Source organism: Symphodus melops (genome assembly GCF_947650265.1).
Source record: "Symphodus melops genome assembly, chromosome: 8".
Lineage (NCBI taxonomy): Eukaryota > Metazoa > Chordata > Actinopteri > Labriformes > Labridae > Symphodus > Symphodus melops.
The window spans coordinates 6,576,731-6,699,719 of record NC_136698.1 but is presented as its reverse complement, the minus strand read 5'-3'; the positions used below and the strand labels follow the sequence as shown (position 1 = coordinate 6,699,719).

At 40.5% G+C, this 122,989-nt stretch overlaps 3 protein-coding genes across 7 annotated transcripts; 2 read left to right on the top strand and 1 right to left on the bottom strand.

Moving 5' to 3' along the window:
- The first annotated feature begins 2,361 nt into the window (after nucleotides 1-2,361).
- lamp3 (lysosomal associated membrane protein 3) lies at nucleotides 2,362-8,835 on the top strand. 2 transcript variants are annotated; one of them, XM_079350925.1, is made up of 9 exons: nucleotides 2,362-2,494; nucleotides 3,855-3,956; nucleotides 4,109-4,210; nucleotides 4,736-4,846; nucleotides 5,382-5,464; nucleotides 5,781-5,903; nucleotides 7,177-7,243; nucleotides 7,332-7,502; nucleotides 8,112-8,835. In XM_079350925.1, the coding sequence occupies exons 1-9, from the start codon at nucleotides 2,434-2,436 to the stop codon at nucleotides 8,249-8,251; spliced, it is 960 nt and encodes a 319-aa protein (XP_079207051.1). In that variant the 5' UTR covers nucleotides 2,362-2,433; the 3' UTR covers nucleotides 8,252-8,835. The 2 variants fall into 2 exon arrangements, with proteins under 2 accessions (XP_079207051.1, XP_079207050.1); XM_079350924.1 differs by having other exon boundaries at nucleotides 4,109-4,213.
- A 208-nt stretch (nucleotides 8,836-9,043) lies between these two features.
- On the top strand, nucleotides 9,044-18,599 carry mccc1 (methylcrotonyl-CoA carboxylase subunit). Its single transcript, XM_079349586.1, has 19 exons — nucleotides 9,044-9,339; nucleotides 9,840-9,883; nucleotides 10,284-10,423; nucleotides 10,547-10,642; nucleotides 10,735-10,856; nucleotides 11,045-11,192; nucleotides 11,515-11,636; nucleotides 11,744-11,855; nucleotides 12,545-12,626; nucleotides 12,715-12,842; nucleotides 12,927-13,110; nucleotides 13,308-13,417; nucleotides 13,551-13,767; nucleotides 13,867-13,953; nucleotides 14,248-14,297; nucleotides 14,699-14,836; nucleotides 15,812-15,919; nucleotides 16,842-16,913; nucleotides 17,122-18,599. The coding sequence occupies exons 1-19, from the start codon at nucleotides 9,284-9,286 to the stop codon at nucleotides 17,245-17,247; spliced, it is 2,142 nt and encodes a 713-aa protein (XP_079205712.1). The 5' UTR covers nucleotides 9,044-9,283; the 3' UTR covers nucleotides 17,248-18,599.
- A 1,060-nt stretch (nucleotides 18,600-19,659) lies between these two features.
- atp11b (ATPase phospholipid transporting 11B) lies at nucleotides 19,660-69,114 on the bottom strand. 4 transcript variants are annotated; one of them, XR_013779653.1, is made up of 31 exons: nucleotides 68,757-69,114; nucleotides 62,588-62,704; nucleotides 62,396-62,485; nucleotides 60,801-60,881; nucleotides 59,839-59,946; nucleotides 58,706-58,834; nucleotides 57,445-57,548; nucleotides 56,048-56,095; nucleotides 55,630-55,694; nucleotides 55,038-55,119; nucleotides 54,598-54,748; nucleotides 53,108-53,305; nucleotides 52,849-53,007; nucleotides 52,349-52,536; nucleotides 48,976-49,044; nucleotides 48,735-48,808; nucleotides 48,525-48,628; nucleotides 47,403-47,584; nucleotides 44,934-45,137; nucleotides 43,864-44,041; nucleotides 43,665-43,767; nucleotides 43,423-43,568; nucleotides 42,667-42,726; nucleotides 42,180-42,307; nucleotides 41,416-41,554; nucleotides 39,539-39,604; nucleotides 39,006-39,109; nucleotides 38,458-38,623; nucleotides 29,687-29,850; nucleotides 24,040-24,380; nucleotides 19,660-23,921 (listed from the first exon to the last, which is right to left on the bottom strand). XR_013779653.1 is itself a non-coding variant. In XM_079349580.1 (30 exons), exons 1-30 carry the CDS (start codon nucleotides 68,781-68,783, stop codon nucleotides 24,299-24,301), a joined length of 3,516 nt encoding a protein of 1,171 aa, XP_079205706.1. In that variant the 5' UTR covers nucleotides 68,784-69,114; the 3' UTR covers nucleotides 19,660-24,298. The 4 variants fall into 4 exon arrangements, 3 of the variants coding, with proteins under 3 accessions (XP_079205706.1, XP_079205704.1, XP_079205705.1); XM_079349580.1 differs by having other exon boundaries at nucleotides 19,660-24,380; XM_079349578.1 differs by lacking the exon at nucleotides 19,660-23,921 and having other exon boundaries at nucleotides 24,290-24,380; nucleotides 29,560-29,850.
- Between the last annotated feature and the right edge of the window lie 53,875 nt (nucleotides 69,115-122,989).

The window sequence follows — 122,989 nt, the reverse complement described above, 5'->3', positions numbered from 1 at the left end:
ATTTTGGCCCTGAACTATTAAGCGCTTTATAAACCATCAGCAGGATATTAAAATCTCTCCTCTGACAGACTGGCAGCCAGTGTAAAGACCTCAGAACTGGACTGATGTGATCCATTTTCTTAGTTTTGATGAGGACTCTAGCAGCAGCGTTTTGGATCAGCTGCAGTTGTCTGACTGATGTTTTAGGCAGACCTGTAAAGACACTGTTACAGTAATCAAGACGACTGAAGATAAAAGCATGGACAGGTTTTTCCAGGTCCTGCTGGGACATAAGTCCTCTAATTCTTGATATGTTCTTCAGGTGATAGTAGGCTGATTTTGTAATTGTCTTGATGTGGCTTTTAAAATTGAGGTCTGAGTCCATCTCTACGCCCAGATTTCTTGCCTGGTCTGTAGTTTTGAGTTTAGCTGACTCTAGCTGTGTGCTGACACTTCGTCGCTCTTCCTTTGCTCCAAAAACAACAACCTCTGTTTTTTCTTTGTTCAGCTGGAGAAAGTTTTTGCACATCCACTCATTGATTTGATCTATGCATTTACCCAGTGCTTTGATTGGACTATGATCTCCTGGTGACATTGTAATATATATTTGTGTGTCGTCTGCGTAGTTATGATAACTTATTTTATTGTTTTTAATAATCTGAGCTAGCGGGAGCATGTAGACGTTAAACAAAAGAGGCCCCAGGATTGAACCTTGGGGAACCTGTGGCTCTGACATCACTGGTCATGAAGAGCTTTGAATGGCTTGTCATGGCCCAGCTGCAGGCCGATGTAGGGGTGCACTCTGAGCCACAGTAGTTTGCTTACCAGCCACACAGAGGGGTGGATGATGCTGTACTCACCCTGCTGCATGGTGCCATAACCCACCAGGAAAAGCCCAAGTCCCACGTCAACCTGGTCTTTGTGGACTTCTCGAGTGCATTTAATACCGTGCAACCACACCTCATGGGACGCAAGCTGCTCTGGATGGATGCCAACCCCCACCTCATTCTCTGGGTCCTCTCCTTCCTCACAGAGAGGGATCAGAGGGTCAGGGTGAACGGTCACCTCAGCACTGTTCGGACAATATCAACCGGTTCACCTCAAGGTTCGGTCGTCTCTCCACTTCTCTTCACTCTGTACACTAACGACTGTAGGAGCACCACCCCGGGAATAACCTACATCAAGTATTCAGATGACACAGTAATCATGGACACCACAAACACTGTCGGACTACTGCAAACAGAACTGGACTCATTTTCACTGTGGTGCAGGGACAACTGTCTAGATCTGAACACATCTAAGACCAAAGAAATAATCATTTACTTCCACCATGACCATTCCACCACACCTTCACTTACAGTAAATAATGAAATAATCGATACGGTCACCTCATATAAGTATCTTAGCTCCATAATCGACCATAAACTTACATTTGAACTCAACTCTGAACGAATTTTTTCGAAATGTCAACAGCGCCTCTTTTTTCTCCGTAAGCTCCGCAAACTTCCGGTTCACCAATCCATCCTCGCAGTTTTCTATAAATGTTTCATTGAATCCATCCTCACATTCAATATCACCGCCTGGTTTGGTTAGAGTCCCATCCTGTGGACTATATAAACAAATCAATGAAGGGTCTGGAAGCTTGGCCTGGTAGCTGGAGAGGTGCTAGTCCTCTTCCTGAGCACTGCCGGGGTGCCCTTGAGCAAGGCACCGAACACAAAACTTCTCTGGAGCGCTCGCTGTGTGCAGCACTCACACTGACACCTCCCCATTAATGCATGTTCATAGGACCCTATGTGCATGTTTGTGTTCATTGAACAGAGTGTATTTCCCCTTGCAGGATTAATAAAGTATAAATGATTATTATTTTGAATCCCTGTTGGAAAGGTCCTTTCTGTGAGTGTTTTCCTTTGGGTAAATGCAAATACATAATGGATGGATAGAGGATAGATTTAAAGTCAGAAAAAAGGAAAGGAAAGGAAAATACATTTCTAATCAGAAGTATACTGACTGATTCACAACGTTCAGCATGCCCAACACAGTTTTGATCTGAGTGTGTTGTGTTTCTGTGGTTGTTTTTTTCTTTCTTTTATCCACAACACACATCATAAGAAAAGCATCATTTGGGCCGTGTTTTTCCACATTTTAATGACTGTAAATGTTTAAAATGTTTTTTTTTTTAATGAATGTGTAATCCAAAGTTTAAGTAGTGTAAGAATATGTTGTTTTGTTAGTCAGTTTAACTGACACTAAGTTTCCATCAGAGGTGCCACTTCAGTGCTGACATAGTCAGCCCGCCCCCTGCGACACTTCACTTCCTCTGCACGGGTCACTTAGGTGTAATACTCTTTCACATTTACAAGTCCAACCACAGCTGCAGCACTCAAACTCCACTAATCATTGTGTACTTTAGATTTATTCCCCTCTGCTTCGTTGTTCTCTACTCTACAAACTATGATGCTGGTGGATCAAACAGGTGGATGGCTTCTCTTCTTCTTGGCTGCTGTTCTTCCCAGTAAGTTTGATGATATTTGTGTTTCCCCTGTTAGAAGGGGATCTCTAAACTATTTCTTTGTCTTTTCTCTGTAACTTTATTTTTTATTTAAGGAGACTTGTAGTAGTTGCATTACATTGTGTCTTAATGCTGCTGTTCTTTTTTTTTATTGTTTATTGTCTTCTACCTGGTGTATGTGGACTCTGGTTTCCTTTACTAAACACGATTTCTCGCTTCAGTGGTCTGTTGTGGTCTCAACCGTTCCATCTCCTTCATGACGTGGTTAGGTGCTGCAGATATGACAATGCTTAGAATCACGATGAATGCAGTAGACCATTTATGTATGTAACCGGGTTGTTTTGCTGCAAAGTGAACAAAGGTTGGAACAAAATTTATGTTTCTTCCTGTTGGCCTTAAAAGTATTGCATCATCTGTTATTCCAAAAATCTGTTAAGTCTTTGGCAGATTTGCAAAGAGGGATACTACAGCAGTGCACATGATTTAATTATATACAGAATTAAAAGGAATGAAACAAAGGAAGGATTTAACACTAAGCTTAAATATCATTTAGGTTGGTCCTGCCTTATAATCAATGTATGATGCAGCCCTGTCATCTGTCATTCAGTATCAGCAGATAACCAGAGTGGATAAAGTGTACTATAGGAAACACACTCTGTGTTGAGACACAATAGCTCAGTTACAAGCCAAAAGTTTTACATTGCTTCGCTTAGTGAATACACATCTCTGGTTGGATCCCCTAGAAATATGCAGTTATGCAGCCTGTATGGGACGTAATCAACAAAACAGGATCACTGTGTACAAATCCCCTGTTCATTGTGCTCTGATAGTGAATATGATGAAGTTGGAGCTCATTAATTGCATTACAGACATTGATGCACAGAAAACCTCTTTCACCTTAAATGATGAATTAAAGCAGAATTGCCAAGTAAGAGTATGATATCAGTATAACAACCTGAGGTTGCAGTTATGTGCATCAACTCTTCCACTCTGTTCTTCATGTTCCATATTACAACGATAAAGTGGATCATGTATGGCAGGGCATTTTACAGTATTGTCAATTGTATTCTACGGTATCTTATTGTACTGTATTATGTTGCATTGCCTATCTTATCCTACCAGTTTTCTTGTTTAGTGTTCATGGCTGGTAGGAACCCACCCAACACGAAAGCTTTTGATCCAGTAACCAGTTTAGAAATGTGAAAATACCAAAAACACTGGTTTAAATTGTTTGGTGTAAAGAATTAGTTTTGCCACTAAACCCACCCTGTTAGTACATCAACTCTGAGTGGGTTAAACTACAAAAGGATTTACAGTGTTACTAGCTGATTTGTTAAAATAGACGTGTCTCTTCCCCCTTCAGGTGTTCACCTCCAGGGGAACAACAGCTTGCAGCTTGATTCCAGCTCTGAACTGAACACTGAGGCTCAAATCTACAACTCTGTTGAGGAGATCCCTCCAAAAGGTAAAAACCTACGAAACATCCAAAAATGCTTTAAAGCAGATTTTTTTGTGACACAGTTATTGTAGAAGGAGTCAAACAGAGCCTTTGCTCTTTTGAGAGTTGTATTGTTTCTTGTAAATGTAACATACTGGTGATGTCTCCTTCTCCCCAAGGTATTCCAGTCCAAGGAAACAGCAGCTCTGACAAGGCTGACTCCGACTTCAACGTGACCACTGAGGCTCAGATCTACAACTCTGTTGAAGAGATCCCTTTAAGTGGTACACACAATCCCAGATGTTTTCACCAAAAAAAACAACCAGTGCGTAAATGCACCTCCTTCTGTTGCCTATTTGCACAAGAAGTCCAAAATATTACATTAGTACACATGTCCAGTTTGATTCCCGAGATATGTCCAGAAAAACATCTGTGATAGAAATCAGTGATGAATAGGGATGTATGGATTCACTCAACTCATTCACAATGCTGAGCTCACGATACAACTCTTTCACAATTTATTTTACAAAATGAGACAAATAGTATAAATATATATATATTTATATTTATATATTTATTTTTTAAACGGCAATGCAACAAAAAATAGAAATATTACCAACACTGGGTCAAACAATCCGCCATAATCCCACTAGTACTTACTGAATTTAACCTGGTCATTACTGACCCCTTTTAACCTTTTCTCTTTTTAAGAGTGCAATGAGGCATGAGTTTCCTATCAAATCCATTTTGTTGAGTTCCAATTGAAATAATTTATTGTTGTATTTACATGTTTCTTTCTCCACCAGTTGTTCAGGGAAACAGCAGCTCCATCCAGCCTCTATCTGACTCTGAGTTTCCTTATGACAGTCACATCTACCACCCGGTCCTTCAGCCCTCTGAATCCATCCCCTATATAGGTATACACATCTACACAACATAGCAAGATGTTACAAACATTCTCTGACCCACTTATTTTAAACTCAAAGATGTCCCCCGTAGTGATAGAATCAAAGGTAAGATGCACTACAGAGAATAAAAGCTAACTAATAAAAGTCAATCATTTGAATCGTTGTTGAAGACGATGCCTGTGGTTGCTGTCAGCTCTCATACTGGTTGGCTTTTTGAAGATGGTTGGCAATACCTTTTTAATTTAAGGCTGTGAAAGCTGTTTTATTTCAAACTGAAAATAAGTTGGATCAGACGGTTTAAACTGTAGTTTAATGACTGAGATGAAATGAGGAAAATTAGGTTGCCTTACGCTCACAGTAAATTATAACTCATGCACATGTATCATTACGTTAGGTTCTATTTTCGGCATGTTTTTGTCAAACGAGACCTAGAAACGAATCAAGGGACACAATTTGAGAAAATGTTTTGTAACTGTGTGAAATGTGTTGCTTATATTACAGTTGCTATTTGTTGTGTGTGTCGATGTGTGTATGTTGTGCACAGGTAGCTACACGCTAAGGAATCTTGCTGGGATACCATGCATCAAAGCTAAGATGGGAGTGGAGTACATTATCATCGAAAAGAAGGTTAGTGGCTGTGAATGGGTCAGCAGTGTGTTCATTTTTTTTTTCCTTTTCAGCACAATTTGCAAAAAGTGCACATCAGCATTCAGTCTGTCAGCATTTATATGTGAGGTGTTATTATTTGGTTTTACTGTTTAAACTGTGAGAAGCATCAGCTCTTTTTAAAACAGACATGGGAACAGTCTCTAGCACTAAGATTGACGGGTGGAAATACAGGCACATTTAGGCAAAGTAAATCAAACACATTAATAAGGTCTACTGACTTGTGATGCTGTCTATTGCTTTGAAGTAACTTTTCTCTCTGCTGTGTTTTCTGCAGACCTGGTACTTGAACCTTGACCCGTCCAGGGTCAAAATCAGCGGTTACTGTGACAAAGAAACTGCTCTCCTCAGCCTCACTCTGCCAGACAATGCTGCCAGTCTGCAATTTTACTTCACAAAGGTACAAACATTTAACAAATAAACTAAAAATCATCTCTGTGAGAATGTAGGAGAGGAAGGGATGCAGTGCAACTGAATGTGTTCAACCTTCACTTTTGTACCTCAGCAGGCATTTGAGGTATGTGCACTTGACTTGAGAGTGTGCACTTCCTGCAGCTTTGTACTTCACCTGAACACTACACCTGACAGCCAAATGTTCTACTTTTCACTTCTCTACAACTTTCTGATAGTATTAGGAATTAAAAAAAAAAAAGAAGCTTGGTTCAGTAAAACAGAAGAATGAAAGTCCCTCTTTGTGGTTTGAGAAAAAAAAAAACGTGTTTTGTTGAGCTAAATGCATTTTTTTTTTCTCAATTGATTTGAGATATTCCCACTTAGCGCTCTCTTTTGATTCCTGGTAAAGACTGCTGCATAAAAAAACATTTCATATGAAATAGCAGACTATATCAAACAGAAATAACATCAAACAATGAACAGAATTCAACAACCAGACCTGTGCATGCACTCACACGTAATCCCTAATCCTGTTTTGTGAAACCTTGCAGGTTTGTTTAAGCATCTTGTTTAAAAGCACTTTAAATGAGCTGAAAAGTGTTACCATAGATAAAAGATAAACATTTCACAGCACAATGACTATATTATGTTTTGATCATTTACTTTAAGTAAATAATGTAAAATAGTGTTTAGTAGAAGTCATACGTTAACATCATACAGCGTACTGTATGTGTGCGGAATGCAAAATATTCACAATATTCACTTTCTCCTCTACAAAAAAGTGGAATGTGACTGCAGAGGAGACAGGTCCACAACACAGAAGATTACATCATATTGCCAACATCAGCTGACTAATTAAACCAACAGGATGAAGTGCAGTTCAATAGTTGAGCAATAATAGCCAAGGTACAAGCCAAAAGTTTGGATTTGCATAAAAAGAAAAACAAGATTAGTACAAATATCCAGTGAGAGTCTGCAGAAATGTTTAAGAATTCATGGACTTGATGTAATGTGTTTTCCTTAAATGTGCAGTTTATGAACTTTATGCATGATCACAAATTAAAGCATTAGTCTAGAACGAAGATGAAGAGAAAAAAGAAGAAGAAATGAGGATTCCAAATTCAAGTTTTTATCATAAAAACTCAACTTCCTTCTGTTGGTTAAGGGCAAATTCAAAGAGCTTCCTCTGTAGATAAAAGATTCATTCACTAACTGTCTGTTTAGCATCCCAGGATGTAAGAATCAGCTTCATTCTGTGTCTGTCTGTGTTTCCTCCCCAGAACAAAGATTGCTTCTCTGTCGTTAAGGTGAAGGCTCATCTGAACCCTGTCTGCAATAAATGTGCAAGTAAGACCACAGAAGGGCACATAACACATATCCAGTGCTAAAACTGCAAACATTAACACATTTCCCTGTCTTACTTTCCTCCTTAAAGATAAGACTTACAATGGTCTGATGAACCATGAAGCTCTGTTTACAACGACTTCAGGAAATAGCTACAAGTGCATGTCTGAGACTCTGTTCCTGATGTCGTCTCAGATGAACATCAAACTGGTTCCTCTGCAGATGCAGGCCTTCACTCTGAACAAAGGAGAGTTTGGAAAAGGTATCTGACCTGATTGTTAGCATTAAACAAATAGGGGTAACTATCCTTTTTCAAAACAGTGCAATTAGGCTTATCCTGTAGGTTTAGAACTGGAATCACAATAGTATGCCACTAAAACTCTTTTTAATTTCACAGTTTTTTGAAGACTCTATGACAATATGTTCACTGTAAAGTTAGTCAACATTTGTACAGGATAGTCTATAATCTAAGCTAGAGTTTGTAGTTGTTTCTATGCTGAGTCTCTTGTGTGAAAACCAAGTGCAAACTCATGACAAACACATCTAATGTGCAAAATCTAAAATGAATACAAGCAAAAGTAATTATTATTATATCTTCTATAACAAACTTGATATTTTGAGCCTGTTTCTGAAAAATACTGTAAGAAATATCTAATAACACTTACAACTTAAAAAATGAAGGCCATGGATTTCAGTCTGCACTTCAGGCCTAAACTATAAGGATGCAACAAATAGACTAATTCCAAGAACAACATTCATATCTGCATGTCAAAAATGACATGGATGTGTTTTTCTAATAACTTGATACCCTTTCCCCCTTTAATTTACTCCTTTTCTCCCTCCATCTCCCTCCTACCGTCTTATGTTTCAGATGTGGAGTGTTGGGCTGACTTTTACAAGCGAGTCATCCCCATCGTCATCGGTGCCGTAGTGGTGTGTATCATTTTGATCGTTGTGATAACCTTCCTGATCATTAGAGACCGCCGGACAGAAGGTTACAGCAGTCTGTGAGCTCCAGTGAAACTTGATGGAGATGTATTCCTGCTCAAAAATGATTTAAGATCTCTTTTGTGACAGTTACAAAAGCTTTGTCAAAACTTCCCTCCTATACTTGAATTGATGTTTTTTTTCCTGCCTGGGATTCTTCCAAAAATAAACAAAGGTTGGAGAACATATTTGATAATAAAAGCAAACAATGGTGTTTTAAAATGTTTTATTTTCTATCTCCCATTTTCTTGGCAATTCTATTCAGTTATCATTTTTTGTGTATTTTTGAAACAATATGATTAAATTCATGATGAACAGTTATTTGATAAAAGGGAAACAGGCTTTATGTAAAAAAGGCACCACCTCAAGAGGTTACATGGGGGAATACAACTGTCTGCTAGAGCTGATGGTATGACCTTCAAACTCACATCATTAATTTGCCTCATCAATGAGATTTGCTTGGTTGTTGATTATTGGCCTCTGTGTTTTTTGAACAAAATATAGTAATGATAAGTCGTTAAAATGTGATGCAGAACTCAAAAGTGTTACAATGAATGTTCTATAGGTGTAACACATTTAGGTGTCCAATTCATCTGAATTGCTTTGAAAGTAAGTTTCCTGTTTTGTTTGGTTTTTAAATAAAACGAGTTGTATTTAAATGTTCTGACTGAGTGTATTTTTTATAGCTAAAAATCACATCATGATTAAAGGTGAAGTATCGCCCTCTGCTGGTGATTCTTAGTAACTGCATTTTCTTCCACACCTCCATTTTCTTCTTTCTTATTGGCTGTCGAAAAACGACGAGTCCTCGGAAAGATCATAATTGATGATACAGAAATGTACTAGCGTGTCAAATAGAAACGTTTTCTACTGTGTAAGTTTGTGATTTTTGAGTCCCACATTATTTTTCTGTTGTTTTTACTAAGTGTTTCTCTGGATTCAAAGCGGAACTGACAGCTTTTATATGACCTGACTAGTCATTTGTCACTTCGCCTTTTTTCTCCTCAGCTGCTAAGGCTACAGCTAAGCAGCTAGCTTCTTCAGCAGCTTGTAGCTATGGCAGCAGTCATCCTGAGTTTCCCAACTCTGCAGGGTCTGAGGATATTTACACAGTGAGTACATCACCGCTACTGCAATCCCATCTGAAAACAGGACACCCCTTCCCTCATTATCCTCCACAGACCAGCTTTTTGTTTGACATTTATTTTAATTATTGCTGTCAAGTTTGATCCGACCTGTGTTAATGCTAGCTGAAGTCCGAGCTAACCTCACAGGTACTTCTGTATCTTTCAATGCAACACGTCTTATTGTGAAGTTTCTAGTGGTGCTGATATGTGTAGACGTGCTAAGAAACGCATCATGTTCCTGCTGATGTCAAAGACTTGATTTAAAGGATTTCCCTCCTGGACGAGCCGATGAATCGGATAAAAGTTGAGCAAGGTTAAATAAAGGTAGCAAACTATCAGCTAACATGGCTGGTTCAACACTGACACTGTTCTGGATTTATAAGGGAGCAAACATATATTTTTTTTAATGACGCTTTTTGTATTAAAATGTACTGATGATAGTAATAGTTGTTGAAGTTGTTTTTTGTTGTTGTTGTTCTCCACAGAAAAGTGTCATGGTCCAGAAGAGGTGTGAGGCTTGTGTCAGGAGGTGAGTGGAGTAAATGTTCATCTCAGTATAAAAACATCTAATGGATCTGTTCTAAGTCTGACCTGTGGATGCTTTCTTGAATCTTTATGAGTGGAGTTTGTACTTGACTTTTGTTCCTCTCACTGTAGTCGGTGCCTCTTGCTTTTTTTTCCATTTTTGAATGCTTCTGTACTTTTGTTCTTTGTCTTGTTTGCTGTCCTTGTACTGTCTTGCTGCACCGTATAAACGCCCTTCGGGGACAAATAAAGTTAAAGTTGAGTTTACCCCTCTGTCCGTCTGTTTGCATCAGCCATAAGAAGAAGAGAAAATATACAAACGATGTGCATATTTAGTTTGAATTCATCACAGGGTGAAGAGTTATAACTGTGGTTAAGTGGAGTTTGTGTTTTGTCATGTCAAGGGGTGGGAAGGATAGAAAAGGTGTTGATTGCCAATCGTGGAGAGATTGCATGTCGTGTGATGCGCACGGCAAAGAAAATGGGCGTCCGCTCTGTGGCTGTTTACAGTGACGCAGACAGGGACTCCATGCACGTGGCCATGGTGAGATCTCCTTATTTCAGCCTTTAATAGAACTTTGACTGTTTTGTGACTCAGTCTTTTGTCTCTGTTCACGCCCAGATAATGTGTTGCTTACGTTGTGTTTTCTCTTTTCTTACTTTTCAGGCAGACGAAGCGTACCACATCGGCCCGCCGCCCTCCCAGCAGAGTTACCTCTCGATGGAGAAAGTTTTAGAAGTGGCCAAACGGTCTGGATCACATGTGAGATGTTTATTTAATAACTTATTCATTCACTTTTTGGTAATTTTTTATGAATCCAGCTGAAAGAAATGTGTGTGTGTGTGTGTGTGTAGGCTGTCCACCCTGGTTACGGCTTCCTGTCAGAAAACACAGAGTTTGCAGAGGCCTGTAAACAGGAAGGTATCATTTTTATTGGACCACCGTCCTCTGCCATCAGAGACATGGGCATCAAAAGGTAACTCGCCTTTAAATACAAACAATACACATGAATATTCCTTGAATGTCCCAAATCTACATCAGACAGGTCTAAAATCAACATTAGATAAACTAATGTGTCAGGGAGAATGTTTGTGTTTCTGCAGCAGAAAAAAAACCAGGTTGGGATAGAGCGATCGTTTTTCATGCATGTGTCTTCTTCTGCAGCACATCCAAACACATCATGTCAGCTGCTGGGGTGCCAATCATTGGCGGTTACCACGGAGAAGACCAATCAAACGAGAGACTGCAGGCAGAGGCCACCCAGATAGGATTCCCAGTTATGATTAAAGCGGTCCGTGGAGGAGGAGGCAAGGTGAGAGCGTTAAGAAGAGCCTTGATAACTCTGACCAGGAAACTCACTGGAGCATAAAATAACCGTGTGTGTGTGTGTGTGTGTGTGTGTGTGTGTGTGTGTGTGTGTGTGTGTGTGTGTGTGTGTGTGTGTGTGTGTGTGTGTGTGTGTGTGTGTGTGTGTGTGTGTGTGTGTGTGTGTGTGTGTGTGTGTGTGTGTGTGTGTGTGTGTGTGTGTGTGTGTGTGTGTGTGTGTGTGTGTGTGTGTGTGTGTGTGTGTGTGTGTGTGTGTGTGTGTGTGTGTGTGTGTGTGTGTGTGTGTGTGTGTGTGTGTGTGTGTTTAGGGGATGCGTATTGCGCGGTCAGAGTCCGACTTCTTGGAGCAGTTGGAGTCTGCAAGAAGGGAAGCCAGAAAGTCCTTCAATGATGATGTCATGCTGGTTGAGAAGTTTGTAGAGGATCCCAGGTAAAACGCATTCAGTCTGTTGATACTGCCGAGCAAGCAGCCCTGCCACCTTCATCCATGTTTTTTTTTCTCCCGCTTACCTCTTTTCTGTTTCTCCTCTCCTGTAGGCATGTGGAGGTTCAGGTGTTCGGTGACATGCACGGTAACGCAGTTTACCTGTTTGAGAGAGACTGCAGCGTCCAGAGGAGACATCAGAAGATCATTGAGGAAGCACCAGGGGTAAGAGAGGAAGGACGGTCACATGGATTTATTGTCGTATAAAAGACTCATAGTGCTTTCACACTGACAGAAAACTCTTCAAAAGCTCCTGATGTTTGCTGGAGGAGCTGTACGCGTGAACGCACCAGACATATTATTTACTCAGACTTTATGCTGAATTTCTCCCCCCCCCCCGTCTGACAGGGACAGTCTCCCTTTGTGAGGAGCACATGATGAGCAGCCATTATCTAGATCATTTTCAGCATTGCATGTGTGAAAACGGCTAAATGAAATTATGACATTTGACATTATGACAATTATTTTATGACACACAAAGCTGAAGAGCTTCATAGAGAAATCTTCTCTTTGTCGTTAAGGTGGACTGTTCAAGAGAAAAGTATAAACCAATAAATGGGTCATGTCATAAAGTCGTTTCTTTATTGAGATCAATGTAAAAAGTCGATTTTCAGACTCACAGTTTTGAAGCTAAAAGTGGAAATGTCAAAATGCTGCAGCAACACTTGTATGCGTTTTGGCTTGTGGCCGTCATCAGGGTCAAACTAGCGTTAAGACAAGTTCACATGAGGTGAAAACGTGGCAGAGTGTTCTGGGACTGTTGAACTCCTTGTTTTGACTATATATATATATACATATATATTTCTTATTTCTCTCTTAATTTGAATTGATTCACTTGTCTTTTCATTTTTCAGCCTGACATTATTGCTGATGTTCGAAGGAAACTCGGAGAGGCAGCAGTCAAAGCAGCTAAGGCCGTGAACTACGTAGGTGCAGGTGAGACCTCGGAGCACTCACGCACACGCACAGAGTTTCAGACCCAGCACACAGGAGTGACATTGTGTTGGTAAATCCTCCTCTGTAGGTACGGTGGAGTTCATTATGGACGCACAGCACAACTTTTACTTCATGGAGATGAACACGCGGCTGCAGGTGGAACATCCGGTCTCTGAGATGATCACTGGAACCGACCTGGTGGAGTGGCAGCTCAGGGTGAGGAGAAAAGAACCTTTCATCAATCTACACTTCTTTACTCAGTCACACTGATGGTTCTTGTTTTGTCCTCGTCTCCTCCAGGTGGCAGCAGGGGAGCGCCTGCCTCTTCTCCAGGATGACATCATACTTAGTGGACACTCGTTTGAGGCACGTATTTATGCAGAAGACCCGAACAACGACTTCTTGCCAGGGGCGGGGCCTCTGCTGCATCTCTCCACCCCCCCAGCAGACCAACACACGCGCATCGAGACCGGAGTCCGGGAAGGTAGGGGGTCGAGACCACACTGAGATCTCCCACTCAGAGCAGAATCCAAGCATTGAGCTCCTCCACAGAGCTGATGAGTGTTGATCTATTAACTAACTCAACACCACTGAATTGAAATGAGCTAAATGTATTAAAGGACATTATCAAAAAACGTCTAAAATCCCATCATGTAAAAAGACATTTTTTTTGTGTTTCAGGGGACGAGGTGTCGGCACATTATGACCCGATGATCGCCAAGCTGGTGGTGTGGGGAGAAGATAGATCAGCTGCTTTAAAGAAGCTGCGGTACTGCTTACGACAGTACAACGTAAGATATAAACTGTCAGAAGACATCTGACTGAACCTGAACTTCTGAATTCACGTGACATCTGATTTCTAGGATTGAACAGTAGTTGTTGGTTCGGTTTCTTGACGTTCTTTTGCCTCCTTTCTGTCTTCAGATCGTGGGACTAAACACTAATATTGACTTTTTGCTGAGTCTGTCTGCTCACCCGGAGTTTGAGGCCGGCAACGTGACCACCAGCTTCATCCCTCAGCACTACGCCGACCTCTTCCCCACTCCCACAGCCCCCTCTGGGTCGACGATCTGTCAGGCGGCTCTGGGCCTGGTGCTGCAGGAGAGGAAAGACACACAGGAGTTCACACGGACGTCCACTGGTGAGACACCTTCCTAATCAGGCTCAATAGATTCCAGCAGATATGAGATGAAAGAGTCCCAGTTCACTAAGCGTACGGGCTGTGTGTTGTTTTTTTCAGACCCCTTCTCCCCGTTTGGCTCCAGCAGCGGGTGGAGAAGCAACATTCAGTTTCACCGAAACATGACGCTTCAAGTGGGAGACAAAAGTAAGAAGGAAGCTTTACCGCCCCCTAGTGTAAACAAGAAGAATCACAGCAGAAGAAGGAACATTAAGAACCTTATGATAGAACTCAGGGTTCTTGTCGACTTTAACACACCACAGGCTTTTCATCAGAGACTCCAGATCACAGTTCTGACGGGGCTTCATATTAATGCACGTTTAACTGATTCATCCCGTCGTCTCTTAATCTGTCGTCTTCACACTGAAAGAGAATATGTCACAAAACTGTCTTCAGATTTGATTAAGAAGTGACAAATAAATCTGTCGTTTGTGTCTCTAGAAGTGGACGTGGTCGTCGTTTACAACAACGATGGAAGCTACTCGATGCAGGTGAACAAAGTGAATGACCCCCTTTCATTTCCTCATGAGTTTGTTTCATGTTGAGTGTTTGAGGTATATAGGCGTTCTGATTGTCGTCCACACGGTGGCGCCATTGATTCTTTTGAACTGCCGATGAATTCCAACAAACTTTTTAAGCACCAGGTGTGTGTGTGTGTGTGTGTGTGTGTGTGTGTGTGTGTGTGTGTGTGTGTGTGTGTGTGTGTGTGTGTGTGTGTGTGTGTGTGTGTGTGTGTGTGTGTGTGTGTGTGTGTGTGTGTGTGTGTGTGTGTGTGTGTGTGTGTGTGTGTGTGTGTGTGTGTGTGTGTCTGTCTCTGTCTCTGTCTCTGTCTCTGTCTCTGTCTCTGTCTCTGTCTCTTTCACGTTTATCATGAATACATGTCTTCTCTCAGATTGGACAGGAGACGTACCACGTGACTGGAGAGGTGGAGGAAGAGGGCGGAGCATCGTTCCTGCACTGTTCAGTCAACGGAGTCAAGTCTCGTCCCAAACTGGTGATCCTGGACAACACAGTGCACCTGTTCTCCACGGTACGTCAGGAACAACACACGCCACATGTATCCTTTTTGAAACCCCGGCTGCTCCGGAGGAGACGTTAGGACAACCTGCCCGCCCTGGCAGCTCTTTCAAGGACATTGGTCAGATCTCCCTGCGACGGCCGCACAGAGCTGGCTAATCAGAGGAAAGTGGCATGTAGGGGGGGTCTTAAAGAGACAGACGCTGATATGAAGCGTATCAGGCCGAGGATGAAAGAAGGGTTTCGACTGACGCCAGTATCAGATGAATGAGGAGGCGTTTGTGCTCCACATCGTGCAGCACTGCTCTGTAGGTGTCACAGACTGACTGGAAGAATATAAAAGATCTCCTTTAACTGCTGACGCTGGTGAATAAAAAGTGCAGAAAAGTGATCTCCCACATCTTTATCAGTTGGCTTATTTCAGAAATTTTCCAATAACTCGAAGGACGAAACAGAACAGTGAACATCACATCCAGAAAGCTGAGACTGAAATATTGAATTCAATTAGTTTTATTTTGAAAGTTCTCCTGATAAATAATGATTTCATGGTTTTATTTAGCTGATCTTGTGAAGTCATTTAGTTAACTCGGTTGTTTCTCTATGAATAAAGTGAATCATGGTTAAATGTCTGTTAAGTGTAAGGTTAGTGTTCACCTGCAGTGAAGTGTAAGATTTCAGGGACTCCATCAAAGTCATTAACATTGAGCCCCTGTCTGTATTTTCCTCAGGAATCATATAAAACGTGAATTTCTTCACGATGCATCGCTTCCTGTTTACTGTTCATGTATCCAGACCTGCAGTTCCCCTGGAGCTGCTCAAACTGTCCTCATTTCTCATCTTTAGTGCCTTTCATCTTTAAGACTGGTGGCCGGGGACAAACACTCGCCGTCTCTGACATCACGGGAAATTAAAGACGGGTCAGATCCTCTTACCTCGGCTGCCAGTTAACTGTCACTTCGGTTTCTGACGTGCTCGCATCTCTCTGCAGGAGGGAAGCTCTGAAGTGTCGGTGCCTGTGCCCAAGTATCTGGCTGGTGTGAGCGGCTCGGGCGCTCAGGGAGGAGCCGTGGCCCCCATGACCGGCACCATCGAGAAGGTGAGCCTGCTCAGCTCAATCCTGCCGTTTGTTTGTCAAAGTCTAAATGAATTTAAAACAGGGGGGAGGTGTGAGCACGAGGTGATCTCACACGTCAAAACAGAATGCTGTGAATGAGCTATCGACTATCTCATCCATTGACATCATCACCATCAGAGCTTACAGGTTAGCCTGGTTACAGGGAAGTCATCTTTTAGACTTGACATGTAATTACAACACCTCTGTCGTTCGGATTCTTCGGGGCGCATTACGTTAACTTTCACACTCGCAAAAAAAAAAAAAAAATTCTCCTGATATTTGCCGGAGGAGCTGACTGTGTGGATCTCCGTGCACAAAATGAAACGGCTTCATTACGTGTTATGTTCTGTTCTCCGCTCTCGTGTGGATGCGTTGACATGAAGGCAGATATTCTCATTAAAAGCGTCGCGCAGTGGAAGGCGTTGCTGTGTCTGCTACTTCTGCGTCTTTTTTTTTAATTTTTTTTTTTTACATTTGACCTCAGGAGACCCCGCCCCCTTCCTGTCTAACAGGGAGAAGCAAATGAGAACATTCGACATAACATGATCCTTAATGTCCGATGATGATTTTATGATTGAATTCTTTAAAAATCTTATATGTTGGTCCTTTAAAGTAAAACATGAAATAGAAAAAAAGAAAATGCCCTCCAGCTGAAACGTTGGACTCTCTGAAAGGAGCGTGACTACATGCTTCAGTGAGTTAAACTGTAGAGACAGCCGAGTGTACCTTTTGTTTACCTGCCATGTTCAGGCAGCCAGTGTTATTATAATTATCGACTGTCATATGTTGAACCACTGGAGATAATTTGAAGATGGCCTCGCAGCCTATAATAAAGACGGTCGTTGAAACGTGCTGTAACTTCCTGGTAATGTGTGAAAGGACTCAGTGTGTTCTTTGTGTGCAGGTGCTGGTGAAGGTCGGAGACACGGTGGCTGTAGGAGACCCTCTGATGGTCATGATCGCCATGAAGATGGAGGTGAGGGACTCCTGCTGGCACACACACCTTCAAACCTTCGTTGGTTTAACACAGGAGTAAACGCACACTACACATTGAACCACACACACACGCACACACACGCACACACACACACACACACACACACACACACACACACACACACACACACACACACTCTGAACCCCTGCGTTTGGTAGTAAAGTTGTTTTTCCCGTTGTCTCTGCAGCACACCATCCGGGCGCCCAAATCTGGTGTGATCAAGAAGGTTTTCTTCAGCGAGGGCTCTCAGGCCAATCGGCACGCAGCTCTGGTTGAACTGGAGGAGGAGGGGGAGGGGGGGAGCAGCCAGTAAACAGACACACACACACATAGACGTACACTGACCGCCAGGAGAGAGCTGCAACTTCCATGTAGGCTGGTGTTCAGCGCGTGATTGATGTTTGGAGGTTAGGCTGCTTCAGCGTGGAATGATTAAGAACACCTTTTGACCCCAGAATGCATTTCGAAAGGTCAAACAGTCCCAGTGACCTTTGAGCAGTGTAAAGGCTGGCAGAGATCTCTGATGTACAGTCGCCTTTAACAGATCAACTTATTGCCTTTTACTTTGATTATTTCAGAAGTGTAGTTTGTTTCTGCTTTTCTTTGTCGCGTGTTTCTTTGTTTGAAAATAGGAAGGTTTGGCTCTGACGTTGTCGAGGTTCGCAGGTCTCTCTCTCTCTCTCTCTCTCTCTCTCTCTCTCTCTCTCTCTCTCTCTCTCTCTCTCTCTCTCTCTCTCTCTCTCTCTCTCTCTCTCTCTCTCTCTCTCTCTCTCTCTCTCTCTCTCTCTCTCTCTCTCTCTCTCTCTCTCTCTCTCTCTCTCTCTCTCTCTCTCTCTCTCTCATATATTCTGTGTGTCAGTGTTGTTCTGAGGGGAGGGAGAGCTGAGCCAACAAAACAACAACAATGAAGCACACCTGAGGCAGAAGAATTAATAATAAAAGAGGAAGAAATAATTGAAATAATATATGGGAGGGAGTGAAATAAATGTGCCGGTTACTGATGGGAAAAGAGTTCACAGATTGACTGGAACTTTACTGAACCTTGAACCTTTTAATCACTGTCCAGTAGTAACCATGTAGCTCAAGTTGCGTTGTAGCTTCAAGTCTTTAATAAGATCTTTTCTCTAACATTTGTAAATATCATCAAACCTGTCTGTATTTAAAACTGCCTGTCACGACTGTTTCACCACTAATAAAGATCCACAGTAGAAGCTACAGGCTTTCATTGGACGGTGATCTGAAGAAGAACAAGGTTTGATGTAAACTTCCTGTTGGTGCTGAAAGATCAGTCTGTCCTTCCTCACTCATTTTAAACTCTTCATGGAGAAGGCGGAGGGAAGCTGCAGAGGATTTATTATCCATGATTACGCTGCACGGAGGAGAGGCAGAAAAACACTCCAGTTATTATGATTCTAAATGTACATGGACATATTTGGTTCTGACTTCGATGAAAGCAAATCAAAGTTTATTCTCAATGAGATGTCAGTCAGAGGTTTGTTTCTGCTGACCTCTCCTCTCTCTCTCACGTCTGTGTTACGAGGCCTTGTAGAGGGAAACCGATCAAAACTTTTGCTCACTTTGTAGATGTGTGAAGGATGTTTCCTTTTTTTAAAGAAAAGTGATTAGACTGGTCAGATACTGTAATAAAGATATTTCCGAAGAATGCAGCGCCTCATGTCGTACTTGATGAACCAGTGTTTGAAGGGGAGATGATTTATGAAACACTTTGAATGTTTTAATTGATTCAGCGGTTTGATGTGCTAACCGAATATTTCAAAACAAACTTTACACTTCAGCAGATCTGGAGCTCAGTAAGTTAAGCAGACAAACATTTACAAAATAAACCGTTTATCTCATGCATTAGGTCTGCTGTAATAATAGAAGCACAAACTACATTTTGAACACTTGTAGCACAAGTTTCTCCTCTTTGTGGTTTATGACGTCGCCTCATTGGTCTGATCCAAATATCCACCCTGAACTCTGACGGCCTTTAATGTTGTCAGGCGTGCGGTGAGCGAGTGCTCGGGTCTGAAGACTTGAGTTTATAAAAAAAGGAATGGGCCACAATCATTTCAAACAAATAAAGGTGTTTGACCTGCTCTGTTCTTATGAATTGGTGCTTTCTTCAGCAAAGATAGTTTGATATCTTTCTACTACTGTTCATATCATTAAGCAAACAAAATGTCAAGTCAAATATTCCCCATATAACTCTTCAATCAGCTTTAAATAACCACAAAATGAATTACCTTGGCTTCTTTTTATCCCTTAAACCTGTTGGCCGCTCAACATCACCAAGTCCGCTATGAACTCTGGGTAAGTCTCACAGCAGAGTTTGCAGAAAAGCAGACTCAGAAAGTGCTTCATAATGGTGTGGAAAAGTGTGCACCAGAGCGCTCTCTCTCTCTCTCTCACACACACACACACACCTGCTTCAGAGACGGTGGGTCTTTGGATTAATCCATTGTTGCCCCCAACCAATTTAATTTAATTAAGTATTTAGATGTCAACTTTTTAACTGGATTTTTTCTAACAGCTGCTTTCAGATCTACATGAACAATCTCTCCAGACTAATGCTTTCATCACTGTAATTATCGTGATTAAAAGTCTTTTCTTTTTAATTACATTCATCTTTAAATCTTAATCAGCGCTGCTTTGATGTTTGGATTTTGATTCTCACACAATAAAGAGAAAACATTCAAATAAACAGATGTCACACTCCAAAGGATTCTTTCATAAAAATGTATTTATTTCGTAAATAGAATCGCATCTTCATAAACATCAGCTATAAGACAGATTTACAGACAGACGACGACACATATCAGTCAACCGAAGAGTGATGATGGGGGATTATGAATCGTTTGGCGCTGCCTGATTGACTGATGACAGGAGAGAAGAAAGATGATCTCAACACACGGCTCCGTGCGTCTCGCAGGCCGATGCTGAGTCACAGGACTTCAGCTGCAGAAAACTGACTGCACAACATTTTCATGAAGATTTCTCTTTTAAGATGATTTGATCAAGAAAACCTTTAATTTGATTCAAGTCTGCAAACCTTCTGGCTGAGTTGTGGAGGAGCATCACTGCACTGACATCAGTTTTTTTTTTTTTTGTCATCTATCAGATCAAAAGTTGCTTGTTGATGATAAAATAACATTTACATGTCAAATATTTGATGTTCTGTTTTTATAAGGTAAACAGCCTTTCAAGGAGCAGGAAAGCTACATTTTAAAATCAGTCTTGTAGACAGAATTATCAGCACTCACTGTCTCCATCTAATTAAACGTCCACAGTGCTGGTGATTGATGATACAATCACCCGTGGTCGAGTCCTGATCAAATATTTAATTTTAAAGTGTGGGGTTGAGTAATCTCCTCTGATGCCTCATTTCTAAACTCTGAGCTCTAATTGGATGAAGCTTCGATGACATCAGCGCTGCGATGCTTTGCAGACTCGAGTCGTTACTTATGTCACATGAAAGCGCCTGTTTTCTGCTGGCTCTGTTTACATGATCGGCACAAACATCTCTACCTGAATATAGAGTCTGAAAAACAGAAACATCGAGACCTCTGTGTTTCAAAAGCATCAAAACATGACAACTAAATGGAAATAAAATGATTCATCCAAAGATGTGTGAAGAAGAAAATATCAGCTGTGATCGGATTGGTTACTTTTTTCCCTTCACTTTTCCCAACAAGGATTTTGTTGTTAGGTCATTTTTTTATTGCTACATTCTGTCATCAACATCCAACCTGCTCTGTGATTGGCTGCTGCCTGCAAACATTTATTTTCATATCAATATCTGGATTTATTTTTAATCTCCTGCTGAGTGAATTAACTGTATTTTCTTTTTCTTTCGGCTAAAACTTTTCATGCTTATTTCCCCGTTTGTATTTATTCCCATGATCATGACATGTATCTGTACTGAACATGTCGGGTCTCTGTAGCTGAGCACAAGGGGGCATCAGAGCACTCTGACACTGCAGGGTTTCCTGCTCTGTGGTGTCATGTCATAACTCCACAGGGTCACAGCACTGGATCCTGGAAATCCTGATGCACACTGGAGTGTTTTTTTTTTTTTTAAATAATTCAAGAGAGGAGCGATGCAGAATGTTACCTTTACTTCCTGCCTTGCTTTGGTCGGTTTAATTTAAGACTAGGCGCCGAGTTTAATTTAACGACTTTAAACTGATTTATACATTTTCATGATCTATTATGTGCTCTGGTTGACTCTTTAATATCAATATTAAAAACGTGAGAAATCCCAGGAAGTTTGTGAGAACCATGATGAGTGTTTCAGAGTCGAAGGAGTTACCTGAAGCTGAAGCGTTAAAGACTCAAACACACATCAGGGCTGACTCACTTTGAGCTCCACACTTTGGAAACGACTGTCGTCAGCATTTCGCGGGCAGGGTCGATCTTTCATTGTGCTCTCAGTGTTCAAGAGATCAAATCTGAGCTTTGTCGGTTAATTCTTAAAGAGACTCTCCTGAATGCAGGGTTGCTTTTCTCTAACGTTTCATCAACAAATCGGAGGACAGGGTTGTGTTTGAGTCAAGCTCTAAAACTCTGGATCCTAGGATTCCCAGAATTCAACTGAAGTGCATCTTAAAATTCCCCCCTGGCAGTTATTGATTGACCATAATACAGTACGCAGAATGGACATTTATTTCTCATAGTCCAGGTCACAGGTATCACTGATGCTCTCAGGTCAAACAAAGACGTTTGTTCTTCGGATTTCATGTCCGAAGTCAGGTGAAATATCTCTACATGTTTCTGCATTCAGGCCAAGAACAGAACAACAAATCTGAATTGATATGTAACAAATATATTCAACACAAACAGATAATAAATAGACACTTTCCTTTTTATCTGTACGAACAGACACGATGTAACAGGCCCAGAGACGCTTCAAACAATGTACCGTCATGAAAACAAAACAAAAAAAACACAAATATCCCATGAGTTGACCGACAGAAACAGAATTGACTCTTAGATTTTAAACAGTAACCATGGCAACAGAAACATCCTATGCCTCCGTATGTTCCCTGTGTGATCAGAGGCACGGACTCTACATGAATTTGACGTCAACAAAAGGCTCCTTCGTCACACTGTGTGTCGGCAGTAGATTTTCTGATTCTTATGAATTCTTCCAACAACCATCTAAACTTTTCCTCATTCGATGAAAAGAGGGCGAACAGTCGAGCCGGGTACTATAAACTAAAGGTTCTGTACTCTTAAGTTGACACTGTCAGAATTAAAGCTCCACAGATAAAGATTTAGACGGAAGAAAAAAAAAAAAGAAAGATTTCCTATAAAGCAGCCAATAGAATGAATTATTCCACTTGAAGTGGGATCTTTTGTATTATTGTCTGTGCACTAATATGAACACTCAAAGGTGAACTGTTACTGTACTGAACGAAAGGCCGACATCTTCTGTGCTGCAGCAGAGTAAGAACATGATGTAACATGATACAAAAATCACACGCCGACGACATGGGTCGAACCGTCTGCTGCAGCGGACTCGATCAAACTTCACAGCCAACAGAAACCTGCTTGAAGTATCTGGCTGCAGGAGAAACCGTACTCAGACTTTGCTCTCCAGGTTTAGGATGTAACGGAGGTACTCTTTAGCGCGAGCCTTTTTAAATCGGACCTGTATTTTGGCCACGACCCTGAATACCTCAGAAAACATGTGGCCACTGAGATCTATCAAGTGCTTACAACAAGGCTGCTTAATGTACAAACAACATGGCTGCCATACAAGAAAACACACCACTCTCTCAGACAGACACACAGACACACACACACACACACACACAGACACACACACACAAAGTCAAAATGTGAACATAGAAACAGCAACAACAGAATAAAGACAGATGATATCAATGGTGAGAGATGAGCAATGAAAAAAAAGAAGGTGATTTTGATATGTGATTTGTGCAAATGTTCTGCTTTTAGTTTCCTTTCTGTTGAAGCTGAAATGTATTTATCTCCTATAGAGATCCCTCTAAATATAGAGACATTCTGCTGTCTGGGTCGACGTGCATCAGCCGCGATTTAGAAAAGCATCTCGCCATTAAAGCCATTTTCGCCTTACTGGGAAAAAAAAAAGGTACCATCATCTGATCGGATACTCAGGGAATATTTTTAGGAAGCTGAGAGGGAGGTTTTTTTTCTTCTTCTTCCAGTTCAAACGTTCAAAGACATTAAAACCTGGTGAGGACATTTGATCCAGTCGCCCTTAAAATATTCCCCGAGTACCGAGGAGGTCTTTACTGCTGAGATGCGTCTGCTAACCGGGCTGAGAGAGAAAAGGCATTCAAGGAGAGCGAGCTCAAAGAGCTTCAATCTGCAGTACCTTACACCATTTAGAATATAACCTCTGGAAAATGTATGGCTTTTTAAACAGAGCCCGTCTGGACTCCTTCAGAGCAACACACCGAGGAGGGAGAGAGAGAGAGAGAGAGGCCTGAAAGCAGCACGCACAATAACAAACGTCTTCTCAACAATATAAGCTTCTGTACAATCAGGCACAAAAATAAACATCTTTAATGCTCCAGTCGGAGTCCTGGGCTCTTTGGTTCCACTGTAGAGATGAATCTGTAGATGGACAGTTGTGAGGGAGTTAGACGTCTGCACGGCTCCAGAAGCTACGGGACATTTCCATCAGGAGGACGACTGAAGATTCATCCAAGCTCAGGCTTTAGCTGCTCGCCAACATACACTATCTGAGATGTAGACCGTGCTCTGACTTTGTGGAGCTTTTGTAAGTTAGTGGCAGCTGGAGTCTAAAACACAGTCCTGTGCCAGCAAGTCCAAAGCAGCTCAGTTAGCTTACAATGCTAAGGATGCATTGCTTCAAGGAGGACTGACGCCTGACCGTCAGCCATCGTTTAAAGCAAACGGTCCAGCTTGCCAGGAATCGCCAATCTGATTCTACAGCTGACTAACAGGATCGTAATTATTCCAGCTGTTGTAACCGTGCTGAGAAAGAAAATAAATATCTGCTTGATCATTCTTGTACCTGGGAAATAATCTGTTCTTTCATTGAAAGCAGCAGCTGAATGTGAAGATGGTGTTCTCGGACACGGTTGCTTCGTACCACATCGAGCGTCTCCTCACTTCTTGCATCGTTTCCTTCGAATGCAGGTCCAATCTCATGTCCTCCTCGTCTTTTCAACTCAGAGTCCTTTGGTTTGATATCGTCCACGAGGTCCCCTCTGTGCTGAGAACACATTGATTTTATAACTGAAGTAAGTGGATAATATGGAGCCTGGGGGATGCGGTGGTGTGATTATGACTCATAGCGAAGTGGAAGCCCCCACCCCCTCTCGCTGTGAGTATGACGCCCCCCCCGGGAGTCAGCAGTGGGTGGCCTCGATGGGCGACAGGGTCAGGATGCTGCGATCATTGGAGTAGAAGTTCTCCGTGTCGCTCCAAGACCTGAAAACAGGCAGCAGTGAGTGAGGGTTAGAGGACTGTGGTCAGCTGAGGGAACCATGGTGTATTTGTAGGAGAGGCGGGGGCTGAGCTGTCGTCCACTAACATACAGGTGTTCACACATTTGTGTGAAGCAGGGAGGAGTGAGGGATGGAGGAGTGGAGAGTTAGTAATGAGTGAGGTGGTGTTAGCGATCAAATATGAAAAGAATTTCCTCCTGAAGCTCAGTTTGAGTGAACTGAACTTAAAGACCTCAGAGAATGATCGATATTTAATATCAAAAAGGATCTCTATTTTAGTCTTCAATTATCTCAGACACCGGTTACATTTATTATGTACACCTGTCCAAAAGGAAAAACTAAAGATGGTTTCCCTTTTTTTGTAATTCAGGTCTTCTTATTTCCATTCTTATTTGATCATTTTTTACTATTTTTGCTGTTTTGGTTTTTTTTTACATTTAATTGTGGACAGTGTGAAGTTTCTTCTGTTATCCTGCTTTGCAGCTGTAACACTGAATGTCTCTGTTTGTGAGATGAATATTAAGGATGATGTTATTTTATCTGATTCCTAAACAATAACAGAATATATGCTTTGTGGGACGACATGTTGAATCAAAGCGGCTGGCTGGAAATTAAAGCAGAGTGGATTTTTTTCAATAAAGCATTTTTATTTGGTGCTGTATTTTGGGAGCAAACCTGTCATCTACTTTGTATGGAGCCTGGCTTCTCCTGGAGTTCTCCCAATAGAGGGGCGGAGCCTACTGACGGGCATCTCAGCGTCTCTCTTTTCATAGGTTCGAGTCAACGGGACTTGAAGACACTGTGCTGCACGCTCAGTTTGAAACGAACCTAATACAGAACACTGCTTTAAGACTGACATTAACAGACAGGCCTTTTTAACTGACAGATGTTTTTTTTATTTTAGAGGTCCGAGTGTGCAGATTTGAACTCTGCTGTTTTTTTTTTTTTGTTTACCTTCATTTGTCTTTTGTTTGAACTCTGTCTTCACATTTGATGTTTCTGTTCTTTGAAATTGATTCTGTGAAGTACTTTGGACCCGTCTTGTACAGTGCTCAACAAATAAAGTACCATTATTATCACTACTAACCATTGCACCATTATCTCCATCCTTAGTTTGGAAACTTTAGGTCCTACTGATGTGAAGAAATAACGGGCGAGGATTATTGTCTCTATCATAATCCCTTATTTGCCTGATTGGTTGAATAAATCAGTGAGATCACTGAGTCGAACGTTCTCTGCCTCCAAACTCGTCTCTCTTTGTCTCTACCATGAAGATGTTTACTGAAACTGTCTCTGGTTTGTTGTTGGAGGAGGAAGAAGAAGAAGAGGGTGAGATGAATAAAAGTCAATCATCATAATATAAAGAAATCATGATAAACAAGCATCAACAAACATTCTTGCCTCATATATCCACTCTCACTATAAGAAGGACTCTTCTCTGAATGCAACACCTTCACGTTTACTAGAAAAATAACAGCTTTAAATACATCTATACTCGAGTATAAATCCTTTATATTCTTATGTCGTTACATGTTTCTCAACTGAACAGTTTGTCGACTGCTCAAACTTCAAACTAAAGGCCAGAGATGCTAATCGACAAGACGATCATGCAACATGAGACTGACGGCTTGCAACATTTGGATGGGAAAGGTCACAACAAAACCAACCAGCAGCAGCGCCATGCTGACTCACGTCACAGCACATCCAGAGTCAGTGATCGGAGCGCGTGCCTCAGAGCAGCGGCACAGACGAGCAGAGTTCAAGCATCCTCTTTTCTGGCTGCTGCTCCTGAGCTTCACAACGACCTCACGAGCAAACCCAAGAACAAGTGTGCGAGTAACTATCACCGGGTTCAATAAACAACAAGAGGAAGACTTCAACGTTCGTGCACCAGTCCTTCCACGTCTTCAAATATCTCTTCATCCCGACGTGTCAGCTGCTGTGGATAATCCTCGTCGTGACCTTAGATGAAAACAAGCGTTGAAGAGGCAGACGGGGTCATGCGGGTAGTTTCAATATGAGTCAAACTGTGGTTTGACCAGAGGCACTCTTACGTGCGACATCACGAGCTCAGCCGTCTACCAGGGCAACATCTCGATGCTAAAACGGTCTTTGCAACCCGAGGTTATGACTGAACAAAGAGGATGTTAGCACCAGAACAGTTTGGGGGGGTGAGCCAGTGGGAACTTGAACCAAAGTGAAAGAAACGGACGAGGCAGATCTCTGAAAAGACGACGCTCACGGCGCGGGAGGGGGGGGGGGGCGATGGAGGCCGCACCTGAATAATTAATCCGGGAGTTTGAGCAACACTATGCAGATTTCAGACACAGACATGACAGTGTGTGAAGGGGGCACAGGTACACACAGGTTTACGTTGTATACAAAGAACCAAAGCCCCCCCCCCCCCCCCCCCCCCATGCAACAAGACCAAATCTGGGCCTTCTTGTTTTTCAGTCTGTAGCGGACAAGCCAGAGTTTTTACTGTGCAGGTAAACCCCACCCGCCTGAGACACTGGGTGGTAAAACAAGCGCACCCTCACAGTTGGCCTCTCCTCTGAAGCACACACAGTGGAAGGCTTCAGGATCCAGACGAAAGAGACTTTTACAGCCATAAATTATGGCAACACTACATCTCCCAGCAGCCTCTCTGGTGTAGGATGTGTTCTCGGTGAAGAGGAGGAGGAGCAGGGTGTCAGCGTAGATGGACTTTCTATCAGAGGGTTATATTTATAAGAAGCCATGTTGCAGCTTTGAATCAATTCTCTTCAAGCAGACGGTTTGTTCTGGCATTTCTCATGTAGGAAGATTTGGTGACTAAACAGTTGAAAAGTGCTGTTTGTTAAGAATGTGTTACACTTGTTAAGGTGCGTCGCGCACATTTTGTTGATGTTCAAGAATCTTCTGGAGAAGAAACTAAGACGTCAACACAATCTGTGCTTTATTTTTTATTTTTTCCCCCCAATTAGATAAACATCTGTTTAACATCTGGATAGAGAAGCAGTCATTGTAATTGGACAGCCTCACATCAAGGTATGTTTCTTATTTGGCGTCCGGTCCTGCTGCATTCATGGCGACAACAGGCTAAGAAAAGCAGCCGGCTACAGTTGGGCTTCCGATATAGAACACGTAAATACTTGACTTACTATACATGTTGGTAGATATGCTTACTATATGAGTCCAGTACAGTTATTAAGCATGTTATATAGGACTGGGTGGACACCCCGAGGCAGTATTGGAGCATTAAGGCCAAATGTGGGCTGGATCTCAGATAAAAAAAGGGAGAGCTGATTTCAGCCCAGGATGAAGCAGCTGATCGTGGTTGTTTGTTTCACTGTGTACAGTAAACTCAAGCAAAGCATTTTACACATGTTCACTGTTTACATTTGTCCATCTGGGAGTACAAATTTGCTCAGCTGGAAGAATCCAATTGTCTGCTTTGTGCCAAGGTCAGAAAAACAATCAATCATTCCTGCAGGAAGAAATTAATCTAAAGTGAATCATGCATTTAGAGGTAATCTGAACCTGAAGGAATAAGACAAGCTTTCCTTTCTTCCAGCACAATGATCCTGACAACAACTGAATGACATTATTTACGGTGCATACATGAGCCACCACAGTTGTGAAAATAATGAGGGAGTTGTAAATGATCAGACGATGCATTAGATGTTATTCATTTGCACTCAGGCCTGGCAAAGAAGAGAACATGCTGATTGCTGATACAGTTAGTTTTATGTCTCTTCTCTGAGACTGCTGCATCCATCAGGCACAGAGAGTCTGCAGGTTGTTGTCCAGAGGGGCTGAAGGGGAAGAGTAAGAAGGAACAGTGCGTCCCTCAAACACACACTAAGTCATAAACACACACACATGCATGCCTACACCATCAGACTCTGTGTAAGTTCCCCTGCAACAAGGCAAACACAGGGAACCAGAATGCTACGTCTTCATTACTGATGTAATCAATACGAGGTGTCCCAAGTTGTTTAAGGGGGTATTGATTGCTCAGCAGAAAGGGCCGATCAGGTCAATGAATCAATGACTCCCTCTGAGTCACTGGGATTTGGGTAGAAAAGACACAATAACACTGAATCCGCTGACTGAGCAGCCTGCGAAGCGCACTCCTCTTTACAGCGAAACGATCCCCCCCAAAAATGATGGAAAGATAAAACAGTGATCGTTCCTTTATCGTGATTATCAAAAAGCAGTGTTGCAGCAGAGAAGACTTTTTATCCCCTGCACTTGCAGAGAGTGCAGTAAAGTGAACCAGCACAACACTTATTACTTTCACCTCTCTTCGCCTTTTAGGGACACCAGAATGCAAAACTGCAAAGTGCAGCTCGAGACTAAAACAGCACTTAAAGAAGCACTTTGACTCCCTCTCTTTAGGCAGAGGTGGATACCAACAAGACATTCCCAAACAAATGTAGAGTCTGGATGGTGCAGGTTTGGGCCCAGCTAACCATAAATCAGGCTGAATCTCAAGTAGAGAAGTTTTCTGATGAACAAGAGGATGACTGGATGATAACCTAAAACCAGTAAGTCAACTTACATGACATTTAAACATCTGTTAAAGTGCATTACAGATTAGGCCAATCAGGCCTACTCCCATTTGGACACCAAACTTTGATTTTAGGGGATAACTGAACAGAAACAGAACAGACAGACAGACAGATACCCGCATAAATGACTGAAATACACACACACGGGCTTATATACAGACCATAGAGGTTTCACAGACAAGACAGGTTATATGTTGGATTGCTGAGACCCATTAGGTGCCAGCAGGTCTGGAGTTAAAGAGCTTTAAGGGAATCAAAATCTCCCTCTCCAGACTCCCAGACCTCCTCCTGTGCATGCTATGTAGAAGGCGTGGCCGTTACAATCTATGACGACGTCTGTCTCTATGACTTTGGTTACAAAATGTATGAAAAATACATTTCTGTTGATGTGAGCTTTCCAACACATTTCTTACTGGTTTACTGAAATGTTCAGTCTCCAGACTCCCAACACAGGCGTGACAGGGGAGTGAAAAAAAAACAACACACGACACATCTTCACCTCCTCGTGACGCTCACCGCACCCTGACACCAGTCTCCTTCACCGTGTGACACCCTGCTTCCCAACAACCGCATGCTCAACCACGGATCGGAACAAGAAAGACTTACAGTATAGTTGAAGCCACATTAAGGGCGATAGCAGTCGGGACTGCAGCCCAGATTTTTGAAACCATGAGGTGATGCGCGCTCCTCAGGATTCATAATCATTGTTTCCTGCGGCCGTCTTCCTTCCCACCTGTTGCTGCGGCTTGATGCGGTGCATTGGTTGGCGCTGGCCCGGCATTGCCCGGTCATTTGCTCCATGAGGTGGGCCAGGCGGGAACAGCCGCTCTGCCCATGTTGGTAGCAGCACAGGGACTCCACACAGCTGAGGGCCTGCGCCTGGGGGGCTGATAGAGACTGGAGGCGAAGAAAGAGGAGAGGCAGAGCGAGGGTGACATGAAAGGTGGTGCAGAGACAGTCAGAGAAAAGAGCAGAGGATAAAAAGGAAGGAGAAGTAAGTGGAGAAAGAGAAGCAATAAATTAGAACAAGTGTGACTGAAGTCTTCCGATCAGACTGTGATAGGATGATAAATGGCAGGGTGATATATTGCATGCTGTCACAGGAACAATGATGTACAGGGAACACATTGAAAACATGCAACAAGGGTGTGAAATGTAACAGATTTCATACATTCAGAAATAATAAACCTCGAAGCAAAGGAAAATAAATCAGCAGCTGTTTGAGCAGACTTTACATCGGACTGAAGACTTCAACAGTTTGATTTTAGACTAATCCAGTGACCTTCAGTTTTGACAGAAGGACTCGAAGGTAGAAGTGACGGAAAGTTCTGTGTCTGAATAAAAAGAGCCGGTGATGCATACAGTACTGTACGGAGTGAAAGCTGAATGAAGCTGCTGCCTAAAAACCTGCAGGATCAGGTTGCTCTGCTAAACTGAGTCAGCACCCGAGAGGGAGACAGAAAGTTAGAGAGACGGGAGAGAGAGAGAGAGAGAGAGAGAGAGAGAGAGAGAGAGAGAGAGAGAGAGAGAGAGAGAGAAAAGACAGTGTGAGGTTACACTCATCCTCGTTCTTTTCTACAGCCTGACACGGCTACGTGATTAAAGGTTTAACTAAGACTGACGTCTACAACCCTCGTGGCTCATGAGCCCAAAAATAGGCTGCAATTACACACACACTGTATTCCATGTTAAATGATTTGGGTTTTAATACATAACTGCACTTGGTAGCTTGGTTTACTTGAGTAATGCTTTGCTATTTAGTAGGCTTTTTAAACACTCTCTAACAGCCTCTGAGTATGCAATGTGTCAAAGAAGATCTTGATTTATTTCCTGCATTGTCATGAAGTTTTGAAGTTTATAGATTGAAGAGTGGACAGAGTTGGAAATCAGGGAGAGAGCGAATGGGGAATGATATGCAGGAAAGTAACCACAGGTCAGGTTCACCTGGAGGGCTACAGAGGCTAAGATTCTTTCTTAGGTCAAAAAGTAGGATTAAAGTCAAAACAAATGAATGTGAAAAGGTTCCTATATTAGTCCAGTGCCTGCTGAACGTGTGAACCTCTTTTTCCACAGCGGGCTGGACTCTGAGGCTCTCTGCAGCAGAAACTGGAGACTCTGCTGGCAGGAAACCAAACTTCTGCTTCTTGGCCGGCAACAGCAAAACATAGACAGGACAAACTGACTATGATTTATTCTGGCAGTGTCAGGTGTCCCTGGATAATTAATGCATGGCTCTGCTCTTGCTCTATTAGAACATATTGCTTTTTCTGCTTTTTCTGTGTTAAAAAACAAAAAGGGTCTGTTCCTCGAAGACCAGCGACAATACTGAAACCCTGCAAGCGCAAAGAGAAGAGGTTGAGGTTGGAGAATGAGTTCATTCTCTCCTCTGGCTCTTCTCTTTTAGCTTTTTCTTCTGATGATGATGCTTTCATCAAAACGCCCCGAGACGTTGGAACAGTCTGCCGGACGACCTGAGAGGAGATGGAAATATAAACGTAAACTAAGAACATCTATTCAGTCTGCCTTTAATGTCAGGTTTTATCATTTCATTACTGTAATGTTTGTTTTGTCTTTAACTCTAAAATAATCTGTTTATATTTTGTTATTTTTGATGCTTTAACCTATTTTTTTGTAACTTTTTACCTTTCTGTGTTTTAACTCTTTTTTTTATTTTTTTTTATGCTGTGCATTAGTCTCTACTTCTAACCCCGTCTTGTTTGTATCATGTTTTGTCATTATGTCACGCTCATTATTCTGTCACTTTTAGATTATGTAGAAAAGCATTCGACTTGTATGAAGGTGATACTGTTTTATCTATGACAGCAGACATGCTGTACCCATGGATGGATAAGCGTCCTTAAATGTTGACCTTTGAGGTAAAGTGTATGTGTGGAGGACTAATACTGCTTCATTTTAAGATGACTGATGTTGCCTTAGTATCAATCAGTGGAGCAGCAATCAGGCAGCACAGGTCTTGTAAATCAGAAGGAAGGGTAGACGTGAAGCAGAAAAGGCCGTTGGTAGGCGAGGTCGAGTTACAGTCAAATGTGTTCCCGAGTGCTGTTTATGGAAGAGACGAACAAGAAAGAAGAATCGACCTAACCAGCTGCTTTCTGGGACACTTCTTGTTGAAGAGTCTGCAGATATATGATGCCAAAGAGTCGGACCAGGCAAAGCTCTATGATTAATACTTCTCTTGTAAACTGAGCCATTCCATTAAAACGACGTCTGAGTCGAAGATTTTGTCATAAACTGGCCACGGCTACATGTGTGACATCATCCCCTGGATGATTTACTTCACGAGCTGTAGTTCATGTTCACAGTCTAATTCGGCAACAGGATGTTGGTGAACACGACGAAGACTGCGGAGTATCTTTGAGAATATCTTTTGTCAACTGTATGAGAGAATGCCCTGTAGTCTGGGGTTTGTAGTTTGATCTCTAAGAAGGCACAAATATGAAAAAAAAAGATGAAGTCTTAAATTGTAGGAAAAAGAAGGAGATAAATTAAAGTCTTACTTTAAATCATAGATGGAACAAATGATATCAAATACTTACACACATACAATGGTCAGTTAGGCTTCAAGATGAAGAACTGTTGTTTAGTACGGTGTGATTAGATGGTTAGATTACACTGATAACACTAAAGGCAGCATGCCAACAGCATTCTCGCTCTCTAAACTCTGAACCCAGATCTGATCAGAAAGAGTGAGGGGTGAATTGAGACTGTCAGGAGAGGATGAGGACAATCATGCACGTGGAAGGAGGGCTGAGGTGAATGTGGGTTATGGGATGGATGAAGTTGATGGGAAGTAACCACAGGGAGGATGCACTCATACACAGGAAGAGTATTTTTACAAGGGAACTTGAAGCACAGTGCAGAGACAGCTGGGACAGACAGCCATGGTTAGATGGCTGAAGGTGCAGGTGCTTTTAACCAAATACAAGGACATATGTGGTTTTCTGCAGCTGTTGGGGTGGGGTGGGGGGGTCCTCAAGGGAAGCCATAATGCTGGGGTTGGGACAGTACGAGGGGGGACAATGGGAGTGAAGTATGGTACTACCTAGGGGAGCAGGGGTCTGGGCCGGGGGGCAGCAGGGGGAGGATAAGCAGCTAGCAGGTGCCAATTGTCCTCCCCTGGGCTCCGCTGGGCTTTAACAGGGTCATATTCTGGGCCGATTGAACCCTCACCCTCTTCCATCTGAAGGACACAAGATGCTTAGAGTGAGCCCCACTGGCTTTTCAAACAGCTCATCAGTCAGACGGGTAGACTGTCGGCAGGTCACACGTCCATACAGCCCCACAGCAGCTGAAGCCAGTGTGGTAACTAGCTGATCACATGACAAAATATATCCACTGTGGCTTGTTTAGCATGGGTCAAAGAGTAACCCATCACATGTGGTGATCGCTAGATCTGCTTGAAAATGATTTGAACAAAGTGACACAGGACAAAATATACAGAGCTATTATTGTGCTTAAAGATTTGCACCTTACTGATTTTTATCAAACAACTCTGAACTTTGATGTTTGGTGGAGGTCTGCCTCCTGCTGAACAGTGGATATGTTTCTCAGAGCTGCTTTTTTGTTGATTAGTAAGCAAGCTGTCAGTCAGTCAGTCAGTGAGCTCTGTAAGGGGGGTTAGTTGATTCAAGTACTGACCCTCACTTTACAGTAGAGACTGTAATGCTGGTATCCGTTTTAAAGCCCTTCAAGAGTGACCGTGAAAACAAGCTTTAACAAAATAGAGCAAGTTTTTTGGCCTACAAAGTGAACAAGAACAGCTGCCTCCTACTTTTTAAATCAGGGCGCCAGAGTGCAGATGAGGTCTTATTCCCCTGCCACAGATCTGAGCCTCTTTTTAATTGGGACTGGGAGATAATCATGAATCACTGCTCGAGAAGACGGGCATTAGATGATCTGAGTGGGGTGACAAGGTCACTGGAGGAGGGCTTTAATTTCTCACAGAAGCAGTCACGATTGAACACATTGGTGAGCAGGATGGTATAAGCTTCGAAAACGGATGTGAAACTGAGCAACAAATGAGCAGAAGGAAACTGCACAGGCGCAGGAAAGGATGTCTCGAGGGGAAACTGATCCTTCTAGTGCAGATAAGAGCAAATCTGTTAGCATCCAAACCAATTAACCTGCTGGTGAATCTATCAGAGCTTCAGAGGAAGAAAACAACAGAGAGCCCAGGAGAGCCTGTGGCTTCTGTCGTGATTTCCCCCCCCTAATCTAATTAAGAGAAGAAGAAAAAAAAGAAACTTTGAATGACACGTCTGAATGCTCCGAAGAGCATCCTATGTAGTTCTACTGATTCAAACATAATATCTGGTTTACGTAATGTGCTTTTTATCCTCCTTCAGCCGGCACTTTGTTTCTGTTCATCGATTTAATTGGAAGGAATTTAAGCTCAGTTCCCAGCGTTTCAGTTTCACCTTGCCAAAACTACAGCAGTTATCCCCCTTATGAAGGGCACAATGTTTCCATTATAGTAAAATGGTATTTGAGGTCTGTCTATTGACCTGAACTGGGTGAGAAAAATGTCATGAGTATACAGCTTGTATGTTTTTTTCTAAAACAGTAAAAAAGCATTAAAATGTATAAAGCAAAAGCTGTTGATTTAAAACACGATGGTTTTAAAAATGTTTAGAAACTGGCAATTAAGTGTGATGTTAACAACCGTAAATAGAAAAGATGTCATTCAACACATACAAGCATTTCCCAGCAACAAGTACCGTACCATCAGAATGAACATGCCACAGTGCCGTACAGGTGAAGCAACGCAAGCGCTCCTTTATCTTTTATCTTTCTTGCTTGACAAATTTCTGAACTACTGAATTGATTATTTCATTAATTTCTGATTCATTTTCTTCAATTTAATTATAAAAAAACATAGATCTAACAGTTCTACTCCTACACATGACACAAAGGTAATTGTGTCAACACAAAAGGAGCATTTCAAAAACTACAGTCTCGTGAAAATTGTTCATGACAGGAAACAGCTGTCCAGGATCAAGAGCCTTTGGTTTATAAGCTCACTGCACAGTGACTATTTCCCCTTGTGGGCTGTTTAAGATCTGCACAAGATCCTCAAGTCATCAGTGCAAAATCAGCCAGCGATCCGTCATGCTGTTACAGGACATCATGCAGCTCGAGAGTCGATCATGCAGAGTAGTGAGGTGTGCGAGTCGACTCTAACCATGCAGGCAGACGACTCCGAGGTGAGGAAGGGGTCAAGTGGTGAATCCATTTAGAGGGAGTTTGGGGTTGGCTACATGTCAAGAGGACAGACCGTGCGACTCCACGATGTGTCACTTTAACGTGAGTGTGGCATGCCTGACTGTGGTTGTGTCACAAAACCACAGGCAGAGGTCAGCATGACCTGAGGCTGCAGATGTAGGATGGCACAGTCAGAAGAGTGCCTTATAAATGACCACCTAAGACCCCGGTGAGGTCCCTGTGTCAGAGAAACTGCCATCACATCAGAATGCGTGCAAAGGGAAAAGTATACACTGACGTCAGCCTGATTTTACATTCATCCATCCATTCTTTCATTCATTGGTTTGTTCATGCAGCAATGGAAGTCAAGGCCATAGAGTGACAGGCAGGAGGGGTGGAGATCTTTGCCAGTCTCAAACTAAAATGCAACACATGCAGAGGCTGAAATGCCTGATGCCACAATCTTTTGTATTACATCCCCCCCCCCCATCCCATTAATGGAGAATGCTGATTGGCTTGTCCAGTGCATGCAGTCACAGACATGACACAAGAGAAAACTGTTCCAACAGTAACAACACATGTCTCAGAGTCAGAGGACTGTCAGTGTTAGAAAGAGGCTCCAGTAGGACTATGAGTCCGGACCTGAGAGAAACAATAAACTGGTTCGGAATCATGTTGAATCGGAGCGCTTGTTTCATAAAGCAATGTTTCTACTTTTAAAAGCCTTGACGTGTGATGTTTGTGAATCAGTATTTCCAACAGACAGACGAAACCTGGGCCCAAGGAAAGAGCTGCATACGTGCAGGGGAGAGAGCGAACAAGAGCTAGAGAGTGTGTCTGCAGCCTCTCTCTCTTCCTCGCTCGCTCCATTTCTCTCTCTCTCTCTTCACTGTGCAAAACTGAACCTTCTCATGGCTTTGTTTTGAAAATGTTCACGCACAGCTGCTTGCTGCTGATGTTGTGCTGGACTGTTATAAATAAGGGCATATCGATTATTAACTTTTCAAAACACAAGGTGTGGTCGTCGTGTTCGGGCCTTTTGGATAAACTGAACATTAAAGTTGTTTGTTGCTATAACTAAATTCATTTAGAGGTTAAATAAAAATATAACCTAAGATGAGAGTAAGAAAAAAGTGTCACCTTCATCCCTCGTAACCTTTATGGTAGAATTATTGCTTTTGAACAAGCACTCCAAAGAAACATGTTCATTTTTGATTGATTTGTTTTTGATCTGATCGAAGCTCAAGGCTGAATCAGTCTCATCTCAACTACCTAATTTTGCCCAGCTGGCTCTTGGCTCTTGACAGAGGCTGCAGAGCGATGAAGTCATCACCTATCGCCACTCGGTTGGAATACATCTACACGGTGAGAATAAACAGGAAAAGTGGAGGAAGAATATATAGAGACACACAGAGAGGTTAGATTTCAAACAAACAGAACAGGACAAAGGTTAGAGCAGATTCAACAAACACACCATCGGATTGTTTTGTTTTTTAAGAGGAGAGTTTGAGAGGAGGAAAGTAGAAACAGTCGCAAGCTGGACAAATGAATGCAGTATCAGCAGGTCTGCTCTGAGGTGACCATGCACACTGTGTCTCCGTTTCTGTGTGTGTGTGTGTGTGTGTGTGTGTGTGTGTGTGTGTGTGTGTGTGTGTGTGTGTGTGTGTGTGTGTGTGTGTGTGTGTGTGTGTGTGTGTGTGTGTGTGTGTGTGTGTGTGTGTGTGTGTGTGTGTGTGTGTGTGTGTGTGTGTGTGTGTGTGTGTGTGTGTGTGTGTGTGTGTGTGTGTGTGTGTGTGTGTGTGTGTGTGTGTGTGTGTGTGTGTGTGTGTGTGTGTGTGTGTGTGTGTGTGTGTGTGTGTGTGTGTGTGTGTGTGTGTGTGTGTGTGTGTGTGTGTGTGTGTGTGTGTGTGTGTGTGTGTGTGTGTGTGTGTGTGTGTGTGTGTGTGTGTGTGTGTGTGTGTGTGTGTGTGTGTGTGCAACAGAACAGCATGCAGTTCCTGTACCGCAGAGAAAATAATGAGCCCTTTAAACAATGTGACCAAAGAGAGTATTTCCCCCTGACCAGAATTACTGTGACATTTCATTTATTTTTCTCCCTTCAGGCTTCTGTTAAATAACAGGAAAAATAATTTCTATTTTGGTGTTCCAGGTAGGAGTAAGTCATAAATCGCATACACACCAGACCGTTTAACTACTGGCATGTATTTGACCTCTGCTGTGATATCATTTCATGAGTTTTACTTTCCAGCCTAGCCAGATATTATAGGCCATAACCAAACCAAAGAATCAAGATTCTTCACCTTAAATATTTAGTTTGATGAACACAACAAAGAAGAAGTGTGTCTTATATGTCTTTGTTTAACGGGGTTAATAACTTCTATGAGAAGAAAAAGAGATCATAAGCGACAAAACTGAACATTTCTATCACAAAGGTTTTAAAGTGCTGACACTGGCTTGGTTCAAATGAAAAAAAATACAGCACACTGCAGAAACAGCCTTTGTTTATATTTTTACAATAACTGAACCCTTGGATTGTTACGAGACAGCAGGATGAGTTTTTTTTTTTCCATCTTAACACGCTTACACATGTACGTGACTGTTTCATTGAGAAACAGGACATATCTGCTCTGTCCACAGGGGGCGCCAGAATCGACAAAAACTGAAACTTCCTCATAGCAGCTTAACGCTGAATGAGCGTCAGCTGCTGAAGAGCCCTCTGCAACAAACGTTTGGGTTTGAAAGAAACTTTTCTTCGTGACTTTTTCATAAAATCTTTGTTCTGTATTTGCATCCGAACACTCGAATCATGCATCACACCTTTTTTTTTCTCAATTATGAAATAATCTCAACAAAAAGGATCTACTTTTGGCTAAATTAGCTAGAATAATCCAAGTTACAGCCTGTGGAGGTTTACTCTTACATGAAGATTACCAAAACGAGGTACCATTTAAATAAGGGAAAAGGAACGACACATCAGAAAAAAAACACAACATTAGTTATTCCTACAGTCCTTAAAGCAGCCTGGACATGCAGGCCAGTCCAAGTGAATCAGTGGAAAAACAACTCAAACAGGGAATTAGGACTGCTGTGAGAGGCAACACCACACCTTGGAGTCAGGCCAACAGGAAAAAGTGTTGGTAGTAAACAGATAAATACTAAATGAGCCTCTTTAAATTCCATCTCGTTTGGAATTGAATATCTTTACCTCGACTTTACGATCTGCTTACGAGGAACGAATGGACCTGGTTCTAAACATCCCCATCTTCTCCCTCCATGTGTTACCTGACTCTTCTGGGTGCTGGTGGGCTGCAGATGTCTGTAGAAGACCTTCTTCACCACATCAGGAAAGAGGCAAGTTATGATGATGATGATGATGGCGAACCAGGCTGAACCGCTGGACAGCAGCTGTACGAATACAAAGTACATGTCCTGGGTGTGAAGGAACGGCCTGCAGAGACGGGAAGAAAGGACAAGTGTTACAAACTGAAGAGGACGCAGAGTAAAAAATGTTCTATACTTTTTTTTATTATAAAACGTTCAATGAGTAATCAGAACTGGCTAAGGTTGTTGGTTTAAAGCTGATAAACATCTGAAGTATTTCAAATCAAGCATGAAGGTAAGATTTCAAGACTATACGACAATGAAACTTTGGCACCCCCGTCAGTGAACCTGCCGCATCAACTCTCACCATTTAGGTTTAACTTTAGAGGTGTTCTGTCACACCTACACATACGATTGAGTCTTTGTAAGACCGACACAAAAAAACATTTTGTTTGAGTATGAAGGCTTTGAGAGTGCAAAGAGAAAATCACTTAAGATCTGCTTCTTACCAAATAATGCCTCCATAGAAGAGGGAGAAGATGAAGTAGAAGGCGATTGAACCCCAGGTCACAAAATGGTTCATCCAGGTCCAGAAATGAGTTTCTAAAGCGAGCTGGTGTCACACACACACACACACACACACACACACACACACACACACACACACACACACACACACACACACACACACACACACACACACACACACACACACACACACACACACACACACACAGCAGGGGGGAAGAAAGCTAGTTATAAAACACCGAGATGGGAACAGGTGGAGCATCAATAAACTGCACCAATCTGTCCCCGTGCTGGAAAAAACCACCTTGACCTCAACCTGGGACAAATTGGCTTCTCATAATGACCACTGACATCATCCTAATACTTCACAACACATACTGGGACTGTGGCAATTCAAAAGTCCCTGACACAAAGTCTCTAGCTAAAGTTGAGAATGAAAAGATGTGCTGATAATCATGAAGCCGAAGAAGATTGGGTGTTTCTTTCTTTTTTTTTTTCTTTTTTTTTTTTTTACCTTGAGTGTGACTGTGATGACCATGACAGTAAACACCAGCGTTCCAAATGTCCAGTTTCCAAACATCTGTGAAAAGATAAATCACTGTTGATAACAAGGTCAAGACATTTTTTTTTTACCATTCATAAAAACAAAACAATGTGGATATATGAATGTACGCCTGACGTGTTTATGTATTTGACACCTTGAAATATTTTCTTCCAGTTGTCAAGTTTCAGAAAAAAAAAAAATACTGAGTTCCTCCTCTGAGCATGAACATGATCTCACATCTCAAGTGTGGGAATTCCAGTCCTGTTTTTGTTATTTACTGATTATTATAAAGGATAGTTTTAAATCATCTAATACTCAAGTTAAGCCATAAGCCTTTTTTTGGGAGAGGGGGGGGGGGGGGGGGGGGGGGGAAGACGAGGTTGAGCTCGGTTGTGTTCTAGTCGTAGATCAGAGAGAAAAGGCAGCAGCCTCCCTTAACGGCCTGGGTGCTGTTATGATGCCTGTAATGAGACCTCGCCCTCCGACTGTGTAACAAGCATCAGCAGCTCCACCAGCACTACAACAATCACTCTTCCTATAGGCTGAGAGCTGTCAGTATCCTTAACAAGCTGAGCCCTCTTTTACAAACGGCTTTCAACTGAAAGACAAACGTCAACATTCATCATAATCCTTTCAGTTGTGTTTTTGTAACCGCTCATACATACTGAATCCTTGATGTAGTCTAAGTTTCTAACCACATAAGGCAGCATTCAAATGTGATACTTGAGTGTACGGACTGCTACTAAACACGGAGGTAACCTGTGTCTATTTATCAGATACATTTATGACGTTGTGTTGATGAATCTTCTAGATTTGCTGGCTCTGGTTTCCTATTTGGCGTCCCAGCTGTGAATGCAATCATCTGTATGCTGCTGTGACCGTTTGTTTCCTTTTTATTGTCTTAGCTTCCTTCAATGACTCAGTAGAGTGTGGCAATGAATAGTCCTTCTGGGATTAATAAAGCTGTCAGAAGAATCTTCTGGTCTCAAGAGTTTATGAGTGTCTTATGACCGCCATCTTTCTACTTGTTTCTGTCTTTAAAAGAGGGCAAAAACTTTTGTGTTTTATTTTGAATCGTTAAGGATGCCACTGAAGAAAAGGAGCCAAATATAAACACACAACAGAGTATATGTATGAAACTCATCCTCTCATTAAAGCCCTAAGGAGACATGCATTCTGAGACTGAAGAGCAGACTCTTACCAGCTGCCTGTTAGCTCGCAAGATCTGAAGACATGCACAGCGTGAAGGCAGAAGAGGAAAACAGTAATCAACAAAAGAAAGAAGAAAAAGTCAAGCGAGAGGGTGCAGTAAGAGAGAGAGACAGAGAGAGAGAGACAGAGACAGAGAGAGAGACAGAGACAGAGACAGAGAGAGAGAGAGAGAGAGAGAGAGAGAGAGAGAGAGAGCTTCTTCAAATACCAAACTTCAAACAGAGAGGAGAACAGCAGATAAATGCAGCAGGAAAAGAAAAAGAAACAGATTTGGCAAAGGACCGGAGACACAAAAAATTACAAAGGTGTTAGTTACTAATGACCAAGGAATGACATCCATGCTGGCACAGCAGTAAAGACAAACAGACCGAATAAAGACTGTTAGACAAAAAGACAAAATGGAAAGAGACGGAAAGAAAGAGGAACGATTAATGGAAGAAGTGAGTGACAAAAGTCCAGCAGACAACCAGGCCCATCAATAACTCATTACCACACAAACTGCTGTTGTCTGCTTCCCTTCTCACTAACCACTTATTTCTTTCAAAACAAACTCTCAGCAGTTCACTTTTGTCTCATAGTATACAGACAGTACATCACACACACACACACACACACACTCAGAGCCAAGGACACACCTGTCCATTCCCCATGAGTGTGGTGTCCTCTCCCATCAGGATGTAGGATCCGAAGAAGAAGACGAAGGCGTGGCAGAAGCCCAACAGAGTCCAGTACATGAACGTACGGAAAGACAGCAGAGAGTTTTTGCTGATGTCCCTGTAAGGTACAAACGTTTAGAGTGTTAGAGGTGATGCTTAATCCAAGCAAACGTTGTGATAAAGAGATGAAAAGTCATTCATAGAGGGATTCTGAACATACATATAACAAAAATGTAGCATTTGAAATTTTATAGAAACATTTTTTTCCCTCGACAAAAGAAAAATAATCTGAGTATTTCTGTCATCTATGTGTTTTAGTGAATTAATATCAAAGCATATATCAAATTGAACCAATTTCAAATCGGGACCCAAAGAGGTTCTTGACAATACCCAGCTATGAATGATAGTACTAAACAGGAGAGGCTATAAAAAACATCAATTCTTCTGTGATATTTTTGACCAAAGGGTTTGTGAGCAAAGAGAGAGAGTCACTGTCTGAACTGCAGAGATACTTTGGCTAATGCTGCTCACGTATTGATGTAATTTACAGTGTGTTAAAACTAAACTGCAATTTGTTTGTAATAAAAACAAGAGTTTACAACAACAGTGTTTTTCAGACTTTCATTTTGTTTCCATGGTAATGAAACGGGTATCCGTATTGTTAGATGTTTTTTACGAGAATCATATCTAAGTACAGACATTTTTAGCATTGAGATAACAAGCCAACTATAGAGTGCATGTACCTGTACAGGCCAGGTTTGCTCTGCAGAATGTGCGGATGGACCAGCTGTTCAAACAGACTGTACACCAGGATGGGCAGCGATGTGAAGCAGATGTTGTAGAGTGTCAGATAAACACTGTCATACAGAGTCTGGGATGGACAGAGACAGCGTTTTACTCAACACCAACCTATGAGCTGAATATGATGAGCCAGACTCCTATGAACTCATTCAAAAACAGAGTGGAAGTGCTCTTGTTCAAAAGTTGAAATTAAAAATGTGAATCAGACAGTTGGAGAGGCGTGGTGATTTTAACCGACTCTATGAATAAAGACAACAGAAAGTCATTAACGTTTGTCTTTGTTGAGCATCAAATTCAAAATGGGAGCTTTACATTTCACAGAGGTATTTTATAAAGCAAATAAAGAGAGACTGTGTACCATCATATCCAAGAACAAACGATACAATGACAAACGAGAAAGCGAGGACAAGGAGAGATATATAGACTTACTTGTTGTGAAAACAAACAGAAGAACTGGTATAAAAACTGGGGCGTGATAAAACACACATTCTAGGAAAGACACAGAGAATGAGAGAAACATTCAAAATGTTTGCAGTGAAAAGCGACATGCTTTAAAAAAAAGTCTTGTAAACAGCAGATGTTAAATCCAGGATGTGTAATCTAAAATAGAATCTATAATGGGACTGTAAACATTCAACTTTCTATGAATAACTTGTCACACATTTTATATATCTCCAACTGTTTTCGATAACGAAGCATGTGATTTGATTGATTGAAAAAGAAATCTATGTTCTGTGAGTGTGGAGCAGCTTTTCATTCTCTAAAGATGGAGAATGACCGAGTACGCACACTAGAAGCCGCTCCAATGAACACTGAATGGGAATAATGTAACCACATGTAACATTTCATCGGACATGAACGACAGGTGAGGGTCCAACACGTTACACGTGGTTTTATTCTTCCTCTGTCTTTGTGATGTTTTTCGTCCGCCACCTCGTACTCAACTTTTCGGATGCGCGTGCTGTTTGATTTTGATATTATGAGCTTTAAAATCTCTGAAAGTGAAATCAATTCATCCTGGTAGTTAAAACTGAATCAATGAATCCCTAAATCCAGAAAAAACATTCACAGATGAGAACTGAACCTCCACCTGCAGCACTATTTCATGCGTGACAGGAAGACCTCGCCTATATCCAACCTCTAAACACATGTTAATATACTTCAGAGGGAACAGATCTGCTTTACCTTGTAGAAAAAGTACTGTACAAGTGTTGCTATTCGAATGTAGTAGAAGTGACCGTGGACAAGCAGTAGTTTAGCCAGAAACTTAAACCTGGCTATTGCATAGTCACTGTTTCTCACGGCCTGACGACCCTCCTTTCCCATGATACCTGAAGGAATACGCACACATAAATATGTTTGTATTGAGCACAGACTGCAGAAAAGAATCAAAGACTTGGAGAATACAGTGAGTGAGAAGTGCTTACCTATGCCAACATGAGCTTCCTGTATCATACTGACATCATTGGCTCCATCGCCAATTGCTAAAGTGATGGGTTTCTCTGGAGACGTTTTTATAAGACGGACCACCTGGAGAGAACAAAGTCATGATTCACCCCTGGAGTGTGAGCTGTATTGGATTGGTGTTTATGTAATGTGTGTAGGTGTGTTGAAGAGGACTGCTACCTTAGCTTTCTGCAGCGGAGCCAAGCGGCAGCACAGCACAGCTGAACAGTTTTTACAAACTTCCATAAAAAGTTTCTCGTGTTCTCTCAGCGCTAAGGACAGGCTGGCCCCATCCACCACTAAGCCGTGCTGTATTACGTGGTCTTCCTTTATCCTAGAAGAAGAAACATGGACACATCTGTTCAGAAAAGAAATGAACATGAGAAAAGATGGAGAGGAGAAATAAAAATCAGCGTGGGTTGATTAAGATGTCAAACTTATGTCGTGCACATGCTCTTCACTCTGCTGAATGCGAGGACGAACACAACCAAATAATCGTATCTGGAATTTGTTTCTGCAATCCCCCGGGTAAAATGTTTGGAAGCATTCAAAATGAGCTGATGCATGAAAGCCTGTTATATTCAGGAAAAGGTACAGAAAGTGAGCAGTCAGGGGGGATGAGGATTTCTTCATGTCATCAGTGAGATACTCGTTCCATCTATATGCATGTTATGAGGCTGCCTGACACTCTTCTGAATACCAGTATGTTCTTTGTCTGGTACTGGCTATATGTCAAATAGATATAAAGGCAAACACTGTCATAGTTTTGAACTCCTTGTTTTGTCCCCTCTTTACAACAACAGGTAAAATCTCCTGCTGTGAGGGCCAAGTGTGAAAAAGAAACTCTGGAAAAAGTGAGCAGCAGGCTGTATTAAAATGTCCAGACATTTCACTCATTGTCAGGAATGCATGAGTGAAAGGGCTTTTATCTCAGGACAGTTTAAAGTCACAGGTTAGTCAGAAAAGATGTTGGAAGTCACATCATAAAAATGTGCATTTCTAGGTGTTGTATATTAATTATTTCATGTTTAATATGAATATGCTTTTGTTTTATTTGAGCTACAACCTCCTAAGCTGCCCCCTGATGCAAATACAAACACATATTTGCTGTTTCATATGAAAACCAAACAGCTTAGGAGATGAAATGTAACTCAATGAATGAATATAAAGCTTAAAGAGGCTATTAAGACACTATATATGTGTATGATCTATATGCTTTATTTCAAATCTACAGTCGTACAAACACTCACCTTCTGGCCAGTCTGCGCAGCTGCTCGGCACACTCGTTATCCGAGCGCTGCTGCAGAAGCTCCAGGATGTTCATGGTTCTGTGGAAGTGGCCACACGACAAGCTGACACTGACTGCAGTCTCGTGTTTGTCCCCTGTCAGCACCCACACTTTGATCCCCGCCAGCCGCAGAGCTTCAATGGTTTCCTGGACCTTGTCTTGGAGTCTGAGAGAGACGAGGGAGAGAGACACATGTAAGCCTGTTAAACAAAATAAAATAAAATAATATTCAAGCAAATCAGATGTCAACATGTTATTACAGCAGGCTGGATGTAAGGTAAAATCAAAGAAAAGATCTGTTTGGGGTATGTTGATAAAGAGCCTGGTAACTTCTTGTGTTGGAAGCTTTTCTTGTGACTTGAGAATTGTTACTCAGGAATAATCCAACATTTCTTAAAGCTGTTCTTATATAACTAATATAAAGTCCATGAGTATGGACTAAGCTGTTTCAAAACAAACAAGCAAAATGAAATGTCTTGCACTGAGGTTATTCATCGTTGGAACGACTTGTTAAGCAGCAACAAATGAAACAGAGGCTCATGGAGTCTATATCCGAGGACGAGGGTTCAAACTTGAAGAATATTTATCTTATTTATAACCACACTTAATAATACAAAAGAGGCTAATATACAATGAACTGTATTGAATAGAAACCATATCTCTCAGTGTCACATTATTCATTTAAGAGTCAAAAAGAATGTAATTTTAGGCTAGTCTTCCATAATAAAGGAAGTCTATGATTATGAACGTGTGCCTGAGGAGAAATTCATTCCCATTACAGAAGGAGGGAGAGAGAGAGAGAGAGAGAGACAGAGAGAGACAGACAGAGAGAGAGAGAGAGAGAGCACGAGAGCAGCCAAGAGATAAACAGGGCGAGTGCAGTGAGAAGCTTATGTGAGGAGCAGATGGTGAGCGAATGCAAACACATATCAGCTTTGATTTACAGAGAGGCCCAGTGAGATGACGCCTCCCTTTTTCTGCTGACTAACACAGTTTGTTGGAGATTCTCTCTTTCTGTTCATCTGTCACTGAATGTGTGATACCCTGCTCATCATAAACCTCATATATTTGCATTTTCTGCTTCTGGTTTGAACTATGCTGCTACTGTATTTATTAGTTGAAGGTATTAATATGTATTTTCTGCATGTCAATAACATTGATTAGGTGGAGGCTTCAAATATGTTTCGAGTTTTGAGCCTTTCCCTGCACAGTATGTTGACTATCTTTGTTATTTATGGGGTTTTTATGACAAAGAGCAACCCCTATTTATGTTAACTGTATCATTAAAAAGCTTACTGCTTGTTGGAGATTATTTTTACAAAAACTCAGTGTCAACAGCCAAGCCACTACAAGCTCTGGGAGAATACATCTAGCCACAGCAGTGCCCACAAAGTCTCAGAATCAATACCTGGTATGGACCAAGTATAGAAATTAGGACTGTTTGCTGGAGAGGAGCCAGTCCACTCCCCAAGCACCGATGAGGTCATCGTGGGCAAGGCACCTAACCCCGAACTACTCAGTAATGCATGTCCAGAGATCCTGCTTCAGGTCTCAGGCCTGTGTGTAACATGCTGTTTGCCACCCTCGGCATTAATAATAAAAACAAAATCAATATTTGAGGCTTGGATCAACCAAATCATAGCTGCTGTTTGTTTTTCTTTTTTCTCGACTTAATCCAACATTTTCAGAGAAATGAAAATTACTCTTATACAGTATATTCATCAAGAAATCTGACCAGGAGAAAAAACTGCAGGGGCCTGATCAGAGGATCACAAACTCACCACAATCAGAGAGCTCACATTATAGAGACCACCAGCTCTCCTACATAACGTCTATTCAGCAAATAAATGTTCAGACCGTTCAGTCTCGAGCTAAGTTGTAAACTCATGGACTGACAGGTCAACACTGCAATCTATACAGCCAAGTTTCAAGTCTAAGGATACAAGAGGAGGAAAGGAAATGTCAATCCAGGAAGCCTGACATGATCTGTTGTAAAGCTATCCATGCAGAAGCAGAACATCTGTTTCATCTAAAGGGAGACGATGTGTTACTTACATCATGCCTGAGGCAGCAACATGGGAGTTATATCATTTTACATCAACTGTTTGTTGAGTGTTACTTTCATTGGGCAGTTTATAATCAATCACATTTATTATTAAGGGGCTTTGACTTTATGCAAACCGGCAGACTATTTGAATTTCAACTCTCTGTGTATGCATTCGTTCACATGCTGTACATACACAGCTGTGTTAGAATGTGTCGGTGCTACTTCGTCCTGCCTTGTGCTTTCTGTTTAGAATGTACTGCTTTGCTACAAGATTTCCTTTTGGCATGAAACACTTAGAAATCATTAACATTTGAAGCAGGGCATGAGAAGAGATTTTTAAGGGATAACACTAATAAATTCCAATTTATTCATTAGTCTCCATACTTGTCCTCCACCCCCGTTGCTCCCAGCAGATGCAAGTCTCTCTCAATGTAGTTGAAGGCCTCCTGCAGTCTCTCCTCCCTCTGCTGCAGCGCAGTGCGGGCAGCGTTCAGACGCCTGTCCACATCGATGTACTCCTCCGGTCTGAAGTGGCGACATGCGACCACCAAGGTCCGCAAACCTTTCTGCAGTGGTAGGAGGAGGGTAAAGAAAGGGCAGAGAAAAGAACAAGAGTCAGAACAAATAATAGTTTCAGGAAACAGGAGAACAAACGGGACTGAATGGTTACAATGACGTAAAAGTGTTCATGTTAAAAGAAAAGATGTGTGTGGAGAGGAGGGGTAAACGCGAGGAACTCAAGAAAATGCGGATAATAGAGGAGAAAGGAAATAGAGAGCAATGTAGGCAGAGAGAAAAAGAACAGAAAAACAAATTATCAACGCTCAGCTTTAAATCACGTAACCGGCCTGAGGCGGAGACGACCACAAATCAACCCAGTCCAGAGCACAGAGTCCCGGGTACTGATGTCCACTGACATGATGTTGGAACTGATGTGCATGTGTATGTGTGTATGTGTGTGTGTGTGTGTGTGTGTGTGGGTGTGTGTGTGTGTGTGTGTGTGTGTGTGTGTGTGTGTGTGTGTGTGTGTGTGTGTGTGTGTGTGTGTATGGCTGTTGCAGTGAAGAATTTATAGTCTAATGGGAACTGAGAACAAAAGAGCCCAAAGTAATCACTACAAGGCTGTGAAATCCAGGCACACACGGAGCAACATTTCAGAGTACGATTTCGAAAAGTTTCATGTTAAGGTTGAAGAGGAAATTTTAAGAGAGGGAATTCAGTGTGATGGTCGAGTGTGGTTTATAAAGAAGCCTCCTTTTGTCTGCCTTTTACCCTCCTTCATGTGAGGTGAAGATGAATAGTGATAGTCGAATGAGCACAAAAGTCTTTATTACAAACCGTTTGTAACTGAACATGTGTAAGGTCTTTCTTTATCTCAAAGAACAAGTCAAGTGCTCTTTGTGAAGTGTAGGCAGCATATTTGACTATCCACAGTATTAGTACAAATCGACTGACGATTAAGACAATATTCTCATTTTAATACGTTCTGGAAAAATTATTTCTTACCAAGGCAAATTCATCAACGTGCAGTCTGGTCTTCTCTATCTCACCACTGGTAGAGAAAGGCAAAATGGCGGATTCTGCTCCCTTGGTGAACAGTACTTGGCCTCCTTAAAAGTCCAGAAACCAGGAAGAAAGTTTAGAAAGTAAAAGCATACAACACAGCTGTAATAAATATACCTTTTCGAATTACAAACTAGTTAGCAGTGGAGTTACCTGAAGGAGTTTGCAGTATGACGCTCATCCTCCTGCGGTTAGCATCAAACTCTAAAACATGTAGCAGTTTATATCTAAGACAAAGACAGACGGGGACGTGTGTTATAACTTCACTTTGGACTCAGGGTGTCATTCATTCTTTGTAACAGGTAGCTTATGCGACCATGTTTTTGCCAGCAGTCCAGATAACATGATTTTATCACATTTAGAAAATGTGGACAGGAGGAAGGGATAGACGTACTTCTCTGACTTGCCAAAGGTTTTGATCTCCATGGTTTCTCCATTACTGCCAGTGAAGGCCACTCCGATCCTGAGGAAAAGAGACAGAAGTTGCAGCTAGGAATCTGGGAAAATGTTGACCTTTCAGATACTGTTTAAAAATCTAAAAAAGGTAAACGATAAATGGGCCTTTAAAAGACAAAAAGAAAGAGAAACTTCCAGGGGGCGCTAGTTTAGCTCTATCACTCTTTATACAGAAGGCTTTAGCCCTAAACGCATTGCTTGAGTCCTGAGCCAGAACCATCTCCGCATGTCGACCCCATTTCCTACTACTCTACTCGTCCATCTTCAGTGGCCCTGTCATTAAAGGAAAACATACCAAATACATAATACAGTAGCTGTAGTCCACAATAAAAAAGGACTACCGTAAATTCCGGACTATAAGCCGCTACTTTTTTCTCACACTTCGAGCACTGCGGCTTCTACTCCGGTGCGGCTAATGCATGGATTTTTTATGGGGGACAATGAGCTTCTGCCGCAAAAACATTTGACTTCGTCACGTCGGATCTTAATATCAGTCATTTTGCGCTTCATGCACGCACCCTCATCATGGAAAACACACGGAGAAATACATATGATGCAGCTTTCAAGTTAAAGGCGATCGACCTGGCTGTCAAAGAAGCTAACAGAGCTGCTGCACGTTAAGATGACACTGACAGCGACAACAGAGACTGAGGAAGTGAGTAATGAAGTCATTCTGAGGCAGTGAATGGATGGACTTTTTCTTGTGAAATATATTACGGTCATCTTTTTCATCAGCCGTGTTACAGACACCGTCGGCTAGGCTTCGTATTGTAACGGTTCATGTTGTAAAGTCAGTAGTTGATAATGTGTTCATAATTCCGATTATGTGGAGAGTCAGTGAATGCACCAGCGAGAACGTGTTGAGTGGCTGTATGAGAGAACGCTGGGGGAGAGAGTTGGATTGTTACGGCAAGTTATGGTTTTGTTCTCCGCTGTAAACGGCGTGGTCACGGCCGACAGTGATCGGGTTATTAAGTTATTATTTGAACGCTCTCGTCGTCCTTTAACGTCCGTACGGACGCTACAGTATTTGCGGATGTTACCGGTAGCCTACGTCTGTGTAAATAGCTCTTGTTATAGCGTGGACACCTGCGGCTTATAATCAAGTGCGGCTTATATATGTACAAATACATTTATTTACTTATTTTTAGCCGGTGCGGCTTATATCCAGGTGCGCTCAATAGTACGGAATTTACGGTACTACTAATTTCGGGTCACCTGAATTCAGCAGGATAAGAGTGCAAAAGATCCTCAGTGGAAATGTTACAATGTATGACAAACTTTTTTTTTCAGTCCACTGACTAAGACATAAATACTGACTACCCCCTTTGAATTTCCTCGTTTTTTTTTCTCTTTGCACATCTGCTCACTTGGCACCAAAATAGCACACAGGTAGGCAGAGCAAACTTCAAGGTCAAGTTGGATCCCAGTTTGAGTTGGATATTGCTCAATGGTGATTCATATTGGATGGAGAAGGTCAAGGAGGATATGAACCTACAGTCTATGGCTTGTGATTATCATGCAGGAAAATGGGACATCCTTAAGAAAAGCTGGTAAACCAAAGGGATAGCAAGCATGCTAAAACAAGGTAACAAGTAACTAAACACAGAGAGACTGCATCCACCCATGAAGGAGGATCTTTTTTTAAAGCACACTGGAGAAGAGTGCAAAACTATCATGCACATAGAGTCCTTTCTTTTACTGATAATCAGATATTTTAGTTGTAATGATTTTTTTTTGTATTTTCTGTTTAATTTGTATCATAATGTTGTGACAAAACTGCTTTTAAAGCATTTATGTCAATCAAGCCTTTGAGCTCTGAAAAGAATCGACCGTGTCAAGATGTTTCAAGAGTTATGACCGATGATGTGGCGCTTCAGCCAGAAATACGATGACTCATCATAACAGTCCTTCTGAGATGAGCCTCTTTTTTTCCTAGTGATGTAACTTCAATTAAGTGTTATATAGCGCAGCGATTACCGAGGTCATGGTTCCCACTGTGTCTCCCTTCAGTCTAAATCAACAAAGATTCACTGTTTGTGGTCCAATAGAGCGCGGCGGCTCTGGGTTTGCCCCTCACTGCGCGACATCATTTAATATGATGGTGTGAAAACTACAGTGGTCAGGAGCACTGACTTCATGCATCATGAATTCTGAAGGTTTTGTAAAACACACCAGTCTGACAATTTAGCTGGGTGCTACACACAGTCACACACTCCTTACTGGTCGATTCTGATATATTTTCTTGTAAAACATGATGAGATTTTCACATCTTTAGCTTCTTTTTATCAATCTGTGAGATTGGTCAGTTTTTATCAATCCTCTTTTCCTCTTTGTGGATTATTATCCACCACAGTTTCACTTACAGGCTTTATACCATTACCTGGACATATAATTCTTACTGTGTGACCAGTTATTAAAAACCTGAGAAGGGAAATGCCACTTCCTCTATAGGCACATTTCAACAACAAGGCAATTTAAAGTGCTTCACACACGGCTGAACTCAAACCTGCACACGCTCCAATCTCCTGCAACAACTAACATTGTAGAAAAGGTTTTACAGCACAAACAATCTAGCATTATGCCAACAGCTTGGGTTAATTTCTTTGCAATAAATGGAGGACACATTATGACAAGTCTGTTTTGTTTGTTGGCCACAGTAAAGCTCTTGGCTTAAACCCAAAGCAGACCTTTCCAACTCCAGGCATCATAAATCATTCTCTGCTGTCAAAACATTTCTTTTCCATTTCCCAAGCAATCCAGTGAAAACACAAGCTCTTTTTGGAAGTGCTGATCACATGCAGGCAGGGGTATCTTTTTTTCCTCCTGCACTGCTCTTCTTATTACCCTGTTCAATCTACAAATTTCCCTCACTACTGTATAAAAAGATTCCATTTAGATTAAGGTTTTCACCTGTTCAAGCAACAGGCGTGTGCACAGCCTTGCTCCCAATTAAAGAAATGAATGAAAAAAACAGCAACAACAGTTTTAAATCCTTAATTTCCCCAAATTTGCCACCATACAGAAGAATGCAAATGAGCTCACAGAGCAGCGATGCAAATCCACAGTGTCTGAACTCTGGTACTTTTTAACTGCACTTAAACCAGAGAAATATACACGCTATTCCAAACTCTCTCCGTTTTTAAACTCATCTGAGAAAACAACTCTTTCCAATCATGACAGGCCTGGGTCAAACACGTCTGTTGTATTTGAAATTGCTGCTGAGAATAGCTTGGATAAACGCTGGCTTTGCTGTTTCTTCATCGCATACACCATCGGGAAGTCTTTCTAAAGATATGATGTAACTTCACCTCTTCGTTGCCTCAACCAAAGCCTTCTCGTCTGGAGAAGAGGCGTAGTACTCCATGTGACTAGAAGAGAATCCGTTCACTTGGGAGAATGGATCTCCTCCCCCAACCAGGCAGTCTGGCTGATCGTAGCTGATCTGAACCGTGTGACACAATGACACAGCTTTCAGGAATAACAACTCCTCGCCCATCTAGACAGAGAAAACAGCCAAGGATGAGAGGGGAAGACACTTAGATATTGCACTTATACTGTCTTAGTATAACAAATGAATCATTCTTTTATTTCAAACGTTAGCTTTTTGATGGGGACTTTGTCGCATGAATGCATACAATCCAAGCAGACTATGTTTATTACATGAACGGCCCAAAAAGCAGCGGAAGCAGAAAGCCATGTCTAACATATCAGATTGATTGTTTTCTACTTTTTGGCTGCAATGAGACCAGTGCGTTTTACATTGTGTGCATGGAAAGTGGGATTCATGACGTGTATATAAATGAGGTACCAGATGAGGTGTTGAACCGTCTGGTGAATCTTCAGTCATTCCCTCTGGCACCAGTTTGCCGTTAACTTCTCTGTACTTTGTCCCGTTAATGGAGCACTCACGGAACTGCATCTCGTTTTCCGTTAATGTACCGGTCTTATCTGTGAACACATATTCCACCTACACAAACAAACACACACAGTTTACGTTCCATGTTCCGGTGAGATTGTTGCCATAGTAACTCTGATGAGTTGATCAATACGTGGGGTGTCTTCAGTACCTGTCCCAGCTCCTCATTGAGGTCAGACGTGTTGACCTGAGCTTTCTGGTCGCTCTCCTCGTGGTAAAGGTCCAAATCCCAGCCAATAAAAAAGGAGCCCAGGAACTTCTGCATCTCCACAGTAACGTAGAGCGAGATGGGAATGATGAAGTTATAGAGGACCAGAAACGCCAAGAAGTCTGAGATGAACTTCAAGATCTAAAGAGGGATAGGAAGAGATTTGATTTGGATGGGACACAAGAGGAGGGTAAGGAAAACACAAGGTTAAAAAAAACAACAAAACATTTGTTTAGAGAGAACAGAAAAGATGGATTTGACTATTTTCTGTCCAAACCAAAAAAGCAATCAGAGTTTTTAATAGTAAACAAAGTCGTTGTCAACCAAACTTTAGATTAACTTTTTGGACTTCTGTAAAGTCTAAATTATCTACTGAATCTAGACCATTAAAAAGGGACTGAACAAATTAGTGCCGGCGAATAAGAGTAGTGTGCAGGACTTTTTTTCCTTTCACTGTGATAGTTTGATGTACTGTATTTGTTGTAACATTACCCCAGTTATCATAAGTGATGTTTCATTTCAAAATAGAAAAAATACAATACAGGAAGAACATTTTTAATGTTGTAAAGCACAATATATTATGAACAAAAGCTCATCGTTCCAGTGAAAGAATACATTATGATTGTGAAAATAGAAGATATAATCCACCCACAGACTGATGGTGCTTCAGCACTGATCCTTCTAAATCAAAGCAGACAAGGTAATTCATTCCCATTAGGCTTTAATTACTGGATGTGACAGTAAAGGAGATTGAGAACAGACCAAAGACTGAACACAGAGTATCAGGACTTGCACCAAAGCTAACGTTATGTCAGACCTGAAAGGGGGATATGAAACACTTAATAAATAAAACACACAACGGTGTGTACTGTATAGGTGCCTGCAGCTTTCTGGGTCCCCTGTTAAACCAAATGTAAAAACAAAGTCATTCATTTGTTGCTGGTATTCCTCTTTCAGTCAGCAGGGAGATGGGAAGTGAGTGTACGACGGTGCTTCACTCCCACCAGGGCTTTTCTCTCTGAGTGATTAGTGTTGGCAGATAGGCTGATAGGCTGGCAGACTGGCCTTTCCTCTCTAATGCCTTATCACAAAATCTAGAGACACCCAGCCTACCTTCACTCTTCTAGCACTGTGTGCGTGTGTGTGCGTGTGTGTGTGTGTGTGTGTGTGTGTGTGTGAATTTAAGAGAGGCCTCTTCTTTGTATCACAAACTCGCCCTATTAATGTAATCTGCAGCGGTGAGAAAATGCCAATTATGGTTGTGAAGGAGATGAAAGAGGAGAACGAGCAGGTTGTGCACAGATGAAAAGCGAGACGCAGAAGAGGATTGTGCACTTAAATCTCACCTAATCTCATCTCTGGAGCTCGTACCCTTCACTTAGAAAAACAAATCAATGAAAAGACATTGTTCTGGAAAAGTGAATGTGACTAACCGGGCTGCTGTTTTTCTCCTGCTCGGTCTTCTGATTGTAAAACGGTTCGTCCCATTTCTCCTCCGCCTGCCAGGCGTACTTCAAGATGGTGCTGAGGACGGCCTCGAACAGCAAGATGCACAGGTAGATGATCAGGAAGGTATTCATGGACCTAAGAGGAAAGTCAGTTTCAACATCATGAATCCGTAAGAACATTCTTTCATAGAAACGTTTGGGTTTTCTTCAAGCGAGCGAGCGAGAGAGAGAGAGAGAGAGAGAGAGAGAGAGAGAGAGAGAGAGAGAGAGAGAGAGAGAGAGAGAGAGAGAGAGAGAGAGAGAGAGAGAGAGAGAGAGAGAGAGAGAGAGAGAGAGAGAGAGAGAGAGAGAGAGAGAGAGAGAGAGAGAGAGAGAGAGAGAGAGAGAGAGAGAGAGAGAGAGAGAGAGAGAGAGAGAGAGCTTACTTCTCCACTGCAGAGCGTTTCTGGGACTTGCACTTGTAGTTGAGCGCCATCTTGGACTCCATCCCTGTGTAGATCGCCACTCCTGCAACGGCACAGTGGGTTAGAGTGTTACGATACGATGTGACACAGTCAACTATATTGTCCCCTTCGGGAAAGTTGTATTGGACCCCAGTGCTGCAAACAAATATCAGCCTTCACAGTAGAATCAATTTATTAAAAAAACAATCCAGATGTTACTGTAACAGGAGAGCACACGCCAAACTGACCGACCAACAAAACACCGTGTATTGTGTTGCAGCAGGGTTCCAGGGTCCCCTCTAAAGGCTGAGCCTACAGAAGAGTTCTGTCAACATTATCATATCTCTGGCCTGATAAGGAGGGCTCCCTGCTGCTCATAACCTCCCTGAGTTCAACTCGTTTGAGTTGTGGTTGTTCTGTGAAGCTGTGTTTCCTCTCTGTGAAGCGCTTGAGAAGAATTCTTGAGTAGCATTCTTTGTGTAAACTGTAAAGCTTCTCTTGGAAAGACATAATGTATCCCCCATGACAAGAAAATCCTTTTGAAAGAACTTCTCTTCAGACTGTATCCACTCACCAAATATCTCTTTGGTATTTTTCAATCTGGCTCCACGAAGCAGCAGGTTCTCTGGACCCAGAGGTCTGACACAAGAGTAAACAAAAACAACATAAATAAACAACAACAGTGACATATTGATGTCGTAGCATGTTGCTATAAACAAGACCATGAAGCACCATGATCTAAACAAACAAACGTTTGTTGTAAATGTTCATTGTGCTTCACACCGTGAAACATGGAAACCACGTGCTGAAGCATGAACATCTTTTTACACAGTCTACTTTAGAAAGGTTTAACCTCGAGACCTGCCCTTTCAACAATCACACATCTTAATGGGGATGTCTATTTATCAGTATCTGGAGCTTGCTGAGCACTTGTATACTCATTAAGTTCAATTATAGGTCGTACAGTATAAGCAAGATAAAACTAATCTTACCTGACTATCTCCTCTCCAAGCTGAGTCACCGTGATCCGGCCAACAAACCTAGAAAACACCAAAGGAAATGAAGAAGAGTGTTCGGACAGAGACAACACGTTTGTGGACATGCAGACTGAACACCAGGCTGCTGGGAGAAATCCTTCAAATGCTGCAAAGTTTAGAAATGCTCAAATGTTTATTTATTCTAACCTGCAGACGGCACAGGCACAGACTACTTTGGGAAAAAAAACTCTAAAGTGGACAGATTTTCTTTAACGGAGAGAATGTGTTAAAACAATAACAAATAAATTCAGTAAAGATGCACACATGGTGTTTTTTTTCCCCTCTCATGCACAAATGTTATAAACCAGCAAAAGAAATGAGTTAGTGCAAACAATCAGGTTCCTCCAGGAGAATTGGAATGAGGTTTATCAAAATACATTGTCCTGATTAAGGACGTCATGTTTCAGGTTAATACGAAGATGAATAAATCAGATGACTACAGCTTGGCTGGATAAGTGAGTTTAAACTCAGCGAGTGTGAAGAGAGGGGGAAGGGAGAAAACTGCTTGATCTAAAAATACTCTGATCGATTCTGAAGTCGCCAGCTGCGACAGACAAGAGGGAGAGGTGTTGTTGAAGAGGTGATGAAGCCATCTCACCCCCATCACCCATTTCATGACAAATCTCTGGCCAGACATCTATTTTTCATTGTGTATTATCTCAGTGGGGTGTGGAGTACATGCTAAATAGACAACATACACTCTACTTTTCTCTTCTGACTACTCAAAGTGCTTTTACACCGCAGGTCACACCGACACATTCACACACTGATGGCAGAGCCTGCTATGTAAAGGGAACATTAGTTTTAACTAATCCAAATCGAGCACATTCACACACTGCCGACGAAGCACTGGGAGCAACTAGGGGTTAAGTGTCTTGGCTAAGGACACATCAGACATGTGGCCGCAGGAGATATTCCCGTCTAAAGACGACCGACCACCTGAGCCCGAGCAGGAACAATATTTAATAGAGTGACATATATTCAAATAATCGTTCCCGCTGTAAATTAAGACTATTCTAACAGGGCTTTACTTGCTTGCTTAGCCCTGTTACTTACTTTAGCAGGGCTAAGCTCGTCAATCAAGAAACTTGTCAAGAAAAAGTCAGTTTAAGGCCAAAAAAATAGAAGATTTTGAGACAAAAAAAAGGAAAATGTCACAGAGACCCCCCCTCTCATTCAGAAGAATCATCTTGTGCCTTGATCTAATACTGCACGTTGGAATTTATTATCCACATTTCTAATACATTTTTTTATTCTTGAAGTTTCAAATATTGTAAATATTTGACATCGGTTGCCTTTTTTTCATGCCTCCACCCTGTGAGTGAGCGTGTGGACAAACAACGGCTGATTACCTGTACAGGTCGGCGTCAGGTTGTTGACACTCCACCACCGCCTGCAGAGCCTCCAGCTGGGACACTGACTGACACACTGATGTCTCTGCCACAGAGAAGTGAGTCTACACACACAAAACACACAACTTGTATGACATGCTGATTAAAAGGACTCTTTTAATTGAAATACTTTTTGAGTTTATGAGGGAGACATTACATAGAAAAGCTTCAGAACAAACAGCTCTACAGTTGTGACCTAAAGCTTTCAGTATTTAAAACAACCGGTTCGGTGAGTTGCTGCAGCTCTGCAGAGAAAAGGCAGCAGCTTAACTATTTACCTCGATGTTTGCAGGAGGAAGATTGTCAGGGTAGTCAGGGTAGGGGCCATGGAATCCGTCTAAGAACCAATCAGCGGAAGCTATCTAGCTTTCTGATCTCATGTAACCACTATTATCATCTGATCCTGACCAGAACAGCTGAAAGATTTCAACCAAACTTAAACCTGATGGATCATCACTTTAGATACATTATTTTCTGTAGGCTTAGTTTAGGCACTCTCTCTTTTTAAATGTGTCACAAAGTTTGATGAAGTGGTTATATGTTTGCACATTGACAGTATTTGAAGGATAGAATACACTTCAAATCTAACCTATTAGTACTAGCATACTAGTTTATCATTATCTCCCTTAACCTGTGCTTCACTACTGATGTTAGTGGTTCATAAGCTCCTTCTTGTTGCACTGTCGGAGTGCATACAGGTACAAATCTTAGCAGAAGCATGAAAGAGTTCTATTATTATTATTTTAGCAACCTGATTCACATCCTGTCACTGTTCACACATTATGTCAGATCAGATCCAGTCAGTGGAGGTGAAGAAAAGATGAGATGTGCTAACAAAAAAAAAAGCCGACAAACTGAGAAATTTAGTGTAACACTGTAATGATGTCACTGATCCAAGCAAACAGTTTGGAAAAACACTGTTTGTATACATGAGTTTATTTAAGTTAATGCATCTGTAGTTCAGTCAGGCCTTAGGGACAAACACAATGACTTTGATGTCTGAGTGTAAACTGTTACTCTGAATGTTTCAGTGTCTATGTAAATGTTGTTTGTTTACACCACACGGGGAGCCTTTAAGATGGAGCCATCAGCTTGTACACGTCGTAAATGTTCAGCTGTACGTTTACTTAATGAAAACGGCTGTTTGCGCTGCGACTGGTTCAGTTTTTAAAGTTTTCCAACAATGTACTGCTAAAGCAAACAAAGACACACACACACAGACCTTGAGGTTGGTCTCTCCATCAAGGCTGGCGGTGGTGATGTGACAGGTGCCTTCTGCACGCTCAGAGGACAGCAACACCAGGTCAGCGGGGAACGTCTCATCTTTAGCCACACGAACAATGTCTCCGACCTAGACAGAGAGGCAGAAACACAAACACACACACACACACACACACACACACACACACACACACACGCATGCACGCACGCAAGGGTGTAAATAGTGTATGAGTTTGGTTCCAACATGTTACTCCACTGTTGAGACTTGGTTTGATTTTTTCCAATAGTTTTATAATATTAACAACCTCTCTCGTGTTCATCAGATTTCTATTTTACTCAATAAAATTATTTGTGTCAATTCCATTCATTTATTTAAAAGACAAAGCTCAACAGAATTTGTTAAAAATGAAAAACCTTTGTCATTTCTCGTTGGTGTTCAATGAGGTTAGAATAAAATGCCCACTGAAATCTCACAGATTACATTTACAACCGACATTTAAAAGCCTTAAATGATAAGTTTATTTTTAACACAACTATTATATATTAACCTATAGAAACACTTCTTTCTTCAGACTCAGCAGTGACACAATGTCTGCAAGAAGTCTGACTTCAGAGGAGTTCTACTGTATTCACTACAACATGCAGAGTAACAGTAACACCCGTTCATGCTAATGATTGGCTGCAAATATGAGAAAGGCTGTGAATAATTCACTGCTGTACATCATTGAGCTTCAGGTTAAACACATCCTGCAAAGACAAATAATGAAAACAACCTCATATGATTCAATGATATGAACATAAAACAACCTGTGGAGTTTGTATTCATCTTTCATGGAACATTCCAGTCCTATTTGTGTTGGATGCCCAATTTCCTATCTTCTAACAGTTCAGCTTTTATCAACAAACTCTAACTTTTACTGTCATTTTTTTCTTCTTTTTTTTTTACAGTGAATCTCCAGAGAAACACCACAAGCCCCAGGAATTTAACGCCCAAGCTTGAGTTAGCCCTGGCTGCTGGCTCTGAGGTGTAAAGAGCTTATTCTTCTTCTTTTTTTTTTAAGTACTTTTAAGTAGACGTTTGGAAGAAGATGAGTCCAGTTCTTACACAAAGATCAGAGTAGTTTGAAATATTACCCTGATGTTTTTGGATCTTGTCTGGACCAGACTTCCACTGCGGACCACAAACACAGGAGCCCCATTCACCTCGTTGTCCGCCTTGTGTCTCAGCCAATCCTCATAGCCCTACAGAGACAATGATTCAACAACACATTATATACAGCTGTTGATAGATTCCCAGAGCAAAGTGTCACATAGCATCACCCATCAACAGCCATGACACTTTGCTGGACTCGTATTTAAAGGTCTCATATTCTGTTTTTTTCTGGTTTATATTTTCTTTGGTGTGTTTTCCAGGTGTCTTACTACGGAGTGCAAATATTCAAAGATCGTCTCCTCGTCTTCCTGTTAACTGTAGCAGTGTCAGCATGTAACATTTGACCTTTATCCCATCTCGTTGAAAAGATAAAATAATTTATTATTCATCTCACAAACTGAGAAATTTAGTGTAACACTGCGATGATGTCACTGAACCAAGCCATTTCCAAGAACCGTGCCGAGCGACTGACCGATTACAACAGAGCAGATCGGCTAACCAATCAGATCAGACACGGCACACGTGGGGACCCGGAGCTTTAGAAATACAGGCAGATGAGACGGGCTGCATGGCTCCACAGTAGATGAAAACTGACAAACAGATATATGAACTCCAAAAATGGCAAAATATGGGACCTTTAATAAACTGAATAACTTCAGCAGTTTAAGCTATTCCTAACCCATTTTCATCTCAAAGCTAAGTTGGCTGGAGAGAACAGCTTTCTTTCTTGTTATACATTTAAAATGTGAAAGAAGATGAACAGGAATGGTTGATGGTTTTTGAACAATCTGAATATGATTGAATGCATATTTAAGCTAATTCAAGCATGATCACAAGTTGCCTACAATAAATCAAACTGTCACGATGCTACATTTGTGTTACTTCTGTATTTCAGTTCCTGCAACGAACAAAGCGGAAGCTGTCGTGTGCTTCATGTTCTCACCTGTTTTATGGCAGTTACTGTAATCACGAAGAAGAGAGGCAAACCGCTGGTGACAGGGGAAGTCGGGGTGTCTATCATTAACTAGAAAGACAAACACAAAGGCGGGGTCAGAGACTGTTTTTTCTAAGTTGGAAGTAGTAGTTCTAGGTTGCACCAGAGGGACGGTAAATGTGGGTATGTCTTAAAAAAGAAAAAAGAAAAAGCAAGAAGTGATGTGTCAAACAGGAAGCCTGCTTCAGTGTTAGCTGTAAGTTCAGTACAACACACACACACACGACTTAAACACACAGGTAATTAGATGTTTCAAAACGGACAGACTGCAACACCTTTACAACTTAGAAAAAACAGAAAGTTGACACTGACAGAACATGGCACATCACCTCACATTACGTCATGTCAACTTCACAACTTCAAATGAATCAGTGAAGAATGTTTCTCTATAACTTCACTGAAAGGGTGTAAACACATTTTACCCAAAACGACAGATAGGAAAAAAGGACATCAGTGTCATCATTTTTAACTTTCACCTTTAACTATATCACCTCTAAATCATTCAGTTCTAGACAGCCGGTAGCTGACATTCTGGGACTTCATGCAGTTGACAGTACTGAGAGGCAGGAGGTGAGCAGAGAGGAGGTTTTAAAAAAGGGATGTTTTGGTATTTGGTTTGTGGTTATACATCCTCTCTGCTGGCAGGACGCCTTGCATAACAAAATAATACATTTTAAACATGTTATTAAAGTTTTGAGAGGCAGCATGTGGAGGTATGTCCTCTAAAAGGAGTGGGTCCCAGTGTGTACCAGCATTTGGATTTTGTAGTTTATAGTGGTAAACGTTGCTGTTGGTCAGCCCTTAACAACTCCTTAAACTCGGGCTTATGTGTCGTTTTTACCTCCACTGCAGAGGAACAAATCTCGTTTGGGTCAGAACACGTTTTCTTCTGTGTTTTGTTGTTTAAAAATACTGTTCTCATTAAAAGATTAGAGTTTATTTGTCAACAACAGTGTAACTACTGTCTTTAAGAGGAATACAAGTTGTTCAGCAATCCTTTCTGTATAGTAGTTTTTCTGCTACAATGAGAATACAAAGAAAATACAATTTCACAAGAGGCATCTCGAAATCATCTCTATCTAAAAATGGTTAAATTAGCCCGCCAAGAAACTGTCATGTCTACAATGTCAAGCTAGGAAGAGGTCTTCCTCTTGCTCTTCCACTCAGTGATTGGAGACTAAGCTGACTTCAGCAGCACTGACAAGTTGAGTGGGTGAAAAAAGAGGCTTTTTAGACGGAGTCAAGTCGATTGCTTCGGCTTCACTACACAGGACCAAATAAAATCAGGAGAAGGCTGAAAGTGTGGACGCACAATCCTTCTTTAGCACAGGCTGACTGATGCACAGTGAAGGCCTAACACCTAGGGCTTGTTGTTAAGATACATATTACTTAACGCGTGGGTGTAATGTTTTAATACACAGGCAGACACTGGTTTTTAGGGCAGGAAAACTGAGGTCACGGTTGACTTGTCACCGTCCGACTGGGGGGTACATGTACCAGAAAAACACCCCAAGACGTGCGTGTGCATCTGTGAGTGTTTTCACCTGAACGAGGAAGATGATGAGGAAATAGAAGTTGGCGATCCTTCTGAACTGCTCGAACAGATTCTTCGGGACAAAGTTCCAAACTGTGTACTGAAAGGAGACAGAAAAAAAAAAAAAAAAAAAAACGTTTGTGACAAAGACTACAGAAGGATCAGGATCAGCACATATTGTCGCTTTAACAACACTCGGTACCTTGGAGGAGATGATTCTGTTGTCAGCGAAGCGTTGTGGTATGTAGTGGCCATGCTCGGGAAAACGATTTGCTACATAAACCGTCCTGGTGTCGCTCTGATGAGGAGGGTCAACGCCCTGAGGGAAGGGAAGAAAAAAACAAAAACGACTCAATTAAGGAAACATGGACAGGTAAATAACATCACACATATTTCTGAGTGGACCAAACCCTCAACAAACTCTTTTAAGCCTCAACACAGAAATAAAGTCAACTTGAGGCATATCAAGTTGTCTGCTTGAGTTTTGCTTGGAAGCTGGAAGATATGAAAAAGAGGAACCATGATATCTAACTGTGTACAAACACATTTAACCTTTTCTTAATATCCACAGAAATCTGCTGTATGTTCATCAGTGTTATGAAAGACATGAATGTTACATTCACGTCACTGTTGAATAAATTAAGGTTATTATTCAAGTTTGTCCTTTTTTAAATACACTCATGGAGAACAATGAAGACATGTTTCATCACGCTATTTCATCCAAGCTGGCTTCACAATCTCTCTACTTCCTGTTCATTTCTTACATAGTATTCTTCTGGTACACGCCCTGCACAACTGCAACACTGAGAAGGCAAACGCAATGGGCTTACAACGCATTGACACATGACGTCAGTCCAACACACACACACACACACACACACACACACACACACACACACACACACACACACACACACACACACACACACACACACACACACACACACACACACACACACACACACACACACACACACACACACACACACACACACACACACACACACACACACACACACACACGGACACGGACACACACATGCAGAAGAATGTATTCGGGCCACGTCACTTACTCGCACACACATTCACCTCTGTTCAGAGACACATGTTAACTATTACTGCCGTTCTCTTTCACTTTATTCAGCTCTCTATCTGCTGCTGCTTTCTGATTGTTTTGTTCAATGAAAAGAACCACAGCTTACACCGACTGCTCTTCTGCTATCCTATTGACATTTTTACAAACTCATATCTTCTGAATTTTTTTCACCAGGGTCATTGAAGTGAAAAACCTAAGAATCAAGACAGCCAGAAAAAAGATAGCAACGTAAGTCAGTAAAAAGACTCCTGCTGATTTTTCCTTCGTGCAAAGTGAACTCTTTATACACGGAAATCTCCTGAAAACTCCTCCTGAAAGGTTTACCCTGAGTTTCTCCTGCAAGATCCCCGGTATTCTTTTCCGTAGAAAGTCTGAGTGGGCTGATGTGAGAATGCAGCCTATTCTCCGAATAATTCACCTCGAGCCACTAGCAGGGGAGTGACGTCTGTGTACTGCTGCACGGTGCACAGAGTGTTTGCACGCGACTACGATCTCCATGTACATAATTAAACGGCTGCATGAAGTTTTCTGTTTGTCAGTTTGTTGTTCTCCGCTCTTTTGTTGATGCTGTCATTCTGTCCGACTACACGTAGCATTGACATAAAGGCAAATATTCTCATTATACTGTATGGTGTAGCGGAGTCTGACAGGCACAGCCTCCAGCTGTGAGGTGCATCGTGAACGGCTTGGTCGGGAGAATCTCTGGAGCAGTCCTCCTGGAATTATCTAGATATTATCTGGAGTGCATTTGTGAAAACGGCTATACATGTGTATGTGAAGTATCCACCGTGTTTTCATGAATCCAGACATGAAGTCAATGATCCACTTTAAGGAATGAAAAAAATAACACACACTAAGTTCCTTTTCCCTCTGATCCACCATGATCATAGCTTTCAAAGACATGAACCGTCTCTATGCTTGTCTTGTCTAACACAGGTTCTTGTAGGGTTTTTTTCCACTGGCTCAGGAGAGAGTGGTTAAGCCATGACGTTCAAAGCCACGTCTTGATGACGCGTTTTCCACTCCAGCCTCACAGCAGGGGGTTCTCTGAAGTACTGACTTCATCTGTGATCTCTGGTTGTCCACTTAAGTTTGGTTCCTACAGTATGTTTCTGTTTAGACTTTCAGATATGATTAACTACCTGTCCCATGACACTTCTGTAAGGCTGGACAGAAGAGCCAGTCCCCTTCATGCTAACTAACTCTCACCACCCACCATCACGCAGACACACTTCTATACTGCCTTTAATACTAGAAACATTTGATATCACAGGAAATAGAAACATAACAAGAACTCTGTAGTTTTTATGATAGCACTTGTGATGTCATCCTGCTTTCTCTTTATGAGTATTTAAACAACAAAGTTTCCTGATGTTCAGGGGTAACGTTAACTTTTTTAAACAACGTGGCTCATCGACCTATTCAGTTGCTTAAACAGCACAGTCGACTTAGATTCAGGTTTTCTTCTGGGGGGGGGGGGGGGGGGGTGTACAATGCAACTGCAGTCAGTAAAGCAGTTCCTTTTAAAACAGGCATCATGTTATATATGAAATGGTAATTGCCGACACATGGCAGAGGACATTTGTAATCCTGAAATACCCAGAGCTTTGAAAACAACCGTTGAGTCACTGACGTTGATCAACAAGCATGTCCATCCCTGAAGATGGATTGTGGTAAATTTGTGTTCAAAGGCACCAAACTTCCTAATACTTAGCACCTTTTAAAGACTAATGTAATGTTATTATTCTCTATTTAGTTTATCAGACAATCTGAAAAGTTTCTGGTGCCCGTTAAGTTGCTTAATCATTTATATCTTTCCACATAGTAGCTTAAGTTGAATCAACTGGTGGTTGAATACTTAACTGCTAAGACTAACAGTAAAAGTAGCCTTGTGAAATTGAGGGATTCAGATTTCCCAACTTTTCTGAAAGCACTGAAAAGCAGCTTTAAGTTGTCAATGCTTGAGTCGATGACTAAGGAGACAATCAAGGGAGAAAATGTTTCTGCTTCATCTTTTGGAACAAACCGAGTGAACAGAGAATCAAAGAAAAATGCAAAAGTTAAACAGTTGCCAAAATAAAACCAGTGGTCATGTTAAAAAGAAATGTCTCATTGGTGAGCTTTAAACCTACGGCACTTTGTCTATAGTCTCTGTTGCCACGTGGAGTATGCGATCAAAACAATGTTTTTTTTATATTTGATTACAACAGCTAAACAAATCTAACCCCTCCTTTTAGAGAAGGGTCCAGAAAGCCTCAACGGGGTAAGCAATAATCATTGCAGTCGTGGTGCAGCGTTTAAGAACAGGAGGAGGCAGAGGAGATGTCAGATCAATATATATTCTACCTGTTGCTTTTGGTGGCACTCTTTGAGCCATTTTTATCGAATTGTACTTCATAAAATAAAGATAACTGCAGAAACCAACAAGTCAATTCTATATTACTTTTTGTTACTCTTCATCTCTGTTTGTGTGTGTGTACATGCCTTACATGTAGATAAGGACTTTCTTGTATACAAATGTTCTTCAGAGGCCTAAAGCATTAAAAGAAAATCAGTAAAATAAGCTGCAGACCTCATGTCCATTGAGCTGCATTTGGTTAGTTGGCACTGTCTTTAGATGGAAAACGTAGACTGAATATTAAAATCTGAAAACTGAACAGTGCTGACATCATACTTGGCTGACAGATAGGAACATATTAAGGGATTTTAATCTTACATTAATTAAACCAATGAGGTGAATCAAGGCAGATGGCTTTTTTAATCTTTTTAATTCCCCTATTATTTTTTTGAGCTTGAAAAAAAAAAGAAAAAAGAAAGACCCAATCATGTAGATGAGACAGCTTTCAGATGATAGAGTGTAAGGTATGTTGCATATTTTTGACACACGGTTTTGAAGTTCCACATCGTAATCTAAAACAAAATAACAGGCCTCATTCTCATTTTTCTTGCCAGCATTGAAATGTATATCTAAGAAAACTGACAGTATAGTAAGACTTTCCATGAGGGTTTTTTGTACAATGGCTGATATCAGACTTTGTCTGTCTTCTTTGCCCCCCCCCTCCTATTTTTAGACAGACAGGTAATTACTTTCTCCCCCATAAAGCCTACAAGTCCCAAAGTGCCTTGGGGGGAATCATTGCCCTGAACAGTGGTTGGAGGAGATAGACAGGAATATAGACTAAGAGGCCTTTAATCAAATGGGATGAACTAATCAGAGATTCAGAGAGAAAGACCGCACCACAAAGAGGGAGAGAGCGATTCACTACAGTCATGTGCTGCTTTCAGTGGTATAACTGATGACAACAGCAGCACTAACACGACTACAGGCATGCCAAGCAAATATCTAACAACATGTTAGTGTGCAAGAAATGAGTGACCTGAAGTAGAGCTAAACATTACAAAAAACTTTTTTTAAAGGCTGGCATAGGCCATGTATAATTAATCAGCACATTTTTACTGTGAATGTAAAAACTTGCTGCAGCGATGTGCGCAAAAGGATTTTCAATGAGGCTATAAAACTGTAGCATATTCCCGTAGCTGAACAGACTTCAGTACCGAGAGTGCAATGACCTACCTGGTGCTACAGTACTGAATCACTACAAAACTGTGTTCTGCTCTGCAATAATATTTAAACACTGACATTTTGAATAACCCAAGAGTGCACAAACTGTTCCATGCCATCCTGACAAAACAAGATGTATGTGAGTTGGGTTTTTTTTTTTCAAGTTCCTCAGCTGCTTCTACTGTGATTACAGTTCAAGCTTTCTATGATGTAAGAGCAGCAACATGCATGGTGTGCACACACTGCTGATGAAGAAGTTCTGACTTCTCTCACCTTAGCCTTATTTCTTCCCTTTAATGTGACCCAGTGTCACATCATGACAGAAACAGATAAGCAAAGACATCCCAAATGCCTCCCCACACACTTTTCCATTAAGCCAGTAGTAAAAAAACATTTTAATTACACTTTTAATTAACTAGACTAGGTCAATTATATTGGGATGGGTTCAAACAGATTCAGCTATCTCGAATTAGGCAAAGCAGGCCACCCTTTTTAAGGAGTCAAACTCTCTGTGGTACTTTACAAAAGTGAAGAATAAATCTTTTAAAAGTAGAAAAGCCGACTTGTTGTCTGAGCTGACAGGAAGTACTCAGTGAGGAGGACATGGGAGCTTAGAAACACCTTAACATTGATTCATCTCTCTGGTGTTGATGTCATCAGCTGTTTGAAAACTGTGACTTATGCATTACATTGTATACGCACCCATCCATTCATTCACATGGGCGTGCCCCCCTGCATATGCGAACACACCCCTCTTCCTTTTTCTCAAGTCGATGCAAGTTGTATTAAAAACAACAAGGTGTAATCTCCACCAAAACGTAGAAAAGCTGCCAGTACCATATGATTACAACACGATTCATGAAGTCTCTCATGTTCATTTGAGATGTAAACTTAAAGTGGCAGGCTCAACTCGAAAACAGATGGGAGTTACAGAGCTTTCACCGGTCTCACTACTTTGATACCTTTGCCTTATAATGCGTCAACACACAGCCATGTTTGCAGGCAAACAACAGGTGATCACAGCACAGTATGCTCTGCATGAATGGCTTTATTTAAGGTTACATTTAAGCCGATGTAAACTGAATAAGAGGGCGAAACACGGTCAAAAGAAACACTCAGCACTCCGAGCTAAATTTAAAATGAGGCAGGTTATGAAAGGTGACATGTGGAGCTAATTTTTAAACCAGCTTGTTTGAGTAAATTGCTCGACACAAAAAGTGAGAATGAGAATGCTCAAACTCATAAAACGTATGAGTTGTGTGAAGTAGCAAAAAAAAGCTTTAAGAAGTTGAGAAAGCGACGCTGTTGAAAGTCTAACACTGTTAGCCAGCTAGCAAGCGTAAAGTTGTTTAAACTCCTAATTAAAGTTTCACACTGGCAAAGAATTAAGCTTTAGTTACAAGCTAACAAACTTCCAAACAACTTAATCCACTACTTTAGTGGTTATGTCTGACCTACCCGTCTTATTTATCTAACCTTTTGTCAGCTTATAAACGGGGGCTAGCTGTTAAGGTAGCTAACACAACCTACACCTGACTGTCATCACTGTAACTCAACAATGTTTGTACACAACAGCTCTATTATCTAAACTAAATGTTATCAAAAATAAAGTTCATGCAGTCTCCGAGGGGAAAGCCTTGTAATAAGTGACTGCTGTTCTGGGTTAATGATGTGAAAACAGCTTTATAAGAAGGGTAGAAGAGCAGGTTTTACCAGCTGCTGTCGTATCCACCGGAGCATCCTCGCAAAAACAAGCAGCCAGCTCGGTTGCTAGCCCGGCGCTAGCAACGAGCTACTCCAACAAAACAGTCCCAGACCATAAATATTCCCCCCCAAAAAATGTAGTTCCTTTCGGTCGCATTCCGCGACACATTCATCAAGTGTAACTGTGCAAAAATATAAATCCGTTTTTTCTCATTCCGCGGTAAATGTCAAACATATAATCCCCCCGGTAAAAAGAAAAGTGACAGACGGCTGGCCGCGGAGTCCCAGAGAGCTACGCTACATCTCTGCTGCTCTCTGCCTGCACACACAGCTCTCTGCCTGCACACACAGCGGCCTCTCAACGCCCCCTACCTGTCTGTTACCACAAATAGAGAGAGAGGGGGGGAGATAGATAGATAGATAGATAGATAGATAGATAGATAGATAGATAGATAGATAGATAGATAGATAGATAGATAGATAGATAGATAGATAGATAGATAGATAGATAGATAGATAGATAGATAGATAGATAGATAGATAGATAGATAGATAGATCACCTCTAAGAAACATTCCTCACATGCAAACATATGTTGGGGGAAAACCCACTCTTTCACATAAAACTGTAAGAATCAGTTACAATTCAATAAAATAAAAAGGCCTTTATTGAACCAGTCTAATATATGTGTACAAAATCTATTTCTGTAAACTAAGTGCAATGCTGGAATATCAAAATTGGCCCACTACCCAGGGCCCTCAATGAAATGAATAATGTCGGTGATCGCCTTTCAAGCTTCACTTTAGGGCTGTCTGCTCATGCTGAGTCAGTTTCAAAAAGAAAAGAGCCACTTTTAATGTTGTTGGTCATCTGTGCATTTGGTTTCATTCATTTTGTGAAGAGTGATTTTTGAAGATGAATTGTCATGTGTAGTTGTTGAGTACATCTGATAAGGGTAACAGCACACTTTTTGCTAAACTTAGGCATCATTATTAAGTGACGAACTTCATATATTGCTTTTTTTTGCATATATCACAGTGATGCTCTACAATTGCAGTGTTCACAGCATTGCAAAGTGCTAAAACACCCACAAGTACTGTTATAATGCAGGGCTCTGAGTCATATCTAGACTGCCTACTAGACAGTTTTTAAACTGGAGAATTCTCTTTGCCAACAGGGTGAAGACTTCAACTGGATTTGCTTACTCCAAGTGTTGTTATAGATATCTTAAGCAAGCCAGAGGGAATTAGTTTCTCATCTCCTCTGGCAGCTCCTTGCTAAGCATTAGCAAAAAAAATAGGTCCTTTTGTATTCACTCACTGTCCCTTGCTCATTCGGATACTCTCATTTTCTTGCCTATACTTTTTTAGACTAAAGATAGAAAACTTAAGACCTGAATTTATATTTTACTTGGCATCTATCCCATTTTCTAAACCTCATGATGCTTCTCAATTTCAGCATCTCTTTTGTAAGGCATCTCATAAAAAGTGAGGTCATCCTTGTATAAGTGTCTCCCACCCTGCAATGAATCCACTGCCTCCTTTGAGACTTCATTGCAGTACAACCCAATCAGTCGATAAAGCATGGACAATAAATGACGTCACACAGGAAGGATGAGAAATGCTCAAACCTTTGAAATCCAACTATGTTTCTTGAAAGCTCTTCTGTATACTCTGCTTTTCAGAAATTGATTCAATATGCTGTGTATGAATGAAGACACTGATGTGATGTGCCTTTCCCATTGATGGGAGAAGCAAATGATAATGATCCTCTGTAATCAATGTGTTCCAGCAGCTATTTATGGAGCAGAATAGCTGCAGCTGCCCAGCAGTGAAGTGGATTTCCTCGCCCTCCTGAAACATCCTGTTTGAAAAGGAGAAACATACAAATGTATTTGCATATGTTTGCATTGTTCTTTAATGTTCTTGTGGGACTGAACTCACAACACAAACCAGTTCATCATGATGGCACTTTAATAGGGCAATATAAAAAAAAAAACAGTGAGTCTCAGCCACATGCTTCAAAGACCCATTTATGTCCAGGATTAAAACAGCTTTACTAGTAATCAGCAGAGTAAGGTTCTGACTTGTTTGCAACCTCTTGGGCTCAATTCTCAGTCATCCATCACATACAATAACCAGTGTCACGTGCCTTTTTGTGTTTGTCTTTTTTGTCCCACGGTGTCCAGCAAAAGCAGAAATGTCACAAGCTCATCTTAAAAAGACAGCTTCACCCTGCAAATCCTTTGGGTAATCCACTATCTGTCTGTGTGTGAGCGCTGAGCCCAGCGGTCCTGCCCATGTGACTGTAAGGGTAATCTCTCCCTTACACTCGCTTACATAACGCCACAGCGACAGCAACATCTGGGAGATCTCCCCCCACAGCTGGATTGGATCTATAGTGTCACGTGAGAGATTGGCAGGAACGTTCACATTTGTAAGGTTAAGATTTAAACATTGTAACTCTAAAGTTTAAATATCACAGGGACTAAGAAAAACCCTCCCTGTTCACCTTGCAAGAAAGAATCTTCCATAATTACAACACAGTGATTAAAGTATTAGGTTTCGTTTGAACCTGAGCAAGCTTGTCCTATTTTGTATGTGTATTTAACAAACCAACATTCCTTTTGGAGTAAAATACAACATATTCAAAAGAACACTTTACAAAAGTTTTTCTGTGTTTTTTTTAATTTTTTAATTTTTTAATCTATATCCAAATCAAGAACTTATAATGAAATGTAGTATAAAGAGCATAGTCAAGATTGTTCTTGTAAAATTGCTTGATGGACCAATGAGCAAGCCCTGGTGATTGTTGAAGCAAAAATAAATAAATAAATAAAATAAAAAATCCTTTTACCAGGCAGAAACTTGAGTAGGATGAAACTAGTCAGTCATCTTCCTGGATCAATGAAAGAAACTGCACCAACAGCACAGTTAATCAGTTTATCAATATCTGAAATATAACACATGTTGTAATCATCATAATAAACATATAGAAAGGGTGTGATTCAAGTCATAATAGCAGCAGGCTGCACGCGACACCAAGACTATAGTGCAAAAACAGAAAGGAGCTTGATGCCATTAGTCCCCGAGCACATTAAGCCTATAAAAAGGAAAACAAGGGGGAAATCCAAGGTCATTCTGCACCAGATATTACTATAAACTTCATCAAAATTGGGATTTTGAAGCTAACTCTTAAAAGTAAAGAGCGTGTCTGACTCCTGAACAGAAGCTGATGGATGAATCAACATTAGAGCTGCCTGGTCATTCAGGTGCTCTACCTCCCATACTAATTTAAGAGACGTAACTTACAAGCAGGCCTGCATTTTGGAAGTGCAATTTTCTCAAAGGGGTAGTAGAGGACACAGTGACCTTCAGATATGATGGGCATGAAGTTCATTCACTTTCAACTTATAATGCATAAAAATCATCACATGCTGCAACTTCTTTCATGTCATGTTTCATGCACATCTGTGCTACCTCAGACAGGAGACCTCTGGCATGTGAGTCATGGTGTCCTTGACGTCTATCGTGGAAAAGGATGGCATCACACCAGACAATACCTGGCTGCCTTTCCAACTCTGTATCGAATGCATATCCAGTTATACTTCTATCTTACCTGCCTGTCATATTGGATGCTGTAGGCTAACAGGTTGACATTTGTCACAATTTGCACAGAGAACAGTAAAAATCCTGCATGTGTTGCCAAAGGGAAAGGGATTCAAGTAACATCAAACTTAGCTTTTTAAATGCATATAGTTGTTTTCTGCTTAAACGTTATCCTCAAAGATCAAATCTCTATTTAGCTGCAGAAATATATAAAACTATTTAACAACTTTCCTCTATGGTTTGTAATTGTTATGACCGAACAGGAAGAGTTTTTCTATTTTTATTTAATTTATCTACACCTAATTTAGAAATACACGTCATACAAGTACACAATCCTTGAAATGTAAAAGCAACTGGTTATTGTTGAATACAACAAGCTATATAAAAAAAATCATACAAACAATATGCTCATATTATATTTGTGTTCTGCACAACAGAATTAAATGTACATTTTCAAAACTATGAATTTGTTTCATATACATTTTCATTTCCAGTCCTACATTGTTTCAGAATCTTTGTAGCTTTACCTTCCAGCTTCCAGACTCCAGACATGTTCTTCTCATTCGTCTGACACAGAAATAGAAACCCCCATCTAACAACAACCTTTCACAGACATACAAGAGGAGGAAATTACTGTCCTGTTTTGTGATTTTAAGATATTGCTGGTATTTCATATGTTTCTATATAACAACCTAAAACTTAAAAGGAAAAATAATAAAATCAGCCCAGTAGTTTTTATGGATTCATTCACGAGATAAGATCAGCCTCTCTTTTCTTCTTGTTCTCCTGGTCAGCTGCTGTATCTCAGTATTGGACTGTGTTAATCCATAAGGCCTGTTTAACCATGCTGTGGCTGATCCTCTTGGTAAATACACCATCACTAAGTGGTTTTCAATCATTACCACAGAGTATCCCTAATAGTACTAATAGGCTTATGAGAAAGTACCCCATGTCTGCGTAGTGCCCCCTATTTCTAAGTGAGTTTCTTGCTCATGTTTTCATGTGTGTACATTAGAGTCTGTCTCATTGCATTAGCATGAATATCTGTCTCTCTGTGAGGACCGGGACTACCGGGAGCCTGGCAGAAAGGGTCACCCTGGCTCTTAGGGAAATAGAAATAAATAGATTGGCTTTTAGACTGGATTACAGCAGCAGAATCAATACCAATTGACCAGGAAAAAAAAACCATGTAAAGCACTTATTTCAAATCAGCATCAAAGGCAAATAGCATATTGAATTTTTTTTGGTATATCTTGAAGAAGAAAAGCAATAAAATGACAGTAAATTTAAAAGTTCTTCTCTTCTTGCATTTGATTATTAGAACATTGATGTAAGTAAAAACTTTCTCACAATTTAGCAAAGTAAACACTGTAGAGGACATATGTGGTGTTTGTCTCCCTCTTTTGGAAAAACTGAGCTCTTACAACTGTAAAAAGCAAACCACAGTATAGCAATCTGACAAATCACACACATGGTAAAAGGAATTCAAAAGTTAATCTGCAAAAACGTTTTAGATGTGATGAAGTGTGCGTGTGCGTGTGTGTGTGTGTGTGTGTGTGTGTGTGTGTGTGTGTGTGTGTGTGTGTGCGCGTGTGTGTGTGTGTGTCTGTGTGTGTCTCTGCAGCTACATAGGTGTGTACATGAGCTGCTGACTATTTCTGTGTGTGTGTGTGAGTGTGTGTTTGGCCAGGTGGGTGGTATTGTGTTTCCTAAGCAGCTACTAATTCTTCACCTAACATCCTGACCTCCTTAGTCTGTGACCCAGAGAGAGGGGAGGAAGGCAGCTCTTCATTCACTTCACTGAACCTGGTTATGGATGACCAAATGCATGTGTGTGTGTGTGTGTGTGTGTGTGTGTGTGTGTGTGTGTGCTGGGTGAGGGTGTGTGTGTGGGTGTGTGGGTGTGTATGTGTGAGTGTGTATGTAAAAGTGTTTGTAATGGATAACCCTTGTATGCACCTGTATTATCTTTATGAATAATCCATACACAGTGAAATTGAGTTCTCCTTCATCAATAAGATGAGTTTCTGTTTATCAAAGCATGTTTATCTGCGTATAAGAGCATGCATAGAAAGAGCATGTTTATCTGCGTAGAAAGAGGGAAAGAGACAAAATCGTTTAATGCTGCAGGTAAAACCGTTAAACTCTGAGGGAACGAATACATTTTGAGAAGATCATAGCTAAGTGTGTGTTTGACAGCATCTTTAGTTTCTTCCTGTTATTCTCAAGTTTGTAGCAAATTGTAATATCAGAAGATATTGAATCTTTTACATGACCCATGCTCCTGCTCATACAGTCTCCAGAAAGCCTACAGTGCCATGTGGCGACTGACGCAGTTCAGCCACCCAGAGAGAGAGCAGCAGGCATAGATTGCTCAGTATCTTGTCACAGGGCAGAAAGTTTCCTCTCGACTCAAACACTAAGGTATGTTTGTATGCGGGGAGGCTCTGTTTTTTTTTTCTACTTTCAGATTTGCCTAATTTCTACCAGGACAAGCAGCTGCTTGAAAATAAAAACCCCTTCCCTCCTCCATCATTCAGACTAATGACAGCATAAGGAAATGGGACAGCATCATATATATATATATATATATATATATATATATATATATATATATATAAATATATAAATCTGTGGTATATCTGGACATGTAAAGCTATTAATTGTTGCTCTATTTATCATCTACCATTCTGTTTATTTGTTGTTGTATTAAATTGTATATATAATTAGTAATGTTACTCCTGTTACATTATTGATCACTGTTCATATTGTTTTGTATGGTTTGGCAATATTGTTAATTTAGCATTCATGTCAATAAAGCTTTGAGTTGAAAATTGGCCTTGAGCAGAGGTGAGGAGGAAAAGATCGAGCTGGTCAGAGGTTCGGTCCTGGCTCCTGAGGCCGTGTGTCTTTGCGGTAGGGAGGCAAGTAGGCAGGTGTTGCAGCATATCCCCTGTCTCCATTGATATCATAATATGATTAATTTGTTACTAATGATCAGTTATTTTACCCAAAATAGAAAACAGTTAAAAAATATATAGCTCAATGTGATTTAATTTTCAAATATTGTTTTGAAGAAAATAATTACTTTACTGAGTCATATAACTGCAATCTGACTTTTCTTATTTTGTTCAGATACAGTATATTCATATTCCTGCCCTCTAGTGTTTGCTTTCTGAACTGCCATCTGAGCCCGTCGTTTTTGTTGTTACAGTGAACCAGAAAAATTGGCTTGATATCCATTTAATTATAAAAACAATTTAAAACCAGAGTACACAAACAAATTGTGTAACAGACACTAACTAACCATAATGTACCCTCCAGAGTTGACAACACATTAATCGCCTTCCTGATGAGGTGTGTTTGTGTGTTTTGTAGTGCGTTGCTGTGGTAACCCTGTATAGACCACAATATGCGTCTGCCTGAGTGAATGCACGAGTGTGTGTTCGACGTTTCCATAGCAACCATGGCCCCTGTCGACCTTGGTCCTTCCGGGCCCCTATCCTGTCTGTGTCTCTGTCGTGCTCTTGGCTCCGCAGCTTGTGGCTGAATGAGCTGCAGCTGCTTCGGACTTCTGTGTCAAAATGAGTTTCTACATGAACAGTGGCATCTGGTTTGTTTAAGGAGGCAGCTAGCTTAGAAAGGAAATATTTTACTTAGCAATGATCAGGACAGGAGAGGTCGCTTAAGGTAAATACTGAGGATAAAATATTCAATTTGTGATAGATAATGTCCAGTCATAAGTATAACTAATTTCAACTACAGTGGTTTAAAGAATCAGCCTTGAAATCTTACAAGGTGGGTCAAAATGGAGCTGATTTAATTTACAATACAATGCTGATTTAATGTATAATGATATATAATGTTCTGAGCTCTAAAATAAATTTTAAAAAAACTACAGTTGAAGCCTTTAGAATAATGGAAAAAAAAATCTTGGAAATCTTCAACTTAGTTGAGTTTAAAACTAAGTTGAGTTTACAACTTAAATGCAACATTGAATGCTGCATTTAAGTTGTATCATACTGTAAGATGAAAATGCCGAGCAGTACGGCCAATTCGGAGAGGACTTCAGATTTGAAGGAAGTTCTTGTCTTTAGAGCTGTGATTATCTTCATTTGTCTCCAGAATTTGAGGAGCTAAAGACAAACTCTTGGACAGTGTTGGTACACTTGACTTCTTCTTGTGTCTTCGTGCAAAATCTTTGTACACCTGATGCAATGGCTAGCCAAGTCACAGGTGTGCACATAGAAATGCACACATGTGATAATGTTATCTGGTAAACCTTTGGTTGAACTTTTCAAAAGGATTGTGCAGATCCAAACTAAGACAGCTGGCGAGTGTAAGAGTGCATGTAAAAGATGTGACCATCATCAGAGTGATAAATCATACCTGTTGAGCGAGACTCATTCGGGCATTTTCTGTTCTTGTCTCTTAAAACCAACAACTTCTTTTTTTTCTTCAAATGTATAGATTCATGCTACAGTATAAGTGACTCATCATAATATTTATCTAACCTCCTCTTAAATTACAGGCCTCTGCAGCCTCCATGCCTGAGGCAGCAAACCTGTCCATCCATCAGCGATGATAAGCCTCATAATAGTTTGCCCTGTTTGAATGACAGGCCTTTCATCTGCCTCTCTGCCCTCTCCAGCTACATGACTTTAATGGCCCTGACATCATGTAAGCCTCAGCAGCTGGCTGTTTGAGCACAGAAGTGTGTGTTGGTGTGTGTGTGTGTTGGTGTGTGTGTGTGTGTGTGTGTGTGTGTGTGTGTGTGTGTGTGTGTGTGTGTGCGCGTGTAGATGGACAGGGAGTTGTTGGTACCTGCATGATGGTGTGGCTCTAATCCATGTTTGTTCTGCTCCAGCACCAAGAGAGAATGTCTCACACGTACACACATAGGGCACACCTGCAGCCTCACACACACACAAGCGCACGCACACACACACACACACACACACACACACACACACACACACACACACACACACTTGCACACTGAACTTCACATTTGCTGCATATCAGAAAGTAGATTATATATCCTGTTTGTGCAGAAGTCAATATTTTATCATCAGAGGCAGTGATAGTGATCTGCAAGAGATTTGTTTGAATGCTGTTCTGTACAAAAGTTTTTGTTTTTTCTTGTACGGAAAAACAGAAGTCAATACATTGGAAGTATAATTAATACACCATGATATAGTTTTTTATATTCTTATTCGAGCAGAACTGCAAGAGAAACAGCTAAACTTAAGCCTTGCTTAAAAATATTTAATATTATTGTATTTAGTTTAGTTTATTAGTTTAGTTGTCAGGGACCATGTACAAACAATAACATTAATCACAGAGAAAAGATGCTTCGTACCAGATTATAGCAGTTTTCTAATTTCCATCTGCATTTATTTACAGCTTCTCTGAAATGGTGCCCTTCTATAAGCCTTCATGTGCTTAATCATAAACATACAGAACAGGCAAAGTTCTTAAAACTCCTGAAATATATTATTTTGTTTATTTGAGTCACACATGTTGTTGTTGTTTTTTTAGCTCTACATGTGTATAGATGAATGTGACCAATAACAACATAAAGGTACTGTTGGTGGTCACCCTTGACAGAACATACAAAATCTGATTTGGCTGGTTTGAGTCTGACTTCAACGTCTGGCGACTGAGACACACATACCAGTCAGTCAGTAAACTAATCTAAGAGAGAGGCAGACAAGAGAGGGGGAGACCACCTACAGAGTTAGCGAGTCTATCTCAAACTGTGTGTGGGAGAGAGGCAGCCGTTATCGCTCCACAGCTTTGATATGAGACTGAGTTTGAGCTGAAGTGGAAAGATTTGCACAGTTCGTTTCACAACTTCTCTTATCTGTGCTGACTGAAGTTAGGTCTAATACTCTAATACTATTGCTACTGCTACTGCTACTGTGTGTGTGTGTGAGTGTATGTATGCAAGCATTCAAGAAATGAGAATATCAGTTCAAAACAGGCTTTAAATGTATTCAGAAAACATATGGGATTTATTGTTCCTAAAAAATATATAAATACAAAACCTTTTATGATAGATGTCGATCAAGGGTGAAAAAATTGCACAGACAGAGCCTTATAAGTTCAGAAGGTTAGCGTGCTTGCATATTTGGGGCTAAAGATAACATTTGGGGCGACATTGATAACTCTCTTGTTTTAAGCTAACATGGCTCCACAAGTCACACTCCTGGCCAGCTGTCAGGATTAGATTTGTTTTAGATTGTTGTCTGGACAGATTACCACACCGGGAAGTAACCTGACCATATTTGGACAATGGGGTCAAACTGAATGACACTCCCAGGTCAGAAACAAGTGTGCAGTTTGCTTGTGAGGGATACTTTGTCTTCACAGGTAAACTTCTAGAAGATGGTTGCAGAAGTAATTTTCTTATAGGTTCTTATGGTAAATTGTTACAATATGTATCCACCCAATCACCAGTTGCACCCGTTATGCTAACATAATGAAACCAAGACAGCTAATGTTAGCCTCTACTGTTTGTGTAATAAATGAGAAAATGGGATGAATGTTCTGCGCTAGTGATGCTTAAATGAATTCTTTTGTCTGTAGGTGCCTGATATTTGGTTGTATCTTGTAATGAATTAACAAATATTCCAAGTGAAGGTCTATATTTAATTAAAGCTTCACTTCTTTTCCATACTGTCGATCATTAAAATGATAAAGGAGATTGTATTGTTTTTAAACGTGGCCTGGTGAGTTATTTCTTTTTTGGGGTGATGATTGCTACTGAACTGCAATGACTTTATACACAAATTACTTCTGAATTGGTGCAACCCAGTATGGATTTTGAAGAATAGGACATTCAAAAGGAAAAATTGAGTTTTCAGTTCCCTGCCCTTTTCCTCTCTGCTACATATGGAGTCAGGTGTGTGTTGGAGGCAGCCACACCAGCATGTTTATCTGAAGCCTCTATCAGGCACAGACCAAACATGTGCCTTACCTGCTTTTCCCTGTTCCTTTCTCTTCCTCCCTGTCCCTCACTCTACCCACATAACGTTTCTTCTGAAGAGGCAGCATGCCGCGAAACTCCCACATCTATCAAAGACAAAGCAGAGGAGTGAGGGACGCAGGGGCTTTAGAAAAGTGTCTGTTAGTAAGTAAGTGTGTGTGTGTGTGTGTGTGTGCGTGTGTGTGTGTGTGTGTGTGTGTGCGCGCGAGCGTGTGTGTGAGAGACCTTCAGAGGGACAAAGTCTTTCAATGCTCTCATTTTATTTTGTAAATACCATATTATGTACACAAGCTGTTTGCAATGATTAGCTGAATGCATATGTTTTTCCAATTGAGAGATATGAAATGATGATAAATGAAGGATCACATTAATGCGTAGAATAAAGGGAAATACATCCCTGAAAGTGAAAAAGCAGCGAGTTCCCGTCTCAGCAGGATACTGGGTATCCTCTGTTGTTTTGTGTTACTGTACGGCTTTAGAACAACATTATGTTTTTAATTCAAATAAACAAACCTTAATGGGCATGTGAGGAATAATTCAAATTTTAAAGCTAAATGCAATGAATCAAATCTCTCGTGGTATTGGTTGGTCAGCTATTTTGATATTTTTACATTTTTCTTTTCAGCATGTGTGTTCACAGCTACTGTTAAGTTTGTAGTGTCCTCCAAACTGCTATGTTTCGTACTGAAACATAACTATTGTGTGGTCTTTCTTAGTTAACAAACAGTGTGTTTTAGACCCTTTTTTCCCGTGTCCTGAGATAACTCAAAAGTGTTATATTTGATACTACAGTACAACGCTTTAAAGCTAAAGCAAACATAGGCTGCATTAAGCAATTTCTAAAACACTGGTTTGTTAAATGGTCAAATGTAGTTTAACAAACTTTATATACCATGTTGGTTATGGAGGTGGCCATCTTTTGTAGTTTTCCTTCTGACCACTAGATGGTAGTATATCCTCAGCAATAAGCTCTGAACTTCATGAAAAGAACTGCGTTAGTATTTAGCTCACGGTTGGGCTTATCATAGCTTGCATGCACGATATGACAAAATGTAAAAGTCTTGATGAGATTTCAAACTTTCAGAAGTTAAACTTGCATGTAAAGAGATTGATAAGAATTTGAGATGAGTCATTCAGTCAACTGAGAATTGTATTTTTACTGTTACAAACACATAAATTGCCATATGTTGTCCTATTGCTAGTATCCAATTGTACGTGTGTGTGTAGGTGTGTGTGTGTGTGTGTAGTTCCTCATGGGTTACATCACTCCTCAATCTGCCATTTGTTTTCTCTTTGCCTGTAAATGTTGTCTTTCCATTTGCCTGCATGGCATGCACTCCTGCACACACAGCAATATTTCCTCCAATGTCTACTTGGTGTTTCTATGAAGCAGCTGCTGACTCTTTGTAAGGACAATGATCCCAGCCCAAAGTGAAAACACACATAAATTGTACACACACAACCAGCACAGCACCTGAATCTATGAGACCTTCCTGCCTCGCCTTTTTTAAAATTCAGCAAATATTTGCTACTAAATGGATCAAAGATGCTCTCCTGCGCATTTTTGTTGAAGCTATTGTCACTTCAGTCCGCTGGTACACAAGGAGGTTTATTCTAATGTTTTACAGGAACAAAGAGGAGGAGCAGGAGCTTTTAGAGGGCTGGCCATTGTCCACGCTTTAGACATGTTGATAAATGGACAGGTTTTCTTTCACACTCTTTCTCCCATCAAAACTCACCCAGGTGTGTCTGTGTGTCACATTTTAATGACTTAGAGTTTAACGGTATTCACAGATTTCACTTTTTTTGGAGTTTGACAGTATTTTTCTTTGGTCAACAGATGGCTAAATCATCCCTTAGATCACTAACTGTGTTCTCCATGTTGGCGACTGAATAGAGAGTTGACAATGACAATACAACAATTTCTTTGTTTTGTAGAATCAGAAAGATAGACTTGTAGCAAGTTATAATTGTAAGAAAGCATCAGTTTGTTGAATTTTCAGTTTTTTTGAAAAGTCAGCTATCTTGGCTGAACGTTATCACTGACACACTTGTTTTTGATTTGCTGTTGTTCCCCTTCTCTCAAGTCACTCGTTTAAAATATCAAAAAAGGAATCAATAAAAGTCTTTTGATAGTGTTTTGAACCTGGTAAGCTAAATTGAGACTGAAAGTCAGAATATAGTGTGAACTAGAATATGATCAGGGTGGATGTATCAAAACACATTTCTTTTTGGCCTCGATGCCATCTGTATAGTTTGATTTTATTTCTGTATTATCTAAATGCACATTTTTCCAATTAATATTTTTTAAACCATATGTTCAAATGAACAAACATGACAGAGACAGGATGAAGAAATTAATCTTATAACTAAACATTTACTTGCTTATAAAGGAGCTTTATAGGAGCAGAGCTCTGAAAATACGATGTGTCCGACCAGAACTGTTGGATGAAGTCAACCTTTCTCGACACAGAATCCATTTCCTGATATGCAGCACACTCATGTTTGGTCTCGGGGTAGGCCTATATTCAAGATGTCATTGCTTTGGCATTGGCTGGTAAAAATAAACCAAAACTCCTGAGTCCAGCCAATTAAACTTTCAGTTTCCTGGTTGACCTTTTGCCTTTCAGGCTGTTAAGTGGGTTAAGGATGGTTCTTCATCATCTTTGACTCTCATGAACTTAGCTTGATAAGTGCTGCGTCTGAGACCAGAATCAGAGTCAGAATCAGTATTATTGACCAGGTATGTTTAACACACAAAGAATATAACTTCTGTAGACTGTACTCTCAGATGGAGACATTAAATATGAACAATTAACTAAAAAATATAAACGAGTAATCATTATATACTAATATGTACACGACTCAATAAGATAAAAGTGCAGTGGTGAGAAGTGCAAAAGGATGATAAAGTAAACATGAGGTAATTATCTTTACAGACCAGTGTATACCAGATGCAGGACAGACAAGTTAATTCTTTATTCATCTCACAATGGAGAAATTTACAAATGGTCAAAATAAGTAGTGCAAACAGGAAGTACCATTTGACCATTTATCAAAACAGGTTTTGATAAAGACAAATGTAAGTCTAACACTGCCGCTCGTTTTTGGTTTTCTTCACCTCCTGAAGGATATTATTGTCTCTCTAGCTGCTTAATGTTACCATTTATTTCTTAAGCAGTCAATAACTGTGTCTGCAGTTTGGTGTTGGTTGAGTAGCAATGAGTTCATATGACTATTTGCTGTAAATAAATGTGTGCTGAGTCTGAAAAGCAGCTAAAAATAAGTTGAAGTGAGGTGAAATGCTCAGTGAGGGGAAGTGCAGAGATCGTCACCTCTGACAATCCTTTACACATTACATCCAGCCTTTTAACTTCTGATAAAACAAGTTTGATTAATACTTTAATATCATACAGACACTTCTTTATAACTGACGTTGAATCCAAATGTTTTCTTTAACAAGAGCGTGACATGCACACACAAGCAAAATTGACTATTTCCTCTGAAGGGCTGTTCCAGTATCCGTCCACTGAGTGGTTTACATCCTCAAAACTTAATTTCACTCTCCAAAATGCTAACAGCATGGAGAAAGAGTTGGATCTCGGGCCTGTGACAGCCAACAGGAGGAGAAATTAGAAGTGGTGATTAAAGATGATGGTTGTTAAGGAGAGAGAAATGTCTCCCTCCCTCCCTCCCTTCCTATCTCTCTCTCTTGCTCCCTCTCTCCTTGCTGTCTTTCCCCTGTCTTTCTCTGCTCTAGTATCAATGGGAGCTTTCACTTTGCCTTGCATGATAAATATGATGGCTGTGTGTGTATGTGTGTATGACCAAGTCCAACAGTCCACTCCAATGCATGAGTGGCTTGGAGCGATGCCAGAATGTAAAACCTAGCAACAAGATTTGACTTGGCCCGCTGAGAGAGAGCGAGACAGAGCTGGCATGTGCTCAGTCTGGGCATATGGATCTTTGTTTGTCCGTTTTGGACCATTTAGTCATTCTGTCACTCCAACTGGACTACTTAGCGAATTGGTGCTACTACTGGTTCTGAATTATACACACACAAACACATACGCACATACACACATTCGCTCAGACACACATACAAATGAGCCAAGACTTGACTCTGCTGCTTTACAGTCTGCTACTGTTCACATGGCCTGAATGAAATGAAGAACCTCTTCCAAGTAATCCTTTTAACCAACATGTGTGATCCCTGGCTCACGCTGATGTGGCCTTCAAGCTAACGGGGTTCACGCCAAGTCAAGTCGGTTTAGTGCCTCTGGGGCTTTTCTTGACCGTCAACAGTGAATCGCCTATGAAGCCTGCAGCTCCAACACTGATGTACATGCACTTCTGAATCCAATACAATAGATATTTGGTTGATTTAAAGGGCTGGTCCATGTTTTCCTCTTTCCAATTTAATTTTTTTTCTACCGCTGAGCCAGATCATTTTCAGATGAACTTTGCCATTCTTGAGCGTAATCTGTAAAAAAAAAAAATGCATTCTGGGTTTAACTTTTACTTAAGACTACTCAGTTCGTCTATTAAATTGCTCTTTTATCAGTTGATTTTTTTTTAGCATAAATATCAGGTAGTAAGGTGTGCTCCAAGTCAGCCTCAAACGAGGCTGTCATCTATTGGTGAGGTTGAATTTCCCACCTTTACCATAGACTGTATAAAAGAAGGCACTATCACCCTTTAGCCAGGTGACCCCCCATTTTACAATTGTGTCTCTCTCTCTTTTTTTTTTTTTATCCAGAATTTACCTCATTTGAACAATGGAAAGTTCTTAATCCTGGTTGACAGGTCACCATAGTAGTGACTAGTGTTGTGCACAAATAGCCCGATAAACGATAAAAACAACATCAATGTTGCTAGTTGACACTAGAATTACTAATTAGTTAATCGAATTATTCATGTTTTTACAAGTTGGCCAACGACACTGTTCAAGTTCTGTGCTCAGAAATTTTAAGCCATCCACCACTAGTCTGGGCTGTTACCTTTTAATAGCTGTACTTCTAGTTAATGGGCCTTCTGTGGCTCTGACACCTGGATGTAAACAAGCACAGTAAATAGGGAACATAGCATCCTGAGAAGCTGTGCATCTGGTAGAATGTTGATCACATAGATAAAACAGGATCTAGGCTTTGTCAGGTTGGCTGCATGGGTAGCTACATTCAGCACAGGCATGTAAACGTTAACTTACAAGGAGGAACGAAGGCTTGCTGTGTCAGCACTTCTAATGTTAGCCACACTCTGCAAACCAACTAGACATCATTTACCAATTGACAAGGAGGACTTAACTTTGACTGTTTCTGTGATTTGTTTCTTACATTGAAAATAATCAGTTAGTATGAATTTAGACCCGAGGATGGTGAGTTGGTTATAGGAACATCTCTAGTAGTGACTTGTCACTCACAGTTAGCCATGTCCTTATACCTGCTTTATTGTAGAATTGTCTGTAAATGGGTAAAATGCAACACATTTGATTCTTCTTTCATTTGAATATTTTGTTCTTCTTTACTTTACTACCTATACAGTTCTGATCTGAATCCCTTTAAATTGTAGACTTGGTTGCATAATTTGTTTATTGACAATGGGAAACAGCTTTCAATAAGTCTCTATTGTGTAATTCATCAGAACCTCAATACCCCTCCTGTCTTCATGTTTCCTAAAAGTACTGTGTTGTTTTTGTGCTGTTTTTTTTTTCTTCAGCATTTATGATCCCCCAAGGAGTGCTCACAGCAGTTTGTGGTGATCAACTTCAGAATGGTTTCATTTCATATACTTCAGATACACCATTTTTGTTGAGCACCCGTCAAATCACCCTATAAAGTTCCTGAAAACCTTTAAACTGCAGTGACTTGCTGCACACCAACATAGTGACAAGGTCAAAAGTGCCTTGCACAGGGAGCCTTAGTTTCATGCTCACTAATTAGGCTCCACACAGTTTCCAGTCCAAATAAGAATCAAATACACAATCACGTTGTCATGTGTCTCACTTCACAATACAAGAATCACATTTTGGCTCAAATAGCATGGTATAAAACATTTGGATGTCATGGCAAACTGAACTTGAAATAAGTTGAGACGACTTATCAGTTGTCATTTAGTCAACAAGGCAGCGTGTCAAACAATCCACCAGGGTTTCTAGACCGGCATAAAACCCCTGCAAGAATTAAACCATTTTTAAATTAGCCCTGTTCAGAAATACTCCAAATCTGTCATGCTCTAACGCGGTGTCACATTTCCTAAGATTACCATCATTACAGTAATTAATGCTTTAATTTCTGGGTATGTTGTGAAATGAGACCCAAAGTGCTGTGATTTTAATGTAATATGGGACTAATGTGGTGTGGAACATTGGGTAATCTGGCTCCCACATGCTTTGGATCTTCCGAAAGGGTTTTTATCTGCTGTAAAACGGTTCAAACACAGAGCTAGAGGCAGCTATGAGCAAAACAGACAGTGGAAGTAGAAATAGTACTGATGTACAGTATTGAAATATTCTAAAGGAATATTTTCTCTGCTTTTCTGTTTTTCTTGATCAGCAGTTGAAAAGTTGGAGAAGTAAAATAGTATGTTGCAACCTGACGTGAAGATCCTGAAAAATGTAGGGTCTATAAAAGAAGGAAGTGACTAATTTAGAGCTGTATTTCAGTGTCTCAACCATCTTCCATTCTGACCAGTTTGTGTATCTTTTAACTAATTTAACTTCAGATAATCAAAATGGAAGAGAAATAATGGGAAAAAAGAATATGCAGATTTCATAACCTGTTATTTCTCTTTTTCTCCAATGAACTGACCAACCTCTGAGAGAATAAAATGAATAAGCTTTCTTCTCGTCACCAACAGATGAATCTAACTAGGTTTGAGATTCACATAAATGACTTAATGGGCTACACGTTCAGTGAGCTCCACCTGGCCTCTCTCTGCCCTCACCCAGAGTGTCTAATACATCCAGTTCATTCAAACACTGTTAGTCATAATGAATATTGCCAGTTCGAGAGGCTGCTATTGAAATATACTAACAATCGAGGACAGATGAATGACCCTCTGTCTCACTGCCTAATGTAAATGTTATCTTTTGTCTGAGGTGGTTTGAATCTTGTTTTGAGGCTTTGTTTGTTTCAGATCTATTCCTCTGCCTGTTGTTCTGTATAATAACAACTCAGTATGAGTCATTTTGGCTCAATGCCTGTGGTAATTTTCCTCTGATGGAGTATGGGACACTTACTGATCCACTTTTCCTTCCACTAATTTTGTTAGCCTTATATAACAAGTTCTTCATCATTTTGATGCTACGCTAACTTGTAGAAGGGAGACTGGAGCCCTGCATGCCAATCTTTACCATTTGTATGCACCTTTCCTCTGGGGCTGAGCTTGAGCGATACCTGACAAGAAGTTCGAAACATTTGACTGCAAAATTCTTCTGTCAACAATTTTTTTTTTTTTTTTTTTTTTTTAAGTGAGAACATCATGACGGAAACAAAGAGACAGAAAAGTAAATTTAGGGACGACAAAAAGAGAGAGTGAGTGAGTAAAAAAAACAAACAGGGACAATTCCATGTTTCCAGTTTTTTCTTGCTATTAAGATTGAATGGCGAACCAAAACAAAAAGGAGTTCAATTCTTACATATTTTTTCGGGGCGGAAATGCACAACAAATTAACATAATCTCTTAACTAACAACTAAGAATGAATGTTTAAGATATATCCATTTTTGTATATACCGTCTTGTATTTTGTGTGTAAAAATTGTGTTAATTCCAACAGAATCCTTAGAAAATACACCAAATAGTTTATATCTTGGTGTTTAATTTCCTAGTTTTTGTTATTGTGTTCTTGTATTATTTACTTTAATGCTGATTGGTTTGCAGCTAAATTACAGGCAGGAACACAAGCAGTTAGACAAACAGGATTTAATAAACATTTCCAGTCAATGAAAAATCTTTTAAGTTTGTCCATTGACCGAAATCCACTACAGGATGAGAATGGTGAAGAAGGTAAGACCTACGGTAATAACTGTAGCTGTTAACAAGGAGACAAACTACACACACCTATACACACAAACACACACACACACACACACACGCAAAAAAAAACACACACACACACACACACACACACACACACACACACACACACACACAAGCATCTTTTATAGAGTTCGTCTTTGCTGCTGTTGTTTATGTGATTACACATGCTGAGTTAATGCTTGTTCAGCTATACGTGTGTGTTTATGTCCAGTAAACAACTGTTTACACTCATCAGGAATTTCCTGTGCTTAACAAGAGAGGGATGGTCAGAGTCCTTCAATCCCTGTGTGACTTTGTGAGTCAGTGTATGTCTGTGTGTGTGTGTGTGTGTGTGTTTAGTTTTTTTGCACATACTGTAAATAACATCATCTTTATACAGTCTGTGGTTTTGCATGTTAGTTTGAGTGTGATTGTCGGTGTGTGTATAACTATGTAAAAAAATAATAATAATAATTTAGTGCTTGACATGTAAGCCAATTAAATTAAAGGAATGAGAGACAATTAGTGTGTAGTTTGTCCTTCATCGAGGACTTTTTGCAGAATTTACTTGAAAATGTGAAAACACTCTGTTGAAACTGTTTATGTCAGTTCCACAAAATGGATAACGAAGGTGAGGATGATGATCACAGTGGAGTTGTACTGCAGCATGTATGTCATAGACAACAAATCATATCAAAATACCAAAGCAACAAATACTGTATTCATTGCAAAAAACAACAACAACACATTTTATATATTCTTCTGTGTGGGGAGCATGCAGCACAAGATGTTTACAGGGAGCGAGTTGATCCTCATATTATTTCTCTGGTAGATTAATCCCATTAAGAAGATTCAGAACATGGTAATTGTTTTATTTTACTTTTTTTCAACATGTTTCCGGCTAAGTGAGCCGGGCGAGGGAGAGCTGCCTCTACTAACTCTGGAGGAATTTGTGGATACAGTGGGAGGTGTGTGTGTGTGTGTGTGTGTGTGTGTGTGTGTGTGTGTGTGTGTGTGTGTGCTGACTTTAAACCGTCCCCCTGCTCAGTACCCTTGGATGACACAGCTCACTGATGCATCCCACTCATTATCATCACACATGAACACTCACACAGACTAACGGTTTCTGTGTGTTTTTTTGTCTGTCATGAGAAAAAGCTCAGAAATGGGGCTCTGTGAAAACAAGCATTGTAACCTCTTTGACCCCCACCCCCCCCACTAAAGCTTCTGGTCAGTCATTAGACACTCATGGAAGCTTAAAAAAAAAAAAGTTGCTGCAATGTCATTTTTACGTCCCCTGCTAAAATATCATTTTATTTTATTGTGAGACGTTTTTGATCATCAGGAAATTAGAACAGGATGAGGGTGCAACCTTTGACCGTTTAAAAAAAAGAAAAAAAGAGGCAAATAATATTTTCTTTGTGATGACAAGGATTGAAACCATCATTGTTAAAGAACTCACTTTGAGTAAAAAAATAAATAAAACAAAGAGCTCTTTTTTTCTTTTTGTCTAGAGTCCACATGCAAACACACACACACACACGCACACACGCACACACTCACACACACACGCACGTACAGACGTGATTAATGGCAACTAATTAGCAATGGTAATGACCAGGTGTCTGAGAAGCAGCCAGCTTCTTCCAGCGCGAGTGGCCGAGAGGGGGTGTTCACAGGGGCTCCCGGTTCCCAGAAAAATCTCTACCCACTAACTGTCACTCCCTCTCCCCCTGCCTCGCTGCGTGCCTCTGTAATGAAACACACACACATGCACACACACACACCTACACACACACACACACACACACACACACACACACACACACACACACACACACACACACACACACACACACAAACTATCAAAGGCCAACATCAATTAAGGTTTTGGGCAAGTAGGATGGGAACTGAGTTGGACGGTGTTGATGGCGGGGGCAGGAGGTGCTTGGAAGCTGTTGTTGGATTGTGTGTGTGTATTTGTGTGTCTGCTTGGATGTTGTGGGAGCATGGTTGAAGCATAATCACGAAGGGAAGTTTCTGTGGATGGGGGTTCTTTCCTTTCTCAGTCTTTCTCTTTTTGTCCCCCTAGTCATTAAAAACCTCTGTCATTAAAGCAGTTCATATTTTTTATTATTAACGAATCAATACATTTGTATGTATCCAATTATTTTCTCTCAACAATACTACACAATATGGGAAGAATATGCAATGTTCGATAGGGTTTTTAGATTTTGGCATTATGATACAGTATAAATAAGAATATTTCAATAAAGAGAGCACATTGGGGATGGGAATTTACAGTAATCAAAACTCTGGAGTTGTCAAGTATTCGTTAATTATATGTTTTTACAGGTAAAAAAAAAAGTCTGAATCTCAGCGGTCCAGTAGGGTTTGTGTCACTCATCCGTACAGTATGTCTATAGCACCGTGGACACTTGACAAACTGTGGTAATTAGCACTTCTGCATTGGCTTACTTTTTCAACACTGTAAGGTTGTGGCTTTGTAAAAATGCATTAAAAATCTTATTTCTACAAAATCAGAGTTCTTCATTTGTTGCAATCTTAACTTTATAGCTTTGATGAAGCTTACACATAAACTAGAATACTGATACAGCAAGAATGGCATGTCTCTAAGCCACATGTTTATTTAGGATGCAAAACTCATCTCAGTCTTTCACTTTCTGTTAGTTAAAAACTTAGACGTACCAACAATCAAATGCACATAGATACACACGTAGGCAAATAAAGATCGACACACACTGATAGACCTACACACACAGACCTCCTGCTGGGTTGGATTCGGTGATAACCAGTGTTGGGTAGGTGAGAGGGTCGTTTTGCAGCAGTGGGAAAAGCTGTTATCAACCAACCCTGTTCCCACATATACACACACACACACACACACACACACACACCTACACACACACACACACACACCTACACACACACCTACACACACACACACACACACACACAAGTTTATCACCCTCTCTCGTTCCCACACACTCACCTTACATCATTACCTTGCTGCAGAAGCCAATCAGCCAATCACAGCTCTGGGCTGTGGTCAGATGACCCGATCAGGAAACTTTAGCAGGGGGATGCAGTTACACACACCCCTGCTCTGATAACAGTTCTGTGTCTATCCCACTAACCCCCCCTCTCTTTTTCCTTTTCCCTGCTCTGCAATTTACAGATCTGGTTTCACCTTTGCTTTCATGCTGCGCTGCAGGATCCCAAAGCTTGATGAATCTGTGTGTGTATTTGTAGTTCTCAGGTTAAACACTGTGACATGTTGGAACAACTAAAAACATCATTTTTTTCTTCTTAAAATAATGTAACTCTTACTGGTACTACAAATGTTGTTTCCGTCAAGGCTGATCTCCCAAAGGTCAGCAGACGTTGCAAAGATTTTGAAGCGTATTAAAATTTTTCAATACAGTGCTACACACAGGTTTCACATTTTGAGGAAACAATAAAGGTTTGCATGCAAAACTAAAAAGAATGGGAAAGGGTCAAGAGTGAGTATAAAGTGAAGGTTATGGTCTTTATCTGTTCATTTGTTCGCGTGTCACACCTTTTTTTCTCCTGACTAAACCTTTGTATGGAATATTGTAGTTCCTGGACATAATTATTTCAAAATTCTGCTTGTTTAATATAAACCATTTCAGGGGTCATTGTTTGTATAGACACTGTAGCTGTGACTGCTGTATTCTTCTCATGTTTTAACATTTTGCATACACCCCGTGGCTCTAACAGCATCTGTTGAATATGATATAAATTAAGTGTTGACAGTATTTGGAAGATGAAAGTGGAGATTATGAAATAAGGACACTTCTTTTTCAAGATTCCAGCAGTCAGGAACTTGTTAGCACTAGAGGGAGACAGAGAATGAGATTAAGAAGAGACAGGCATTAAACCTTGATTACACATTAGATAACATGACATGTTACAAATGTCACATGAAAAACAACCTGAAGTATGAAATGTCATGATGTGCAGCCTCTAAGGTACACACATCCCATACCCACTGCAAAGTTTATTACGTGCTGGTTTTGTTGCCCAAAATGTTTAAATTCAATCAAATGTCATGTGAAAATATTATTGGGATCACATTAAACTATTGGATTGTACCAACACTGCATTTTTGTTTGATGGACTGGTCTACTGTTACATTAACAGTTAAGCAAAAATCCAATTACAAACACTTCTCACTCTTCCTGGGATTAAAAAATCGATAAGTTAGAAAACATTTAGAAAGAATATATCAGTTATTCCATCTGACACTTCTTTCTTTGCTTCACTATTATTGTTTATATTATGTAGAGGTTTCTTCACAGTATCTTTTTATAAGTTGATGTGTGTCTTTGAATTAATCTTTTTTTCTCAGTGTTTACTGTTCGTGTTGTTTTACATGATTGAGTCTGATACAAATAAAAATGCATTTTGACATTTGATAATGTGACGCCAGGACATTAACACATGTTGTGTTACAAAACAGAACACTTTCAACAAGCTTAATGAAGAGAGGGAATTATTGCCAACTTAACTTAAAAAAAATCTGCTCAATTAAAAAAAAAAAGTGCAAAATCTTCAGTTCAATATTAAAGTCTATGTCAACGTCTCAAGGTCAGTAACTTAATATTGATCCATTTTCAGGTTTCTGGGATCGATCCTCGGAGGTGCAGGCTGCAGCGCTGAGAGATTTGTCCGACAGGTGGAGGTTATGGTTCAGTGCTGTGATCTACTGACAGTGAGTGACAAGACCCCTCTCCTGTCTATCTTATGTGTAACAGGACCCTCTGTACCTGAGCCTAGACCTGACCCTAGGACCTCTGAACCTACCTGCCAGGTCATTCTCATGCCACCCTGACCTGCTGTGAAACAGAGAGCACCATGGGAGAGAGAAGCAAACCAGCATCAAACGGTATCAACACATGTATTATGATATCATGGTGGCATATTAGAGGAAAAGACAATATGGCAAATACAAACAATTTTTAATCCTATATTTATGTCCTTCATTCTATTCACGAGACTATTATTTGCAACTTTATATGAAATGTACAAAAGTAATTTGCTTTTATATCATATTTCCAAAGTTTTTTTTTAAGAAAAAATGTACATATTTAAGTTTTATGATGGAGTCTATTCCAACCATTTAAGAAAATAACTTATGTCGTTTAATACCATGGTGCAAGTCACGTTTCATTATTGTTTTGATTATTTTTTTTACCGCAACAAACTAATAATACCAAGATTATAGTTTTTTTTTCAGACAAAAAACACCTCAGAATCCAAATCATCTTCAAAATTATAATTAAAGAGCAACAAGCAAAAAGAAGAGAAGAAAGGGGTCATAATTCCCAAACCTAGTTAATTTTCATTCTTGTGTCCAGGAATTACAAGTGAAACAAGTGAACCAATTTGTAAGGATGAAAAATCTGAACTGTCCGTTACACCACTAACGGATGACACCCTGATGAAAACCATCAGCACATGTGGGTGACAAACTCCAAATATAAAGCATGAGGGCAGAAGTTCAAACTGAAGACAAATGTGTACAGTGTGACAGTGTTATCCATCGACCCCCTGTATAGTGCACAACCACAACATTTAAGTCAAAATAATCAGCCAGAGGAGCAGATTTGCATTGGTAATATCTGCCAGCTTCACATCTGAATGCTGACAAGGTCAGAATAACTTCATGTAAAAGATACACATCATTATAATTATTTTTCTTTTGCATTTGCTGTAAGTCACAACACTTACTTAGTTGACTAGAGAGACCTCCATGTTGGTGAAACATTCGAGGTGCTGAAGGTCATCTTTCCTTGATGTTTTTCAAAGCAGTTTTGCCGTTCTGAACGTTCGTTGTCACCTTGAGGCGCACAGAAGCGACCCTACATGATGGAAGATCTGCATCTGGAATTGATGTGGCTTCGAGGTTAGCTGTGAGAGCGCTCAAATATGTCCTTGGGTGTGTTTGTGTGTGTGTTTGTGTGTAGTGTGTGTGCAGAATATGCAAGTGTTTGTCAGAGAAAGCAGCAGTCTCTCAAGGCTTCGCTCTGCCAATAAGATTCTTGTTGTAAGTAAGTGTCCCTGCAGCTTAATTAGAGATGACAGATAGATTTCTTTTGTCCTTTCTGACCCTTTTGTATTGAAATCTTCATCGTCTGGAGTCTTATCCAAACCCTTTTCCTTACACTTAAATGCTAAATTTATCCTTACATGACCAACAACTTAACCCTAAGGCAATATGAATCTGAAAACAGATTGTTCTAATTAAAACAAGAAAGCACACACAGTTCTATCCAGTTTAAATTGACCTGGGATTGTTCTCATCATTTCCCACAATGGGACAGGAACTACTGTAGACTATCAGATTGTTTTCATCTTACTGGCAGCGCAGAAGCACTTTTAAGGCAAAAAATGATATGATGATGAAATGATTGTATTGTTTATTGTACTGCACTTCCACTGGTCAGGACTATCCCTTTCTTCATTCTCTTGGGGTTGGGCGGAGGATTTTTTGTTGAGGTTATTATAACAATCAGATAACATTTGACTGAAAACTACGAAAGACAAAAAGACGAGACTGTCCCTTCCTACCACCTCCTAACTATAGACAGACATAGTTGATAGTAATGGACGAAGATATAATAGAAGAATAATCATTCATTAATCATAATCAAGATAAAATGTTCAATCAATCGTGATAAAGATTTAAGGTCATATCGCCCAGCCTTAGGTTGCTGCTTGCTCCCAACTGAGGTTTGTAAGTAAAGAAAGCACAAAATAAATAGAAAATGTTTTGCCATTATTAGAAGCACACCTGTAGCATTGGTTCAAGTTATACTACCGCATCACCAAAAATAATGAAAGGAAAATATTTCGTCTGCAACTAATGTGTCAGTTGAAGCATCGGCTTTGGCTGCTGTTGGCCCTGTTGGACCATTTTTGCCTTTATTAGATAGGACATCTGAAAACAGACAGGAAACGTTGGGAGGAGATAGGAACAAAATGCAGCAAAGGCCCGAGGCCAGATTCAAACCGACAGCCTCGAGGACTATAACATCTGTACATGGGACGAGTGACATATCCTCCAGGTTGTCTGGCGCCCCTGGTTTGCAGTTTTTGAATGTTATCGCTGCGTTATTCTTCATAAGATGCTCCCACTGAGCATTGTGTTTTGTCATTGTGTGCCATTGGGCTTTCTGTCCCACTGACCTCAATGGAAAAATAACTTGATATTAACAGGACTACGTCCGCTTTCTCTCTTTTTTGCCTCCTCGTCTCTCTCTCTCTCTTACCTGGTTTTCACTGGTTAGATCCAGCCTTTTGTCTCTCTGTAACTAATATGACACATAAAGGCCTTTGACAATAGGAATGGTGCTAACTCCGAATCAGGCTTCACCTGATACCAAGGCTTTACTCATGAGCCTCAGGGTGTGTTTGCGGTGAGTGGGAGGAGGCAGGAGGAGGAGGGCTAGGAGAGAGGGAGAAAACCACAGCTTAGTTATTTTTTTTTTTTCATTTTTTCTTTCTCTCTTTTTAAGAAGCTATCAGGCTTCCTCTTCAGGAGCTGTGTGATTGTTATTCTCTTCAGGTGGATCTTTTGTCCGTCAGAAGGAAGAGTTTAATACTCAGACCCTTGGGGTTAATAATAGGTTTGACCTGTCAGATAAACCTGTGTGTGTTTTACTCTGTGTGTATAAAAGTGTTTGTGTGTGTCTTTGTGTGCCGCCTCCTTTCCTCTTTAAGTTGATAGTCTGTGTAATAAGTTGTTTGACAGATAATGCCAATTGTCTTTGAGTGTCGAGGCGCTGCGATAAGCTTCCAAACACGCAGAGACTGGCTGACTCTAATTGTTCTGCTTGACTCGTCTTGGTACACATTAATGTTATCATTGAGGTTTGATAGTGTTAAGTGGGCACCCCTGTTGGCACTGGGTAAAACAGATAGTGTTCTCTGTTTGTCAATAGTGGCTATAATCCTCATGTTTCCAGCTTTTAGTTAAGAGATTAAAAAGTGGACGTGAGAGGAAAGTAAGACTACAACTACCATGAAGAATGAAGTATTACATCAAAATAAAATGTCTGTCTGTCTGTCTGTCTGTCTGTCTGTCTGTCTGTCTGTCTGTCTGTCTGTCTGTCTGTCTGTCTGTCTGTCTGTCTGTCTGTCTGTCTGTCTGTCTGTCTGTCTGTCTGTCTGTCTGTCTGTCCGTCCGTGTCCGTCCGTCCGTCCGTCCGTCCGTCCGTCCGTCCGTCCGTCCGTCTGTCTGTAGGGTAAAGGTTTGACTCAAAAATGTTGTGAAATATCATTGGTCACTGGTGTGCAATAGAATGAGGGATAGTCAGCAGGGTCTTGAGTTCCTTTGAAAACACTGAAGACCCCCAGAAACGTTCCTCTCCACTGGTATTTTGTGATGAGAAATATTCACAGAATTCAACAATTTGGCAGTGGGCTGTCGTCATCTCATGAGAAGTGTGTTTGGCTCACACAGAACACTTAAAGAAGCCAGTTGGCCTATCTTGATACTGTTTGATGCTAAGAGGAGGGTGACAGATGAAATTTAAAAGGACGAATGACGGAGCAGAAGCAAGCCTTGACTAACTTATTGTTCTTATTCTAGATCAGCTATATCCAAATGTCTTTCAGAGAAATTAAGTAGGGGACATGACAGCATCTTAAAAAAATAAATAAAGTGCACACTTCGTGATGAAAGTGAGAGGAAGGATAAGAACTCAGTCATGCTCCAAGAAACATTTTGGCATATGTTTTCCTAGTGCTTACAGACACACACAGACATGTCTGACAAGTAACCAAATAAAGTTTTGTTGGTGTTTGTCAGGACTCTAACCTTCAGAAAACGTTAATGAGGTGCCAAGAAGTAAGTCGTGGTATTTCAAGTGTGTGTTTACATGCTTGTGTGCTAAGTTGACATTGAGGTGGAGCGCTGAATCTGTCCAACAGTGATAAGGCTTTTGATGACAGGGCTGCATTAACCTGCTGACAACCACACACACACACACACACACACACACACACACACACACACACACACACACACACAAACCCACATGTAGAGTGGTTAGGGAGGGACAGGGGTGTGTGTGAACACGCTTTAAGAAGCTTGGCTCTCTGTGTGTGACATTAAATCCCATTCACAGCAACAAACGCACCGACAGAGAGACAGGAATGAAATGAAGGCGGTTTTATTACACACTAACATGACATACAGAAGAGGAGGGAGGAGACTGTGAATTACCAAGACACACACTTGGCTGTCATCTTCTTACCATGAAGAGGGAAACGCTTATAGTGAATGTTACCGTGATACCCACTGGAATGTGTCCGAATGATCAGAATATCCCTCAAATGGGTTAGAACACAGTCAAAACCTGTTTTTTGCATCTTTTTATAAAAAAAAATCACCGTCTAGACTTTTAAGTAAAGGAGAGTTTTTTCGACACACAAATTTAGAAATTCACACTTTTTAGTAGTTAGCCCACGTTACTTAAAAGTGATGTGTGGTAACTAGTGTTTCAGGTTCTGTACTAGGCTATGCTCATTTTATCCATAAACATTATCCATGTTTGATCAAGAACATGGATATTTTTAGTTAGCGAGTGGGCCTAGTGGGCCTGGTTAACATAAAAGTGGAATCCAGAGATGCATGAGATAAACCTTCCTGTGTGTCTGCATTTATTTAGTGAAGTGTAGACTGCTAAACCTCCACAGAAGCATGAGGGAAAATGATTTAGCCCTGTGTGATGTTGAGCTTGTGTTTTTGGTGTGAAAGCCCTGTCAGAGATGTAACATAGTTTAAAAAATTGAGATTTTAGACCATTAGAGAACTATAAACCTAGAGTACTTACCTTAGAGTACAATAAAATAACTTTGAGACTGAAGTTTAATCAGTGATCTCTTGATTCAACGAGACAATTCTAATTATTTGGCTTAAGTGACGAAAACAGTCTTTTTATTCGAAGGTAAAACAGATTTAGCTACTGAGGTTATTTTTTATGAAGTAAAGAAGAGAGGTATAGCATTGGTTGTAAATTAGAAAATGGTGTTCTTTAAGTGCTCTGAAGCTGAGCGGTACTAAAAGAAAGACGGGCAGAGTAAAAGAGATTATGAGATACACTGGATTCTGCATCTATCATTCTCCATATGCTGCAGTAATGACAGCCCTCCACCCCCAAACCCGCCAGCTCCGCTATAAACACGCCTCAGGGTTTCAGCCCCTGAGTGTGTGTTTATATGTGGGCGTGGACAAGTGGTTACCTGTCTCATTTTCTCCTCACAGCTTGCAAATGTGACATAGCTGAGGGCCAAAAACGAGGACTTTTACCCTCTGTTTTTTCAAATATTATTTTCTACTAAAAAGCAAAAACAGTGTTCAAAAAGCCTCTAAAACATCCATGGGATACTGAAATAAACATGGATGGTGGTACCTTAAATATTTCTGAAAATTCTTTAACATTAGCATAACATTTTGTTATTTCTTGACAATACAAAATCTACCAGCAATAAAACACCCTAAAATGTTTAAAAGTAATGTTATCATTAAGAGGCTGCCCTCATTCAAGTTTTTTTTGTTAAATGCGATTTAAATATGATTAATAAAAATGTAATATAATAAAAAATTATAAATCAAGTTTTTTTTTCTCACATGTTTACACTGGGTTTTTTTTTGCATTATCAGCAATGTTTTTACAGCATTGCTGCCAACGGTTACATTATGTCCTCTCATAAATGATGCACCTAGAAGCAAGTGTTTTTGTCATGCATGACTTTCTAGCTTTCTATTTGATCAAAGACAGACAGACAGAGCAACAGATAGACAGCTGTATGAGGCGACAGTTGTCAGACCAGCACCAGAAAAACTCCCTTTTGCATAATTTAGCTGTAACGGTCTCTGCTGTCATCATGAGAAGCATGTATCCCATCATTAGTCAACATAACTGTCTGTAATGTTATCACTTGGATCAAGTATTACAGAGCCATCTGCTGTGAACATGCATACAGTTAACTGACTCTCCTTATAGAAAATCCCATCAGGTGAAATAATCAATGAAAGTAGTAGTATGACTACTAGTATAACACTATTGTTTTGTAGATTAAAACAAAAACTGAAAGATGAAGTTTTGATGTGGGCTACAGACATTGACAACCGCCAAGAGAGTTTGGGAGTCTTCTGACCTGACCTCAGACAAAAGTCATACTGAGAAACCGAAGGAGAAATAGAAAAGGCAATATGAAACGGTTCTTAGAGTGATGAGTTTTCATACAGCTTGTGGTTTGTGATATGTCTGTGTTATACTGATTAAAGAGAGGAGTAGAACATCTCAAAAGAAAAAGGAAACAAATCTAGATTCCTTTAGAGTTAGGAAGACAAGCGTGCTAAAAATTTAAGTTTATAAATAATAAAATAATATTTTTGATTGGGGGGTTGATAGATGCCTAATCAGCATCTGTCAAATGATGAAATTGCATCTGAAGAACTATTAACAGGTAGGAGGGAAAGGGGGAGAAGTTGGAGAAGTCGTGGTAAAATTAGAAAAAAACAGGGATTTCCAGAAAGAAGAGAAAATGGAGAAGCAAAAAAGAGGAAGGTAAAGAAAAATGAGAGCAGACCATCCTTCATGTATCAGACAGAACCCTGAGACCTCCAGAGACTTGCTACTACTACTACACACAACACACACACACACACACACACACACACACACACACACACACACACACACACAAATAGGGAGGATACCTGGATTATAGGCTGAGGGTCGCCTGTCTACCTGCCTGGCACACAGATACCTGAAACTTCTTCAAAGCTATAAGGTGAACCTCCCCCTACTTCTCTCTCCCTTCATGCACATGAACACACACACACACACACACACACACACACACACACACACACACACACACACGCATACAGGCCTCAGGCAAGTAATGCTGGCCCTTCTGTGTCAAACTGTGACTGTCACTCAGGTTAAGAAGAATTGAAAGAAAATAGCTTTTTTCATGTTAGAGAACTAGATAAAAGAGTCCACATGCTACGTGCTGTCATTAAATTGTACTGTATCTATTTTTTTGTGTGTCTGTACTTAAAAATGTCCACATGCACTTTACCATGTACATGCATTAGCTTCTAAACATTTTCCCTACCACTGAATATGTTTTTTTGGAACTTTTAAGTGTAAACCTTTTTCTTAAAATAATCTGAAATTTTCTACCTGGTTGTGTTTTAGCCTTCAGATGTAACACATATTTTGGTGGTATAAGACAACCATACAGACAGTGTGCAAAGCCAAACAGTTTGATAACACTGACCTAAATAAATACAAAGAACAGACGCAACAATCACAGGTAGGTACAGTATGTCTTCTAAGTTTCAATATCTAACCACTGCAACCATTTTCCTGTATTAACTGTATGTGCCACATGTTTTTCTTGTACAGATGCGTAAATAATAATAATACTTTGTCCAATATGTCATATAATAAGGTAGTATTGATTGTAGGACTTGTTGATCTAACAAGTTTGTCAATGACCAACAACTGTTAGGCAAAAGACAGACAACCATTACAAAGAGCAGAAGAAGTGAAAAGTGTTGCAGAAGAGAAATTATTTTGCAGCTCACTTGATGTTCTAACTTTGTTGAATTGTAACAAATATTTGTCTTTGTTGATAAGTAGTGATAGCAACAACAGGCACACAGACACAGAGGAGAGGCAGCTGCAGGAACCTCAAGGAAACAACTTCTAAAGTAAAACGTGACAGCACTAAACAATTATTAGGATTTATGTGTGATTATTCGGAAGGACAGTTGTAAGAAAACGTAACCACATCAACTGTGTGCCAACAACATCTGATATCACCAGAAGTCACAAATTAACACTCTGATTTATTGCTCTGACTCTTTGTTATATGATCTGTCAATTACAGGAAAGACTTCACAACCTCCGAGTTGTTCTTCCTCTCGGTCTCTTCATGCCAATTCTTTGATGTTAATTTGACAAGCAGGATTAAACCGTAACATGCTTCCAGCGTTCATTTTAATGAGACTATCGTTCTTAGACGGAAACTGAATCTATATTTGGTGTCTAAAAGGCATGTGTGCGATGTTACTGCCACTTGTGTTAAAAGACTGTCAGACAGGCAGAGGAAACGAGAGAGAGAGAGAGAGAGAGAGAGAGAGAGAGAGAGAGAGAGAGAGAGAGAGAGAGAGAGAGAGAGAGAGAGAGAGAGAGAGAGAGAGAGAGAGAGAGAGAGAGAGAGAGAGAGAGAGAGAGAGAGAGAATAAGTGCTAACAGTGTCTTAGAATAATAGTAAATTGTAATTGTGTTAATCCAACTGGAGCTATTGCAGCTTTAATGATTTAGCCCAGATTATAAGACATGCCAGGGGTAATTGAGCTGTGGTATCCATAGCAACTGCATCCTATAGGGACCTGAGAGGGAATACTTAAAGACGACATGGCCAAAATTTCAAAGTTGTGTGTGCATGCTGACATTTATTTCAAAAATCACTGTCTTCATTATGTTGTTCTAAAAGGCTCTACTCTTCTGGGAGGAGATCAGCAAGTGTTTAGGTACTGATGGAGAGTCGTAGAGTGGCACAACAGTCATCCCAAGGTGTTGAATGAGGTTGAGGTCTTACTGTAGCTCCTGTCGCCTTGTGACGAAGCAACATAGCTGCCACTTTGCCCGAGCATGTATGATCTCATCCAGCCCAAGATAACCTTTAACATCTACACAAGGGTGAACAGCTTTAAGATGCATTTAACCCTTTCACTGTACTGGTAGGTATTTAAAGGAACAGCTGCTTTAGAAACTGTTTATTGAAAGTCACTTGAGATCTTGGCTCTGAGACAAATCACTAATTATTGATATAAATCAGTAAGAAAGTAGTCTAAGGTGTCAGTGTCCATGTTTTGCTGACTGATCCAACCAACCCTCAGCAGACTTTTGGTACTAGAGATAAGTTACATTGTGTCTTCCCATCTACCAAAGGTCAATAAAGGGAACACATAAAGAAAGCTTGAAATCTTTTTTCTTTTGAATGCAAACATTATCTTTATCATACACGTAGACTGATGTTTTCCTAAAATCTCCTCTTTATATTCTTGTTATTTTAAAACAAAAGCTATATTCCCACAATGTTAAACACATTATTAACTGCAATACTACTTTATGTTGTTAGGATAATGAATCATCTGGTTTCAACCTTAGTTCCAAGTCTGGGTCACAGCCTTTTTAAAGGTGTGTTAAGCATGAAATACTTAACCCTACCCAGCGATCTCTCTCTCACTTGCTTTACCTGCTATGATCTATGTCCTCTCTGCCTCGGGGGAAACACAATCATCAGTCAGCGAATCCACCCATCCGTCCCTACGTCGCACTCAGGGCCCCCCTGGCAACTCCTAAGCCCAGAACACTGCACCCTCCCTGGTCTGAAACTTGGCCATGCTCCCTCTGTCCCCTCCCTGGAGCCTGTGCAGAGCTGCTGGCTTCGACTCATCTTACAGGGCGTTGATTCAGTCTGAAATCAAACCCTGGTGAGAGAATACAAGCCTGGACGGACAGACAGATAGATGGATGGACAGACACAGAGGTAGATTCGTGGACAGCAGGTTACCAGATGCATCCAGGCCAGGATGAGAAAAAAAGATGTCCATTGGGACGAGAAGAGCTGAATAGTGACAGGAAGTGTGTCATTTTTGATTTCTTTTGCAAAAGGAGGGGAGTGTCATTTTGAGCTCTCCCTAACTCGCTCGATCTAGATTTTGACTTAATGCTGGAAATCTGTTGTAAAATGGAGCTATGGGGAGAGAGTGAAACAGAAGACACTTCTATTTAGCAGCTGTTGTTTCAGTGAAGACACACAAACACACAGACTTTCGCACATGCACACACAAGGACAATTCCATGGAAAAGTCAAGTGTTCCGTAAGCCTTGAACATCACATATGGGAGATTAGGAAGGAGGACTGACATAAAGCCCATACTGTTATAAAGAAATGAGATCATGTTTAAATGTAGATCTCAGTTAGAATATAAATACATCTAATTATACAGTACTGTATGTTTACATTGGGTGCTTTTACTGAAATATCTCCTTCCACAGACTGTAAGGAGCAGTAGACAGTAGCCTGCTCTTCAAAGAAGGTTTTTTCAAGAAACAATCTGATTTAAAATGAACGTTGCCTATTTAAAAAATTGTACTATGTCAGATTTTGCTGTTCAAGTCCTTTATGGACTTTTTGATCCAGAAATGACCAAATATTTAAGAGAGATACAAAACTGTCAAGGCTCAACAGTCGATTTAGCTAGTTAACCACTGTTTCCCACAGAATGAGTTTCTTGCTTTGGTGGTGGCCGAGCAGGTGTTTAGACTGAAAGTGTGAAACGAATCGACTGTGGCTCCCGTGCCTTCGTTTCTGGTTAGAGGGTTAGTTAGTGCTGTTAGTTTTATAAAGCCCACAAAAAGCCATGTGTCTGAAATGTGCAGAAAAGACATCAGCTAAAATACCAACTACATACTGCTGAGTTATCAAGTTCTCAAGAAGAACATCAGACGATCAGCAGCAACTATCTGTCAGTCAAAAGAGTCAATCAAAAAAATCCTCGTCCCGCCACAGTCTTCACAAGAACAGAATTTAACTTTTGAACCATGCTGTAAAGTTGTATAATTCTTCTTTAAACGTGGATTATTTTGTTTTTTGTAAATATGGCCTTATGATGATTGGCTCTCTTTAGGACCAGCCTCAAGTGGTATACTTATGCTACTGCATTCTTTGGAACTCCAGGAGAGGCTTTATTTCCTACCCCAGATGCAGCTGATTGTGGTTTGCCAACATCTATCAGTTTAGTCTTTAATTTTCAAGCCCTTTTTCAGTAGGCGGATATAAACAAAGTCGTAAGCGGCACGTTACCGTCGGAGTCCAGGTGTTTTAATGACGCTAACAAACACATTCACACATTCATTCAACAGTTTGTGTCTGGAACTTTGCAAAATACAATGCACTCTGGAATAAAGCCATTGTGGAACCACAATACATACATAGACATCCTGCAACATGTTGCCAATGACATACAATTATGTGCGATTGTCGGCAGATAATTTGAGGCTACACTCTCACAACATTTCTCGCTGAGCTGTGCAAAGATAAGTACAGCTTGTATAACTTTTAAGTCTGTAAAAGATACATTCAGGTGTGTGGTGGCAATGGAATGAAATGTAGCTTTTCATCTAAGAGTAATGAGAAGATGTACCTGTGTTACAGTGTGGAGAATTATTGTATTCAGTCTGCATTATCACAATGGAAGAGATAAGCCAACAGAAGATATTAAAGTCAGGATTTTAGATTTTACTTTATTGATCTTCAAAGGGGAAATTAGGTTTTAACACTCTTTGACATCATGCTACACACACACACGGGCTGTTACAGTACACATGGGGGGGTGGGGGTGCCTTGCTCAAGGGAACCTCGGCAGTGCCCTGGAAGTGGACTGGCACCTCTCCAGCTACCCGACCAATTTCCAAATATTTTTCAGTCCGCACCGGGACTTGACCCTGTGACCCTCCGGATCCCAACCCAAGTCCCTATACAGATGTAAAAAAATGGTTCATATACTTTTAAAATTGTGTTACTTATCAACCAAATGCCTTGTTGCATTCAGGGGAAATCAAACTAAAATACCATAGAATCTAAAAAACAAGTCTAATTGGTATAATTGGCTTTTGAGTAAAAGGTCCTCCTGTGTGACAGTTTCCATTGCTTCATCAAAGTCCACAACATGCAGCAGTGTAGGTGTTACTAGTATCAGCCGTTCTTATACATCAGATTTTACGGTACCTGCTCCTTAAAACAGAATCTGTCTATGTTTGGAAACAAAGTCTTTCTTTCTTTCAGATCTGAGGAGAAAGACCTGAGTCATGATTGAAATATTATCTGAAGTCCCAGAATTTGGCTTTCTGTGTACTTTATGTACCTGTACTTTTCTTTTCTTCTGCTGCTCTGCACTATACATCTCTTCTCTTCTCTTCTCTTCTACTCTTCTCTCCTCTCCTCATTTCAAGGATTCATCTGGAAGTTAACATGGAGGGAAATAAACTTTGAAGCTTTGCGACCTCCAGGCATGAAGAAAAAATGAGAGAGGGGGGGGGAAAACAGCAAGAAATGCAGGTAGATGAAGAGGGAGTGAGTGAGAGACTTGTTACTGAATGTTTCCATGCAACCATCAAGTGAATTTTACGCAAACTTTGAAAAGTCCGGAAAGTAAAATGTGAATTAGACGTGCTTCCATCAGGCAAAGTTGAAGTTGATGAGAAGAAATCAGTTTGATAGAAGATGGAGAATAGAAATAGATTTGTTGAACATAGAACTTTCTCTATTTTTCTAATCAAAGCCCAAAACAACTTTAGTGTCTCTCCATCTGTAGCTTTCGCTGAAATCTAGCATTTCGAGCTGCAGTATTGGGTTTCCTGACATTAGCGGCCCCCGTGGCGGCTCTGAGGCTGCTGCTCTTTGAAGCTTCGGTGCTGCTGCTCCGGCTCATTTGGTAACAGGTTGGGAATGGGCCGCTGGCGAAAAATGAAACCCCGGTCGCCTTGGAAACAGGTCCCCCACCCACCTTCACAACCTGGTTTGGAGGGTATGTGCAGTGACATTTAGCCCGTTTCTCACCAACGACACATGGAGGGTTAACAGGTAAATAAGACTCAACAGAGATATAAACTTTACTCGCGATGGGACTTTATTTTTGTGTCTGGATGTATTTTCACTAATGTATTTCCAAAGAATAACAAAATACTAGTAAAAAAGTAAAACTGCTCCTGTGTCAGGCCAAAGATAGTTGAAATACTTTCATTTAAGTACAGCAAAGGCCCTGGGACAATATAAGGTCCTGACCTGTAGCTTCAGGAACCTGCATTTGACACTTTGATTGCGAGTAAAGAGTTTGATACTTGGTCATGAAAGGGAAGCAAGAGGGGCTAAATGTTACAGAGCGTTTAACATAACACAGTTCTTATAACTGACCTACAAGCAGCAATGAGTATCACTTTACTGTGAGCCTGTAGGCACAGCAGCATGCTGGGAAGTGTACACATCATTTCAATTATCAATACAAGGTGGCAATGTTATCAGCCTAATTTTTGAATAAAATGTGGTGAATTCTGTCTTCTGATTGGTAGAAAATAGCATTATTCAATAATCATATTTTACCTGAAACATCTCAGGGAATGAAGAATTTGCACGTTAACTTGTGTCTTCTATCTGCATAAAAATCATACAATGGGGTATAGTTCTGTAAATAATGATGTGGTTAAGATTTGCTGTTCGATTTTCTATATATCCACATAGAATTCCTTAAGATGAAAAAAAAAAAAAACACCAGCTTGTATCACGGCTCATGGATAAACATTACAAATGAGTCAGAAAACAATTAATAAAGATACCTAAAACCAGAGCAAAAACAACAAAAGCAGACTGAAAACTTACCTGCATTTTCTTTTTACATGAAGTGTTGGGATAGTTAGTAAAAGTGTTACTGTAATTAAGTAATAATAATGATAATAATAAAATATTTTCTCTTTAATCTCTTTATCTTAGCTGGTTTCAGACATTCCTTATTGTCTTAATATGTGTCATACCTTCTTAATTTATATAAAAAGTTTCTTTAGGGCTTAATCCTGCTTAAGACTTCTTTTATCTGAGTCCACACCTGCTGTTTGAAATAATTGAACCTGGCTGTGGCACATTACTTACAGCAAAGACTCATCAGTACTTAAGAGTGAGTTCTGCATGTATTACACTTTAGCTAGGTCGTCATAGCATCGAGTGTTTGGTGCTTTGGTACTTTGCGCTTTATGTAAAATTAAGTTCTTCTGCACACTACGCAGTTAATTATAGCCAAAACTAATGATCAGCTGGCTGTGTCGTTCAGGTAAAACTGTACGCAGGTAGTGCTGGTGGGCATAATCAAACATTTTACTGTAAACAGCTTTTCTGAGCTGTAATCAAGCTGAGAGCCATTTGATGCAAAGTAGTTTATATTTCAGCCTATATGCCCAGCGTTCCTCTGTATGATTCATATTCTCCTCCTCTAACTCTCTTTTCCTCTTGTTTTACCTTCTCTCTGTACATCTCTCCCTCCCTGTCTCTCTGTGCCGCTGATTAAGAACACAACCTGTTGTTGTCGGCACTCTTTCTTGATTACCTGCTGCTATTTTTTTTAATCCCTTCATCTTCCTCCTGCTCATATCTCTTTTTGGTCTAGCTTCTCATTCAACCACACAGTGCATGTGTGTTTGCGTGTCTGCGTGTGTGTGTGTGTGTGTGTGTGTGCGTGTGTGTGTGGCAGTGCATGACGGCCTAACGAGTTTGATAGCTGTCACCTGATCTCGGTGATGAGGGTTGCTGTAGTAGCGAGAGGAGCAGGAGCGAGAGGAGAGTTAGGTTTCTCCGCTGTAATTAGTTTTCCCAGCCTCTAATTATACCAGACGGAATTACAAGCCTGATTGACTGTCATTTAAGCATTTTAATTCACAGAATTACCCTTTTTTCTCTTTTTTAAAAAAAGGGAGAGTTGTTGTTTTGAAAGGCGGGCGTGTTGGGATGAAACTGGCAGGATGCGGACCATACTTAGATACATACATACGGGCAGGTTTCGAAAGAGGAAAAACACAAAGCAAAGCTACATCTTCTATTAAAGTGAGTTAAGATGAATTTACAGGACTAGTAGACACATTAATGTACCGAGAATGGATTCAAACCACTCCAGGGTTCCAATTGTCAGAGATTTTCCCCAAGAAAGATGAAAAACAAACACAAAATGAGTCGAAAATAACCAACTCAACATACTTGATGTAATTCTTCCTCCTCTCCCGTGCTCTTAACCCTGGAAGCTGTGTTGTTTTAACCCTCATCTTTAATTCATCCCGAGCGAGCTGCCTGCACTCAGAGCAGATTAGAGAAGCTGAGAGGAGACACAGAGACTCATTTAGTTTCTCTTCTGTTTGTAATCTTGTTTTTCCTCTTTCCTCTTTAACATGAGAGGTTTCAGTAAGCCTCTGGACACCTTATACCAAACGTCTTCTCTCTTTTGTAGGCTTGAACTGTTTATACCAACATGTCCTTAAACACAAGGCCTCACCCCACAATATATGAGTGTTTTAAAGCAACAACTAAAGGTTAGATTGTACCTGTTCCTTAGAGCATGCTAGTTAATGTTAACCCCAGGGCTGGAATATTAGCATTGCTCGAAAACACTGCACTCCCCCCCCCCCCCCCCCCCCCCTCTCTCTCTCTCTTGCCCGCTCTTTTGATCATTCCTTAAAATGAAAAATGATTGATCTGTATGCTTATGTATGTTCCATATTGGCGTATCACCAATGAGTTTTATTTGTTAGAGTGGTCTCATGTATATGTTTTATCTTTAACACATTTGCTGTCAAACTGCCTGATGGGCGCAATTTGCTGAACAAAATTCCCTTCTGAATGGAGAGCCCTTGTAAATGAGACGGTGATTAATCCTGAATAAAACAAAAATATATGATAATGGTGATTAAGGGTAAACCGAGTGACACCGAGTGTCATGATGGATGGAGGCTTTTTTGTAAATTCAAGTTTTGTATTTAATTTGACCTAAAACGTGGTTGATTTTCGAGTACACTTACATTTGTAAGAGCTCTGACATACTGTACATCTGGCAGCCTAAGAATGTGATAATTATTGTTATTTATTTATCCTAATGATAGTATTAGTAATATATTCTCGTCATTCTGCTAGTACCAGTATAAAAAAACAACCTTTTTTATTATGAAAAGTTTCAACATTAACTTGCTTTAAATTGACCCTTTATACATTTAAACAAAACGCTTTTAGTTTTTTTTATTTTTTTTTTTTTTATAAAATTCGTCCATCTATCAACAGTTTAAGTTACACTCACACAGTGGAAAGCCGATGACAATCATATCTACTCTTAAAGGGCAAAGCTTTCCAGCAGTCACTGCCTCTGCTCTGTGAAGCGTGATGAAGCAGGAATATTGGCTAATAGACTTTGTTCTCATATTGTACATCTGATACCAACTAAAACAACCACGCATGCACGTCTGTAACTCGACACTGTTCCTTATATCAGGTGTGATTCCCGTCAACACACTGACCTGATGAATGAGTCAGCTCTCTGTTTCTCTGTGTTCAGATCAGGTAGCATAACACCAAAGATAACAGCAAAGTCTGACAAACAAACAAGCAGAGAATACTCAATGTTTGTATGTATGTGAGCTCTGCAATTTGGGGACTTTTTTTTTTTTTTTTATCCATAGTTTAAAAAAAATATGAAGCACTAAGATGTTAGTTGAAGAAAGAAAAATTGGAAGTGTGTTGCAACAATATAACATTTCTATTCTTTGCTTTCTTTTATCCTTCTCCATTTAAAGGAGCAATAAGTAAGAATCTTATCATAAAGACCTTACTATATCATCAGACATTAAGATAACATGTCATGTTAAAGTGCTGACTTCTCTGACAACAACGCAGCAGCCATGTCCTTCTTGGTGTTTGATTCCAGTCCTGAATGGTTATTTTTGTTTTCACCAGAGAAGGGAAGCGTTTTTAAGGCAACCTCACCTGACTGTTTTGGACGCCCCTCCGTTTTCCAAACATGAGATGGCTAACTTACAGATGATGCAGCAGACGGAAGCTAAAAGTGTCCTGGTTCATATCAGTGATTCTACACAACATCTGCAGATGAGATCAGACATTTAGTAAAACTAGGATAAATATTGGAGATTGGTGAAAAATTGCGAGAGGTTAGAACAAAGAAAGGTTTCAAGATGGATGCAAAGTTGGCTAAACACTGAAGCATTATTTCAACCTGTGTATCAGCTCTAGGGAAGAGGGGTGGATGGGGAGACAGCTCTCTTCTATGGTTTGAATTTGGACTGCAGTACTTATTTTAAACACTAGGTGTCTGAGTTACATATTGCTCCTTTAAACTCATAAGTACATAATTAATACAATGTTCTATAATTAAGCAGCGGCGTTGTGTTTATGATATGAGTGTGTGTCTCTTGCCTTTCCTGATGTTTTCCATAGTGACCTGAGAACCTACTGATCTTATTCATAATCCAGCTGTCTGAATCTTTCTTTTCCTCTTCGCTTTTCTTTTGTTTTCTATTCTCTCCTGGTCTATTTCCATCCTCTCCATCTTGTCTTTCTTCTGTCCCTTTTTCTTGTCATGTTTTCTCGCTCTCTGTCTGTCTGTCCCCGATCTCTTTCGCAGTCTGTCCCTCATTGGCGTTCCCTGCTGACTCTGATAGAGGAGCAGCCCCTCAAGCGATTAACTCTGCAATCCCTTAATAACAATCTCATTCCCTCCCTCTGTCTCTCTCTGAAGCCCTCCTAGTTCATTTGACCACTTTATTCCAACCTCCCTTTCATTGGGCTCAGATCACACAAGGGGCTGTAATGACAGCACATTTATTAATTAATTGCATGTGTAATTGCTAAAATTAAGTTTTGGAAAGTTGGTAATGATGTGAGGAATTACAGGGATGGAAGGAGGGACGAGCTTTGAAGACAAACCTCCTCAAGTTCTTTAGGGAGGATAGAGGAGGCGCGGATGGATGGATAGAAAGGGAGAGATAGAGAAAGAAAGGAGGAGAGGGAGGGGTGGAAGGGGAGTAATCCAGGAGGAGAGCGGCAGTGTAGGGCTGATCAGAGCCGAGAGTTTTGTATCCGGGCTAATCTTCTCTTCTGAAGTGGTGTCATGGCCGTCACTCTGCTCTTCCCGTCAGTCTGTCCATCGCGCGGAAGCAAATTCCCCCATTGATTCAGACTGGGCCACTTTAATTAACTTCCTCCCTGAGATAATGGCTAGCACGGAGAAATCTGCTCGCCACGAAAAAACTCTGAGAAAAACTTTTCCCCACGTCTAAGACGGCCCCTTCAGCAGCAGCGTAATTTATTTCTTTTTATTGTCAAGACTTTGTCCGAAAAATGAGATTTGAACATGAGGAGCGAATTGTTTATTGTCTGGGGTATTCGGGAGCAGATGTGAGCTCTGGGTCTTTCTGTGCTGAGACGATAGGAACAGATTCCATTATGTGTTGAGTGTGTAATTTCACTGGATGGACGCTCTGATGGGAAAAATGTCCTTGGAGGGATAAATGGTTTATCAGACACGTTAACTGTCGAGGAGGGGAGCTGGAGGGAGATGGAGAAAGTGGAAGAAAAGAGGTGTCAATAGAGCAGTTTATACTGAGACATATGTTCATACAATTGAAAGAAGGTTAATTGGTGGAAAACAGAGTCCATATGTCCTTTTATTCAGTTTACTGTGCCACAAAGTTTTACCATGTCACAACGAGTGGGATTGCAGAATGATGCAGAATGTTGAGTGAAGAGGCAGATGACAAAAGACAACAAAACCCGAACCATTCACTTGTTGCATGAAGCCACTTTAAGCAAACAGACCATGTGCACACAGCCATGTTGCTTTTTGTTTTCTTCTGTATCTTCTCCTTTATTCTTGGACATTTTTTTTCCTATGTTACACAGAGGAATCTCTCTTTCATATTTGTTTGGGGTGCACAGGAGAGTGAAAGTGCTCATGTTGGCCCAGAAAGTTCTGTGCAGAAATGAAATCATCTTTTATTTACATCTGTTTTAAGAATTACTAAGAAATGTTTCCCTGAGCGTTTAATCGACACGTTTACATTTAACTTTACCATCTGTGATGCTGAGGGCCTTGACCATGCATTAGTACTTGATACAGTGGGAATAAGAGCAGGGTGTGTTTTCCTGTGGTCCTGTATGGTTGGACTTTGGTGACTTGCCATGTGCTGCAGTGCCTCCATCTGCAGCCAGTCAACCAGAAGAGGTTGTTAGGGCAGAGAAAAAGGCAGAAACCCTTAATGCTTTCCCTCCTTCAAACTTCACTAATTATCCTCCTCAGCACTCAATTATAGGTGTTCAGTTTCTGACTAAAGTGAACTTCCACCTGTTTAGATACTGTAGCCTATATGCATTTAGCACCCATTATTACATAATTAATACCCTCTTTTAACAGTAATATTTTCCTTTCAACTATGACAGAGAATATTCATTTCGATATAAAACATTCAGATATTATCCGCTGTTTTGGAGACTAACACCGCAGCAACCTGCCAACTACATTACACTTCAGTATGTGAACATCTTTTAGTAGAGTTAACTTGTGTTGGGGATTTATACTAAAGAGAACAACATATGTAATGAAATGAAGACCAGAAATGTTTCAGCTCCCTGACTGTAAACTGACAGCCAGAGAGAGAACTAAAAAGATGTTGATGTATTAACAGGGTGAGATTCTGCTTCCTTGATCTGATTCCTACCTGTGATACAACTGGACTGCTTGAAGTCCATGGACTGATGTTTTTTGCTTGCACAGTAGCAGCTAATGGAGCCTTGACCTGCTAGCCATATGCAAAAAAGAGTAACGGGCAGCATAGGTCCAACACATTTTTTTTCCCATTTTAAAGTGCAGACCTCTGTAAGCAGCCTGCATAGCAGCAAGAAACTATTTCATGGAGACCAACACAGAGCTAACAATTAAAGACGTTAAAATATCACATAACCAGGGGACCATGTTTGTTTTTTTGTGTACTGCTGCCTGCAGTCAGCCATAAAAAAAGCCAATGTTGAAAGGAACCTTATTAGTATCAGAGATTAGATAAAATGATGCATGAATGTGATCATATCTATTTGAATTCATCTCACTAAGTGTTTTGTGATTTGTTGCTTCAATCGTCCAGCAGGCCATGAATGACCTTTGAGTCAGACGGGTCATAAACGAGGTTAATAATAGCCGCTCAGTGTCGTTTTACCAGTAAGAGCAGGTCTGAAAGGTCCGCAGGTCCAGAACGGCTGAACATCTCCTCATCTCCTTCACCTGTCTGAGAGGCACAAAGAGGGGGCAGCTAATCCATGTTGGTGTGGAGGCTGGGGTGGGGAGGGGGGAGGTAAACCCAGCCATCCAGCCAGCCACTCCAATGTGAGGGCTTGTGATAGCGGAGACACTTGATCACATTTATCTGCAGTTTACACCTTCCAGTCTTGATCTCTGAGCTACACAGAGGATCACCTTTCCTGCTCAAAGAAAGAAAGCAAGCAAGCAAGCGAGGGCTGGGAGCTGGAGGTGGGGTGGGAGGGGTTGGATGGATGCAGGGAGAGAAAAGAGGCCAGGGCCCTCTGTGTGAATGCTGCTTGGATTGTAAAGCGAGCTAAGCGATGACAGCTAAATGCGCTAATTTTCTGCTGGGACTCAGGCTTTGTCTCACAGGGAGGGCTCGCAGAGCTGTGAGACCGAGAAGGGGGCCACTAAACTTCATATATTGAAGACTTCAGTGAGCCTTTTTTTTAAGTTTGGTAACTTGTAAAACATTTTAGTGTAAACTAAAAACCACTCAAATCATATTGGTCATCCAAGTATCCTCATGTATGTTCAACCAACTAAAAAGCAGTATATGAATGAATGAAGGAAACTCTTTGCCAGCATGTAAAGACTAAAACATTATTGTGTGAAAGGATGAAACACAGTGAAAAACTCAAACAATAGAGAAGAGGTTAGTCACTGTAAAAAGTAATTACACAATTTATTTTCCCTTTTTTATGTGATGAGACCTTGAAAACAAGCAAAACATTTCAGGATAGTATTTTTTTTCAAATCCTCCTAATTTTCAGCGGCCTTGAGAATGGCATGAAGTAACAAATTCCATTGACACACATTCATACACCGCCACCAATGCAGCCGGAGAAACTTTTGGTTAAGTGTCTTGCCCAAGGACACATTGTACATGTGGCTGCAGGAGCTGGGGATCGAACCCCTGACCTTCTGGTTCTACTGCTGATCTACAGTGTGCAGTTAGAAAGGGCTGTGCCTCAAACATCAAAAGCAGAGAATTACCAGAGTTCATCTCACCATGTTTCCATGGAGTAAACCTCTTGGAAAAAGGCAGGCAGGCATAAGAGGGGTAGAGTGAGGGGTTCATTCATTTATTGCAGACATTAATGTTCTTCTATAGACTGATGATATAACAAAATCAGAGTGTTTAAAAATAAGAAATACATAAAAATTGCAGTATTGCACAGTAGAGATATTGTAAGATTATTGCACAGTTGCCAATCTTTTTTTTTTTTTGTGTGTTTTTAAATACATTTTGGGGACTTTAGCCTTTACTAGATTGAAAGCTGAAGAGAGACAAGAAATGCTGGGAGTAGAGAGTTGAGGATGACATACAGGGCAAAGACGGCCAATCGGATTTTAGGGGGAGCCGTGTCACCTCTGGCCAGTTCCTTCGCCGCCACAGGGACTTCACAAAGGAATTCATTTTTTTTTTTATTCATTTTTTTTTTTTTACTAATGCACATCCATTAGCAAAATGTCATTATATTTCCTGCAGAAACTGAATTGGTACAAACAACTATCACCTGCTTGGTTGCTAGAAAACACTTTTTGACAACAATCCGATTGTAAAAAGATGAGATCATTAAGGAAACTACACTTAAAAAAGAGACATTACACTTCGCTTCATTCTCCTTGGTGTGAGAGAATGCATTTAAAAAAAGAGTAAAATTAGAATGAAATGGAGTTTTTTAAATGTTGGATGGAGAAACATCTTCATTAAGCTGCAGGCGACCGTGAAAGAACATTACGTTACAAACACAAGCTTCCTAGTTCCTCAATGCTAAATTAGGTTAGCCCTTAAAATGCTAAGTGAAATGAGTATGAGGGAGGGAGCTTTGACTGAGTGAAAGCATTGCACACACATGCAGTCACACACACACACACACACACACACACACACACACACACACACACACACACACACACACACACAATAACATGAAAGCGCTACAATGTAAAGGAGCAATAAGCAGTGATAATCCCCCCAGGGTGCTTCATGGGAACAGTGTCCTGTTGTTTAGTTGTAATTATCCTTTAATATGGACTCTGATGTCGTCTCTGCTTTCACCTGCGCTGTCTCCTCGCTCCTACAAACACACACACACACTCACACATGCTTGCATACAGTACAGTATAGTGTCCTTTCTTTTGCACACACACACACACACACACACACACACACACACACAGCGTTACTCTGTGCATCATTACACTCACTGTATTGCCTTACACAGGTAGAAACCTGAAGACTGTGTTAAGCTGTTTAAGACTGTTTTAGCTTCATTAAGACGAACAGAGCTCAGTCAGACAAAGTAGCTTTCAACGAGGCCCACAGTCTGTGCCATTCAGTCATGGATAATTTAACACGGACCAAATGTCAAGTGATTTTCAACTTTTACTTTGATTCTAATCCACTCTTTTTCCTGCTTTGATGCTTGCTTTTTATATTCCACTTTATTCTATTTTATTCTTCACTATTTTCTTCCTTCTCTTCTACAATCATAATACAAATGTGCTGACTGAGAAATGTTCCCGTCTGGCAGCCAACGTCAATCATCCTGCCTGTTTGTGGAAATCATACCTTAGCCAAAAACCACTCTGCAAGTGGTTTCACGTGTCTCCATTACGCCCGAGGAGAGCCTGATTTAACTTCAGAGCGGCTCGCAGAGGCATCAGAAATTAAAAGTGAGGGAAATGATCTGACAGAAGTGCTCGTCGTGACGAGACAGAAGTTGGTATTTTGTGTTGCTGCGGTTTCTTTAATGTGGTTTCACAAGCAAGACTAGAGATGAAAGCAGTTTGGAGTCATCTTCAAATATGGTTTTCATGATCTCAGCATAAAATTCTTCTCTATTGCTTGAGTCAGAATGCTTCCATGTCCCCCTGCTACTTTTTCATTTATATTTCCTTTCCAATTTTTTCACCTTCAGCCTTATTTTTAGTCATGTTTCCTCAACTCTTGGTCCAGAACTACCCAGAAGTTGTAAAACAGGCTTTGAAAGATGCTCCTTTGCTCTAAAGCTAATTTTATTGCATTTATGATCTAATTTCCTTGGAGAATCTTATTCCCACAAAGACTGACATTTCCCCATTGGCAGTGAAACACCTGATCCTGATTTTTACAACCTCAGTATGATAAAAATTCCCTTCTTACTTATATATCTTTTACCAACTTCATTTGTTACAGGACAAAAATGAAATAGAATAGAATTAAAAGTCATTTAGGAGCATTTACTTTCGCTATTTAAGATGTGTTGTGATGGCACTCAGCCACCAGGGGGCACTGCAACTGCATGGCCCCACAGTAGAGCACGCTAGGAACGCCTTCAGAGAGGGTAGTGAGAGTTTGTGACAAAAAGTGAAAGAGGGATGGGAGGAAAACAAAGGGAAACTACATGGAAGAAGACAGAAAATCTTTGGTAAGTGAAAGAAGTAAATAAAGTGACAAGTATATGAGACCAAAAAGAGAGACAACCGGGTTTAAGGCTCTTTACAGTGAGTCTAAGTTCATTTAAAGTGGGGAAAGCAAAAACAGCACTCTCCTTGGTCTCTCAGTTTCATGAAAAGGAACTTATCTGTTCATTAAAATGTCACTTACTTTTCCTTTACATCTGTGGTCTCAGTTCAAGTCTTTGACAGAAACAAGCGTCAAACCTCGAGGTAAAAAACTCAGACTCTTGATGCTCTCAAGAATCCTTTAAATGATTCTTTAAAGAAAATCATTTTAGTTCAAGTTTCTTGTCTATTAATAAACAAAGAGATTTATATGAGTTACATTTGTCACAAACTGGATTCACATGTCCTTCACTTGGACTTGACCTGTGTGTTGCCGTCTCATTGTCTCATTCAGACACAACGGCTCACAGCCGCAACACGATTAACAAAAGGTGAAACAGCACAACAGCACACCAACATCACAAGCGTTCGAAGGTCACAGAGCCCTCAAAACAATTGGCATGACTCTCACTCCTGTATAGGACAAGAATGAATGGCTGAAAAGTTTTAAATGTAAAGAGAGGAAGAAAGAAACGAGACGTAATTAAGGAAAAAAAAAAAAGGACAAGGACACGAGACATGACAAGAAGAGAATTCAAGTAGGAGCTGAAGTCAGAGTCTGACTTTATGTTCTTTAACGAAGAGGAATAAGAAAGGTACATATATAAGCGTCTCCCTTTAAGTTCAAGTTATCAGCTCCAAGAAACATTTATTCCTGATCCTGACACTGACATTTATGATTGCAACTAACCTTTAAAAAAATATAAAAATAAAGGTTCACTGTACACTGTTCAGTGTTACACTGTTTTGAAACATTAAGTTCATGAACCTCATTGCATAAACACAGCCAGTATATGTGTGGCCTAAGCTAGCTTAGTTAAGGTTGATAAAGCATCGATTTCAGAGATAGGTTTGTGTACAAACCTTTAGATGTGACTTTAGGTGAAATAAAGGCTGTTTGGAGATTGAGAAACTTAATTTTTTATAAAGTAATTTTTTCTCTTGTGAATCCCCGAACTGTACTGAATAGAAAAGTAAGTATGTAAGTAAGTAAGTCTTTATTTATATAGCACTTTTAAAACAATTAGTTACAAAGTGCTTCAAAAAGGTAAAAAGTAAAAACAGTAAAACATACACAAAGAAAGAAAAATAAGTGTTAAAGTTAAAAAGTGATGTTAAAGTTTTCATCTAAGTTTGTTAAGACGGGTTAAGAAAAACAAAATGTGGTTATGAGTGAAAAGAACAAAAAAGTCCACAGAGAGTGTATACTCCTTTCATGATTTGTAACAACAATCAATTATAATAATGATCGCTGTGTCATCTGTTCAACACAACTCCAACTACAGGTCAGCAACTCAAAAAGATATCTTAAATATTGCAACACAGATGGCAAGAAAAGAAACGGATGAAAGGACTTAGAGGAGCGAGAAGAGAAGAAAGAGAGATAAAGTGAAATAAAAGCCTGGAAGTGTTTCCTGGGCTTTCTGCTTGTATTCGTGTGTCGATCCAGGGGTGTGCGAAGTGGGGAAAAACACATCTGTGAACGCAGTGATGTCATTGAGAAGGGTGGCAAGACAGGAGCAATTAACGATCCCATATGCGCACACACACACAACCTCACACACAACCACACACACAACCACAGGAGAACGATTTGGGACAAAACAGAGCTGTAAAAACAGGGCCAGCTTGCAGCCAGTCAGTCCGTTACCCATGATGCCTTGAGGCTGGATGGTTGTCACTAGGTTCCGGTCGGCGTGGCAACAAAGCTTATTAATCTGCTGATGGAGGGCCAGCTGCAGAGGTGGCAGAAACACACACACACAAACACACACACACACACACACACACACACACACACACACACACACACACACACGTGAGCGTGCACTTAGACACACATTTGTGTACAAACGAACAAACATGCACTAACACACACGCATATAAAATAAACACAAGTGACTGTTTGTTGCGGTTCAATTCAAGCACTGCACACTCACCCCTGTGACACACACACACACACACACACACACACACACACACACACCTACACACACACACACACACACACATTCTTGCGCTCTTGCTCACCTCTGTATCACTGTTGATTTTGAGTCAAACCTCTGAAGGTCAACACTTGGTGTGACACTTAATCATTTCTCTTCACATACTTCCCAGTTTCTATCCACACACACACACACATGCACACACACACACACACACACACACACACACACACACACACACACACACACACACACACACACACACACACACACACACACACACACACACACAGAAGATCACTGTAGGCATCCCTTGCTCACCTTTTGCAGCTTTTTTTATTGCTCAACATTTCTAATTAGTTTTACAAATACAGATAGAAAGAGAGTGAGCCTGAAAGTGTGTGTGCGTCTGTGTGAGAGTGTGTGTTTGTCGTGTGTGTTTTTAAGTTTTTCTCCAACTTTAATGCTGTTCCCCTAGCATATCCTTGCTGGTTGCCTAGAGACAGGGATTTGAGCAAGGCCCCTTGGTTCATTCCCACACAGTCCTCTGGTGTGTGTGTGTGTGTGTGTGTGTGTGTGTGTGTGTGTGTGTGTGTGTGTGTGTGTGTGTGTGCGCGCACGTTGAAAGGATATTTCTCTCCTTTGCCTTTTGATTCATTCTCAGTGTGAAGCAGCTCCCTGTGGAGACAGTATGGGTGGGCAGAGAGGAGGAGAGGTGGAGGAGGTGAAGAGGAAGAGGAGGGGGAAAGAAGTGAGAGGAAAGCAGACGGTAGCATGGAAAAGAGAGAGAGAAAGAAGGGAAGGTGCAAAAAGAGGAGAGAGGAGCTGGGCCGCATGTCATAAGTAAGAAGGAGGGAGGGAAGGAGAGGCTGCTGCTGGTCACACATCAAGGCCTGGAAACAAAGAAGCCAAGAACTCTCCCTCCTCTGCTTCCTCCATCCCTCCGTCCCTCCATCCCTCCATCTCCACAAACAAGTTTCTCTTCTCTCAGGAAGAGAGTGGGTCCAATGCTTCAACTGCCTGACAGAGAGGAAGAGGAAGGGGACAAACTTTAGGCATGGCTCCTTTTCTTTCTAGCGTGTTTCTGCATAAGATGGAATAATATAATTTCCCGGTTAGGGCCGTTTACACAGTGCTTTTTGCTGTTTCAATACAAAAGCAAAGTAGTTCAGCGTTCAATGCCCTGAGCACATGAACGCCTTTAGTTTCAGCAGGTTTTTTGTCACTGTGCTCTTAGTTGAAGCAGTTCAACTTTTGGAACAGCAGCGCACTCGTCAATGTCACTTCCCCCTTACTGACCAATCAGAATCAAGACGGAGCAGGACTTAACCGTTTTGTCAACAACAATGGTGGAGAAGATGCATGTCCGATTCGTCTTTTAACCTTTCCAGGTTAAAAATGAAAGCAAATCTAAAAAAAAACACAGAGCTCGCTACACATTTGTGTTTGTTCACTGAATTCGTGTGGGTTTCTATGAATTTGACAAAACTTGAAACATAACAATCCTGAAGGTGGAGTCAGTAGCATCGTTCGTTGCAGCTTGTAAACACAACATTAACACTTCTTCCACAAACCAGTATGTATAAGTGACCTGTTGCAGCAGTGTCATACTCACAGCAGTGTCCGGAACTTGTCAGTAAAAATACTACCTACCGTGACGCGCTAATCACCTCTGTGCATCTGCACATGAGCAGAGCTACATTTCTGCATGCTTGTCATTAAACCAATACCTTATTGTGCCTTTATATTCATTTCTCCTGAAACCTTTAAGAAAGGTTTTGCTAGAAAGTATCAAAACATTCATGCTTCACCTTGCCTTGCAGTACAAATAGATGGTGTAGTGGTGTAATATTGAGTAAAACTGTGCTGGTAGCATTAATTGACAGTAAACATTGATAATCTCTGCTATTGATTTGTGCATTTATTTTGATAAATTAGCAAAACATTGTCTTTTCTAGTCAGCGCCATTTCTATGTAGTCTTAACTTTCTCACCTTACAAAAGAGCATTCTCTTTGTAGCTTGTTTTGGATTCAAAAGTGGTGACCGCATCTTAATACTTACCACGGTCTGACTTTAGTCCGCTGTCGTCTCATACCTTTGTCCTGCTGTGAACTTCCACTTCCATTCAAAAAGTACACTCAACTTTGTGCATTTTATTTTGCCACACTTTTTACTGTGAAGTGTTTTTTTTCCTCAAGTTGTGCTGACATCACTTGTAAATGTTGCTGTAAAACTGAATTGACTGTTATAACTTTAGCGCTGGTTTAGAATACCATTTTGCAGTGATAATACTAATTTTACAAATAATGAGAAACATAGCAAATTACTACTCCAGAGCCCCTAATGACAGTTATTACCAGTCAGAACGTAAGTTGGCTTCTTTGTTTTGCCATCACTTCTCGCAGATTCAAGTTGAACTGCTCAAAAATGACATCTTTGCTCTGTCAATGTGACACATATTCAACAGAATTAGTCACTGTCTTCCCGCTGACTGTATCTGAAATGACAAAATGACAGTTTAATTCACTTCCCTCTGCTCGGATTCCAACTGATAAAACTCAGAACTAATGTTTTGTGTCTGTCACGAAAAGGGGAACTTTACCATTTTTAAAAAAAAACTGTTATTAAATAACTCTTTTTACAGTCAGTTAATGTTGCAACAAATGTATTACAAAAGTTTTTCTCCTTAATTGAATAACAACAAAACTCATTAATAAATGTTCAATGACTCATCAGGTGATTTGTGTTTTGGTGTTTTTACAGTCAACTTTTGTTGAACTCCCATGATCCCTTGCTTCCACTTGTTCTCCTCTTTACCTCATCATCTCTTCCTCATCCTCATCTCATCATTGACCCCCCCAAAATTAATCCTCCTGATCCCATTCAGCGCCCCCCTTACATTCCACCCCGCTGATGTCAGACTTTAAATGAACCACAGAGTTTGTGTGTTTGTGTGTGTGTGCTGAAGGGTCAGGCTTGGTTGCCAGGACGATAGGCCCTCCAACAGCTTTCTGCTCCGACACTTTGAGCCCGGAGACCTCCTCAAAGCATCATGGGAAAACAATTAAAACCTCCTCCAAATCTCTCCTGCTCCCCTTCTTTTTTCTTTCCCTCTTTGTCCCTCTATCTCTGTTTCCCCCTCTTCATCTCTCCATTTCACCCTCTTCATCTCCACCTCTTTCAGACCAGCTTCACTCAAGCTTGAATTTCTGCCTGGATGGGAAACAAGTTTTTGAACAAGTATTTTTATTCTATTTTCCACCTGAGATGTTCCTAATACGGGAAACAACATGGGGTCTTTATTACAAAAACTTAAGTCCAAAGGCTGTGTGTGTGTTTGTGTGTGTGTGTGTGTGTGTGCTTGTCTGGATTTTTCTTCAGTAAATAGTCAGTATAAAGTAAAGGAAGCAAACTGCTGGATTTCAAGGTTGAAATAGTTTTTCTTTACACCAAACTTTTTCATTCTTTACACATATAAATGGAACAAAACAAAAAACAATTTTATTACTAGACTGTTTCGACTTTTTGATTATTAAATGGAACTTACAGTTGAAACTTCAAAGGTGAAGGCAGTCTTTGGTAGCTGAGGCTCGGTGAGCAGAAACATCCACCATGTCTTTATTTCCTTGTTGGATTTTCTGTAATCGTTTATTGTCAACTAAGAAACACTTTATGGATGTTTGTGGCTAAACCTGCTTTTAATCTTGCTACACTCGGGTTAGAATTTGCACAATACTGTTGCTCGTTAGTGAGTCTATTTCACTCCAAAATTCAATGGGTTTCTCTTTGACCGATAATTCAAACTTTTACCAAGTTTGATGAAAATCGAATTTTTCTGTAATCCTGCCGACAATTATAAAAACAACTATTGACAGAATTTGTTGTTGGGATAAATGCACAATTATTACATCATCTATCACTGTTTTGAATGGAGAAATTTTCCCCTTAAACGTATCATCACCTGACTTTTGGCTGTATTTTTAAAATGATAGAAGTCTAAACTTGCTGGAATTAAACCCAGAAAGTTATAATCCCAAGGTCCGAATCTTGATCCTCACGGCCACCAATGATGCTGTTACATGTCTGAGGGTTTATTTTATATCAATTTTAGATGTGACGTTATTTAACCATCATTAACTCTAACCACAAGTGAAACAGTGTCGATGATCTTGGAACTTCAAGCAGGTCTTTAAATAATCATCACCATCTTCATTGATGGAATTCAAGGTGATATATGTGAGTTAAATGTGCTGGGTTGATTTCACTTTGTTTCTATAGTAGAAGTGAAAAAGTATAGTATAGCAGATCTGAAGTGCAGGAATAATAATTAGACCTTTTGTGTTGGTGGATTCCTTATCTTTGTGTGACTGAGATCTGACTGAGATTCTCACTTTACCATCACCTGCAAAAAATAGAAGTGACAGGGGCCAAAAGTTAATCACTGAAGACCATTTTTTACCTCATCTGTAACTTCTTCTATAATGAAGATTTCTTTCAGTCCTGGCTGTTCAATTAAATGAATCTTGATAAAGAATCAAAGAAAAAGGAGGAAACACGGAGCGAGAGCAGTGCCCTTTGTTTCACCACAGTAGGTGGAAATGCTGAACATCAAACTCTTTCACCTCCTTTCATTCATTTTGTGTTTGGCTGACAACAGCTCTGCTGGTAAACAATGAGGGTTTCTCAATGAGAGGACACAGTTAAAAAAGAGAACAAAAGGCATGAAAATGTTCTAAACCACAGATTAAGAAATGTCAGAAGTTGAAAAAAAACAATCCAAACTCTCTCTCTAGGCTTATTTACGACAAAAGTTTGACCCACATCTTAAGAATGAAGACTACAACTGTTTTTTTAAAGGTTTTGTGATCATCTGAATAAAGTTCACACCAGATTTATATCAATTAATTAATTGTGAAACCTCATTTCCTGCTTGTCAGAGCGGCCTTGTCTTCATTTGGGGGATTAATCCCTGATTATGTGTTTGCAGTAGAAACGCTGATAGCAACGCCGTTAAATGCTTTTGTGCAGCGTTTAGTTCTTCTGACGATTAAAAGAACACAATTGCAAATGTTTTACATCAACAAAGGACTGTTAGAGGGGAGTAATGTGGCTTTGGGCTGAATCTAAAGAGGATTCAAGTGGCAAAATGTAGCACT

Coding starts and splice junctions, on each gene's coding strand:
- mccc1 (XM_079349586.1), top strand. CDS start 9,284: ATGGCAGCAGTCATCCTGAGTTTCCCAACTCTGCAGGGTCTGAGGATA. Junction 15,920..16,841: donor TGACCGGCACCATCGAGAAG/GTGAGCCTGCTC, acceptor CTTTGTGTGCAG/GTGCTGGTGAAGGTCGGAGA. Junction 16,914..17,121: donor TGATCGCCATGAAGATGGAG/GTGAGGGACTCC, acceptor TTGTCTCTGCAG/CACACCATCCGGGCGCCCAA.
- atp11b (XM_079349578.1), bottom strand. CDS start 68,783: ATGCTCCGGTGGATACGACAGCAGCTG. Junction 56,096..57,444: donor CCTGACGCCGACCTGTACAG/GTAATCAGCCGT, acceptor GGTGTTTTCTAG/GTTTGTTGGCCGGATCACGG. Junction 53,008..53,107: donor TCAATGAGGAGCTGGGACAG/GTACTGAAGACA, acceptor TTGTTTGTGTAG/GTGGAATATGTGTTCACAGA.
- lamp3 (XM_079350924.1), top strand. CDS start 2,434: ATGATGCTGGTGGATCAAACAGGTGGATGGCTTCTCTTCTTCTTGGCT. Junction 2,495..3,854: donor CTTGGCTGCTGTTCTTCCCA/GTAAGTTTGATG, acceptor TTCCCCCTTCAG/GTGTTCACCTCCAGGGGAAC. Junction 7,244..7,331: donor TGTCTGCAATAAATGTGCAA/GTAAGACCACAG, acceptor TCCTCCTTAAAG/ATAAGACTTACAATGGTCTG.